At 34.1% G+C, this 123,996-nt stretch overlaps 8 protein-coding genes, 2 non-coding genes and 3 pseudogenes across 18 annotated transcripts; 3 read left to right on the top strand and 10 right to left on the bottom strand.

The window, feature by feature from the left end:
• Positions 1 to 3,959: 3,959 nt before the first annotated feature.
• Positions 3,960 to 5,369, bottom strand: LOC143557478 (putative indole-3-pyruvate monooxygenase YUCCA10). The gene is made up of 5 exons (XM_077046535.1): positions 5,192 to 5,369; positions 4,756 to 5,099; positions 4,417 to 4,650; positions 4,213 to 4,335; positions 3,960 to 4,133 (listed from the first exon to the last, which is right to left on the bottom strand). Exons 1-5 carry the CDS (start codon positions 5,367 to 5,369, stop codon positions 3,960 to 3,962), a joined length of 1,053 nt encoding a protein of 350 aa, XP_076902650.1.
• Positions 5,370 to 25,977: 20,608 nt separating this feature from the next.
• On the top strand, positions 25,978 to 26,466 carry LOC143557477 (secreted RxLR effector protein 161 pseudogene; annotated as a pseudogene).
• Positions 26,467 to 30,673: 4,207 nt separating this feature from the next.
• TRNAF-GAA (transfer RNA phenylalanine (anticodon GAA)) lies at positions 30,674 to 30,746 on the bottom strand. The gene has a single exon. It is a non-coding gene; the product is annotated as a tRNA-Phe (tRNA).
• Positions 30,747 to 34,100: 3,354 nt separating this feature from the next.
• Positions 34,101 to 34,174, bottom strand: TRNAR-UCG (transfer RNA arginine (anticodon UCG)). The gene has a single exon. It is a non-coding gene; the product is annotated as a tRNA-Arg (tRNA).
• A 2,909-nt stretch (positions 34,175 to 37,083) lies between these two features.
• LOC143557467 (cytochrome P450 77A2-like) lies at positions 37,084 to 39,060 on the top strand (annotated as a pseudogene). The gene is made up of 2 exons (XR_013139581.1): positions 37,084 to 37,908; positions 38,174 to 39,060. The product of XR_013139581.1 is annotated as a cytochrome P450 77A2-like (transcript).
• A 4,454-nt stretch (positions 39,061 to 43,514) lies between these two features.
• LOC143557494 (uncharacterized) lies at positions 43,515 to 49,113 on the bottom strand. Of its 6 annotated transcripts, none has more exons than XM_077046556.1 (5): positions 48,936 to 49,113; positions 48,774 to 48,815; positions 47,184 to 47,307; positions 45,933 to 46,306; positions 43,518 to 45,431 (listed from the first exon to the last, which is right to left on the bottom strand). In XM_077046556.1, the coding sequence occupies exons 3-5, from the start codon at positions 47,289 to 47,291 to the stop codon at positions 43,763 to 43,765; spliced, it is 2,151 nt and encodes a 716-aa protein (XP_076902671.1). In that variant the 5' UTR covers positions 47,292 to 47,307; positions 48,774 to 48,815; positions 48,936 to 49,113; the 3' UTR covers positions 43,518 to 43,762. The 6 variants fall into 6 exon arrangements, with proteins under 6 accessions (XP_076902674.1, XP_076902671.1, XP_076902669.1 ...); XM_077046557.1 differs by lacking the exon at positions 48,774 to 48,815 and having other exon boundaries at positions 43,519 to 44,024; positions 44,058 to 45,431; XM_077046558.1 differs by lacking the exon at positions 48,774 to 48,815 and having other exon boundaries at positions 43,519 to 45,076; positions 45,146 to 45,431.
• Positions 49,114 to 54,352: 5,239 nt separating this feature from the next.
• Positions 54,353 to 63,179, top strand: LOC143557492 (protein GLUTELIN PRECURSOR ACCUMULATION 3-like). The gene is made up of 17 exons (XM_077046551.1): positions 54,353 to 54,445; positions 54,555 to 54,652; positions 57,126 to 57,264; positions 57,352 to 57,380; positions 57,473 to 57,569; positions 57,666 to 57,721; positions 57,818 to 57,925; positions 58,285 to 58,341; positions 59,102 to 59,193; positions 59,280 to 59,364; positions 59,545 to 59,697; positions 59,999 to 60,096; positions 60,192 to 60,356; positions 60,435 to 60,547; positions 61,230 to 61,320; positions 61,453 to 61,557; positions 63,020 to 63,179. The coding sequence occupies exons 1-16, from the start codon at positions 54,384 to 54,386 to the stop codon at positions 61,510 to 61,512; spliced, it is 1,503 nt and encodes a 500-aa protein (XP_076902666.1). The 5' UTR covers positions 54,353 to 54,383; the 3' UTR covers positions 61,513 to 61,557; positions 63,020 to 63,179.
• On the bottom strand, positions 61,559 to 63,826 carry LOC143557493 (uncharacterized). The gene is made up of 4 exons (XM_077046553.1): positions 63,474 to 63,826; positions 63,066 to 63,176; positions 62,906 to 62,986; positions 61,559 to 61,797 (listed from the first exon to the last, which is right to left on the bottom strand). Exons 1-4 carry the CDS (start codon positions 63,669 to 63,671, stop codon positions 61,723 to 61,725), a joined length of 465 nt encoding a protein of 154 aa, XP_076902668.1. The 5' UTR covers positions 63,672 to 63,826; the 3' UTR covers positions 61,559 to 61,722.
• Positions 63,827 to 75,661: 11,835 nt separating this feature from the next.
• On the bottom strand, positions 75,662 to 79,122 carry LOC143557491 (uncharacterized). Its single transcript, XM_077046550.1, has 3 exons — positions 77,786 to 79,122; positions 76,976 to 77,093; positions 75,662 to 76,372 (listed from the first exon to the last, which is right to left on the bottom strand). Exons 1-3 carry the CDS (start codon positions 78,911 to 78,913, stop codon positions 76,131 to 76,133), a joined length of 1,488 nt encoding a protein of 495 aa, XP_076902665.1. The 5' UTR covers positions 78,914 to 79,122; the 3' UTR covers positions 75,662 to 76,130.
• Positions 79,123 to 86,788: 7,666 nt separating this feature from the next.
• On the bottom strand, positions 86,789 to 88,983 carry LOC143557466 (pentatricopeptide repeat-containing protein At2g27610 pseudogene; annotated as a pseudogene).
• Positions 88,984 to 90,121: 1,138 nt separating this feature from the next.
• Positions 90,122 to 95,578, bottom strand: LOC143557464 (uncharacterized). Its single transcript, XM_077046529.1, has 14 exons — positions 95,243 to 95,578; positions 93,511 to 93,622; positions 93,258 to 93,370; positions 93,027 to 93,149; positions 92,768 to 92,940; positions 92,597 to 92,672; positions 92,423 to 92,509; positions 92,261 to 92,341; positions 92,133 to 92,165; positions 91,829 to 91,882; positions 91,708 to 91,749; positions 91,337 to 91,415; positions 90,428 to 90,498; positions 90,122 to 90,356 (listed from the first exon to the last, which is right to left on the bottom strand). Exons 1-14 carry the CDS (start codon positions 95,426 to 95,428, stop codon positions 90,270 to 90,272), a joined length of 1,317 nt encoding a protein of 438 aa, XP_076902644.1. The 5' UTR covers positions 95,429 to 95,578; the 3' UTR covers positions 90,122 to 90,269.
• A 5,674-nt stretch (positions 95,579 to 101,252) lies between these two features.
• Positions 101,253 to 105,386, bottom strand: LOC143557463 (ACT domain-containing protein ACR12-like). Its single transcript, XM_077046528.1, has 10 exons — positions 105,136 to 105,386; positions 103,024 to 103,078; positions 102,771 to 102,878; positions 102,579 to 102,673; positions 102,427 to 102,511; positions 102,261 to 102,320; positions 102,136 to 102,191; positions 101,936 to 102,041; positions 101,595 to 101,663; positions 101,253 to 101,443 (listed from the first exon to the last, which is right to left on the bottom strand). The coding sequence occupies exons 1-10, from the start codon at positions 105,312 to 105,314 to the stop codon at positions 101,381 to 101,383; spliced, it is 876 nt and encodes a 291-aa protein (XP_076902643.1). The 5' UTR covers positions 105,315 to 105,386; the 3' UTR covers positions 101,253 to 101,380.
• Positions 105,387 to 108,370: 2,984 nt separating this feature from the next.
• LOC143557489 (uncharacterized) lies at positions 108,371 to 116,198 on the bottom strand. Of its 3 annotated transcripts, none has more exons than XM_077046547.1 (8): positions 115,985 to 116,198; positions 114,189 to 114,804; positions 112,290 to 113,223; positions 110,983 to 111,262; positions 110,599 to 110,706; positions 110,220 to 110,498; positions 109,974 to 110,117; positions 108,371 to 109,140 (listed from the first exon to the last, which is right to left on the bottom strand). In XM_077046547.1, exons 2-8 carry the CDS (start codon positions 114,784 to 114,786, stop codon positions 108,952 to 108,954), a joined length of 2,532 nt encoding a protein of 843 aa, XP_076902662.1. In that variant the 5' UTR covers positions 114,787 to 114,804; positions 115,985 to 116,198; the 3' UTR covers positions 108,371 to 108,951. The 3 variants fall into 3 exon arrangements, with proteins under 3 accessions (XP_076902662.1, XP_076902664.1, XP_076902663.1); XM_077046549.1 differs by having other exon boundaries at positions 114,189 to 114,801; XM_077046548.1 differs by lacking the exon at positions 115,985 to 116,198 and having other exon boundaries at positions 114,189 to 114,905.
• Between the last annotated feature and the right edge of the window lie 7,798 nt (positions 116,199 to 123,996).

Here is a 123,996-nt window from a genome sequence, read left to right as displayed (position 1 = left end):
AAAGGACAACCACTGAAATTTGATACAAACATAAAGGACAATTTCTGTAATTCTGTCAATTTGATTTTTAGTTGTATTTTACCTTTTAGGCTATGCGTAGTGGAGGGGCTATAAATTGGGGCGTTTTGCGCCGTGTGGCGCCCAGTCAGCAAGGGGTGAGAATTTGTTTTTGGGGTGTAATGGTGTAGGGGCTACAAATAGTAATATAATATATATATATATATATATATATATATATTAATAATATATATATATACATGGGGAAGGTTAACGTACAAATAAAATTAACGTGCTAAACATGAGAATCAAATAGAGTAATTACATATACAAGTAGAGTAATTATGTAGAGTAATTATATAACTACTCTATAGTGTAATTACATAATTACTCTACTTGTATATATAATTACTCTACTTGATTCTCATGTTTAGCATGTTAATTTCATTTGTATTTGATCCAAACTCTATATACATGTATATAACACACACACACTACTAATATAATAATAATATAATCATTCTCCTCCCCGACGACAAATACCCCACGCCTTTGCCCATTTTCGCCCCAATTTCGCCCAAATTTCGCCCAGGGGGCGGTGTTCCACCCCAATATCGCCCAATTTCGCCCATATATTTCGCCCAGTACATATGGCCTTATAAGACCACCTACTATGGGCGCCTTTGATGGCACGGAACACCACCAAGGAACGCCTTTAGGGGTGGGTCGCTGAGCCAAGGGGCATCCAAATGATCGGCGCCTATGTGTGTGAATGTGGGTCCCCCTCTCAACAGCTCTTTCCATCTCTCTCACACACACATACATATATATAGATATATAAATGGGTGTTCTTGGGGCATTAAACCATAGCTGAGCATTATTGATTGGGGCTTCGAGGCCCGGTGCTTACGTGGCACTGTGGATGGTGTAAGAGATGAAATTAATGATTGGTTGTTCAAACTTCAAATTAAAAATTCATTAGTTGTGGCCTACTAGTAATAGGTTTGGGTATTTTAGTAGAGATCCAAATTTGATAACTATTTGTGTCACTTTTTGTAGATTATAGCAATAACGGATTTGAATTAGGCCTTGTGAAAGATTGTCAGTTCGAATCTCAAACTCACCACGGTTTTCGTCTCATCGTGTGTTACGTCAGAGTTTACCAACGGTATGGTTTCCTAGGGTAACGCGCCACCCAAACTCTAAAGCTTGTGTGGGCCCGATTAAGACAACATAGTACGGCCAGAGTGGGACAATGGTGCTCTCTAAATTTGGAGAATGAAATAGCTTATTCATAAGAAAGTTGTTCAAAAAAAAAATCAAATATTCATTTATTACAGATTTATTTTTGGAGATTACATTAAAGATTAAGTATATACTGATTGGCATTCCAAAAACAGATTTTTTTTTTTTTACTTTTTGTATAATAAAAATGAGTTGATATTTTGAAGCTCTAAGTGCAAGATTATGAATCATATTAAAAATCAAATAGGTGGATTTAGCCATTTAGGGCTGGTTCATTCTTTTTGGAGGCCTAAAATAAAAAAAAAATTTAAGGCCCTTTTATCAAACTTTATTGTTACAAAACTCTACTCATTCGGGTTTTGGACGAACAATAACAAACGTTTCATATGACAAATGTAGTATTACAATAGTTAAACATGTTTTTATGTACCATAATAATTTAAAACTTTGGTCATAAAAAGTGAACATGATTTATATATAACACATATTAAATGAAAACTATTAGCTTTGATGGCAAGAAGGACGTGTGGAGAAAATGAGAAAGAAATACAATAAAAAAAGGTATGCTAAACTGAGAAATAAATAGATAAAAAAAGGGTAAGCTAAATAAGAAAAACGAAATATACAATAGAATCTCAAACCCTGGTCAGAATATTCAATTAAGATGAAGGTAAAAGTAAAACAAGCGCTTTTAACCATCCGGCCATTAAATCATATATGTTATAAATGACAATTTTACTTATAGTGTTCTATTACGAAAAAAATATAAAATATAAAAACTTGAAATGGATGTCTTATTTTTTGGGAGGCCCTAAGCGGATAAACCCTTGCTTGGCCCAACATAACAGTTGGGACGGCCCTGAGTAGATTTGTCTATGGTACTCATATTTACAAATACAATGAACCGTCAATGCCATGCACAAGAGCTTGTTTAAGGTCATGTAAAGATTTTTGAGTGAGAAATATGGAGTTTGGGTGGCGTGAATCCACAAACCTAACGATATCATATCCTTTCGGTCCACAAATTTAACGTAGCAAACCAAATATGGAGTTTGGCATTCGACAATAAGCAATATTCATGAGTTGAGTTTATACCATTTTGCAAGAATGGCAGGAGAGTCACGAGTATTCGTTTAAACCATGTAAAACAGATCACTTTGCTACATTAAATTTGTTTTGTTTATTTTAAGGGCCATTTTTACTAGTCACGCAGAGCATCCGAAAATCTCATGACGACCCTCGAATTAGAATTCCTACTTCTATAATTTATAATGGCTTGTAAACGAAAGAACAATAATTTGGTTATATCCCTTATCTCTTTGTTCGTGATGTACTTGTGTTTTAAGCAATGTTTTCACACTAAGAAGTATACCATTTCTTTTTTATACTTTCTATATTGTTTTATGTAGACAAATTGGAAACAAAGAATCTCACTTTTACCTTTAGTGTATTGCCCGAGAATAATACCATCTTTATAAAATTACTGTCAACAGTCCAACATTTCAACTATTTTTGTTTCAGTGGACTTCGTTAAAAACACTTAACGTCGTTAAGTTTTTTTCCGAGTTTCAAACCGATGTTTTAGGGCTTTTGATCAGAACAAGATACGTCGGTTTGAAACTTGAAAAAAAACTTAATAGTGTTTATTACTTTATTGAGACAAAAATAGTTGAAATGTTAGATCGTTGGTAGTGATTTCTAATATTAAGATTATTACTGACCAATACACAAAATGTGATATTATTTGTTTTTAATTTGCCTTTTATGCAACACCATTGTTAGGTAAATAGAAAATACTATATTACACATTTATCATAATTCAAAACACAATCCTTATCTTAACTCTACAACATATAGTTCCTGTCCTAAAATTAATAGTTAAATGAGTTTGATGCCAAATCAATCAATCAATCAATCATACCCAGTAAAATCCCACCGACAACAAAGCTATAGGTAGGGTCTGGGGAGGGTGGGATGTAGGCACACCGTACCTCTATCCAAAGGAATAAAGAGGTGGCTTCCAGAGGGACCCTCGGCTCAAAGTACATGTGTATGAAGCAAAATAAAGGAAATCAAAGTTTAACAGTTATATAAAAACTACTACTAATTATAATAATATTAATAATAAGGTCACAGTTTAACAGCTATATAAAAGCTAATAATAATAATAATAATAATAATAATATATGTAAGGGAAATACCATTATGGTATGTGACCTAAATAAGTTAAGTCTAAGCCCTAAGGTATTCAATTATCTCTAAAAATCCTTAACTTTAATTCTACTTCTCCACGAATTCCTATCCTCAACCATGTCCTCGAAGAGGTTTAGGTCTATCAAATCATGCCTAATCCTCTCATCCCAAGTCAATGTTTGATGCCAAATATAAGATCATATCCTTTTAGTAAAAATGGAAATAAAATTATATCGACAAAATAAAGCAGTATCTATAGATATAAATGCACAATTAGAAAGCAATTAATAAACATTCTGATTATAAGCTTTTTCCCCCCCTTGAAAGACAAATTTTATTAAAACACCTAGTTGATGTAAAGGCAAACACCACAACAATTCCAACACAAAGACAAATCTAATTAAACTTATTCTTATCCATAAATATTCTATATGTTGAAGAACCGAACAACTACCACAACAATTTCATGTCTTTCATATAAATTCATTAAACTAGTAAATGGAACATAGATGGTTGACACTAGCTTAGTTCCCATGAACAATTTGGGAGATATCATTAGCAATATTCTTGGCATCATTTGAGATACCAAACAAGCCAGCGCTCGCAAATCCAACACAATAAAGACCATCTTCTCGTTTCCAGTGGTTGGGGCTTTTGTGTTTTGGCATTCCTTTTTCATTAAACAACCCTCCATCATCCTAGATTGAACCAAAACACGTTAAGATTACAAATACTAAGATACTAGAACAATAAACAAAATGTAGTAACTTAAGTTACCTTAAGCCATCTCCTCACGGTGCTTCTAAAACCAGTAGCAAAGACAATGGCATCAAATTGTTTCTGTTGACCATTTGTAAATTTGATTAGATTGCCCTTTACAGCTGCAATAGCCTTCACAACCTAAAGAATACAAGACGATAAATTAATCATTGATTGTTGTTTATATTTTATTTGATATCAAAACATGATAACAAGATTTACCTTAATCTCTCCGGTTTTGATCTTTGAAATTGTCCCAACATCAATAACAGGTGATCGACCAGTTTTTTGTTTGAGCCAAAATGGTCCATTCAAGGGTCTTTGTATACCATATCCACCCATATCTCCATACAAAAGCTTACTAAACATTAGAACCATCTTATCAACAAATGTGCATGGCATGTATTTTAGTAAATACATTCCGAGTTGCACTAACTCCTTTGTAAGAACATGTACCTGTCACAACAAAAATTTAATTTATCATATACAATGTATTCAAAATTATAAAGCCTTTGTCCAAATTCAAACATTTGCGAGAGATCAATTATTTAGTGTGCTTACCGGGCTACGAACAACGACCGACGTATGTGCACCCCAAGTGCACAAATCATATGCAATCTCCATGCCGGAATTTCCAGCACCCACAACAAGCACATCTTTGTCTCCAAATTTCTTTCCATTTTCATATTCAATAGAGTGGATGACTGACCCTTTGAAAGTATCTAAACCATCAACGTTAGGAATAAAACCTTCACTACTTTCACCGGTTGCTACCACAAGAAACTCACTTACATACTCCTCAACCAAATCCAAATTCATATTTTTAGCGGTAACCACCCATTTTTGTGCAACTCTATCATAGCATGCACTCTCAACACTACGTTGGTACAACGGGTCTACATTAACTGATAAACATAGTTATGCAAGTATTGCACAAACATATTTTTTGGTACAAATGTTGGTGCAGACACGGGATATGCCATGTGAGGGAGTTCACAAAAGCTTTTGGCTAAATGAAGCTTCAAACGGTCATAAGCCTTCTTTTGCCACAAAGATGCATAACAATCCTCCCTTTCAAGAACAATGTTCGGAATCGAAAGAAGATTGAGACATGCCGACGTTGCAATGCCAGCAGGTCCTGCTCCAACGATCACGACAACGGTTTCTTGCTTCATTTTTCAAGCTCTTTGTTAAGGTGGTTGTAACAAGTATGTAGAAGTATGATGCATTATGTCAAGTATGGACCCTTTATATAGTACTACACAAGGGAGACAAAAGATATTTACCTTTCTTGTAACATCCTAAAATTTTAATGTTGAATAAAGAAAGTTATGTTTAGTGTTTTCGCGTTAATTATTGGATATCGAGTAAGGAGCGGATCATGGACTTGGATTAATTGAGATGGGTTAAATGAGAATGGGCCTTAGGTCCATGGGATTTAAGGGATATAAATATCCCCTAAACTCTAAAATATCTTTCATTTCACCATATTCTCTTACACTCCAAAACACACACACCTCACACCAACACCGCCGCCGGCCGAGGGAAGATCCGAGAGAGAGAGAGGGATTAGTTGTGATAACAAGTTAAACAAGATCCAAACAAGCTCAGAAAGGTATGATTCTTGATCTTTGAAGTTTAAAGATCCAAGTTTTATAGTGTAGATACGACCGAAAATGGTCGGGAAGCGTAGTGGGTGATGTCGAACCTTAACAAGGGTGTTAAAATCGCCAAAATGCTCAATAAAAACCAAAACAGCGGCTGATCTGGGCAACTTCGCCTGCAACTGGGCAACTTCGCCTTCAAAGCGATAACTTCGCCTGAGGCCAAGTTCGCCTAATTGATAACTTCGCTTACGGCTAAGTTCGCCTGATGACAACTTCGCCTAGAGCTAAGTTCGCCTGAGGCTTAACTTCGCCTAAAGCCAAGTTCGCCTGATGACAACTTTGCCTAAAGCTAAGTTCGCCTAAGGTTTAACTTCGCCTAAAGCTAAGTTCGCCTAAGGTTTAACTTCGCCTAAAGTCAAGTTCGATTAGAAAATAAATTAAAAACCTAAAGTCAAGTCGAGCTCGACCCCAGCCAGGGGCTCTGCCCCTTGGACCCTGCTAGGGGCTGCCGCCCCTAGACCCCGCTGCCAGGGGCGCTGCCCCCGGACCCCCGAACGTTAGTGGGTGATGTCGAACCATAACAAGGGTATTAAAATCGCCAAAATGCTTGATAAAAACCAAACCCGTAGCTGAACTGGGCAACTTCGCCTGCAAAACTGATAACTTCGCCTGCAAACTGGTAACTTCGCCTTCAAAGCTTAACTTCGCCTACGGCCAAGTTCGCCTAGCTGGTAACTTCGCCTAAAGCTAAGTTCGCCTAAGGTTTAACTTCGCCTAAAGCTAAGTTCGCCTAAGGTTTAACTTCGCCTAAAGCTAAGTTCGCCTAAGGTTTAACTTCGCCTAAAGTCAAGTTCGATTATAAAATAAATTAAAAACCTAATGGAAAATGTGTTAAGACAGTTAATGTAAATAAAATTTTTCCAAGCTGACCTGGCAGCTCGGCCCCAGCCAGGGGCTCTGCCCCTTGGACCCTGCTAGGGGCTGCCGCCCCTAGACCCCGCTGCCAGGGGCGCTGCCCCCGGACCCCCGTTCGTTGTGGTAGTAATTAAGACTAGAAAGATGATATAAGTAGTGATAGTTAATTGATATGTATACTTGTTATACAGTCAGCCGTGCACAACTGAGGAAAGGGATTACGATTAACGGTGAACGTAACCGTGTTCAGGTGAGTTTCTAGCCCCATTTATGTGTTATGTTTTCGGGGCTGTGTGCATACTCGATATGTTTGTTAATACGCTTATCCTAAGAGATAAGTGTATGCCTTATGTGAATAATGTGATATGTATGAATGATGGCTTGATGGTACGTGAACGATTTTTGGATATTTCACGTACTGTCAGGTTGTAACGCTAAGTATAAGGTAAGTATGATATGTATGCTTATGTGTATGAATGTGATAAAGTTAATAAAAGAAGAAAATGATGGTTGTATGGTTACGAAGAGGGTACCGGGCCCTAATAATACTCGAGGTATGATGTATGGTTGTATGGTAACAAAGAGGGAATCGAACCCTACTAATATTCGAGAACTAGGGAACCGAACCCTACTAATATTCGAGGAAAGAGGGACCGAGCCCTAATAATACTCGAGGAAAGAGGGTACCGAGCCCTAATAATACTCGAGGAATGAGGGTACCGAGCCCTAATAATACTCGAGGAAGGAGGGTATCGAGCCCTAACAATACTCGAGGAATGTAGGGCGTAATGCTCTTTATAATGTAAGATATGAAAGTAAGTTAATACAAAAGAAAGTATGAAAGTAAGAAAATATGAATGAAAGAATATAAGTTTATGTGTATTGTATAGTGTATGATTAATTAGAACTCACTCAGCGTAGCTGACTTTTAGTATGCACGCAGGTGAGTAGGATGAGGCAGCTCGCTTGAGGAGACACGTGGCACTGAATAAGAAGCTGGCATCGAAAGACTCAAGACGTTTAAGTTTAATGTTTCGTTTATTTTGAAAGACAAAATGATGCTTTAAGACAAGACGTGTTTGTTATGAAATGTTTTATGAAAGCTTTTATATTCCGCGAATGTTTTAATTAACTCTGATATTTAGAACTGCGTTTATGAGTAAATCCAACACGAAAGTAGGGCTACCGGTAACGGGGCCTTACATTTCTTTTCTAATCCGTTACTAAACTAGCTAGTTTTTGATCTTATCTTTTCTATTATCCAATATCTAACATTTAAATTTGTTAATGAACTGTTCCATCTTTTTTGGAAAATACATCTTATTATTCAGAATTTATTAATTAAATATTCATGTTTAAAACAAAATGTTCCCTCCTTGTTGGAAACAAACTTCGAGAACATTCGTTACAAATTTCATTTACCTAGAATCTTTGTGTTCATATTCTCCTAATTAATGTATGTCTTATCTTAAAAGAATTGTAGAACTTTATATTTACTTTGTTTCCTTGAGGACTAATGAATAGTTGAACACCTTAAAAGGTAAAGAAACAAATATTTAATCAGTACTTTTAGTTGTTACCAATGATAAAAAAATATATATGGAAAATGTATATTATAAAGTTAATTAAAAGGAGACTTGTTACTTTATACATTTTGTTTTTAAACAGTGCCAATTATATGGAAAAGTTTCAAATGTTAATTTTTTAAATGGTCGGTTTAGGTACTATGTGATTGTTTTTGCATGCATGCATGCATGCATGGCATGTAAACTATCCATATAGAGACTTGTGTACTTTAAGATGAGACTATATATGCACTATAATTAACTACAATCAGTTTTTAAACATAACCGTTGTAACTATCTTATCCACATCTTTATAATCACAATGCATAAAAGCAAAAGATTGATGCCATTTATTATCATAAATATATTATAAAGTTTTTTTTTAATATACAATTAAAAAAACTGTAAGATATATAAAAGATCATATAAGAGGTTTATGCTATGTGTAACCAAAATTGCTTATGTTTAATTAAGAGTTAGGACAGATATTATGGTTGACTAGATTATTGCCATAATTGACTAATTTTGACCGTAAAAATCTTGACTATTTTTGAGAGGTTACGGGTATGTTTGGCAAAGAGCTTTTAAGAGCTTTAAGCTACAAGCTTTTAAGAAAAAACTCATATTTATTGAAAAGTATTGTTTGGTTAGAGTAGCTTGAAGCTTTTAGGTTAGAAGAAAAAGTTTGAAGCTAAAAGTTCCAACTACTAGCGTTTAGAAGAAGCTACAAGCTTTTAAGATTTTAAATTTTACAATTTTGGTACTCGAACTTCCATAATCTATTGTTAATTTATATAATAATTACATATTTAACCTATATTCAAAACCAACTACGCCCATGACTTTTTAAAACACCATAACTTTTTCGCACATTAATATTTTTTTAAAAAATTGCATCATAAAAGCGAGCATTTTATTCTCTTTAATTTGAGTATCATATTGCTATACTTCTTTAACTTTAAAAAATTAACATGTTATGTGAATATTGGTTAGGACCGACAACAAGTCGAGTTAGGCAAATTTAGGTCATTTGTAAGACCAAATTAGGGTCGGAACGAGTCAATGCAAAAATGGCTAATTTAGTTCGTTCATGTTGGTACGATTTTGAGTCGAAGGGTCAAGTCTAAATAAGTTTCGGATTAAAACAGTGCACCGTGCGAGCACTCAGCTAGTTTTATTAAAAGCTCCAGCTACTCTACCAAACACCAAAATATTTCTAAAAAGCTACAGCTACCAGCTACAGCTTCTAGCCACCAGCTACCAGCTAGCAGCTTCTAGCTACAGCTACCAGCTAGTTTTGCCAAACATACCCGTAGACTATGCTTGACCATTTTTTTCTATAGTATGACTGACCTAGTAATAATTTTGTTGTGGCTATATTTGAACATTTTTTTAACAGATATGGAAAATTTTGATAATATTTATCGTCTATTTTGTATGAAATATTGAAATGGTTAATAAAATGAATCATTATCATTCTATTTTCTTCTTTGGTTATCATCTAGGCATAAAATGAATCATCACTTATTATTATTATTATTATTTATTATTATTATTGCTAACAATTTTATTAGTAATTAGTAATAATAAACAATAATATATGAATACTAATAATAATAGCTAGTTTTTAGGACTCTCACGTTGTGACGAGATCGTTAAACAGAACAAAAATAATCATAAACGTTGAATCACGAATGTGTGTTGTGAAATGTTAACTCGCCATATTTAAAATAATAATAATAACAATAATAGTATTGGTAATCTTTTAATAATTATAATACAACTAGTATGTCTATTCGAGCGTTGCGGCGGAGCTGGTTAAATACACGACATGTCTGAAAGCTACATAACATTGAGGTGGTTGTGAGGAGGTTGGCTGACTCATGCTCGTTCTTTCAAGAGACTCATAATTGTTAAAAAAAAGTTATATATATTTTATATATAATTTTGTTTTAAAACATATCTATAGAAAATTGCTTCTTGGTTCAATGGAAAGAATTGTGTTGTGATAGTCTATAGAATCAAAGGTCATAGGTTCAATCTCATCGGTGGTGTTATATTTTAATAGAAAAACTTTACTTTGTGTTTTGTATGAGTTATTTTTGTAACTTTTTATTATCATAATTATTTATTTATTTTTTATGTATTTGCTTTTGTCTTGGGCTTTGAAAATGCAACACAGTTAGAAAAGTTTTAAACTATTTATCATATAATAAAAAATGTTAATTAAGAGACTTTCTTTTATGCTTGTCCTGAGCCTCAAAATGATAAAAAAAATTTCGAAGACGACCCTTAGCATACTAAACTAAACGTGCAGAAGATATATCTCAAATGATGGTTATACAATATCCATAAAAAATACAATTGATAAATAATGCTTAGTTGTGAGACAACAACATTTTGACATTTAATAGTTTTTATTAATAGAAGACATATTGCAAAAGAAAATGTACAATTGATGAATAATGCTTAGTATTTAGACGGTATTTTGACAATTAATAGGTTTTAATAATAGATATATTGTAATATACAAAACATTAATGATTAAAAAAAATAATCTTGATATTATAATAATAATCTTGATAATTCAAAAAAGGTGACGGCACAACTCGTAACCCGCTTACTTGACTCTCTATCATGAATATTTTGTTCGATATTAATGAAAAAAGTAAAGTTAAAATTATAAATATTAATCATAATATTATAATAATTGTAAATATAATATTTATAGTATAATGATGATAGTAATCCTTAACCTTTTTCCATTCATTAAAAGAAACACCCATATTCCATTAATGCATGACAATCAAAAATGTTTTATCATATTCCAAAATGATCTCATTCCGCTTTCTTTATGGGTAAGAATGTAAGATGAATAACTGATATGAATAAGATATTAATTATTATGTGATTCATGGTTATCCTTAACATGTACACAACTAAAAACTTGAACGAGTCTATATCTTTCTAAATAATATAGGTTCAGGTCCTATGATCGTTAGAAAAAATATGTAATTTAAAATAGTATAGGTTCGGTCTTGAGAGTAAAATATGTAATTCGTATCACATATAAAACATGTAACACCCAAACCCGTAGAGATGTCGTGCCACTTTAGAAAAGGAGGGCTAATTTATTATATAAAATAAAGCGTGTATCAAAATATATAATCAGAATGTACCCAACATCTATGGGCATTAACTATTTAGTTTGGGTAACACATACGTCACACCTCAAAACCCGAGTGCATGACTTAAGGTGAAATTAAACACGACTTACACAACAAAAGACTTCTACTCATTTCATAATTTTGTTTACTGGTAAAAATTAAGTTGAAATTATACTATTATGAATCATGTCCAAGTTGGATGATCCAGATATGCTATGTAACCACCCATTAAACTCACCTTAAACACATGTTAAAACAAGTTAGCTTATGTTGATGAGTTCTCACATTATTAAAGCTTAAAGCATTTGTTTTGTTACTTAGTATTCATGACATTGTCAAATTTTCTTCACACACACTTATAAAACAAGACAGGGTTTCCACATTCAGTTAATTTAGCACGCACGATATTGTCATAAGCCAATAAGCTTTTGCAAGGCAATGTTTGAATAGCTGATATATCATGGCCACTCTCTAATGCCCAAATGTTTAGCTAAAGATCAGCGGTGGATTCAGGAAAAAAATTAAGGGATAACCCAAAGAAAAATTGATCTAATGGTATTCAAATTTTGTAAAAAGTTTATAGTTAATGAATAAATTTGGTTCTTGAAGGTTGAAACTGAACAGAGTTTATAGCAAATGTATCAATTTTGAAAGTTGTAAATTAGAAAAATAAAATGTACGTGTGCAATAGGATTTGATCTTGGGTAGCCATAGTCCATTAGATGGTTTTAAATTGCCAAGTATAATATTAATGTTGTAAACGAACTGAACGAACACGAACAATGTCTTATTCATGTTCATTTGTTAAGGAGATAATGTGTTAACGAACATTTACATAACGGTATTTTATGTTTGTGTTCGTTCATTAAGGAAATGAATGTGTTATGAACGGTTCACGAACACCAGTGACGGAACCAGAAACTTTACTTTTACACGGAGGGTCAATGTGTTTGTATAATACATATATATATATACATATATAGGGGATGGTTCATACGAGAAGTGCGAGAAGTTAATCTGGACCACTCATTTAATTTTTAATCTTGAATAATTAAAATATATAAAAAGGTTATTAAAGTAATATAAATGTATTATCTCTTCAATTAATATATATAATTATACCAATACAAGTTACATTTCTAACTAATATAATTAATATAATCACAATAAATCCATAAAACAATAAATTAATCTTTATAATTTTTTACCCTATCTCTTGAATTCACCCTACACAACTATAATACTTTCCTACACCTCTACAATTTTTTTCCTACGTATCTTTAATTTTTTCGTACACATCTAAATATGTTTCCTACACATTTTCAATTTCTTCGTACGCATGTTTTTCGTCCTACACATCTTCAAATGTTTCATACGCATATTTAATTTCTTCCTACATGTCTTTAATTTTCTCATACATATCTTACTTTTTATCGTACATAGCTTTAATTTTCTTATACACAACATATTTTTCTCCTACACATCTACAATTTCGCCGAACACGTTTTTCTTTCGTCATACACATCTTCAATTTTTCCTACGCGTATTTAATTTATTCCCACGTATATTCAAACTTTTCCTACACATTTTTAATTTTCTCATACACATCTTCATTTTTTTCCCTACACATGTCTAATTTTCCCATACGCAACTTAATTTTTTTTCCTACACATCTTTATTTTTCTCATACACATCTTATTTATTTTCCTACACATTTCCAGTTTATTCGTACACATTTTTTTCTGTCTTACACATCTTAAGATTATTAATATTTTTTTTCAAAATAGCAATCAATGATGAAGATACTTTTTTGCTTAAATGTTATAAATTAAAAACTTTTTATTGGTGAAAAAGAGCAAAATCAAATCTTACACTAACATATAATAAAATAAATAAATTGTAACTTACAAATTATAAATTCTTGAGCTTTTATTTAGGGATAGATGAGATTAATTAAATGATGATTTATTTTATTCTACCTAAACTACCCTATTATTATTAATTTCAAAGTCTTTCAAGTTTTATTAATTATAATAAATGCAATAAATTTTCAACCATTAATTGATTAATAACCTAATCCTCTCTCTCTCTCTCTCTCTCTCTATATATATATATATATATATATATACTAGCTTATATCCCGTGTTACACACGGGTTGAAAAAAAATTATTTTAACACATTAATATTAATAAATATAATCTATGAAAATTTAAAAATCAAAATAACATATAACCATGTAACTTAAATACGTAAACACAAGTAAAGATAAATAATAAGTGCATAAAGTTATGTTTTAAAATGTTCAAATGAGAGTCAACTTCTAGTGTGAACAATACAGATTTTTTCGGTCATACTCACAAATGAAAGAACACTAAATTGACATTATAAGTGATCATAATGTTTTCCCATAAAAGTTTACGAACTTGACAATTTACATTACTAAAATGGACTTAAAAAAGAGTGTCTTTCGAGAACATGTGATTCAATACAACTTTAGCAATTGACTTATTCCTAATATCAGAATTCAATATCATCTGCATTTAATCAGGATAAATATAAATAACAATAACAATTACATAATCTTGCTGTGACAAATAAACACCCAAATTCAAAAAAAAATATGAGAAAATTAGTAATGAAATTGAACCTACCATATGGCTTTACAAAAGCTTTCCCTCATAGCTTATTATTACCAATGTTTTTATGATGGACTTCACAACCTGACTACAAAACCTGCAAATAATCATTTTTGTGTGTCATCTTAGTTACCGAATGGTTTATAGTTAAAAATTATTATTAGATATAAATAAAAATAAGAAACTAAAATTGCAAAATAAAAAAAATCCATATCTCACGACAATTTATTTGCTCTACTTTTCACACAAAGAGGGGGGGGGATCTTGATAGATGGAGTACACCTTAATACTTAGATTCTTAGAATTAGATTTTTAACAAAAAATAGTATTTTTTTTATTTAGTCGGTTAAAAGGTAATAAGAGAGTTTTGCATATTGTTTGGTGAAAATGTGAAAAAAGAGAGCCATACTTAGGTCAAAGAAGTTATTTTAAGTAAGATTGAAAAGATTAAGAAAGTTTGAAGTCTCTTGGATAGAGACTTTGATACCACTTTGGTGCAAAGTCTTGAAAAACACAAAATTTTACTTTAAACATGTAAATAGTATATAGGTTGAGGGGTGTTGGGATTCCTTAGTTTGTCCCCTTATAACTTATTGAAAAGTTAAAAAAAATGTTTAAAATTGTTTAATGCGTGAGTGAAAAAATTTCATAAGTTACACGGTTATAACTTATGACTTATGAGTCATAAAGAGGTAAAATTAAGGAAACACCCTCAAAATATTTGAACACAACAAACGTAAATAATAAGTGCATAAAATTGTTTTTAAAATTGGTTACAAAATGTTCAAAAAGAAAAAGAAAAAAAAGAACATGATGTTAGATAAAATAAAAGGTGATTACGAATTTATCATTTTAGTTTTGATGTTCATTCTGAATACAATTTTAGACTCGTCATTTCTTCATGAAGAGTTATTGGGTTTTCAAAAGTACTCTGGTTTGGAACAAAAGATTTATTTTAAATTATATGAAAGAAACCAACATCTGTTATTTGTATTGGTTAGAGAGTTCAATTAGTATTGTTTGAAAAATATTGGAAACTGTTTATTTGTCTATTTAGTTGAATATTTTTATAATATAAAACACTTCAAATGATAAAAAAAACACTTAGGGTATATGAAAAAAAGCAAGAAGAATTATCTTTATTAGTAAAAGAGTTGAATGTGTATTTTGTGAAAGAATTCTAAATGATAGTTTTGTCTTTTAGTTACTTATTGATTTGAAAAAGTTTGAAATTTGTATTAGTAAGACTGAAAAGGTAAAAATGATTTCAGGTATTGGGTATAAGATTTTATACCTATTTAGTGCAAAGTATTGATTTTTAACTTTGAAGCGGGAATTATGTAAGAAGAAAAAAATCTGGATTTGACTATGTAGTCTTTTACAACTGGTTTAGATATCAAAGTATTTTGAATAAAAAAAGTTTATAATACAATGAATATATTTAACTTTAAAAATGAACAAATTAGCAATTTAGATAATTTGAATGTTCAATAAAAACCAAAGATTCCTGAAGCATAAATTAAACTAAAATAATGGATGAAAATCCTCTAAAACTAACCATCGGACATTATCAATATTGTAAATCAGTTATACTAACCATACAACCTCATTCAAAATTAGAGCATGCACAATGATTCTGACAATGGCTTAAAAGTATCAGTTAAACCCAATTGGTTTCTATGATATCGTGATAAAGTGTCCAAGAAAAAAAAACAAAGATTTGCAAAATAGCAAAATAGATAATCAAAGTAGCTGACATTAATTAAGGACACCAACTGAATCATGATAAATATTCAAAAATATCTATGAAATTTTAAAAGTCAAACATAAAAGATTAACCTCTATTGAGTATGCATACATGTAATGAAATGCTAACAAAAAAATCACCAAATTATGACAGTACAGAGTAAACTGATATGATCACCACAATGAACTTACCACACCAGTGGGCCGTCAACAATGTCTCGATTGAAAATATAGAAAACTTAAGACAACAAAAATAACATAAAAAGATTACAACTTTGGCATGGAAATCAAGAAAATAGTTTTGAAAACCTGCATCTTCCCACACCAGTGGGCCGTCAACAATGTCTCGATGAAATTCAATCCGCCGAATGTAAGTTCAAATTCTCCTTCCATACCTTGGCGCCAATCTTGATTCTGCAATGTCATTAACAAAATTGAATTGAATTCGAACTCTTAATCCTTCCATAAATGCACTTTGAATTGGGTTAAAGTAGTTGAGCTCAAATTGTCCATTTGAACCACCCATTGTAATGGTTACATGATTTCAATTGTCTCATTGGAAATTAACCAAGTAAACGACATTGCCGTCATTTAAATCGTTAGTGTACAAATATTGTTTTCATAATCATAATTAATATATTCATCCTTAATACACGAAACTAAAGATGTAACAAAAAAAATAGCAAGTTAATCGACTCGTTTTAGCACGCCCTATAAAATGTGACATGTTCAACACAAACCCATCTTATTATGCTAACTCAATGTAAAATGTTAATGCTATGTTTTTACTTTTTACCAATTATACAAGAGTCAAGAAGAAAGATTCATATATACCTATATATACCTGAGCACAAACCATAGTCAAAGCTTCACATTGTGTAGGATTTACTTTCCCCTAAAATAGATCACATGTCAAAACTCATAACAATCAATATATATAGTTAATTTCTAACATTATTAAAAATTATATGATTTCTGTAAGTATATATGAAATGGTGACATTACAGGCATGATGCTGCTACCAGGTTCATTCTCAGGAAGAATAAGTTCTTCAAGCCACAACGCAGACCACTGAATGTACAAATATCGAATGTTAAGTGAGTATAAAACGTCTTATAAAGTAAAATATATATAAATTTAATCTGCAACTTTCATACCTTCCTAGGAACCGTATATCATTAGCAATCTTCATAAGTGAAGCGTCAATTGTGTTTAGGGCTCCGCTAGCTTCAACAAAGGCGTTGTGTGTAGCCTAATAATTTAATATGATGAGAAAAATAAAATAGTAGAATTAAACTATATTTCTTTTCTTCAATGTAATAAATATGTAGAGCATGCATACTTGAAGCATACTGAAACAACTATCAGTTAAAAAATGAAACTAACCAGCGCGGCAGCGCCTCAAACTTATTATCAGCTGTTATAAACGGTAACTTTGTTTCATCAGCTACGGCTGCAGCAATCTTTACATCAAATCTGTACCCACATCAAATGTCATCATATATATCAGAAAGAAAAAATCTTAATGAATGATGGTAAATTTAAATTGAAAAAACAAGTACCCTTTCTTTGTTGTACTAAATTTAATATGTTAACTTATTACAACTGATAGTCTAATGGAAGAGAAAACCGAACCAACTAAGAAAAGAACTTAAGTAGATAGTTATTTATTGCAGTTCACCAACATATTTAAACCACCAATCCTCTAAATTATCGTCCTAAAACTGATATGAATGTTTTTCAAATCAACCAATATTTTATCTGGAGCACAGAATAATAAGTACCTGTTTAAATGCATAAATCGAACACATGATTCTTGCATAATCAGTTCCCAGCAATTGAATGATGAGGTCTGCAAGAAACATTTCCCATAACCTATACAAATGTAAAATTTGACCACACCAATGAAGAATAAGTTTAATCCATGTAAAGAAACATAATATGATCCTTTTAGACCCGAACCCGGCCAGGCTTACTTCTAAAACCTATCATGAGCATAATATTAACTTCTTTGCATAAATAAAGTAAAGGCACAGTATAATACTTTAAATAACTTATAATTAAAAATAAAATATAAAAATATATTTTATATTTTGAAATTTTAAATATGTTTCTTATGAAAATTAAAAGAGAAAATTACTGTTTGCGTCCCTGTGGTTTTAAGGAGGAACCACAATGAGTCCTCAAAAGAATATTCGAACTGGTTGAGTCCCTGTGGTTTCCAAAATAAACTATTTGAGTCCCTGCTGTTTCTTAACTATGTTAGCTTCAAGGGTAGATTCGACATTTCACTTATATATATACACATTGTCACTCTGAGTCCTTGAACTTTCATAGTTGGTCATTTTGAGTCTCTTTCACGTTTTAACAAAAATAAATAAACTTGACCAATTTTTTTTTAACAAAAATAAACAAAACGAACCACATTTTCAACAAAAATTAATGAACCGAACTACTTTTTAATAAATATAAATGGACCAAACTAACTTTTTAAGGAAACTAAAGAACCGAATCATTTTTTTAGCAACTAGTTCATTTCGTTTAACAAAAATAAACGAATCAAACTTCTTTTTTAACAAAAATAAACGAATCAAACTATCTTTCTAACAAAAATAAACGAACCAAACACGTTCGTTTAGTTTAGTAAAAATTAGTAAAAAATTGTTCGTTTATTTTCGGTAAAAAAGTACTTCAATCGTTTACTTTTTTTTTTAAATATTAGTCTGGTTCGTTTAATTTTATTAAAATGTAGTTCGGTTTGTAATTCTGTTAAAAAATAGTTCGGTTCGTATTTCTGTTAAAAAAGTCTAGTTCGTCTTTTTTTGTTAAAAAATTAGTTTAGTTCGTTTTTTTTAACTTTTTTTTTATTTTTGTTAAAAAAAGTTTAATTCATTTATTTTTGGTTGATTATGATTTGGTTAGTTGATTATGGCTTGATCGATTATAGTTTGGAGGTTAATTATGTAATTTGAAGGTAATTTTTAAAGAGGAACTAAAACTAAGCAATTACTTAACCACAATGACTCAAATGGATCATAAAAAAGGGTAAACTAGTAATTTCAGATCTGGCATGAACTCAAATAGTTCATTTTTGAAACCATAAAGACTCAACCAGTTCAAATATTCTTTTGGGGACTCATTGTGCCTCCTCCTTAAAACCACGGGACGCAAACAGTCATTTTCTCAAATTAAAATAACTCATAAATATTATAACATCTTGATTTGTGAACATATAATAATAATAATAATAATAATAATAATAATAATAATAATATTAAAACCTGTCAATCATATAAATCTCCAATTAGTGAAACAATTTTTGAATCAAATAGTGGTTTTCGCCTAAATTTACTAAAAGCAACATTAATTGAAACAAATATAGTAATAAACCATCAACTAAAATATATAGTAATAAAAGATATAAAAAACTAAAAAACACTAAACCAAAGAAAACTGTACCTGATTTCAATTGAAAGGATGTTATCTAGATTGAAACCCACAACTGAAAGGATGTGTTCGAATACTGGTTTGACTTTGACCTGGTTAAAATTGATTAACAATACTAATACGGATCGAGCAATCTCTTAAAGCCTTAAAGGGACAAACAAAGAAGAGAACACCAAAATAATAATCTTTACTCAAAAAACTGACTTTACGTTCATTTCTCTAAAGGTTTTAACGACCCAACCTTGGAGATAAGTATCCAAACAAAAAGATAAACACAAAGAGTTTAAACTTGCAATTCAAAATAGAGATAATTAAAGAAATAATAAACTTGAAACATTATTCATGCATGCTTCCTTACGTCCTTTAACCCGGGTTGCATGACGGGTCTTCTTTAACTGTCGGGTCGGGTTCTTGATCACCATCGGTATCATCCTCCCCCTCTTGAAAAGGACTCGACCTCGAGTCAAGATCACCATCAACGTCAGGTACAAAAGGAGCAAAATCAGCAACATTGAAGGTGGCGGAGACGTTGTAATGGCCTGGGAGGTCAATCTTATAAGCATTGTCATTTATCCTCTTTAAGACCTTAAAAGGACCATCGGCATGGGCCTGCAACTTACCAAAACGACCCATCGGGAATCGCTCACGGCGTAAATGAATCCACACTAAGTCACCTTCTTTGAACACCACTTTCTTCCTGTGAACATTTGCCCGATTGCGATACCTCTCATTATGTTTAATAATTTGTTCCCGGACGAGCTTATGAACTTCTTGAATCTGTTTGGAACGTTCATCTCCTTCCACACTAATAGATAAGATCAAATTCAAAATTAGTCAATAGTCAATATTGTATTTATTAGTTGCTTATTTCTCTCCTTATTTTGATTATTTCTCTTCATGAATAATGGAGCCCCTTGCTGTATTTATATTGTAACAATACGTGAATAATATTATTCACTTCCAATTCTATCATGGTATCAGCCTAATTTGAGATCCAAAAGAAATCTCCCTGTTCTTTTAGCCGCCATCCTCTGTTGTCTTTCTTCTCCGGCCATGACAACCTCCAACTCCTCCTCAAATGCCTTGTCCGCTACTCCCTTACACTCTCTCTTTCACCTAATCACCATTAAACTCTCATCCACAAATTATCTCATGTGGAAAAATCAAATTTCACCGGTTCTCTCGTACCTACAACTCAATGGTCATGTGGATGGTACCACTCCACTACCACCGGAAACCATCACCGTTGATGGTAAAGCTATCCCAAATACAGCCTTCACTGATTGGAAAGAGGCTGATCCGAGAGTTCTTTTGTTGCTCAATTCGTCTCTTACCGAAGAGGCCATGGCTGAAGCCATTGGTCTTACCTCGGCCCAACATGTTTGGCAAGCCCTTGAGGCAGCCTATAGCCATCACTCTCTGGAACGTATGCACACTCTTCCGGATTCCCTTCGGCAATTTCAAAAGGAATCCTCCACTGTTACCGAATATGGCCGGAAGTTCAAGTCCTTTTGTGACCAACTTGCTGCAATTGGGCATCCGGTTGAAGACAGTGACAAAACCCACGGGTTTCTTTGCGGTCTAGGGTCTTCCTTTGAGAATTTTTCTACATCCTAGCGTACCGTTCGGCCTCCTTTACCATTCCGTGATCTACTCTCGCAGGCCGAAAACCACGAGATATTTATGCAATCTCTCCATGGTTCATCGGTGCCTCAAGCTGCTTATCTTGCTCAGCCCCGACAGACCCGTGACTCTACCGAATCTGGTCGTGGTCGCTATCGTGGATCCGGATCTGGTCGTGGTCGCTCGTCTGGACCCTGACGTCCGCCTCATTGTCAATTATGCAAAAAAGACGGTCATTATGCAAGTGCTTGTCCTTCTTTATCGACTTTTGCTCAGCGGGTTGTTGCTCCACTTGATGCAAATCTTGCTCAGGCGTTTCATGCCCAATGTCATGTCAACGATTACACTCCTAATTGGTGTGTTGATTCTGGTGCAACCGCTCACATGACGCCCTCGGCTGTGTTGATTCTGGTGTGTTGATTCTTGCACACACTTTTGTAATGATTATGTAACCTTTGGTAATGGTCATTCTTTACCGGTTACAAAAGTCGGTAAATGCTCCATAAATTCCTCTTTGTCGTTAAAAAATGTCCTTGTTGTTCCACATCTCACAAAAAGTCTTCTTTCAATTAGCCAACTTACAAATGATGCACCTGTTGATGTATTGTTATCTAACGATTTTTTTCATATTCAAGACCGAAAAACGAAAGCGATTCTAGCAAAAGACAGGTGTGAGAATGGCTTCTACATTCTCTCACACGCACAACAAGCATTTGTAGCTGCTCTCTCGTCACACCATCTTCGTGCATCTTTTGAACGATGGCATAGTCGACTTGGACATGTTTCATTTGATGTCATTTCCTTTTTAAATAAACTTGGTTATTTGTGTGTTTCTTCTTTATTGCCCAAACCGGGAATTTGTTCTTCGTGTCAATTGTCTAAGGCACATCGTTTACCGTTTGATTTGAATAATAAACGTTCTTTGAATGTTTTAGATTTGATACATTATGATCTTTGGGGACCCGCACCTATTGTTTCAACTGATGGCTACTTATATTATGTGATATTTGTTGATGATTTTTCCCGGTTTACATGGTTCTACCCCTTAAAAGCAAAATCCGACTTTTACAATGTATTGACGGTTTTTTTAGCTTTTGTCCAGAACCAATTTTCTCGAACCGTCAAAGTGTTTCAAAGTGATGGTGGCACTGAATTTACAAATAATCGGGTTCAAACTTTATTACATCAGAGTGGCATTCAACATCGTTTATCATGCCCCCATACTCCCGAACAAAACGGTCGTGCCGAACGTAAACATCGGCATATAACCGAAACCGGTCTTGCCATGCTTTTTAACTCTCATGCGCCGGCCACCTTATGGGAAGATGCATTCACATCTGCAACTTATATTATCAATCGTCTTCCCACTCCGGTTTTAAACAAAAAATCACCTGATATAGTCTAAAATATAAATAATTTATATAAATATTTCTTATACTTTTGACTAGTTTTGGGGTGCTTTTATTAAATGATCCCTAAATTGGCTCACATTTAAATTCCAAAGGTCTCAAGTGACAACGAGTTAAAATTGAGTATCGAATCTTGAGATAAATGAGTGAACAACTAAATAAGTTTTATATGCTTTTGTTATTATTTTTATTCTTATTATTATTTTTTCTAATAATAATAATAGTAACAGAATTTTAAAATTTGGTTCACGTAAGAGTTGTTTTGAATAATTAAATAACATTATTGTTGAAATTTTTAATATTTTGTTTTGTGAATCATTTGTAGCCAGGAATCTGAATTGCAATGCTATTGGGTCAACGCTTCACAACTTGAATTATATTTAAGATGGACGGCCCACATTAGAGTGATTTATCAGCCCAAAGAAAAAATACATGAAGTTAGGGAAGTCGGTTGACATGAAGAAAAAGAAAGAAGAAAAAAAACCTAGATATAAAAAGAGAGTTATTATTATTAAGAGAGGGGTGGACGGCTACTATTGAGACGTGAAGTTTGAAGAATATAACTTGGAGTTTGGCTCCTCTGCTACAACAGTAGTTACAAAGTCAAAAAGAAGCATAGTAATTATTATTATTTTGGTGAGTGAGAGGTTTTGGTTTCTTGAGAGCTCACGTGGGGTTGAAAGAAACGGCATAAGATTTTATTGGTGGAGTTTGTATTAGAGAAGAATATTATAACGGGTACTACTTCGAAATTATTATTATTATTATTAGTTATATATATTTTTTTATGAGTATTGTCATGAATACAATTAAATTGTTTTCTTTTATTATTGTTATGAGTAGCTAAACTTTTATACTACCTAGGTTTTGGTTGAGTACTATGTTAGATTAATGGTTTGACGAACTATTATTTGATATTGGTTGATTTGATGTTATGGTAAAGTTTTTAATTGTTTGGTCATAATACTGTTGAGTAATCAAATCTAGTTTATTACTTTAATATTTATTCCACTTGTGTTTAATAGTTTTTGGTGATTGTTAGACACTTGATTAGGTTGTCTACTTTGTGTTTTCAACTTGTTTGCGGTTTATGGTCGAAATAACCGTAGGAATAAATTATAAGAGTTTATTAGATTTTATTGTTCTTTCACTAGAGAGACCGGGAGGTGATTTAGTGTTGTGTCATCTTTGTCTTTTGCGGGTTTGGGTAGTAATTGCACCGGAGTGAGTTATCCTAGGTCCCTAAGATTATTGTGATACAAGTTGTGTTCAAGTTAATTAAAAATAACCCCTTTATATTAATATATATTGTATTCGAAGAGACCGGGAGGTGATTCGGGTTTTGGGGCACCATAATATTATTAGGCAAGGTGAGACCGGGAGGTGATCCAAACCTTTAACAATTGAGTTTCACATGTCATTAGAGTTCTAGGGTGTCGTTGGTGAGGCCGGGAGGCGATCTAGCGTACTTTGGTGGTCTTTGGTGTCATATTTTTTAAGATTTTGTTTTTCAACCAAGTCAAGTTCCTTAACTATTATTTTAACTAGTGGGATTCCATTACCTTGGTAGTCGTTTCTCATATTTGTTTAAAACCCGATTTTTATAACGTTTTATTTTCAGTTTAATTTATAATTAGTTAAGTTTTATTAGTTTAATTAATATAAAAAAATTATAAAAAAAATAAAAAAAAAGTCGAGGTTAGTAATCATTTAAGTTTAATAATTAGAGTTTACCCATAGTGTCCAAGGTTCGATATCCGTTCTTACTTGCTAGCTACATTGCGTCCGGTACACTTGCCGATTGTGTGTGGTTTTTAGGTGAATTCGGAAAACTTGGTTCTAATATTATTTACGTTTTTCACACATCATCACCTTTCAAGCTCCTGTTTACTCAACCTCCCTCATATGCAAACTTTCGAATTTTTGGTTGTCGGGTTTTTCCATATCTTCGGGCTTATGCCAAAAATAAACTATCTCCACGAAGTGCATCATGTATTTTTATTGGCTATAGCCCCATATACAAAGGTTATCGATGCTTAGATCCTGTGTCTTCTAGAGTTTACATCACTCGGCACGCTCAATTCGATGAAGACACGTTTCCCTTTAGTGGTGTTGTACCACCAGTTAATGATTCTAAGCTCGTGTTTTCAAATTTTGATGACACTATTGGATCTTTACTACCAACCATGTCCAACCAACAATCACCACTCAAACCACAACCATTAAATTCATGCATGAAAAATAATTCATCCACTTGCATATTGTGCACTGTTCCTCATGTGGATTCCACAAATCCTCCTGTACCTTCCACACAAACTCAATCCACAAACTCCTTCTCACCAACCCAATCTACATCTCAATCCTCTCAAGACCAATCTACAGGTCCTTTGTCGACACATTCTAACTCATCCAGCCCAAACTCTCATACTTCTTCCAGCCCACCCTCACATACTCCTTCCAGCACACCCTCACTTGCTTCAGCCCACTCCTTCCCTTGGGCTCAAATTCCCACCTCACCACCCCAATCTGTTACACACACTTCCACTGCCTCAACCTCAAATTCCAACCCTGTTCCTCCACAACATCAACAATCAAATTCATCTGTTCATCCAATGACAACTAGGTCTCAATCGGGTATTTTTAAACCAAAGCATCATGCAGACCTATCATTTGTCAGTACTTCTTCCCTTCATCATGCTCTTTTTGCTGCTCATGGCCCTAAAGGTTTCAAATCGACTTCAAAACATCCGAAATGGGTGACCGCCATGAATGAGGAGATAACTGCCCTTCATAACAATAAAACTTGGGAACTTGTTAAACGCCCAAGGCATTCAAATGTTGTTGGTTCTAAATGGGTTTATCGAACCAAGTATAAAGCCGATGGTTCAGTTGACCGTTATAAAGCCCGTCTCGTCGCTCAAGGGTTCACTCAAGTTCCGGGTTTAGACTACTCCTTAACTTTTAGCCCTGTTGTCAAAGCTTCCACGGTTCGGGTGGTTCTTGCTCTTGCTACTATTTATAACTGGCGTTTACATCAACTAGACGTTAAAAACGCTTTTTTAAATGGTACTCTCACTGAGACGGTTTATATGGAGCAACCACCGGGTTTTATAAATCCACGTTACCCAGATTATGTTTGTTGCTTGAAAAAGGCTCTCTATGGCCTTAAACAGGCTCCTCGAGCATGGTTTCAACGTCTCAGCTCCTTTTTAAATACCCTTGGTTTTCAATGTAGTCGAGCCGATACTTCACTTTTTGTCTTAAAAAAGAACTTAGTAGTTATATATCTTTTAGTGTATGTGGATGACATTATTGTGACAGGTAATGATGAGGCAGTTATCCGAGAGTTTACTACACGGCTTCACACCGAATTTGCTATTACAGAATTGGGTTCATTAAATTATTTTTTGGGTCTTGAAGTCACTCATACTGATTCGGGAATCTTCCTAAACCAAGCAAAATATGCATATGATATACTTGCATAGGCGGACTCCTTGACACAAAACCTGTAGCAACACCGCTTACCACTACAGATACTTTCGTTTCCAAAGGCACTCCGTTTCATGATTCGACCTTTTACAGATCGTTAGTAGGTGCTTTACAGTACCTAACAATTACAAGGCCGGATCTGTCCTACGCGGTAAATCAAGCGAGCCAATTTCTTTAAATGCCCACAACAACCCATTTTCAGCTTGTTAAGCGTATCTTGAGGTATGTCAAAGGAACACTTTCGTTTGGACTAACGACTGATAAACCCAAAACTACGAAACTAGTGGGTTACTCTGATGTCGATTGGGCGCGCTGCATTGAAACTAGACGTTCGACTCATGGTTATTCCATTTATCTTGGTGGAAATCTTGTATCTTGGAGTGCCAAGAAACAACCTACTGTTTCACGCTCTAATTGTGAATCAGAATATCGAGCAATGGCAAACACTGCTGCTGAAATTATTTGGTTAACTCATCTTTTACGTGAGTTACATGCATTACCTTCTGACCGACCCACGTTGCTATGTGACAACAAAAGTGCTTTTTTTCTAAGTCAGAATCCGGTGTCTCACAAGCGAGCCAAACACATCGACATCGATTATCACTTTGTTCGTGAACTCGTGTCTTCAGGACGTCTCTACACCAAGTTTGTTCCAACAACGCTTTAGGTGGCTGACATTTTTACTAAAAGCCTTCCGAAACCTCTCTTTGAACGGTTTCGCACAATGCTAAGAGTCGGTTCTCCACCTGTTCGCTTGAAGGGGGGGTAATAGATAAGATCAAATTCAAAATTAGTCAATAGTCAATATTGTATTTATTAGTTGCTTATTTCTCTCCTAGATTCATGTATTTTGATTATTTCTCTCCATGAATAATGGAGCCCCTTGCTGTATTTATATTGTAACAATACGTGAATAATATTATTCACTTCCAATTCTATCACACACTAAACCTATCCGTAACAGGTAACGGTGCGAGATCTAGCGGTGTGAATGGGTTTCGGCCATACACAACAAAAAATGGGCTTTTTCCTGTGGTACTATGGTTTGAACGATTGTAAGCAAACTCGGCCTGTGGTAAAACCAAATCCCACTGTTTCGGTTTATCCCCAATGAGAGTACGTAAAAGATTACCCAAACTACGGTTGGTGACCTCCGTTTGGCCATCGGTTTGCGGGTGGTGTGAACTACTAAATTGTAATTTTGATCCGAGGCGTCTCCATAACGTGCGCCAAAAATGACTCACAAAATTCACATCACGATCTTATGTGATGGTCTTAGGAATACCATGTAACCGCACGATTTCTGAAAAATATAAATGGGCCACTTGACTAGCGTCAAAAGTTTTAGCACATGGAACAAAGTGTGTCATCTTCGAAAAACGGTCAACAACCACTATGATGGAGTCTTTCATTCTTGCTGTTCGTGGTAGTCCCACCACAAAATCTAAACTCACATCCTCCCATGGGGCATTAGGAACTGGCAGTGGTGTGTATAATCCGGCATTAGTGTGGGGAGTTTTAGCGATTCGACAAGTGCGGCACATTTGAAGCAACCGAGTAACATCTTTCTCCATACGTGGCCAATAAAATCTTTCTTTAATAAGACCCAATGTCTTCTCTCGCCCAAAATGACCCGCAAGTCCCCCCTGATGACTTTCCAAAATAATCGCATCCCGAAGTGAACAACGGGGAACACAAAGACGATTTCCTTTAAAAAGAAAGCCACCGTGTTTAATGAACTCGTGATATGGACGTTTCGGTGTTGTTTCCCAAGCCGCTTTAAACTCTGGATCATCACGATATAGTTGGCGAAAAAGATCAAACCCACCAACCTGTAAGCGCATTGAATTAAGAAGTGTATGTCAGCGGCTGAGAGCATCGGCCACGGTATTTTCGGTGCCCGCTTTGTGGAGAATAACAAAAGAGAACTCTTTTAAAGTTTCAACCCATTTGGCATGGCGTGAATTAAGCTTCAACTGGCCATTTATATATTTGAGAGCTTGATGGTCAGAATATAGTACGAATTCAGCCGGTAATAAGTAATGACGCCCGTACTCAAGACACCGGATAATAGCATAAAATTCTTTGTCGTAGGTACTATACCTGCGGCGGGTGTCGTTAAGCTTCTCGCTAAAAAAAGCGATTGGACGCCCGTGTTGGCTTAACACACCCCCAATACCAACACCGGAGGCATCACATTCCACCTGAAAAACCTCACCGAAATTTGGTAAGATTAGAATGGGTGCTTGTGTGACGAGGGCTTTAAGTTCATTAAAAGATTTCTGGCGGCCGACGACCAATGAAACTTATTCCCTTTTAGACATTCTGTAATAGGCGCGACTAAGGAGCTGAAGTTTTTTATGAACCGACGATAGAAGGATGCTAAACCATGGAAACTTCGGACATCATGTAGAGATGTCGGTGTTGGCCAACTTGTAATCGCATCCACTTTCGTTGTATCCATGCGAATTCCATGGTCTGAAACAATATAGACCAAAAATAGAACTTCATTAGTAAAAAAATGACACTTAGATCTGTTGCCTACAATTTTTGGTCTCGCAACACGGTGAAGACTTGGCGGAGATGATCAAGATGTTGTTGTTGATTCGTGCTAAAGACTAGTAAATCATCAAAGTAGACGAACAAATATCGTCCGATTGAATATGTGATTCATAAGCCGCATGAATGTACTTGGAGCGTTAGAAAGACCGAACGGCATGACCATCCACTCATAGAGTCCGTCGCGTGTTTTGAAAGCGGTTTTCCATTCATCCCCGGGGCGTAATGAAGATGCGGTTTAGGGTTTAGGGTTTAGGGTTTTCCAATCAAATGAAGATGAATCTGATCACGAGCGTTTGTTGGAAGACGAACCAAGATTCCATGAAGATGGGATTGATTTTAATGAAGATGAGTGTTTATTTGTGAATTCTTCCGATGGCGATTTTAGTTATGATTCGCCACCCGTGTTTGATATCTACCGGGATGAGGAAGAACATACGGTAGCTATGGGTGGTGATATGGTGGCTACAGGTGGTCCAACTCTTTCCTTGGATGACCCAAAGAAAATGACACTCGATGGGTATTGGCGGAGTTCTACACGTGTGTCAACTAAAATGATGGAATTGAATGAGAAGTATGGTGATAAATTGCCTTCCAGGATCTCTAGTGTTGAAGTTGTTGGCCATGCGATGGTGATCGAGGGTTCCGTGGCTTCCATGGTAACCCTATCTTTTATGCCGGGAATAAAGATGGGATTAGATGTTGACCAAATCATTACCATATTTGATAAAGATGGTGATTTAATAAAATCTCCTAGTTTGGTGGAAGTTCAAAAAGGAATGGAATTTAAAATTGAAAAACAAATATCGAGGTCAAATGATAACGATCAAGTTTGTGATAGGGATGTATATTTTACACATGGGCTAACTAATCTTATGGATAAGTCTAGTGACATGCATGAGAAAATAAGTGGATCAGTTACATTCGACCCTGGTGGTGCAGGTCGCGAGCCAGGAAAGATGACCCATGCATTTAAAATGTTTAGGTGGGTCGTGATGATACCAAATAAAAATCGAGTTGATGTTCCTTTCGATCCAGGTGACTTTGGTTTTAAGGCAAAACTCGAGGACGAGTTTTTTCGAAAATGGGGAGTATGATGCAGGAGCATCTTGTAATTTAAAATCTGATTTTTAATATCTTTTTATTAATTTATGTTATCTCGTTTCCAAGTTTATCTTTTTTTCTTTTTGTATAAATAGGGCGTTAGGGTTTCTTTGTTATTCAGTTTTTGATTAAGTTTAATATAAAGAACATTGTTCTTGAAACTTTTGGTTCTGTTTCTCGTCTTTGATTAATCATGAGTCTCTCGAGCCATTGATCGCTTACGAAACTACATCAAATACAGTCATTACTCAATTTCAATCGTTAAATTAAACAAATATGTCATGAAATAATAAATAATAATAATATCAGTAATTGCTCAAATTCAATAGTTAAATTAAATACATATGTTATGAAATAATAATAATAATAATATCAGTAATTAATCACTTCAAATCGTGAAATTAAACAATTTAAACAGTGCGTTGTTAATTAATAATAACATCACTAATTACTCAATTTAAATCGTGAATTAACAAATCAAACAATATGTTCGATACTGGTTAAATTTTGATCTAGTCAAAACTGATTAACAATATTATCAGTAAATTCAATCGTTAAATTAAACACATATGTTATAAAATAATAATAATAATAATATCAATAATTAATCAAATTAAATCGTGAAATTAAACAATGTATTGTAAATTGATAATAATATAAGCAACTACTCAATATAAATCGTGAATATAAACAAATCAAAGAAGATGTTGGAATACATGGTCAAAATTGATTAGTAATAGCATCAGTATAAACTACTCAATTTTAATCGGGAAATTAAAGAAAAAATTAATAAAGAGTGAAATTAATAATAAACTTTGGTAGCCGGAATGGTTCCTCGGGTGTAGAGTTTGACGCGTTCACCTTGACGGCCTTTCACCATTTTGGTTTACCTGTAGAATCTGAACGACACGCCGGTGAAGAAAGTGTAAACCCTAGGGAGAACGGCAGAAATGCATGTATGTGAAGATTGTATGGGTTTCGTTTTAGGGTTTTGAATGATGCTTTATGGGCTGATTTTTACAAACCGACGGAGAGCATATTAGATCTAGGTTCCTTGTTGAGCTTCAAGATTAATAGAGAGAGAGAAAAGAAAACGGAAGTATAGATTGATTCAATTTTTGAATTTTGAATGATAAGAAACAAAAATACTTAATGAATATGTATTCATATCAATGAATTGGTAGAGCAGAGACTCATACAAATTAATCATGTGTCAGGAACCAGATTTGAACCGGTGACACGAGGATTTTCAGTCCTCTGCTCTACCAACTGAGCTATCCCGACTATTCCTAATGTCTCATCCTCATTTTCATTTTACTAGAGAACGTGGGTCTATGTCAATTGAACGGGTATTACAAAGCCTCATCCAACCCGTAATCGCAACAACCCACTTGCAAGAGCGGAGCTCTACAAACATTGACTCAAAAACTAATAGCTCCGTTGTAGAATTCAGACCTAACCATTAATTAAGAAGCGATGGGAACGATAGAACCTGTGAATTCAAAAGATTTTAGTGAAAAAGAATTCGAATGATTCATTGATCGGGATGACGGAACCGGCCATAGACCAATTCATCTATTCGGAAAAATTATGAACTAATGAGAGAACTGAAATAGAAATGGAAAGAGTAAATATTCGCCCGCGACTTCTTTTTTCCTGACCGGGTCAATAAAGTTATGCAAGATTTTGATTTATTTATCTCTTATATATAATGGATTTACCTGGACTAATACATGATTTTCTTTTAGTCTTTCTGGGATTAGGTCTTATATTAGGGGGTCTGGGAGTAGTATTACTTGCCAATCCCATTTATTCTGCCTTTTCCAGATAAAGATGTCAGAAGAATCTTTAACCAAAGCTTGTAGGAAGACTTTCAAACCAAGAGGCGTGGCTTCTTATTTGATGAACACGTTAGCAAAATAAATATGGGGCTGACACATGTCCCAAATGCATGTGGTAGTGACACGTATCAGAACCTGTTTTCATTTATTATATATAGAGATAGAGATTATGGCTAATTTTTTTTACTGATATAAAAAGACTAGAACAATGATGCAAATTATACATGTAAACATTTTTTAAAATCAAATAAATGAACAAGTAACATAAATAAAATGTAAAATTCTAGTTACATAAAAGACTTATGTAAAAGTTTTAGTAACTGTTATTTATATTACTATTATATTTTTTATTATTGATACTATAACATAAATAAGTTGGTTGTGGCTCAATGGTAGAGCACTCACTTTATGAGGGATGACGCTGGCTTGTCAGGATTCGAGTCCTGATATCACCCTGTTTTACCGACTCCTCGTTGTCGTGCCGTTTGACGGGCGTGGGGGTCGGGTTTTATCCGGTGAATCCCTCAACAGGTGGAACGCTAGGGGCTCCGTTCGTCCAGACTAGTGGCTGGCTCGGGCTACCTTTAGCCAATGTGGGACGCGTACGGGGCACCCGGCGTTACTTAGTTGGCCGTTCAAAAAAAAAGGATACTATAACATAATAATCGAGTGATATATAACCTAGGCTTTAGATAGACTTTTCATAAAGTTGGTTTCATTATTATATGGAAAATTGGTTTTATTGGTCCCAACTATTTTATTTTTGCCGGCGCTGGTCCGAACTATCATTTTGGCTGGAAACGGTCCCAACTTTCACATTCATTTCTTTCACCAGTCTGCGACTGACGGAGTACTAACTCCGTTAAATATTTGTTGATGTGTCCATCTGAGGTGTCAAAAAAATATTACATGGCAGCCAACGTGGATACGGTATTATACTTAACATATTACATTCATAATTCACACCTAATTCTCCAACAATACACCCAATAAAAATCCCCAATTTATCTCAAGAACCCTAATTGAATCATCTAATCAATTACAATCTCAAAACCGATTAAAACCCTAATTATCTCTTACACTATGCGAAGCTTCTACCGGAAGCTAACGGATCGATTAAAACCATTTCCAATCGAGTGATGGGATGTACGGCACAGGTGTGGTTGGACATGAAGATGAACACCGACGGAACCATGCGGTTTACGGCGGACAATGATTCGGACATCACGAGAGGCTTTTGCTCGTGTTTGATTTCGGTGCTTGAAGGAGCCACACCAGAGGAGGTGTTGGCGTTGAAGACGGAGGATTTGGGAGATTTGAGTGTTATTGGAGTGAATCTGAAGCTTGATTCTAATTCTAGGGTTAATACTTCGCATAATGTGTTGAGAAGTATGCAGAAGAGGACCAAGGCGATTGTCTTAATGTTGTCAATTCTTCTAATGATCTGGGTTTGAGATTGTAATTAATTAGATGATTCAATTAGGGTTCTTGAAATAAATTGGGGATTTTGATTTGGGTGTGTTGTTGGAGAATTAGGTGTGAATTATGAATGTAATATGTTAAGTATAATACCATATCCACGTTGGCTGCCATGTAATGTTTTTTTTACACCTCAGATGGACACATCAGCAAATATTTAACGGAGTTAGTACTCCGTCAGTCGCGGACTGGTGGAAGAAACGAATGTGAAAGTTGGGACAGTTGTCAGCCAAAATGATAGTTCGGACCAGCGCCGGCAAAAATAAAATAGTTGGGAACAATAAAAACCAATCCTTATTATATTAGTCTTCCTCTTTTTATGTGCACATGATCTTCTTTCGTGTATCATCTTCTTCACCTGCAACTCCTCGATGAACATATATTTTTTTTCCCTTTTTTCACATTTTCTTCTTTCAGTTCAATCCTCTTTGTTGCTACTGCCATTCATCTACAATTTTGGTTGGCCACGATAACACTAAACCTAATGGATGAAGGAACAAAGCCTGCTTGGCCGGAGCGTGGCCGGAGGGTCAACGGACCCCCGGACCCTCCTGTAGTTCCGTCACTGACGAACACAAATAAAATCAGCAGAGCCTAAAGATTAAGACCGATATACTTATCAATGTGAATAATGAAAACCTATAAACTAATCAAACAAACACGAACAAGCACATGTTCATGTTCATTTATTTGATAAATGAACATTTGTGTTTGTTTATATCGTTTGTTTAAAATACAAACGAGCATAAATGAACAAAGATAAACAAACATAAATTTATATATATATATATATATATATGAACAAATGTAAATGAACACAGACAAACATAAATGAAAACACTTCAATGAATACAAATTTATCAAACATAAAATTTTTAAGTGTATGACTCATCCATATAATATTTAATTCTATATAACTAGTACATAAACAAACATAAATAAACAGACATAAATGAAAGAACATAACGTGTTCATGTCCGTTCGTTTTTTTGTTCATGTTCATTCGTTTATTAAATACGAACATAAACCAAATTCCTGCCGAACGGTTCATAAACAATATGCTGAACGTTCAGTTCGTTTACAGGCCTATATAATGTGTATATTAGTTTAACGAAAATGATAAAAACGATAAATATATACACTTCGCCGACAAAGTTGAGGAGTAACCCGGGCTACTCCTAAACATAACCTAAATCCGCCCCCGGCTAAAAACATAATGCCACCTTTTTGAAGCTCGAAAATAATCATCTTCAAGCCCTAATAAGCCTTAAATATCACTATACACACAAACCGCTGGTTGTTTAAATAGCAAAAATATCGACCACAGTGGGAGTCGAACCCACGACCTTTTGATCCGAAGTCAAACGCGCTAATCCACTGCGCTATGCGGTCATTTGTGTTGATCTGTCTTAGTTTATAATCTTTAACAAGATATATTGATTGTGAATTTCAAATATTGATTATTGTTAAATGTTCCTGTAAAAAAGTATTTTAAAAGGATTGTTATTTTTAAATGTTGTAATTAGATTTCTTAGACACGTTGTTATAATTAGTATCGACATGTTGTTATAGTTAACATTGTAACAACATTTTAAAGGATCGTTGTTATAAAGGTTACAACAATACTATACCCCAATATTGATGATTTTCATATATGAACAGACTTACATTATTTGATTTAAATGCCTAGATGACTAAGTTGTAATGACATTATAATGGAGTGCTATCCATATAAAATATTACAAAAATAAAATGTATACAATAAGGACTTTGGGAAAAAAAATGGTTACCTTTATTATTACTTGGGTTAGCAAAAAAATAAAAATAAAAAATGAATTGCCTTGTAACCGAACTAACTGACATAACCGAGCATAAATAAATTCATTTTCCCCCCTTTTTTTGGCAAACTGAATGGAAACTTTCTAATGCATAAGCAGGAAAAATTGCTAAGCACGAGAAGGCGTGTGTTGAGAATCAACCCGTCTTCATTCATTTTGCTTTTGATACATTTGGGTCTCTTGCCCCCGATGCTGCTACGTTTCTAAAAGGAGTTCAGCGGGTCGTACACAGTAACTCAACGATGCCGAAGAACGGTAACTTTATTTTCAGACGGACCGGTTTTGCTATTCAAGAGAGGGTGACGACGCAGCTTGTTGCTCGCTTACCTGCCTCTCTATTGTAATTGGGTCATTTTATTTGAAATATAAACTTAACAAAAAATTTCTTCATTTTGACTAATCATTATTCACAAAAGGTTGACTATGTCCATAATTTTAACGTATAATTGTTTAGTACATTTTGTGGATAATAATGTTAAAAAGTATATAAAAGCTAATGGTGTTATCACTTATCAGGCCCAATAGCCCAATAAGAGAAGAAATCCAACTTCATTGTCAATATCAATGAACTTAAATCCTAACATGCAACGTTGAATATTAATATAGAGTATGACTTAACATGTCACTATAACTCTTTAGAACATATGACTTTAATCGTATGTTAAGCCTTTGTTTTAAAATATTTTTATTACATTAATACGATGAATCAATAAATAATTGACATAGATTTGTATATAACTTAATTTTTATGTATCGATATTCATTAAAACTATTATTATTTTTACCTAAAAATATTGTGATGTTACAAATCCTTAATTTACCTAAAAATAACGATTTTTCCTAATATATCAATCTGATCAATGCTAACCATCCGGCTTTTACATAATAAATAACTGATATAACTAATAACTAAACATGAAAACAATTAATTGAATTGACTCGTAACCGAATTAACTAATATAACTAAACATGAAAACAAATCATTTTTTTCCTTTTTTTGACAAACTGAAATTGATGGGTCAATTTCAGCTATCCATATTTTCTTCCTCCACAAACCCAAACCAATCAACTTGTAGTACATCTGCGATTAATTGAATTGGCCCAATGCATACACCCGGTACCTATCGAGTAGCTGATACAACAAGGTTTCGAGAGACAAGGTGTTGGCCCAGACGGATCAAACAATCATATCAAACGAACTTATCAAACAACTTTCATCTTCAATAATTGACCCGAAACTCCTTCATCCAATATAGTAAAAAACTCTTTCTTTCCTGACATATGATGACTTGCACCATTGTCTAAATATCATGTACCTTCACAAGGTACACATCTATTCCTATGGTGAGCAAAAAATCGATTCATGCTATTGCTTTAACTTTATTAAGTAATAATTGTATTAACCACTATAGCATTTAGCTTTTGCTTTAACTTTTATTCAATAATTGCATCAAGGGTCATCCAACTACCTATGGTGAGCCAAAAATCGAGTAACCGAATTCAAAACGGGAAAATTAAACTGAAATAACCGACTCAAACAAATACACAACAGGTTAGTTTTGTTTTACTTGGAAACATGGCCGGCTCTTACGCTGTGTTCCCGAGTTTAGACTCAAGAACGCAACGTTATGGAGGAAAATGTGGTCGACGGCCCTCGGCCCGATACTCCGTTAGCTTGATTTTTATGTTTTTTTTAATTATATATATATATATATGAAAACATTATGTATAATTAATGTTGAAACTCAAATACATAATTGCTAGTTTGATCTAGTGGCAAAGGTGTATAACTCCCTACCAAAAGGTTGTGTGTTTTAGTCTCATTTAAGTCAGGTTTAAACCTATTTTATTTTAAAAGTTTTTTTACACACCACATATCATAACCAAATAAGTTCATTTAAAAATTAACTGTTTAAACAAAACCAAAAACCCTTTTTACTTACGGCTCACTTTTTTTTCCGCCTTCGGCCCAAAATTTGTAACAACTCTCGTAAACGGTCATGCCTTCATGCCACCACCGCTATTTGTTGTCACTCTTATCACCACCACCTTCGTTGTTGCCTACACCCACTGTTGTTTCGGGCACACCACCACGGTCCACCAGCACTTCCGTTACACACAGTCTTCTAACATGTTTTTGAACGAATGACAAAAGGCCACCGCCAGCTAGCCTAACCCAGCAGTACTAAGTCCTTAAGCGCCTCCAAGTTATCTCTAGTTCTGAAAAAAAATCCACCCACTCGAAAGCCCACTAATAAATCAAACCTAAATGCCCTCGTAATCGAACTGAATATCACAAAATTCACGATCTTTCTAAACCTATATCTCCATTAATAAAACCCAAAATTATTACCACTACATTACACTAAATTGAAAGAGACAAGTCTTCTAACTATTAAAATAATTAAAAAAATATATTCAAAAATACTCATTACCAAGTCAAAGTGTCAAACCAACAACCAAAAATCGCCACTAGATTTCATTTCAACCTACTTGGAGACTTCCAACACATAATCTTTAATTACACCCCATCACCAACACCACCTATTTAAATTATAACATGCACTCACACTCCAACACCTTCTTAAACCCTTCACCACCACTATTGTCACCCACTCATCATTCTAACTCAAAACCCATGGACCTCTTTTACACCATCATCTTCACCACAATCACCTTCATCATCTTCTCCTTATTAACCCGGGGCCTGAAGGGAAGCCTAAACCTCCCTCCATGCCCCAGAGGCTGGCCCATAGTTGGCAATCTGTTACAGGTTGCCAACTCAGGCCAACCCTTTTTCCAATACGTCCGGGAGCTCTTCCCGAACTATGGTCCAATTATAACCCTTAAAATGGGAAACCGGACCATGATAATATTATCAAAACCTGACCTGGTTCACGAAGCACTGGTCGTGAACGGTCAGGTTTTTGCAACACGGCCCGCAGAGAATCCCACACGGGCCGTGTTCAGCTGTAACAAGTTTACCGTCAATGCCGCCGTGTACGGCGGCGTCTGGCGGTCGTTACGGCAGAACATGGTCCAGAACGCGCTCAGCGCAAGTAAGTTGAGGAGTTTTAGAGCCGTTCGGGTTAATGCGATGGATAAGCTTGTTGATAGGTTGTCGGTTGAGGCCGCGGCGAATGATGGTGTGGTTTGGGTGCTGAAAAATGCTAGATTTGCTGTGTTTTGTATACTTGTGTCTATGTGTTTTGGTGTTGAGATGAATGAGAAAATTATTGAGGAAATTGATGAAATGATGAAGACAGTTTTGTTAACTCTTGATCCGAGGTTTTATTATTATTATTATTATTATTATTATTATTATTATTATTATTATTATTCATGGGTGTAAAAATAGTGCCTAGGCGCCGAGCTCTCAACGAGTAATCCCCGAGTGCTCTCTGACTAAGGCCAAGTACTCACCAACTAAGATCGAGTACTCCTAACTTCTTAGTCGACCGCCTAGGTCCGCCTAACGTTTTTTACAACCTTATTATTATTATTATTTTACGTCTACATACCATCTAATCTTGTATTGCACCTTTTATTACAGGTTAGATGACTACCTGTCAATGTTGGCCCCACTATATTCCAAGCAGCGTAAGCGTGCTATGGAAGCACGGGACCAACAGATTAAGATGCTAGTCCCAATAATAGAGCGGCGGCGGAAGGCCGTCACCGCTCCAGGATCTGATCCCAGTGCGGCGGAGTTTTCATACCTCGACACGCTTTTTGACTTGGCAGTCGAGGGACGGGAATATCCGCCGTCAGATCCGGAAATCGTGACGTTGTGTTCGGAATTTCTCAACGGCGGGACGGATACTACTGCCACCGCCGTTGAGTGGGCGATCGCTCGGTTTATCGAGTCGCCGACGATCCAGTCGAGACTCTACGACGAGATAAAGTCAGTCGTGGGCGACCGAAAACTTGACGAGAAAGATATTGATAACATGCCGTATTTAAACGCGGTCGTGAAGGAGTTATTACGAAAACACCCTCCGACGTATTTCTCGTTGACCCATTCGGTTACCGAGCCAGCGAAACTCGCTGGCTACGATATTCCGAAGGGGGCCAATGTGGAGATATATATCCCCGGGATTAGTGAAGATCCGAAACTTTGGGCCCACCCGGAAAGATTCGACCCGGATAGGTTTCTTTCGGGGGCGAAAGTGCGGATATCACGGGCGTGAAGGAATTAAAGATGATTCCCTTCGGGGTGGGGCGAAGGATATGTCCGGGATTGGGGATGGCTACGGTGCACGTGAGTTTGATGATCGGTCGAATGGTTCAGGAATTCGAGTGGCGGTCGTGGCCCGAAAACAGTAAGGTGGATTTCGGTGAAAAATTGGAGTTCACCGTGGTGATGAAGAACTCTCTTAGAGCTAAGATTATACCTAGACTTTGAGATTTGATTATTATGTTTGATTGTTTTTGGTTTTTGTTATGTTGAAATGGTTATTGTTTAATTGATGTTGTAATGTTGAATTTTTGTTGTGTTTTTGAAACAAATTGGAGGTACGGTATTGAAGATTTCATGATTATTATATGTAGACAAATTGTTGTTTTATTGTTATGGGTGTAAACGAGCCGTGCTTGAACTCGTTCTATACTCAACCTTAAACTCCACTTGTTAGTCGTTCTTTCAAGCTTGAGCTATACTTGTGCTCCGTTCATTTATTATTAATTTAGTTATATACATTTCAACTATTTTTTATGTATTTTGAGAAAAACGTTAACAAGCCCAGGTTCAGTTCAAGCTCGTGTGTGAACCTTTAAACGAGCCAAAGTTCAGCTCGAACTTGGTTGTTTAGTCTGGAATTAATACATAGAGTTTTAAAAGAATTAAATACCTAAAAATACATTAGGTTCGTTAAGGCTCGACGAGCCTAAACGATCTTCCCATACATGGCTCGAGCTAGGGGTTGATAAATAAAATAGGCTAAACTCGGGCTAGATAAGGCTTGGCTTGTTTCAAGCTTATTATTTATCTGATCTCAAGTAGCTTGCGAGCAGTGACGGAACCAGAGACCTAAACCGGAGGGTCATGATATATGTGTGTTAGTGTAAAATAAAATTTTATAAGATGTAAAAATTGATAAAATAAATTAATATTATTATTATTATTATTATTATTATTATTATCAAGGATTTGAAAACAATAAATATCTAACATGCATTGACTGTGGAGCTAGCGTAGCCTTTTTTCTAGAATGTAATTACAAAAATACCCTTCAAACACTATCATCTTCTTCACACCTCATTTTCTATTTCTAACTTTTTATGGCTTGCAAAATATTCTGATTAGAAGGTTTTTTTGTTAACATTTTCTTATTTTTACTTAATCTAATCATCACGGCAACTAATCAGCTTAGTGACATGGTGTTATTGAGGGTCAAAACAAAGAAATACCCAGTGAATAAAGGGTCAGAATAGACATGGCCGGAGCACTGCCGGAGGGTCAACGGACCCTCCGAACCCTCCTGTAGTTCCGTCACTGCTTGCGAGTAACTCTACTCATTTGCGTTTTCATGTGGGGATGATTCATATGGCATCGCAAAAAAATTATGTGATCTAACTATTTGAGCTATTAAAAAATAGTTATTAATGGTGTGTAATAAATAAAATACAAATGCTAAATGTAAAGAAGATTGGAAGACACATCACATATGTTTTATAAATATTTACAATGTTTTATTATATTTTATACTTTTAATATATAGTAAACAGAAAATAATACTTTGTTTCTTAAACGCATAGAAAAGAGTAGTTTATGGTTGTAGGGAAATTAATGTGATAAGTCCAAATAATGCCAAACATGATCAAGTCAACCCACACTGTACAAGAAGTTAATGTATGTGCATATGGTCAGCACCAACATCTTTAACCAATGCTAAACCAAAATTTTATTTTATTTTTATTTAGCCTGACACGAGTATACTTATTGGTAAAAAGTCGCACACTTTATGACATGCCCGTCATCAATTTTAAGGGAAACCTACCGCCCGAAGGCTGATATTTTATCATGAACGAGAAACGAGCGACCTTTAAAGAAAGTCACATGGGGACCACTAAAACGTTGAATGTCTCTGCTTATTCTTTCTAGTCGAGCCTCTCATCAAACCATAGATATAACCTTTCGTTCAATATGCATCAAGGGTTGACATATAGTGCGACTTGTCTCTCCTTTGGTTATTAAAACAAATAAGAGATTTCCTTTGACAAAACAATACAATTATTTTCTTTGTTGTTAAAAAAATATACTTATATACATAACTAAAGGGATAAAAACTATATGTTTAATATAGACCGAAACTCCAATCACCAAAAGAAATAAACTTCACCTAATATGATTAGTTTATTGGATTCGTGTACAAGTAATGTTCATAACATTCAACAAAAATATTTTTAATGTACACAAGCAATATCATAGAAAACTTAAAGCATATCATATTAGGTAAATAAGTTGTTCACACAATGAAATAATAGGGTGGTGTTTGATTGTTTTTATATAAAAAAAATGTTATGTGACAACAAAAAAGTGAAATTAATAACATTATAATTGTCGTTTATAAACTAAAAGGATTGCCAATTTTTTACTGATAATATGTATAATCAAATTTAGTTACCGAAATAGCATGTACATGTACATGTCCACGTCCACGTCCACGTCCAAAGTCCACAGTTAATCAGTAGCTAACGAAAATAACATAAACATATTTTCTAGTAACCAAATTAAACCGAACCGAACAGTTAAGAAAATCTAACAATCAAAACATTAATTATAAGTTAAGCATTAAACCATAACCGAACCGCCATATGGCTATCCCATGGCAAAGGATGGATTAAGGGTCACACCAAATACCTTCTAGGATGTTCTCGGTTCGACTTGAAGTCATGAAACCGTTCAAACTGGTTGGTTTAGTTCCATGGTTTTTTTTTAATTTTCGATTCTGTTGCTTTCACAGGTTTAAACCGTATCAGAAACCAATTGTATAAAACTAGACCGTAAAGTAAGATTATATACGTGTGTACTTGTTTGGTCGGTTGGTTGAAAATTATTTTTTGCGGACTAGCTTAATAAAAAGCATTAAAAATGGTCGGCTCACGACTTGACATAGAAACCGCTAAATCCAAACCATAAACCTATCGATTTCTTTTTCTAAAGTAGCAACAGGAGAATTTATCGTGAATATAGGAGGCTCTAGCTTATATGGAATTAATCAATTAAGCATAGAATACCTCAGTTGCTATTGTATTCACCATAATAAGATCGCACGTAGTGGCTCGTTTTCCGGCTCATTTTGAGGGCTCTCGTATATACAATGAAGGTGAGAGGATATGTTGTCCAATCAAACCTTTTTTATTATTAATTTTTATTTATATTTATATTAAAAAAAAATGTAATATTTGTATATTGACTGAAAGGAGTTATGGGCATTTTACCACTACGTCACTTTTTACAAAATTAGTAATTATTGACTGGGACGTCACGTATTGGTCAACCCCTTATATGCTTAGTTACCATTACGTGTGGTCTAACATTGTTTGACATTTAAGATCTCATGTAAGTGATGTTAAATTTTATATGCTTTTTATGGGCATGAATATAAACAATATGTAGACAAAATCGACATGCCCTAGGCACATTAAATGACTTTGATCAACTATAGGTGTTTTAAAAGCTTACATCTATTGGTAAGACATTAATTCAGATACCAAACAATAATATATTCTTAAGACATTAATTATTAATAGAACGAAAACGACTTCTTAGATGATGTTATCCTTTTGATAACATGTTGGTGTATTTGAATGACGAAGAATATAATACTTATCTTCTCCAACAAAGATATTCTAGCTTCTAACGCGATGAAGGATAAAAAATCTTCAATTTATTTGGATTACAATAAAACTTATTCGTTCAAACACTTATCTTTAATGTGTTATCAATGTGAATTCCGTCCTTTGGCGTCTAGCGTCTTGCTACTTCTGCCGGATTTAATGAAATTTGCCATTAAAAAAAAGATGTTACCCTTAACTCATTGTATATACCTCTTACTACTCAAGTGGTCTACTACACATAAACTAGATTACTAATTCGCATAATATATATATAGCGATGACCGTTTCCTATATGCTTTGTCATATTACGACTACTTAAGTTTAAACAATAATCTAACAATCAACAAATAATATCACACAGATATGTTCAAATGCTCGCTCCTTAAGATGTTCGCGTCCTCATAATTTCATTCGTCTTATGTCGTGTTCAACACTTCATATATTTTAAATTCATTCGTTCGAGCCTTGAAATCATCTATCAAAGTATGATAAAGTGAAACTGCCTTACCAATTAACCAAACCTTTCAATAACAATCTCCTACAACCAAAAATTTGGTTTTGGCTTAGTTACAATCCAAAACCGAGTCATACCTATGTAAGTGTGATGATACAATGACGTGGAATGAAAACGATAAAAGCGTTAGATTCGTTGCAGCAAACTTTCAGATAAAATCTCATACAAGGTAACATTTATTAGGTTACGCATCATGTTCGATAAAAGTAACATACATATTAACTAAAGACATAAATGACAGAGAAAAAACATAACCGAAATACTTTCGATTAACACAACCAATATTCTAGACTTTAGATAAGCCAAATCATTCAAAAGAGATTCTACGTCGGTTATTTTCGTTCCTTCACTTTCATTTCACGTTCCCGTCAATCAACGTACATTGTACGAGTCGACCATTTGAGTAATCAATCCATTGTCACTCATCCCTACATACATTCTTCTATCTTAAACTTATAATTCAAATACACATCTTTACTATTTGACATTATTTTGATTTATTAGGAAAACGAACGTCACGCTGACACAAGACATTAAAAATTAACAGCATTCACACAATCGCAATTCTTTCAAGTCAAAACTATCAAATTATAACCGAAAAACGATCAACTCAACAAACTCAAAACCCGACAAAATTACCAAATGCCACCGACACATCAACAACATTAGGTCTCTTTACGATAATACAAGTATACAGCTTTAAAACCATACAGAAAAACCAACAAAAGCACTTTTTAACTTACCAGATATATAACAGAAAAAACTGTACCTCGATTTCATGCATGTTTACTTGTAACTATTTGGTCTTGTATAATCATTGTATGGTGGTCTTTTACTCTCGTTCAGGCGTCTATCACCCATAAATGGCGGACCTGTGTCTAATCTTGGGTCAAATGTAGACGGCCCCACACCCAATCTTGGTTCAAATGTAGATGGACCCACATCCAATCTTGGTTCAAATGTAGATCGACCCACACCCAATCTTGGTTCATATGTAGACGGGCCCACACCCACTCGTGGGTCAAGGGCAGCTGAGCCCACAGCCAATCTTGGCTCAAATGTAGACGGGCCCACACCCAACCTCGGTTCAAATGTAGACGGGCCCACACCCAATCGTGGATTGACAGACGGGCTGACACCAAATCGTTGATCAACAGATGGAGCTACACCAAATCGTGGATCAACAGATGAGCCCATACCCAATCGTGGATCGCGAGCAAGTGGGCCCATACCCGTATCCAACCTCGGGTCACGGGCAGGAGGGCCCACACCAAACCGTGGATCAACAGATGAGCCCATGCCCAATCGTGGATCACGGACAGGTGTGCTCATACCCATATCCAATCTTGGGTCACGGGCAAGTGGGCCCATATCTAATCTTGGAGTATGTGCAGACGAGGGTATTTTAGGAATTTCAGGCATGGTTTCTTGGTATGGAAAGGTGGGGACCATGCGAAACCGGTCATCCAGAGAAGAAGAAGACCTAGAAAAAGATTCTCTATACGGGCTTGAAACAAACTGACTTCGATCCGAGTCAACAGTAGGGTAATTAGTCAAACTTAATCTAGGATCGTAAGTCAAGGAGTTGACTCGGAGTGTTGTTCCTTCGTATTCATAATCAGTTGGTAATCTAAAAAGCCCAGCAGAGCTAAAAGGAACCGGGAATTTTTCACCACCTCTATAATTAGTAACCGAAAGCCCGTTTTCTGATAATGGAAATTTTTCAAAGTTCTGTTTTAATGATAGTTTTGCCTGTTGAAGTGCCTCGAGTACCGAACCTAATTCATTGGGAACCTTTTCAGTTTCAACATCGGGTTCGTATGATTTACCTTTAGAAGATGACGCCTGTGATTGGCTCAGATTTGAATCTGGTGGTTGACTTTGACTTTCTAATGGCTCATTTTTGGTGGTGTGACTAGGTAGCGGTTCGGGGTTGGTTTTCGGGTTTTCACATAAGGTGGGATCAACTTCACCGTGATCAACCGGTTGACTTTCAGAAGTAAGTTTGTCCGTAGCGCCAGGTGGCAATAAAGATGAAGCTTTAGTTTCTTCTATTTCTTCGGTAACATCTGAATGGATCCCATGGTCATATAAATTTTCCTGAAAATATTCATAAGTAAACGGGTCAAAATTGCCACATAAGCATGAGTAAGAAACGAGAGAGCATACCTGTATTGACCCGTTAGTTTCTCTAAATTTATCTTCCCATTCTTTTTGCACTTTTTCCTCTTCTTCATATTGTGCTATGAATTGAGCTTGATGTTTTAACGCTCGTTCCATTTCTCCTTCTGTTCCATTATTTTGCACAACATGTCCGTTACACATATTAGGTTCTTCTAGTGAAGTCTCGGTTGCCACATCAGCAGAATTTTGAATGCCTTCTGAATTCGTTTGACCTCCGTTTTCATGATGATCATTAGTATCATCATTGTTTTGTGACGCATCATCTCCTGACCTGATCGTTATCAAGGTTTACAAAAGTTAAAACACGGACGCTAAATAAAGTATAGAGATATAGGCTTGTAAACGAACCAAACAAACACAAACGGTGTATGTTCGAGTTCTTTCGTTTAACCTTAACTGAAAAAACAATTGAACACAGGCAATTAAACGAATGGGGTTTTCTTGTTCGTGTTCGTAAGTTAACAATATAAACGAACATAAACGAACGAATGTAACCGAACATAACCGAGCAAAAACAAGTTAAAAGTAATTTAAAGAACAGTGTGTTGGTCCTAAAAGGTTGTTAAAAGTAGGCAAAGTAGTGCACCAATAAAATTTAAACGAATATATCAGCGAACATAAAACAAATTTAACCAATCAAATGTAAACAAACGTTTGTGAAAAAAAAATATGATTATGTTCGTTCGTTTATTAAATGAACGAACTCCCTGCCGAACCGTTCACTGAGCGTTTGGTTTGTTTACAGGCCTATAGACAAAGAACAAAAGCTGACCTATGTTCTTTGTGTCTGATCTGGCGACAAGATTTACCAACACGTCTCGGTGAAGAACTGGTTGATGTGAAACTGTTGCGCCTTCTTCTAGAAGCATCCATGTACTTTTTATCAAGAAAACGAGAAGATGTGTTTTTACTTTTACCATTTACTGAAGAAGACTCGACTTCAGAACCTGAAAACCCTTCGGTTTCAACACGTTTATCTTCCATGAAATCACTTGACATTTCTTCCTCGTTGGAACTTGAATCATTTGGTTCTGAGATATCGGTTTTGCCATGATTTTCTAAAATTGCAAGAACGTCTGCTGCTGCTCTCTCTGCCTTCTTTCTTTGCAGGGTCACAAATTTCAGTTGCTTTTCCAACTCCGTTACCTTTGTAAGTTAAAAATGTGTAATTAATAATAATAAGTTAAAATTTTAAGAATCTTATTGACATAGCAGTTGAGGTGACAAGTCAAAACGGGTTAAGGATGGATCAAAACTGGCTGGGTTGGCCCATGAACACTTTTGACCATTTTTAAAAAACCTTTTACATATCATTAATGTTTTATTATTATTTTATTACAACAAAATCTAACTTTTAATTAAAGCGATTTAGGAGGTTTTTATTCCATATTGACTTTAAACAACTTCGTTAATTTATGTCCATGAACACTCGTCTATGTTCATTTATGTTTGTTAGTTTACGTTTTAAGTTTTCTCTTTGCATTCATTAATATACCCATTTAACTTTTATAGGCCCATTACAATTTAGTATAGTTTGAATAAACTTTTTAGGCCGAACACATTGTTCACATTTACTTATATTTGGTTTTAGCTCCGTTGTATTTGTTTATCTATGTTGTTCGTTTCATGAACAGTTTGTTTATACTTTAACGAGTGAACATAAATGAACACGAAGACGTCCATTATCTTAACAAACAAACACAACAAGAAAACCCGGCTCGTTTGATTGTTCTTTTTCGATTTCGGTTATAAATGAACGAACACAAACACATTTCGTTTGTGTTCGTTCGGTTCTTCTAGAGACCTACTTTTAGGCAAGTTTTTTTTCCCGTTTGAAATAATCACTACCCAAATTCGACCCGTTTATAAGTAATGAAATGAAATTGCCACCTTTACACAGCTGAGAAGATTATTTGAGAAGTGGAAAAAAAAAGCAAAAGAAATAAATTGCAATTCTATGTGTTTTGAGTGCATGCATGTTTTCCAACATTATACTAAATAAAAATAATAATAAAAAACTAACCCTTTTTGCCAGCTCATTAGCTCGCTGCTTTGCTGTCTTTGAGACGGATCTTTCAGCAAGCAATCGTGCCCGAAGATAATCGATTGTCTTGTCAGTTGAGCCTTCCATGATATTCTATTTGTTCCTGCAGAAAAATATAATTGAACCAAACATATTAGAATAACATATTAAGAACTATGTAGCATAAATGCATAATTGAAAAAACAGAAGTTAGTTGATGATCATTAATGACCATAAATAACACTGTAGCATGTCAATTTCAAATATTTATAGCACAACTATGATTCCATGAAAGGAGGTTTGACATGACCTTATTAGTCAACAAGACTACTTTTCCAATTCTAGTTTCTAACTCTGACAAAAATTTAATTTCAAGGAAGAACTGTTATACAATTATACATATGGTTGGCATTGAGTATAAAATACGTTGACTTATATATTCCACATATTATCTGAATGTCAAGCAGAATATAAAATACTTTATGCAAATAAAACAATAGTAAAGATGGAAAAACAGAAGTACATGTGTTACGATTCATATGTGCTATGTAACTAAACAAGAGTACAATCATAACACGAGATCAACTAAAACCTAAAAATCAGCGAAATCAAAGTGATCGAGTGTTCGAGTTAACAAAACAGATCAATTAAGTGCGGAAATGAAGAACAAATCGATTAAACATGAGATCAACTAAAACCTAAAAATCGCCGAAATCGAAGTGATTGAGTAAACAAATATATATCTATTTACAATCAACATAACAGATCAACTAAAACCTAATAAACAGCGAAATCGAAATGATCAAGTTAACAAAACAGATCAATTAAGTGCAGAAATGAAGAATATTTGATTAAACACGAGATCATCAACTAAAACCTAAAAATCAGCAAAAACGAAGTAATCGAGTTAACATAACAGATCAAATTAGAAGCTTTTAAGTGCAAAATTAGTGGATTATCATTGCGATTAGAAATCCTAGGTACTACAATCAAAACAGCGGATCAACTAAAACCTAAAAAATCAGTGAAATCAAAGTGATCTAGTTAACGAGTTAGATCAACTTAGAAGTAAATAAGTGCGGAAATGATAAATATATCGACTAATAAACCCTAGGTACTACAATCAACATAAAAGATCAGTTAAAACCTAAAAATCGGTGAAATCGAAGTGATCTAGTTAACAAAACAGATCAAATTAGAAGTAATTCAGTGCTGAACTGAAGAATAGATCAATTAATTTACCTGTTAAGAGTGGATCAAAGAAATCGAAGTGATCTAGTTAACGAATTAGATCAAATTAGAAGTAATTAAGTGCGGAAATGATAAATATATCGATTAATAAACCCTAGGTACTACAATCAACATAACAGATCAATTAAAACCTAAAAATCGGTGATATCGAAGTGGTCTAGTTAACAAATTAGATCAATTACGATGCAATTAAGTGCGAAATTTGTAGATTATCATTACGCTTGGTACTACAAGTCTACAATCAATTAAAACCTAAAAATCAGTGATATCGAAATGATCTAGTTAACGAAGTAGATCGATTATAAAGTAATTAAGTGCTAAATTGAAAATCAAATTTACCTGTTAATAGTGGATTACAATTGCGATTAGAAACCCTAGGTACTGCAATCGAAACAACAATTAAAGCTTCAAAATCGGTGAAATCGAAGTGATCTAGCTAACGAATTAGATGAAACTAGGAGTAATTAAGTGCGGAATTGAAGAATTGATTGATTAATTTACCTGTTAATAGTGGATTACCATTGCGATTAGTGATACGACAAACCCTAGGTACAGAGAGTTTGGGGGTTATTGTGTTGTGTTGTGTTGTGTAGTGATAGTGAAGGAGAGGACGAAGGTTCTATGTTGTGGGCTAAAAGTCAAAAGGGGCTAACAATATCATCATTGGTTTTGACACCAATGATAAGGCTGAGGGGTGTAGGGCGCTAACCTGGGCGCGAGAGCCCCTCCGCTCGCGCCTCGGGGCGCTAACCCCACATCACCGGGGCGCGAGCCGGCCGCGAGCGCGGAAATCCAGGCAGGCGTGAGCCTGGTCGCGGGAGAAGAGAGAGAAATAGCCGTTGGGAAGTGAGAAAATAGCCGTTGGGAAGTGAGAAATTAAAAAAAATATATATTTTTTACCTAAATAATACCTCATTTCATCTATAAAATACCCCATTTCACCCATATCAATCACCACAACTTCAAAATAAAACCCAAAATCAACCCATCTTCCCAATTTTTTTTTTTTTAAATAATGTCGTCGTACTCGTCTGATTCCGACTCCTCCGAAGAGGATGATTTGCTTCTTCATGTAGGGGGAGTTTTGACCGCAACCGTGGTCGACCTCTTGCAAAATCAAGCCCATCAACCTCGACTCCCGAGGGTTAGAGCACCACCTCGTGATCGTGATCGATCGGGTGCTAACGATACTTTGTTTAGGCATTATTTTAGCCCTCAACCGGTATATGAGGAGTCGGATTTTCGAACTCGTTTCCGAATGAGCAGACAATTGTTCATGCGTATAGCAAGTGATTTAGAGGCACGGCATCCCTTTTTTCAACAAAGGGAGGATGCTAGGGGTCTCCCCGGTTTTACCCCTCTTCAAAAATGCACGGCTGCTATCCGTCAATTAGCGTACGGCATCTCGTCGGACGCATTGGATGAGTATTTACAGATGTCGAAAAGGGTTTCACGTGAATCCCTTCATTTTTTCTGCCAAGGTAAAAAACATTAATTTTACTTTTTATTAAATATTTATTACATTTTGTAATATATATTATACGTAGGAGTCATATCGACTTACGCTCGGAGATATCTGTGTAAACCTACAATGTATGACATCCAACGCATATATGAGGTGCACGCAGAAAAACATGGTTTTCCTGGGATGCTAGGTAGCATCGATTGTACGCATGTTGGATGGGCTATGTGTCCAACGGCCTGGCGAGGTCAGTTCCACCGTGGTGATCATGAAGGGCCGACCCTTATACTTGAGGCGGCGGTGTCACAGGATCTTTGGTTTTGGCATGCTTTTTTTGGTGTTGCTGGGTCAAATAACGACCTTAATGTTATCGATCAGTCAAATTTGATCAACGACCTTATCGACGGGGTTGAACCACCTCAATCTTTTGTTGCAAATTGAGAACTCTTCAAGTACGGGTACTATCTGGTCGATGGTATTTACAACGAATGGGCTTTGTTAGTTCAAGCTTTTACAGATCCAATCGCCGACAAACGGAAGTATTTTACGAAGAAGCAAGAGTCTGCTAGAAAAGATATTGAAAGAGCTTTTTGAGCTATAAAAAAACAATATTATGTTATGGCGAACCCGATACGTTATTGGACTCGGGAGAGGATAACGGACGTCGTCTACACGTGTCTGATCCTACACAACATGACGTTAGAAGACGAGGGCAAAGCTATCTGCCAAAACTACCAAGGTGACATTCCGCCACAACCGTCCACAATCAGTGATCAACAAAGACTTCATAACATAGCAAATATCAAGAGCCGTGAGATACACGGGGATCTTCGACATGAGTTAGTTGAACATTTGTGGGCGAGGCGACCCGATGATCTTGTATTAGATTAGTGTTATTATTAAGTATTATTGTTTGTTTAATTTTTAGTATGTTTTTTTTTTGTAATTTGAATTTTAAAAAAAATGTGTGTTTTTTTAAATAATTTATGAGTTTTTTTAATAATACGTTTTTTAATACATTTATAAAAAAATAAAAAAAAAATCCGCTGGAGCCCCTCCACACCAGGGCCAGGGGCTCCAACACCCCCCTTATCCAGTTTCTCTCTCTGCCACACGTCATAATATTATTGGCTGGAGCCCCCACTGGAGCCCCCATTAGAGCCCCCCACACCCCTTAGCCTAACCATGGACCGATTCACATTTAATGATGCCTCCAATTAACCAATATAAAATCCGGATGATATCCGATACAACTAAAAGTAACATCGAAAATATACAAATAACTACAGTGTCTCTGCAGTTTTAAACTAAAGTAATTATGTAACAGAAAACAAATAGTATAATAATAAATACTTATAACTTGGTTGTGGTTCAATGGTAGAGCACTCACTTTACAAGTGAGAGGTAGGGAGATCGATCTCACCCAGTTTTACCGGCTCCTCGCTGTCATGCCGTTTGGCGGGCGTGGGGGTCGGGTTTTATCCGGTACATCCCTCGACAAGTGGACCGCTGGGGCTCCGTCCGTCCGGACTAGTGGCCGGCTCGGGCTACCTTTAGCCAATAGGGGCCGCGTACAGGGTACCCGGCGTTACTTAATTGATCATTCAAAAAAATAATAATAATAAATACTCTAATCAAAAATTAGTGTATTAATAATTATTCTAGTGTTAACATAATTACTCTAGTTATTTGAATGTATAGTATGCTAATTTTATTTTTATTTGATCTAAATCCTATAATATAAATAGAAGTTATAACGTCAAAACTTAAAACTCTGATTGTGTAATAGAAGGAGCTTCTAAATGCATTTCTTATTATATGGAGTCGCAACACCGTGTGTGTATATATATATATATATTTCTAAAAGGAATACCGTATAATCTATAAAGCTTTTTCCAATTATTATCTTATCATTATATTTTTTTTATAAATAAAATTTCATTAAGTATAATAAATTAAAAAAGTATATTAAAATTAAAACAATACATTGAAAAAACATGTTAGTATTAAAAATAAATATTAATGATCAAGCATATATTTATTAATAATTTTATCCATTTTTATTTTGGCATGCTTCCGGGCATGTCCGGTAATATGGTCGATCGATTCCTGCAAAAAAGCGAGATCTTTGTCCATTTGCCTCTCGTTCAATATCTCGGCAAATACCTTGTTGGATTCATAATTTTGTTGCATCACTTGAAAACGTTGATTCTCAAGGTGGTGTAAAACAGGGATTCGACGCTTTATTTCGTTGAATTGTTCTCTCATTTCCACACTCGCACATGCCGCCGACGACCCCGTTGCTTTCCCCTTGCTAATAATTCTTCTATCGACTTATCGAGGCAACTCCGCATACTCACCCTCGTTATCACTGACTTCGTCATCGTTTAAGTCGATCTTTCAAACATTTGACTGCGACGTTTTTGGATCAACTGAGAATGATGTTTTGGACCTTTTTGGTCGTCGCCTACTTCCGGACCCGACGGGGCGTACAACGTTCCACTTAGGGTGGTTACAAAGACGAATCCAACAAGTCATATGGATAAAGGTTCCCCGAGTACTGTAGTACTCAACCAACGCAGTCGCAATGATATTTGCATCACTCGCACCACTACCACACGAGTTAAAAAGCTGGTTGTAAACCAACTAAAAAGATCGGCATGTGGCATTTACATCAGACCATTTTCCTAATACATAATCGGGTTTTCGATATTCTTCCTCTTTGGCTATTATCTTAAAAAAAAGTTCCCAAACTTTTACCCAAAATATGCTAATCTTTGATAGTTAGATATAGAAAATGATAAAACATTAATAACTGTTAATATTTTGTTTAAGGAAAATTAGGACATAAATTTTTTTTAAAAAACAAACTCTTACAACATTTGGGATCTTTTGAGACCGTAGCCAACGACCGTGCATGGGTTAAATACTCCTCGAGAATCCATTGCATAGTTGTTTTTTAGTCTAAGGCTTGCTCACGTCTTTCTTTTGTGTGACCGCCCTCGTTTAGCTTTGCTCGAACCGGTTTTTTTTAGGTTTACTCATACCGGGTTATGTCTCCTTCGGCTCGTCTTAAAACACCGGATCGGGTTGCGTTTCCAGCACCGTCTTGTCTTGTGTCACCGGGAAGTTCAATTGAGTTGGTGGGTTAAAAACACCGGCTTGTAAGTTGGCAGGCATCCCTAAATATTGTATGTACGACAACGTGTTATGGTCGAAATTAAGACCGGCCGGGAAGTTGGGGGTTGGTTGACTCGGTTGGGTGGTGTTTGGTTGAGTTGGTTGGGTGATGCTTGTGCGTTGATTGGTTGCAAATTGTCCAAAACCGAACATGAAATTGTTGAATGGATTCATAGTGGGAGAGAATGTAAGATTTTGTTGTGTGTTTTTGCAGAGAATGAAAGGTTTGGTGTTATAGAATATGGAGTTTAATAAATAAAATGTTAATAAAAATAACTAGCCGTTGTAATAGCTGTGTTGAACAAAAAAGACCTCACCCCCGGCGCTTTGTGGGAAGCGCTCCCCACCAAAAAAAGACCCAAAGCGCTCTAAGGGCGGTGCTCTCGGGCGCTACTAGGGTTTTTTGGGTGGGCAAAGTGGCCATTACTCCCAACCTTAGAGCTCCCGAATTAGGTTTTTATTTTGAGGTCCGAATGATGTGTGATAACGCGAACAAACCAACACACACTCAAGCATTTTAAAAGGATATAAAGTGAAAGTAATGCATGGCTAATATTAAATTATCAGTGTCCGTAATAACATTTGTCAAATTATCTCTCTCTCTCTTTACACACACAATCCATACACCACAACCAACACACGCGTAAGCATTTCCATTGAAGTTCCAAAGCAACGATCCGAGATCTGAGTGTACGAGTTGGATTCCACCCTCTTGGTGCATATATTGATCCGAACATATTTTAGGTTCGTTTCGGGACCTATAAGTAAACTTTAAATGACATGATCCGTAAATAAGCTACGTTTAAAGGACAAAATTTTTAGTTCTTTTGGTTTTGATTTCGGTTTCGCTATTCTATAGGCCTGTAAACGAACACGAACAAGAGCATGTTCGTTTTCGTCATTTAACTTTAAACGAACACGAACACTTAATCAAGCACATATTTTGTATTCGTGTTCGTTTATTTAAAAGATGAACATGTTCGTGTTCGTTTATGTTCATTTGTTTATAATCTAAACGAACAGTTCATGAACATAAGTGAACGAAGATAAACAAACATAAATGAACAAATGTGAATGAACATAAACAAACATGAACGAACATACTTAAATGAACAAATATAAAATCATTAAGCAGATAACTCTTCGAAAAAATGTTTAATTTTTCGCTACTAATATGTAAATGAACATGAATAACACAAACTAACATAAATAAACTAACATTGATGAAGTAACAAAACACGGCTCCGGGCCAATTATTTTATAAACCTTCGATCACTGAATACTTTCGCATCTCCAATTACTCAACAATGCATTACTGGGTTCGAGCTTCACCTTCCGATTTCACTGGACCTATTCCTCAACCTCGAAGGTATAATAATAATAATAATAATAATAATAATAATAATGACCTAACCGTTTTCCTTCTCATTTCAACTAAATCCGATTGACGATTCGTGTAATTGACATCACAATTGCAGCGGTCACACTGCGGTCAACGTCGGAAAGTCAAAGATCGTCGTATTTGGTGGACTCGTTGATAAGAAGTTTCTCAATGACGTATCTGTATACGATATCGGTAATCAGTTTGTTCGAATATTATTGATCTTATTATTAGTTATTATCAGTTATTTGTTTATTAGGTTTTAGTTTTTGAGTTTGTGATTGTTATTATGCTGATTATTAGTCTGTTACTGTAAGTAGGAAGCATGATTGATTTAATTGTTAGTTATTATCAGTTAACCTAGTTTTGAGATGATACAGTTTATTATTGTTAGTTGTTATCGGTTAGTATCAGTTAACCTGATTTTGAGATGATATTAGTTTATTAGGTTTTAGTTTTGAGTTTGTGATTGTTATTAGGATGATTTTTAATCTGTTACTGTAAGTAGGAAGCATTATTATTGATATTATTATCGGTCATTATCTGTTAACCTAGTTTTGAGACGATATCGGTTTATTAGGTTTTAGTTTTTGAGTTTTGATTGTTATTATGATGATTATTAATTATTAATCTGTTACTGTAAGTAGGAAGCAAGATTGATCTTATTATTAGTTATTATTAGTTAATCTAGTTATGAGATGTTATAGGTTTATTAGGTTTCAGCTTATGCTGATTATCAATTTGTTAGTGTAAGTAGGAATCAGTCTGTCACATTGGTGCTAGATCCACAGCAAACAGTTACAACTGTTAACTTAATATTTCAGTGACAGCTCTGTATATGACATCGGTATCAGTTTGTTTGATTCTTATTGATATAATTGTTAGTTATTATCAGTTAATTTATTTTTGAGATGATATCAGTTTATTAGGTTTTGTATTTTTGAGTTTGTGATTGTCATTATGATGATTATTGATTTGTTGAGGTAAGTAGGAAGTAGTCTGTATGTGTTGCTATTGATTAGTAAAAGTTTGTTTTCTAATTTCTAGGCTAGCGTGCAGTAGAAATAAAAAAGCCAGCAATAGTAGTTTCCCAACTCCCAAGGATAATGAACTATTTTGAAGTAATTTTAAGTTTTCATTTTTTGAATTTTTTTTATTTTGTTTGTCGAAGTTCAGCATTTTATATGTTTTTTTTATTTAATGTTGTAGACTTGAAGTTTACGTCAACGTATGAATATATTTTGGGTTTTGTGGTACATTATCTATAATATATGTTTATTTTTAAATGTATTTATTGGCGTACCCGTTTCTTGATTTTTTGAGTTTTGCCGTTTCCCGTTCCCGTACCCGTGCCCGTTTCCCGTTCCCGTACTAGCTCCCGTGCAACATAGCTAATATCTCAGTGGCATCTCTGTATATGGCATCGATATCAGTTTGTTTGATAATTATTAATGTTTATTGTTAGTTATTATTAGTGTATTTGGTTAAAATTTTTGAGTTCGTAGTTGTTATTATGATGATTATTAATATGTTAGTGTAAGTAAGAAGTAGTCTGTATGTATTGTTGCTAGATCCACAACAAACAGTTACAACTGTTAACCTAATATTTCAGTGACATCGGTGTTAGTTTGTTTGATTATTATCGATGCTATTGTTAGTTATTATCAGTTAACCTAATTTGAGATGTCATCAGTTTATTAGGTTTCGGTTTTTGAGTTCGTGATTGTTATTATGATGATTATCGATTTGTTAGTGTAAGTAGGTAGTAGTTTGCATGTATTGCTGTTAGATCCACAACAAACAGTTAATTATTATCTGTTAACCAAACTTTGAGATAATATGATACGGACCCATCACACAAGAAGGGTCGGGTCAAAGTCAAAGCTATTTATTGGACCTAGTCAAAGTCATCTATAAGGAGTCAAAGTCGCTTAATTGGGGGGTCAAGGGCTGAATTAGGGGAGTCAAAGTCAAGAGGCGTATTTAGTGGAGAAACTCCTTATGACCTTTTTAGTATAAATAAAGCTAGGTCTATTCTATTTCAAGGAGTCTAAGTTATCTAAAATATATCAAGTTCTATTTGTAATTTTAATATGGAGACTAACCCTTCTCGAATTGGGTCTTTTATCTAAGTAATTGAATCTTTTGCTTGAGTCTAGATTATAGACTCTATCATAATATCAGTCTATTAGGTTTTACATTTTGAGTTTGTGATCATATTAGTGTATGTAGGAAGCAGCCTGTATGTATTGCTATTAGATCCACAACAAACAGGTTAAAACTGTTATCAGTTAACCTAACTTTGAGATAATATCAGTCTTTTAGTTTTCAGTTCTTGAGTTCGTGATTATTATCATGCTGATCTTTAAATTCGAGCCGAGTCCGAGTTTACCCTGGCTCGGCTCGTGAACAGCCCCAATTAGCATGTTAATATTGTATAATCCACTACATAATGCTTTAATTTTGATTTTGAAATTACAAGTTTGCTGTTAGTGTGCCTTTATATGTTGTAATGATGCTTTCCATTAGTGAGATCTCTTATAGTAATATTAGAGCATAAGTAGTCACATATTATTCTAAAAATTACTGTTGTGTGTAGAATTGAGTTATGAAATTCATCAAATCATAGTGATTCTTGTTACAAGTTTACTTTTTATAAACTTTGTAGATAATAAGTTATGGTTTCAACCTGAATGCACCGGTAGTGGTTCAGAAGGGCAAACGGCTCCCAGCCCTCGAGCATTTCATATTGCTATTGCAATCGACTGTCATATGTTTGTTTTTGGCGGGAGACTTGGTACCAAAAGGTTGTTTATTATCAAACTTAATTTATAGTTTTTTTTAGATAATACAAAATGAAAAAAAGATACTCATAAAAGATAATCAACCTGCAGGTTGGGAGACTTTTGGGTCCTGGATACTGGTGAAGACCTTCAACTATTAAACCTTTTACTCAATAACTACAATTTTTAAATTTATTGATGAGTATTTTTTTTGCATGTGGTTATATTTTAGATATATGGCAATGGTCTGAGCTTACGAGTTTTGGAGATTTGCCTTCACCAAGAGATTTTGCAGCTGCTTCAGCTATTGGGAATCAAAAAATAGTAATGTCAGAACTGTTTCACATTATTTCCCTTAATATCTTCTATGGTTTATGTTACATGTTACATGATAAGATAAATGAAATTTAAATGGTTAACTACAGGTATGGCGGATGGGATGGTAAAAAGTGGTTGTCTGATGTATTTGTCTTGGATACAAGTAAATTTTTTTCCTTTGAAATGATATCATTTTTCTTGTAGTTACGTGTTATTAATGTGATTCTTATATATTTATATTATTTATGCTTTAAAACAGTGTCATTAGAGTGGACCGAGTTGGCAGTTACAGGAACATTGCCACCACCAAGGTGTGGCCATACAGCTACTATGGTTGAGAAGCGGTTGCTTGTATATGGTGGAAGAGGTGAGCTATAATTATTTACTAAGGGAGGGCATAATTGTATAACTGTCAGTTTCTTTTTTTTTTCTCTAACATGATTTTTTTAAAACAGTATACATTTGTTCTTTTCTACACAAAAGCACAAGTACAAAGAAATATTCTTTTTCTTCTTTCTTTTTCTCATTTCTCTAAACTCAAGAGTGTTCTTGGGATCACACAAGTGAAGTCAAAGTCTAAGCACATCATGTTAAAAGTTTAAAATATGTAATTGAGGCCACAAAAGGGAAATCCAACCTTAAATAAAGTCAGATATATAGGAGGATGCATTTATCTCTCTTTTTATATAATATTTATTTATTAGATTATAATGTCAATGTTCACAGGAGGTGGAGGGCCAATCATGGGTGATTTATGGGCGCTGAAGGGTCTCGTTGAAGAAGGTATGCTATTATCATTTTGAAAAGCTGTTAAGTTTAATATCAGAAATTGAATAATTGATTGGTTAGATTCTGAAGCAAGCTTTACTTACACACACACACACCTATCAAATTGTAAGCATGGATGCTTAGGCTAACATTTAAGACTCAATTGGCGGTTACACCTATACTCAATTCTGTGCCACAAATTTAAGTTATGAGCACAAGGAAATTTATTTGAAAACCAAAGTATTAGTCCATGGTAGGCTCTGATATCCCCTTCAAGACAAAGGGAACAAAAATTCAGGTTGATTATTAGTTGTTTATTAGACTAGTTATATATTTATCATATCTAGAAGGTTTCCAAGTGTAACATTATTCTCTATCTATAGAGCCTCTTTATGTAACCCTATTATACACACAATCAATATACAATACAGTTTCTGGTTTATCTTGGTATTACAGCAAGTTGTTTCTTCTAGGTGGCAACGTCTAAGGTTTAGAAAGGAACTTCGCTCTGACACCAAGATAAACCAGCAAGTGTACTGCATATTGATTTGTGTGTGTAGTAGGGTTACATAAAGGCTCTACATATAGAGCATAATATTACACTTGGATACCCGCTAGATATTATAATTATATAACTAGTCTAATGTTCCTCAGCAAGCTAAGGACGGGAATGAACTGTAGGTTGGAGTGTAAAGAGAATTTTTTTTTTATTATGCTATCTGACGTCTTTTAACTACCTAAAATATTTTCTCATTGAATTTCTTGTGTAAGGAAGACACTGAAGCTCCTGGATGGACGCTATTGAAGCTTCCTGGTCAAGCTCCATCTGCCCGTTGCGGCCATACTGTTACTTCTGGGGGCCACTATGTTAGTCACTTTTTCGCCCTGTAGTCAATTGGCTACATATTGACACACACACATGTTCATTTTCTAATTTTGTGTATACTTTTCAGCTTCTCATGTTTGGTGGCCATGGAACAAGTGGTTGGTTGAGTCGCTATGACGTTTATTTTAATGATTGTATTGTTTTAGACAGGGGTGAGTGTTTCACTTTAGATTCTTTGCATATTTTCTTTTAAAATTTATTAACTTGCCAACTCTATTGTTTACTAGTATCTATGCTTAAACTTGACTTATGCGTTGGATCCCATTCTAAATCTATCTGGATTCTATTTTTTATTTAAACATTCATTTTTGTTTTATCTTTTTTATTATCAGTGTCTGTGCAGTGGAAACGTCTGGCAACGAACATTGAAGCTCCTCCTGCTCGTGCTTACCACACCATGACATCTATTGGCTCCCGTTATCTGTTATTTGGTGGCTTTGATGGCAAGGTGACACATGGCGATTTATGGTGGTTAGTTCCAGAAGGTATTGATTCTTTTTATTTGAATCTGATCACAGAAGCCCAAGTTTTCAAAGATCATTTTAATACGTTATACGGTCGATATATGTAGAGGGGCCAATTTCGACCCGTTAATAAGTAAACGGGTCGAACCGAGGTTATTTTCCATCTCCACCGGTCAATGGGTTGAATGTTAACGTCGGTGTTTTTATAATTCATAAAAAAGCTAGAGAATCTCAATAAACATTTTGTTCAAGTCACCTGTTTTGACCCCCCGTTATCCTATGTGAAAGAGCTAACTAATATGGGTTTCATTCTAACTTCTAGATGATCCGATTACAAAACGATTGTCTGCAAGTCCATCAGAAGCAGTTAATGAAAGCAATAATTCATCCATGCCAGGTGGTTTCAGATCCAAAACAAAGGTATTTTATATTTGTCTACTTTTAAATGTTAAACCAGTTTGACCCTTTAGAGAGTAAAGATCTTATGAAAATTTCTCTTTTTATTGTACTTTCAGGAAAACCAGATGGACGGTTCAGCGATCTCAGAGCTGCAAAGAAGATTAAATATTGCGGTTTCATTTTCTAATGATAGTCGTCAAATTATTAATGAATATGAAGATAAAGAGTTTCTTGAACTAGCATCAAGGATTATTGGAAATACAACATTTACTAACAAAGAGGTCAAACATGTTGACAAGTCAATACAAACATGCCAAAACTATGTTATGCAACTAAAATATGTTCTTATTATACTGCAGGCAGCTCAAGCACTTCGTGAGCATTGGCGAAATTCTACCCCGAAATCATTATGTTTAAAGGAGCTCACCGTATTACTGCGTGACTACCAACGCCTGATTTCTCGCCATCACTTGTAAGTAAAATGGGCGGGTCAGAAACACAGGATGGTTCGGTCACCAAAAGCACATCATCAAAAAACAATTATCTTAGGGTTACAAAGATAATATTATTTGAATGAATAATATGATTTCTTTGCTAAATGATGTAGGAAGTATTATGCATTAAAATTCTAGAACAATCTTTGTGCTGTTTGTTGGCCTGTTGTAAACAAATCAAACGAACACCAACCGGAGCATGTTCGTTCGTTTGACTTTAGCGAACAACTGATTGAACATGAACAATTAAACAAATGAGGTTTTCTTTTTTCTGTTAGTTCGTTAAGAAAATGAACATGTTTGTGTTCGTTTATGTTCACTGCTTAACAGTATAAACGAACATAACTCAACATAGAAAAATGAACATAAGTGAGTTAAAACATATTAAAAAGTAGATGTGAACAATAATGCGTTCGACCTAAAAAGTTATTTAACCTATATTAAGTTGTAATGGACCTAAAACTCATAAAGAGAATATTTTCGAACTTACATTACATGTACGTACATAAACAAGTTTAAATGAATGAATGCTCACGAACACAAACAAACTATTTGCCAAACAGTTCACGGATAGTTCACTGAAGGTTCAGTTCTTTTACAGGCCTAGGTATGTACTTTCTATGTTTTATTAATCTTTAAGTGAATATTTAATAATGGTAGGGCAAATGTTGGATCACATTTAGAGTCTACAGAATCTGGCTTTGCAAATAAACATTCATTTCGGCTTTATCATATTACAAATGCTTCTCAGGTAAATTAATATAGAACTTGATTAGGGTGATTGGTACTTGCTGACATCCACCGTGTTACTAGTGATTAATTTATGCTAATTTCTTTTGTAATTATTATATGAATAATATTGGTTTTCAACTCATTATTTCAGCTACACATGAGTGATATCCCCAGCTTATTGGCAGAGTACAAACAGCTTCCATTGGATTAATGGCATTTGTAAAAGAATCTCGCGTAAGAAAATGGATTACACTAGGTATGCAAATTAACATATATTTCAAATTACAAGTCAGTTATTTATGAAAAGAACGTGAAATATGTCAACACAAAACACACAAGGTTTTACATATTATTAAACAAGATAAATGAGGTAAATTGGTCCAGATAACGTATAACGATTATACAATCATGAATGGTAGAGTTAGCAAGAAGGATCTATATGCTTGCTGAGTTCTTCTAGTTTCTTCATCCTTGCATTTTCACTTTCTTTAACCAACTGAAATAATGCAAAAGATGATAGCGATTGTGAAATGAATTTGAAAAAATTGAAAATAATATATCTATCTATCTATACTATATATAATACATCAAACAAGGGCAAATTAAGACACTCATTTTTAAGTAATTTACAACATTTAAAGCATGAGGTACATGTGTTAAGTAAGGGTAAACATGTCTTTTAAACATTTTTAAGTAAGGGTAAACATGTCTTTTAAACACAATCCATTCAACTTACAAGTTTGGTCCCTCATCTTTAACCATATTATGTTTTTAATTTAACTTGTAAACTAACTTTCCACCCATGATTTTTAAACGACTATAGCATTTTCATACGTTAATATTTTTATAAACAAATTGCACCATAAAAACGAGCATTTTATTCTCTTTAATTTGAATATGATATTGTTGTAATTTTTTTTCATTTTAAATAAATTAATATGTTACGTAGGGGTGTTCAGTGTCGGTTTTGATGGTTTTTAAGTTAAACTTGTGAGTCCAACCGTTAATACTGATTTTTTGTCTTCCAAAACCAAACTCAACCATTGAAAGTTGAAACCAAATCGTTACTAACGGCCTGGTTCCACAGTTTAAACTTTAATAATAAATTTAGTTTAAAATAATTAATAATTTAAATGTACCGTCAACTTTAACTAAAAACCAACATAGTTTGATACTTGAGATAATCATAAATAAAAAATGATAATTTTAGCCACATAAATGATAAATATTAATGGAACATCTAGGACGTGAAATAATACCAAAGATTACAAACAAAATCATATTGCAATTGGGTTTATTTACAGTCTTTTCTGGTTTCATATGGCCGGTTGCCGATATAAACCGAGAACTAACCGTTCACTACGTTTTGAAAATTTTGAAACCGACCAACAAACCGAAAGTAAAAAAGAAAAAGAAAAAAGAGGTCAAACCAATGACCGATTTAAACGATTTCAAGGTTTTAACCGAACCATAAACACTTATATTTGTACATGATTAGCAGGTTCAAACACCCGCTGCATCGCGCGGGCACCCGTCTAGTTAAGAAATAATCACATTGTTTATAAAAAATAACAAACCGGAAAGAAAATTGTTACTTGATTTACCTCTAGTAAAGTGGCGGTTAGTTGATTCTTTTCATTGTTCTTTTGTTGGAAAGCCTCCAATGTTTCTTTATACTCTTTCTCCTGTTTTCATGTTTTTATTATATTTCATTATAGATCAATGCTAAGGTAGGCGTGCGGACAGGCGGGCTGAGGATCGTACCTTCTTTTGACAGCTTTGTCCGAGCGATCTCACATCACGGTTAGCCACATCTATCTTTTTCCTAACCGCTGCTATTTCTTTTCTCATCGAGTCTGTCAAAACTTCAAGCTCCTGAAATATGTTTGTACACAAATATAACAAAATATCTTAAATGCATTCTGTTTCATATTTGTGATTTAGCAATTAACAAGACTGATTAACCAGCTAGTGTGGTGTTTGAAAACCCAATAACGCGTTTAAAAATAAACATAATCTACGCCTTTTTGAGGTCAAATGCAGTAACATCTAGTGTGGCGTTTGAATACCGCTTATTCTTTTGCAAAATGTTGTGTTTTTTTATAAGAACGTTTGTTTACAACAAAAAACCGTAGTATGTTTTGTACTTAGTTTTGGTGCCAGTGGGCTTACTTCCCAAACTTGGGCGAGTCGTCGGGTTTCTTCTTCTGCTCGGCCTAGCTTCAACTCAACTTTCTCCTTGACCATCATCTTCTTTTTCTCAATCTCTTCTTCTCGCGCCTGAAATGATGCGAACGCCCTTTTTGTAACCTCGTCCTCATCGTGTTCCTCAACCGACGCACCACTTCCCATTGTTGCTAAGTTCTTCATTTTGGCTTTTGCACCTAAACTTTCTTGTTTAATACCACTATTTGAGTTTCTATATTTGTGGCATGCCTTACCTTTTGTATGTATCCTTTTTGGTTTTGCTTTTGCTTTAAAACTCTCTCATCTTGCTTTTAATGTAAACAAAGGAGAAGCAATACAATAAAAAAAACTAAACATTATTTTCATATGTGGTAAAACGGACGGGTCAGATAGCATTAGGCGTGTTTGTGGCAAAATGGACGGGCCTGATAGCGTTAACGAAGTGGCAAAAATAGATGGGTCGTAGAGTTAGATAGGTTAAGTATATTGACACAAAAGATTAGATCTTAGCCATTTAAATACTTTGTATGTTATAAGTGGTTCTTTATGTCCATGGCTCGTTTTATCTTAAGCATATTTTTAAGTTTTACTAGTACAACCTTAGAGTTACCACTCTCGTTAACAAGTAATAAACTTATTACCCATTCAAGACGATCGGTATGAAGTTCCCAAATGTTTGTTTCCGATGTTAGTCAAGTGTGAACTTCGAATTCAAGCATGGTCGTTGTGTTATAACTTATAATTAAGCAACTTTTTATAGCAATTATATTTCAAAAGCTTAAGATAACTCATATGGGTGTCAACCAAAATGGATTGCATAACCACATCTAAAAAGTTGTTACCCAGAAATATTCATGTTGTTTGTAGGTTGTTATGTATGAAACAAAATATTTACTTTTAAATTACATGTTTCTATTTTGTAACCAACTCGGATGCTATTTTCAATATGCTTTAATTTTAAAGTAATATTAAAAAAAAAACTATATGAGTCAAACAGACTCTATACGAATCGTATAGCCCTATACGGCTCGTATAGGGGCTATACGATACTAATAAATAAAAACTGACACTCCCTGACTGAAAATGAGTTGACTCTACACCTATACGAGTCGTATAGACCTTATCTCTCATGGTGTTTGAAGAACCTCCATGGTGTATATATAACCCAAGCCAAATAAAATCTCTTAGTTATCTTAGAGTGAAAAATAGATCGCCAGGGTTGTTGTGGAAAGATTGGTGTGGTTTTAAAGTATAAACAGGTTGGATTGGACTGTATTAATGTAAAACGAGGATTTGGTTGTTTGAGCGGAGTGATATATTATTAGGTTTTGAGATTATACATCTGTTCTATCATAGTATTATTAATTAATTATACACAACTTTTTTTTGGAGGTATAGTATTATTTGGTGAAGTATGTACTTGGTCCAGTTAATTTTGACTACGATCATTGAATCAAAGTTAAGCATGAAAGATTTTTTAGATGCGCATATCCCTCCGGGAGGGCGATTGGAACATGGGTAAAAGGAGTTTTGGAAATTGGGGAGATTACGATTTGTAGCTTACAATCAACCACTTGCGATCTGATTTCTTGATTTTCATCAAAGTTAAGTTGGAAAATTGGTGTCTTCGTGTATGTGGAATGGTTGATTTATCAATTCTACCTCAAACGACGCCGATGTAATTAACATATTGATATTGTTTAAAAGTAACAATTTAAACCTATTTTCATGTACTTTGCCTGAAATCGAACCACTTTAGGCTCAAATATTGATTTGTGCACCTTTAATAAAAAGGTTATAACAAACTTTATTTAGAACATTTTCGTCTTAAGGTAAATAAGCCGAAGTTATTCATCATGAACTTCTGACACGATACAAATACGATACAAGTTTTTATATGGTTAGATTTAGTCCAAGTGAGGTCTAGCGAGTTTAGATCAAACACGTAAACATGCTTGTCTAGACGAGCAGTGTTTGGGTTGACACAGGTTCGCAAGTTGACCTTTTAATTTTATAACTTTATTTAAATATGTTAATATGTTTTGTCAAAACTTCAATTGATAACATAGAAACTAATATGATTCCTTTTGTTTAAACATAATTATTTTGTACACGTTTAAATTTTGTTATTTTAAAGTATTAAAATGCAAAATAACTATGTCGTGGTTAGCGCGTGTCAAATTGCCAAATCGATATGGGATTTACCTGTCATTCCGCAAAAATCTTCCATAAAAAATTGTTGGATCGATTTTGAAGCATCCTAAAACAACTATAAAGTATATTTCAAGGCAAAAAGATCTATTTTGATCCTTTTGTTTTCAATTTGATAAAAGATATTTCAACTACTTAGCAACTAATTATGTAGTCTCTCAAATCAAGTATTTGATTATGTACTACATATCATCATTAAACTATGTATTAATTTGATTTAGTAAGTTTGAAAGAACTCATCGTATCAACTTCAAATATGCATATCAAATCAAGATTTTTATGATGGAACATGCTTAGGTGTAACTTGTGTGTAGAAGTTTTAATTCTAGTCAAATTTTGATCTAACACGTCTACTTGATCCAACATTAACACCTCTCTAGGTTTCCTTCTCATTTTTGTCTCCCTATAGTCGTTACGCTGTGTATGTTACTAGGGCTATACAAGCAAGACATTCGGGATATACCAACTACGCACGAATTCGACATAAAAGATCAAAATTCATTTCAACACAGGTAATTCCATATTTACATTACAAGTAATTATGTTATAAAGAATTAGCCTTCTGGTTTAATGGTATGGGAGTGATGGTCAAGACTTGGGGTCTTTTATAGTCTTAGATACGAAACATGACTCAAGGGTTTTTTTTTTCTTCACAATGGTACGTTTTCTCCTTATGGTAATCTTAAGTGAGTCAGGTCTGAATAGTCAAAATCAATATAAATAATTGAAATAACGCCTTAAAAAAACTTACTCAGGTATTGAAGGTAGGTTCAAATGCGCTATCAAATAAATTTTCTAGTGTTGTGGTTGACTAAATAAATTAAACATCAGGTTGACTTTATAGTTTTTGACCCCACCACCCCTTCTCCACCTCCCACTTCTCACAAGTCAAACTGGTTAGTTTTTTATTGGACAGAATCTTAAAAACTAAAATTATATTATTTAAAAAATACCTCAAACACACAAGAAAATATTCTTGATATTCCTTTTGAACATGAATCTTCTTTTTTTAATATATATTTCATATTCTAGTAATCTGTATATTGATGATCTCCTCTTATGACTAGAGGTTTACAAGTCGGTTTAAAACTCAGAACTAGTTTGGGTTGAAATTAGTTTGGTTTGATCATTAAAAGTTAAACCAGTTTATGATCGGGTTTGGTTCGGGTTAAAACTAGTTTCTTGATCAGGTTATGATCGGTTTCAGTTCGGGTTTTGATCATTTTTATTCGATTTTGACAGGTTTTTGCCGGTTTAGAACCGGTTTTGGTGGAGAAAATTACAAACTAATTCCGAACCTACGGTTTCAAGCTGGTTCAATTTCAGTTTACTTTTCAAGTCGGTTAAGTTAAGCGGTTAATTTGTCCACCTCTACTTGTGACAAGAATTTTAACGCAAATGTAGTTTTGTTTTTAGGTTTTTTAAAAAGTAAACTCACACTCTATAATAGTACTTGTAAATTTACACTTTTATGTCCACTACCACCGAACTTGAACCTGTACAACTTAAGGAAAAACACCTCTATACAACATCTTAATACCAACTAGTATTCGTACCCGCGCGTTGCTGCGGGCCAAGTACTCTCCAAGTAGTTTTTTTTCCTGTTAATTCGTTTGTGTTATGCATGTTTGTGCTATTGGTATGTGTTCGCTTTAAAATACGTTAAGTGGTTTTTACATACATGGTTAGCCACGTCTATTTGCACTTTTTGAGGAGCTATGGCAGGAGACTCAACTAAATGCAAGTTGAGATCCCTGAAACAAAGTAACTAAAATCACATTAGCATTTACTATTTAGTAACTAAGGCCAAGGAAAAGGATCACACATCATGTGATTGAATGTCCTAAACCAAAAATTAGTATAAAGGGACATTGTGATGGAAATTTATATGTAAATTAAAAGTGTCAAATTGTGATAATAAGGATGCGTAAAGCTGTCACATTTAATTACGCTAAGACATTTCCAAATTAATAAACTACCACGAAAATAGATCATCAATTAAAATGAAGCATGGTCTATTCATTATAACAACCAACTATTGCGTTATTGTGTCAGGTTGCAGATGCTAAAAACATCTATCTATATACAACTAAAAACATGTTATACACAACTATAGTAAAACATGATAACATAGTCTCGGATCAAAAGCAAAACAACAAATCTATGTACGACTAAAGTATTACCTGAAACCATAGACGAAAAAAAATGTGTTTCCTGAAACTGTAGACAAAACAAAGAAGATCAGTAACCGACACAAAAAGTTACAGCACCAAAAGTACATGGTTTGACACATTAACTAATCCACCATTCTTGTGCATATTGCAAACTCTTTTTTCAATGCAACACTTAAATAAAATTATTTATAATACCTTGAGAAGCCCCGTATCTTTGTCTAAAATCCATGTATGCTGGCGTTTAGGTGCCGTTATCAGAACACGCAAACGGCCAAATGCACAACCTCTAACTGTTGCCCAAATCAATCTGCAACAAATAGTTAAAATCTAAAAAAAATTAAAACAGGAGTAAAAAAAACTAAAAACTACTTTACAACAATAATTACTGACTTGCGAATGTGACTTCAATTGTAAGCTTGTTATACTAACAATCTGCATATTCACAAAATGATGCATTATATATAGTACCCCTATGTGATTCAAGAAAAGTGTAGATTAGGTTTGCTACAACAAAATGTCTTAAGACACTTATGGAAAAGCAACAAATTTGAAGCATTATTAGGCCAATAGCAAATGTAGAGCACAATCTACAAATATTTTAGTAATTTAAGACAAATATTTACAAAAGTAAAAATGACAAAGGATAATTACTATGTGAAATTAACAACTACCGCATGAGCCATGACACAGTAAGATAAGAATTAAGATGTCTAGATACCTCCTTAATGAAGCGTTCAATAAAAATCCTTCCTCGTCTCCGCTCGATCAGAACTACTATCAAACATACTTAATGTTATACTTTACACCCTTGTTTACATTGTGATGTTTGGGTCTAGGAACTAATGTCCAAGTTTGATTAGCATGCAAGGCATTCATTTCTTTGTACATGGCGTCCAACCATTTCGGGTTTTTGGCGGCCGTTTTAAATCCTTTTGGATCAGCAGATGCAAATAAAGCCGTAGACAGGTTATGCTCATGCGTATGGGCTAAATTGGCCCTATGTTTTGGCTTAAAAATCCCAGCTCTTGCAACTTATGCCACACATGCTCCTGGTTCGGACTCGGATTTGGCTAAAGCCTTTCATGCCCAGTGTAATGTTTTCAACACGGGACCAGACTGGTGTGTTGATTCCGGTGCCACGGATCACATGACCCCAAACAAAGAAACTGTCACTCAACCGGCTCCATATAAGGGTAATTCTAATGTTTGTTTTGGAGATGGTAATGCTCTTCCAATTACACACACTGGTCACACACATATTAATAATAACATTCATCTTCGGGATGTTTTGGTTATTCCAAAGCTCACCCAAAATCTCCTATCTATTAGCAAACTGACAACTGATAATTGGATGGATGTCTTATTTTCACAACCATATTTTTATATTCAGGATCGAACAACGAAGCAAGTTCTAGCTCAAGGAAGGTGTGAACGGGGACTTTATGTCCTTCAAAATAACCCACAAGCTTTTGTGGCTACTTCTCAAAATAAGTTGAAGGCTTCATATGAACTTTGGCATTCTCGTTTGGGACATGTGTCTTTTGACTCTATTTTACTTTTGAATAAATTGGGACATTTATCGGTTACTTCAATTTTACCGAAACCTATTACGTGTTCATCTTGTCAATTAGCAAAAGCTCATCGGTTAACTTTTGAGTTAAATGAAAAGCGGGCATCAAACCCGTTAGATTTAATACACTGTGACTTATGGGGACCTTCTCCGGTATGCTCGATTGATGCTTATCGTTATTACGTAACCTTTATTGATGATTTTTCCAGGTTCACGTGGTTTTATCCACTAAAAACTAAATCCGGTTTTTATGAGGTTTTTAAAACATTTATGCAATTTGTTCAAACACAATTTGCTTGCAAGATAAAAGTCTTCCAAAGTGATGGTGGATCAGAATTTTTAAATCATAATGTGCGGAAATTACTTGATGCTAATGGCACATTTCACCGAATCTCATGTCCGTATACTCCGCAACAAAACGGGAGAGCTGAACGTAAACATAGACACATTGTGGAAACTGGTCTCGCCATGTTATTTAATGGTCATGTCCCACCGGCATATTGGGTCCATGCGTTTAGCACGGCAGTTTATATTATAAACAGGTTACCAACACCTGTATTACAGAATAAAACACCATTTGAAATACTATTCAATCGAGCTCCAACTTATGCTAATTTTCGTCCATTTTCTTGTCGGGTGTATCCATATCTACGAGATTACGCAGATCACAAGCTCGCTCCACGAAGTATACCATGCATTTTTATGGGCTATTGCACGCAATACAAAGGTTATCGTTGTCTTGATCCAACAACGTCTCGAACCTTTGTCACTCGCCATGCTCGGTTTGATGAGACGAATTTTCCCTTTGCTGGTACAAACACTCAAATTCAAGTATCCATGCTGCTTGTGACAAAATTTCTAGATGATATTGATACACCAACTTAGACTCAAACACCCACTGCTACAGTACATTCATCCATCATAGATCCTCCCAAACCTACTGCTTGTGGGCTTTGTGATGAGGCCCACATCCGGATTCCCATGGCTGCTGCTTCGGTGGACATCCCAGACGTAACATCTTCACAAAATACAAATGATAATAATGATATGGCTGCTGCACCCATAACCCAAACTCCCTTAGCTGAACCAATGTCAACTACCAGCACGATTCAAACCGAACCGACAAGACACCATATGGTGACTCGTGCAAAAGCTGGGATTTTTAAGCCAAAAAACAGGGCCAATTTAGCCCATACGCATGAGCATAACCTGTCTACGGCTTTATTTGCATCTGCTGATCCAAAAGGATTTAAAACGGCCGCCAAAAACCCGAAATGGTTGGACGCCATGTACAAAGAAATGAATGCCTTGCATGCTAATCAAACTTGGACATTAGTTCCTAGACCCAAACATCACAATGTAGTCGGTTCCAAATGGCTTTTTCGCACTAAGTATCACGCGGATGGGTCTATCGATAGATATAAAGCCCGTCTGGTTGCTCAAGGTTATAGCCAAATCCCGGGCCTGGACTAGTCACATACGTTTAGTCCGGGTTATAAAAGCTACCACTGTTCGGACTGTTTTGTCATTGGCGGTCATCAATAATTGGTCATTACACCAACTTGATGTAAACAATGCTTTCCTTCACGGAAACCTAACCGAAGTTGTCTATTTGAAACAACCCCCAGGGTTTGAGAATCCCAAATATCCAGATTATGTTTGTCGTCTCAACAAAGCCCTATATGGCCTTAAACAAGCCCCGAGGGCGTGGTTCTATCGTCTAAGTTCGTTTCTTGTTGCAAATGGCTTCACATGTAGTCGTGCGGACTCCTCGTTATTTGTTTTTAAACGAGACACGTGCATCATATATCTTCTCGTCTATGTTGATGACTTGATTTTGACGGGAAATCAAGAACACACCATCCGCCCATTTGAGTTTTTTCGGGATCGCCTCCGCATCGGACCACCACCGTTTCGCTTGAAGGGGGATATCAAACATACTTAATGTTATACTTTACACCCTTGTTTATATTGTTCTAGTATGTGTTGTATGTATTCTTTAAGGGTCTTGTTGTAACTTGTATGTTTATTTATAGTGTTTATCTCCTACTGGTTTGGTAAGGAGAAACGTTTACTTTCAACTACCCCTGTCTTACTCCATAAAAAGCATATCGGATAACTGATGTTACTGTTTGTCCGGTTGTGAGCTTAAATTTTGAGCGATTCAACTTGAGTCCGCTTAATTTAATAGATACTTTGATTCGCTTAACTTGTAGTTTATCATAACTATATACATGATATATTTATTATCTTTTATATATATATATATATATATATATATATATAGGATTGATTTCTTTTGAGAACCACTTTGAGTTTTAAGAACTCGAAAGAACTCAACGTAACAAAAAAAAATTTCGATTTTTTTTTACACATGTGTAATACGTAAGTGTAAGTGATGTACAAAAAAATTACGGTATTTTTTTACACACCGAATCGACTTTTTACACATGTGTAACTAATGTTTAAACTTGTGTAATTATCAAAAATACTTAGTCTCTCTCCTGCTTTATTTTTTAATTAAATTTAATCTCAACCACATATTTCATATCATTTAATTAAATGCGTGGTTCAAAATTGGGTTCTTAAAGTTCTTAAAACTCACCATGGTTCTCAAAATAACCCTCCCCTATATATATATATATATATATATATTATTGATATAACAAAAACCTCATTTACGCAAACAATTGTAGCCAAGCTCGGTATATTAAGCCATATTCATTTATATGGGCTAAGATTCGTGATCACTTAAGCTTGGCTCATGACAATCTTTTATCGAGTCGATCTCAATTAGTTTGCGAGCGCCTCAGTACGTTTAACAAAAATGAGAACATATTTGATTTTAAAATGTATTGATTTAGCGTAAGGTTGTGTAATTATTCCCACTTCGTATGTTTATGTATTCGTCTTGGCTAGTGCCGTTTTGATAACAATGAGTTTTTTTCTCTCTCTTATATACATTAAGTTGATATAAAAGCTAATGTTAGATTATTTATCCAAGTCTAAATATAATCTTAAAAATATTATTAGAATCATAATAACCTCATAACTAAGCTTGTCATCCGGGTTAATTACACGATGTGCATTCTACTCCATATACTTTGATGGTTATACAATCAACTCGTCAAGGGCTCAACTAAAACAAAGTACTAGAAAACACGAAAAACATGTTTTACGCTACAAGTTTGCATGAAATGTCTAGCAAGCTAGATCTACAAAGAGGGCAAGTGAAATGGCCGTGATCTAGCCATCTCGCAATGCAACGTTTATGAAACACATGATGACACTTGTCGAGTTGGCTCACTTCATCCACTTCCTCAAACTCAAACAAGCAAATGGAGCATACATCATCCTCCACTTTGCTATCTCCTCTTGAGGATGCATCATGAGATGGAAGAGTCGGGCGATGGTAGACGTCTGGAAAAACTTTCCAACAGATGTCATGGTCATGGGTATTATTATGAATTACCTGGTCATGATGACGACGCTGTATCTGAAATAACATTGTCATCAAAATAGATACAATTTTGAAAATTGTGTTCTTTAATTGGACAAACGGAACCCAAATGCAAGTGATGAACACAAGGGTGGTTGTTGAAGCTCCATAGCCATCATACATTAAACAAATCATGTTTTCAGGTGGTGTTATGTGTATTGGTTGAAGATGAAGTGAAGGTATGATAGGGGTGTGTAACTCTTTATATAATAAGAAATGTTAGCAAAGTCAATGGATTATTTATTATTTTCTTTATTTTCAAGGAATAATAAACTCAATATAATATAAACTATAGTACATGTATTTAAGACCTTGTTAAGTATTATATTAAGGACGGCAAAAAGAATATTCGGAAAATAGCGTACAAATACGCCTTGAAAATCAAATATTAAATAAAGCTATCAATACTTAGGTTCATTTAATAAGGATGTTTTTATAATATAAATAAAACTTTTTCATCCCCACATAAATAAGCCATATGCTAATAGATAGTTTTTAAATTTCTGCCACGAGATTAAAATAATACGAGATTCATAATTTTAGATTTAGTCGAAGAGTTCGAGTCAGCTTTATGTCAAACATGTAAATATGTTTAGTTAAACGGGTCGTATTTGGATCGACGCAAGTAATAGGTTAACCTTTTGAATATTATACCTTTTTTTATATGTGCTTTGTCATACATTAAAATGAATGTATTTTGTCATACATTATTAAATATTTTTGTTTTAATGTAATTATTTTACCTACCTTTATATATATTTTTTGTACATTTTTTATTTTAGAGTATTAGTATGCAAAGAAAAAAAGAGAACACAAATATAAAGTTTCTAGTTCAACAAGTCGTGTTTGTATAACCCACGGAAACTCCTTTGTGTTAGGCCTCATATGCGTGACACGATTTTCACTTCATATCGTATTTGAGATCATATAAAATTTTCAGGTCCATATCAGATTCAACTTTTTAAAGTATGTTCAAAAGTTGTAGCATCAAATTTGAAGCATCTTAAAACAACTATATAGTATATTTGAAGGCAAGAATATTATTTTGATTCAATTAAATTATACTGGTAAAAGATATTTCAATTATTTAGCATGCAATCAAATAGTCTCTTTCAAATCAAGTGTTTGATTATGGATTATATATTATTAATGAATCATATATCAATATGATTTGTTAAGTTTAAAAGAGTTCATCATATCAACTTCACATGTATTATAAATAATATAACTTTGTTAGACCGTTATCAAGTCAACCTCTATTTTAAGGTATCAAATCTAAAAAATTAATATTTTATAACTGGAAAATGGTTGTGTGACCAATACATGTTTAAATGTTTTCATTCTAGTCAAGTAAACAAAAAAAATATTCTTAATTCTAGTCAAACAATACATGTTTAGCCACCCCCAACACCTCATCTACTTGGTCCAACATCAACGCATCTCGAGACGCGTTTATTGTTTTTTCTCTATTTATACTCCTTATATTGTTCTACATATGGCCGAGCTAGCAAGACAGTGCTAATAAAGCAACGACACTGAGATTCTAAACGAAAGATAAAAGTGTTAATTCGTTACATACAATTATTGATTATATATCTCAAAAAGGTTTATTTTCTAAAATGTTACATTTCTTATTGGTTTCTAGTGTTGACGGTTGATTTTTCAAATAAAAAAAATATCATCATGTACAATATATTAGGTTAACAAGATGGACAATTAAAATTATTAAGTTTGGCATTTGAAATTGAACCCTCCCTCTAAAACTCAAATTGACCAAAGAAATTAAACATTAGGTTGACTTTATAGTTGTTGACTTCTAAAATCGTTGACCACCAGTGAAGCAGGAAGTCAAAGACCCTACCACACCTTCACCACCTCCCACTATTACAAGTCAAGCCGGTGAGTATTTTATTGGACAAAATCTTATAAATAAATTATTTAAATGAACCTCAAATACACATGAAAATATTGTTGTTGATCTTCCTTTTGAAAATGAATATTCTTTTTTAATATATTTTAAATTCTGATAATATGCATTTTGATGATCTCCCCTTATGACAGGACAGGAACCCTTATTATAGTATATACTAGTTATTGTTTGTCCAATTGTCAACCTATATTTCAAGATTATAAGCTTGACTTGTTTAATGTAATATAGATTAGTCTTAACAAATAAAAAATAATAATAAGAGCTTGAATACGAACTCAACTTGCTATGAGCTATATATCTAAAGTTTGAGTTTGGCTTGTAAATAAATTTTCAAGTTAAAGCTCGACTTTTGTGTATGTTACTTAGTTATTTATCATAGTTGTATACATGATATTTAAGTATTTATTATATTAAATAAAACTATTATTTATATATAAAATTTAGGTATGCAGGTCTTGTCAAGCTCAGTATACGACATCCGGACTTGTTTATAAGATAATTAAGCTTTAACTTAGGCTCGGGCTCAGAATCGTTTAAACCCAATTCAGTTTAAGCTCATTTAATTTACACACTAAATGCATGCTTTGCCTTAACAAAGTGGACAAATTTATATTTCTAAAGTGTATTAGTTTAGCATAAATTTGTTTATTTGCATAACAAGTTTAGTAAATTTTGAGTTTTAAATCTTCTCATATATCAAATTAGCCTTCTTTTATTTATCACACTCCTTAGGCCCTTATCTCGTAAACATCGAGTTCACGTTTAAAAACGAACCGGGTCAAGACTAGTCCGGAGACCAAAAGTGTGCAAAATGCAAACCAATAACAACTAGTGACCGTTGACACCGGGTCGATTGCAGATTCATAATAAGTCGAAAGCTTGGAATAACTAAAAACGAACAAAAACATAATAAAACTTAAAAAACAACCACAAAACAGCACACAAGTTATTTAATGGCTTAATGCCCTCATAAGTTATAAGTTATAACCCATATTTCTTTTATAAGTTTTAGAAGAAACTAAACTAAACCAAACCTCTGCTTATACAGCATTAAATTTTTCGTAACGTACTATGAGCGATGCAGAATGTACACGCATACAACTTATGTACAATAATTATATCACTAACACAGCTAGCTTTCATCCAAAAGCTTCCAAAAACTAATTTAAAACAAACGGTTTCCATCAGCGTTTTACTTATATAAAACAACCACCTTTTTAATCGGTAAAATCAACACATCAACTAAAACCGAAGTTATTCACCGGTCAAAAAAAAGGTCATCAATATTATCATCGTTGGATATGGCTTGGGAATCTGCAATTTTAATCGCTATTAACGCCTTGTAAGTCAGTATGTCTGCAACCTTCATCAACAGCTGAGCTCTTTCCCGCTTCATCACAGCCGCTTGTTCTGCCCAGATAGCCGCCGCTTCGGTTTCTTCAACTTTGGTGGCGGTGTTCTCAGTCTCCGCCACGGTTCTTGTGTTTTCAAATAATGCTGCTGTAAATTATTTGAGACCGATGTCCAATTTAGTAATTTCACATGCACCATATAAGAAGACAAATTTGTTTACCTTTAACCAAACAAACGATAACATACAATTAAAAAGCACGCGAGGTTTTCTTGTTCGTGTCATTGTTCATTAACAGTATAAATGAACAGAACCAAACTAAGTTGTAATGAACCAAAAGGTTTTATGTGTTCATGCTGTCCGTTTGACTATATGAACGGAAACTTTTGTTCATGTTCGTTCATTTATTAAATAGACGAACTTCCCGCCGGGCGGTTAACAAACAGTTCACTGAACTTTTAGTTTGTTTACAAGCCTACACATAAATAAAGTCCCCCCCCCTTTTTTTTCTCAAAAACAGTAGTTTGTATTAAATACACAACTATATTTCAAAATAAAATATACAAGTATAATAAAGGTCAAAGTGTCAAACAAACGGGGACCAGATTCAAGTTTCAAACCAGACCGAACAGAACCGTTAACCAGAAAACCTCAAAAACCTAACGTATAGATCTTAAAAAACTTGCTTCGATTATCGCAATTCGGTCAAATTCAACGTTTTTTAACAACAATATTAATAAGGATATACACACCTTTCAAGAAAGTAAGTTGCTTTCCTCTTCCAGCTTGGGTCCCACGTTGTCTAAATGATCTCTTCTTGCGAAGAACCGATTTTAAATTTAGTGGCTCGTGTCTTTTTGGTTTGTAAAGCTGCAAACAAACATTCATCAGCCACATTGGTCAGATATGCACACTTCAACCATTAAAGTCAATACAAATGTAATAATCTCATGCTGACATGACACTAATAATTATAACCATCTTTAACTGTATGCACTATGAGCGTAAAGCATACTAAATGATGACATGGCAGTTTTGACCCGTTTACTTCCACATTATTATGATCTCCAAAATAATTTTATTACAAGAAACAGATTATAATTGAGATAATACAAGTTATGTAAAGCATCTTTGATAAACCGCTTGTTTAAAAGTATAAAAATTAAAAATAACCATTTCCAACCACCTAAAGTGTACCAAAGTACCAAACTACCAATTAATACATATAAGTTACGAATATTTTTACCCGAACCTGTTTTGACATGTCACCCAACCCAACCGACCCACCAGTTCTGGCAGGCTTACTTACAACATTGTAAATGATTTCATTGGCTAAAATAAATGGACACTCAAATAAGATAAATTCCAAAATAATATATGAAACTTATTTTTTTTCAAAAAATTCCAACTTTGGGACAAAAACTGGTACAGGACAACATGACCGTTTCAAACCAAAACAAAAAAATTATAGTTTTGACCCAAACCCACCCATTTTGCCACCTCTACTTCCATGCATAGAAATTGCAAGTCACAAAATAATAATATTCATAGATTTTTCTTACCTTAAACACCCGAACAAGAGCAGCATGCGTGTTCCGTTTAGCAATCCAATAACCATAAACACTTTCCAAAACATCTTTTGAAGCTAGACTCAAACAACGATCAACAACCATTGTCACATCAGAATAATCATCAGGACAGCAATAAACCCCTTTTTCAAAAGCATCAATTATTTTCTCAAAAACATCTTCATCAACCCTTGTATCACGGCCATCATTAAAATTATTTAACCACTCGTCATCATCAGAATCCATGTCATAAACAGGATCAATCTTCTCCAATGTTCTAGAAACTTCATCACCTCGTGTACTGAGATATAAATCAGGCATCTTGAAAGGTACAAACTTTTCATCTGCATACTCTGATACTTTTTTCACACGGGGCACGGGTATAATGCTTGCTAAAGAGCTCTGAACCGGTACGGTTCTTTCAGAACATTCTCTGTACAATTCTTTGAAAATAAACCAATCTTGTCTATTTGGAAACTCGAGTCTCCAACTTTCATCACTGCTAGCCCAAATTATGGCAAGAGTGATTCGATTGCAAAAACACGGCCTCATCACGTTTAACGCATCGATGTGAAACCTCTCGAACCCGTTTCGTTTGACCACAAGAAACCATTGATTTGGACCAACCATTTCCATTGTAACAACAGCTCCTACCTCTCGATAGCCCCTGTCAGATTCTATCACTAATATACTCGCATTGCAGCTTGCAGAATCTATATTTTCTGTTACTTCCTTGAGTTCTTTAAGACTAGCCTTCTGAATTGGCTTAGAAATCACAGGTTTTGAGTTTATTGGGAAGTTCGGGGCACTGGTGGACTTTGAATTTCCAAAACTTGAAGGGATTTTTAGTTTTCTTAATCTTAATGAGCTTCGTTTCTTTTGGATGGTATGGTTGACGGTAATACTGTTTCTTGGTGACAAACATGGTTGGATGGTAACACTGTTTCTTGGTGACAAACATGATTGGATGGTAACACTGTTTTTTGGTGACAAACATGGTAAACCTAAACAGATTGGTCTAGTGACTGAAACCCTCGTTACCTTCTTTTTCTTGGATTTAGATTTTGAAGATAAGCGAGGCTTCGTGGTGGTAATATTTAGTTGCAAAACAGATGGAGGCATAACTTCAGTGACAATGTTCTTTCCAGATTGCTTTCTCGAAAACTTTTTCCCAAATTTTTTATCTAAATTACTGCAACTGGTTGATTCAGTCCTAACTCTTTTCCTAGAGTAAACCAAACCCCAACGAGTATTGTCTGTTAAAGAATGATCATCATGCTCATCATCATCAACAAGCTTAATTTGACTGATTCCCCTTGTTTGCCTTAACTTAACCTACTTCTGTGGTTCTCCATCACCAATAAATTCAACACCGCCGCCGCCGCCATGATCAAGCAACTCAATCCAATCTCCTTCAGCATTTGCAGCAGCTAAAGGCGCTCTTCTCATATGCTTAAACACCTCTTCAGTAGTAAGACATCGTCTACCAGACCTCAAAATCCTTGCCCCGAAAACCCTAGTTGTCCTCCTCATCTCCACCGACGGCATCAGCCCCGTCCCCACTCGCTTCCGACGAGCTCTCAAACCGCCTGACAACCGTCTGTTCCCAACTCTCTTCACTCTCTCAAATTGTTCAACACCAACCCGATCGACTCATAGCCTAACCTTAATTCACCGACACCATCCCTACTCTCTTCCGTTCATTCGTTCCTAATTCTCTTCACTATCTCAACATTTTCAACACCAACTCGATCGACTCATAACCTAACCTTAATTAACCGTTACCGAAACCGTCCTTACTCTCTTCCAATCAGTCGTTCCTAATTCTCAACTATCTCAATATTTTCAACACCAACTCGATCAACTCATAACCTAACCTTAATTCACCAACACCGGCATCGTCCTTACTCGCTTCCAATGAGCTCTCAAACCGTCCGTTCCTAACTCTCTTCACTATCTCAAAGTTTTCAACACCAACTCAATCGACTCATAACCTAACCTTAATTAACCGACACCGGCACCCTTCCAATCATTTGCTACTAACTCTCTTCACTAATTTCCAACACCGAACGCTACCGAAATCATAACCTAACATAATTCTCCAACAATTCTCTTAACAATAACTATAACTTATTAAAATTACACGTGTACATCCACTTCTACTTATAAATTTCCATGTCGTACGGTCATATAACTATATCAGATCCGAATTCATCTCAAGTTCTCAACACCGATTATATCAATTCATAAGCTAACCCTAATTCTCCAACAATAACTAAAAATTACACTTCTACGCATCAAAATCAATAGAATAAGATCGTACGGTCAAATCAGATCCTGATTCTTCTAGAAACAGACTACTCCATCAGTTATAACATGTGTGTAATATACACGTACCTGTTGACGGCGTATTACGGCGGTGTACGACGGAGTGTGTAGAGGCGGTTACGGTGGTGGCCGTTGGATCTGGAAATAGTTATTATTATTAATATATTATTATTATTAAATTTAAAAAATGGAAATAGAGTGAGAGCCTAGAGAGAGTGAGAGATTGAATTGAATGTTTATATTCTGAGTCCTTGTAATGTTATTTATTTACGAGAGCGGTATCGATCTCGAAAATCCTGATAAAAGTCTAAAATATTTGGTACCGGTATTAAATGTTCGGTTGGTGTACTGGTATCGGTATCATGTGTAAAACTCGGGAAAAATCGGTACAGAAAACGCACATCCCTAGTTATCATAACATGGCGGCTATCGATTGTGCCTCCTGATTTTGGTTTACTACACACACGTATTCTAGTGGTTGCTAAAAATGGATGGAATGTTTTTAAACTTGTTTATTAATCTACTCGATGAAGTCACTGATGGAAAGAATTTTAAAGTTGAAAGATCTTGTAACATTTGGTCCCCATACAAACTGATATTGTCAGTTTTTTCATGGTTTTCACAATTCTTTTTAGTTGCTCATCCGAGGACTTTTAGCAAGTCAATCATCCTTCGGTTATCCTACTTTGAGCATGCTCAATTGTGGAGTTTTTATCTCGTTTACAGCCATTGCATCCGAAATGCGTTGGTGATCTATGAGACAAAACATTCCATGGCCTATGTCTCTCTTATGGATATAACAAACAGATCGATACGAACTTTGCCTAAGATATTACAAATTATGTTTAGAAGTTTTTGATTAATGTTAGGCAAATCAACTATTATAATTGTTTGTCAATTTTCGCTTATAAAGAATACTCGATCTATGGTATTTTGGAATATGGTTTGTCAATAAAAAAACATGATAATTCTTAGCCTCCTATAGGTTTCGTGCAATATTTTAGAGATGCGAAAGAATAACTAAAGTCCCAAGATTAATATAAAAAATATCAGTTCAGATATCTATGGTTAATCGATTATGCCACACATCAAAATCAAAATTGAGTCATAATTATTAGGTTTGTTAAATATAGCTTTATCAAATTATCAGTTAATTCCATTTTTTTAAAAATAAACCAAATCCGCAAAACTTATTCAAATATTTTTGGTTTCCATGTAAGCTTTATCTGACAGTTTTAACCCAAAAATTGTATATTTTTTATTTTCTCACATATAAAAGTCCTTTAAATTTGTGTTAAAACTTAAAACAATGAAGGGTGAAATTGATAATAAGTACAACCTTGAGGGGCTTGCATATATCCAAGATATTTTAAAGTCCATAGGATGACATGACTCATGCGAAAACGTTGAGGCCAAGAAAAACAAGGGTATAAAAGTCATTTCCACTTCAAAGATATCACAAGTTTCCTTACCTTGTACCGAATAAGGCCACTGCCACGTAACCCACTTCTGGATTTCTATTGTAAGCCTATATAATTTTGTATTTCTTTTTATAAAATAACTAATTTTATTTGTACATTTATCAATTGTAATTTTATTTTTATTTACCGATTCTCATAAATGCTTTTGAAGTAGGGAGATGAAATTGTGACGGATGTAAATTTTTTTTGTTTTCAATATACTCATTATAACAAATAAAAGTGAAAACCAGTAAACATAAACTATAATGATATTGAAATGTGTTTCTTTTCGAATTTTTTATAATAAAATCACAACCGGCACCACCAAACATGTGTGGCACGATAGCGCGAAACGAAACATAAAATCCAATATATATAATGTGTTCGGTTAACTGATTACTGGTTAGATAAATATGTAGTTAATTAAAAAATAATATTAAGAATAAAAAATCAAAAAGAATTCGATATTGAAAGTTCATGTTTATATTGAATTTTTTTTTACTTTATTTATATTGGGTTTATTTTGCTCTAATTTTTTTAATTGTCATGTTGATAGATCCCGTAAGTCATGATTTTACCTCGTTATTGATAAAAAAGAGAGAGATTAATCAGTGTGAGCCAAACGAACAATCACAAACAAAAGTAGATACAAAGCTATAATTTCAATCAAGACTTGCATTAAACATAAAAAATTACATAACTTTGTTCCATTCCGGTGAACTCTTCCGACGTGGTACCACTTGCATCAAATTCTTTGTACTACCAACCTACCTATGCATCACACATGGAGTACCATAGGCTTAGTGCCGTCTTCGAGAATTTATATGCCTCGGCCGAGTGATGTGCGAAAATGTATCTATGAAAACTACTACTCACAACTAAGCTTTAAATTAAAACGGATTATCCTGAGTTAAGTTCACACAACTGGCAAGTGTACCGATCGTATGTAGTAAAAACTAAGGAAGTCCGAGTATCGAACACAAAGACACGTGAGGTGGCTTAGATTACTAACCCTACTCAAGTCCTGTCTAAATAATATATTTGTTTAACTTATATATCTAAACTAACTTAACTAACTTAACTTAACTAGCGGTGAAACTTAACGAAATTAACTGGAAACTTAACGAGATTTAACGATAATAAGAAAACGAATCACCTAGGTAAGATGACTTAACGGGTATAGGATGGCTCATGTACTAATAAGTGTTTGAAACCGGCTTCTAAAGATGAACTAAGATAGATGTAATCAAGGCAACTGGGTCCCTACAGTCAGTTTACCAGAAAACCCTAACAACGTCTATTTAGCTTTTAATTTACGGTTGTTTATTTGCGTACCCTAATGATTTATTACTTGGTCCGTATCAAAATCACAATCCTCACTAAGGCTCGAGCTAATTACAAACCTAGGAAGAGAGGGGTAATTCAATATTAAGGATAAAATAACTCAACTTACAAACTAACCTAGTCGATAGCTAGAAAACCGCACGTGGTCTCGCAACGGGTAACTAAATCAACTAAAGCAGAGAGATAAGCTAACCCCTAAGGTTTTGGTCCAACTCAAAGAGGATGATCCTACTGACCTAAATGATTCAAGAAACATAAACCCTAATGGCACGCGTCTACCACAATCAATTAACACACTCAGTATTAACCGAACTAGCAATTAACGACTACACGAAACAAATTCATGCAATAATCAACTACCGAGGCTCATGCAACCTAAAATACATCAAATGGCAGCAAGGTTCATGGAATAATATCACAAATTATGAAGTTTACTATAACTAAACAATCAAACACGAAATTAGCATCAGAAAAGTGATAAATCAACCGTTAAACATCAAACCTAGGTGATTCAAACAAGTTTAGCCAAGAATAATGAACGAACAGGAGATAAAATAGATATGTATGATAAACATGTTTATTATAATCTGATTACAACTTGTTTGAATGTCTAAAACTCAAAAACGAACTCACAATCGTTAAAATACTCAAAACCGACAACCGGATGATGAAATAACGAACCGGCTGCTCCTCCTCCTTGGTATTTCGTTTTGAACAGATCTTTGGTGGCTGGGAGGGTGTTCAATTCGTTTTTAGGGTTTAGGGTTATTAAATATATAATTAAACTTGATAAACAAGCCCAACAAGGTCCAAACAAGCCCATATAAGACAAAATAGTTATGTTGATGCATTTGGGCAGCCATGGAACACCCCTAGGGCCCCGAGCTACATGACCATGAAGGGTCAGGTGGCCACGCGGCTTGGCCATGCCCTTTGGGTCTTCGTTTATCGACTGCTGACTCGTTAAAACTTCGTTTGTGCGTACCGGCTTCATCCGAGCTTCGTTTTAGCTGATTCTTTTTTCATTTGACTCGTTTTCTCGCTCTCTTCAACACGGGACCTATCACATACACAAACATGTAATTTCATGCAAGAATAACAAAATAATCGTTAACGTTTAAGCACAAAATAACATAAAAAAACTATTAGGAAAACATGTGTGTTTTACACCACATCACCGAGCCGAAATAAAAAGGCCCGTAGACTCTAACGATTAATGAAATATTATAAGCAAAAAAATATTTAGGCCTTATGTAAATGGGGTTTTTTGTTTGGTTTAAACAATTAAATTTTTTAAATAGGTTTACTTGGTTATGATTTAGGCTGTGTGAAAAACTTTATGTATAAAAATAAGCTTGAAAGTGTCTCAAGTAAAACTAGAAATTGCAACCTTTTCATTGGAAGTCATACCACTATACTAAGCTAAATACTGTATAATTAAAGTAAAACATTAAATGTACATGTTTCTTTTTAATAAAAATATATATATAAATAAAATTTGTGTCCCCGAAAACTAAGTGTCCCGACCGGTCGCCCACATTGGCCCATGCCCGAGCCGGCCTTGCATAGGCTTCAAACTCTATACTAACAAAGTGGGTAATTATTATTATTATATAAATTGATAGGTTAATTCCCTTTTAAAGAAAAATAATAAGATATGTAAAAAAACATGTATTTCAGAAAATTAGAAAAGTGAAATTAAATAGGAAGTGAATCGAATATTGTACTTATCATACTTTTTAAAAGAGATGATGTTAGTGGAAATAAAACAGAGTAAAAACTTGTACAACATACTTGATTAGTTAATTTATTTTTTATATCTTTTAGATCCTTTTACATGTTCATACAATAATATTCTTTTTAGTGTCACGAATGTATTTTATTATATTCTATAATTTCTGTTAGGTGAATGCACGTATATGCATAATGGTGAGCATTAGTCCAATCCTAAATTAACACAGAGTTATTGAAGGTGTCTCTAAACATGACTTAATGGTTATAATTAGAAATTAAAATTATGGGTACATTATATACTATATTCAAATCACATGTTGGTATGAGTATCGATTGGCTCGGCTCGCTTTTAAATCAAGTTGAAAACTTGAGCTCAAGCTACCGGACCAATTTTGAGCAAGCCTAAAAATACAATTGAATGATAACTAATGCTTCATTAGTGCTGCATTTCACATCAAAACATGACGGAAAAACACAATGCACATAATAGACGTTGGCTCGAATATTCAGATGAACACACAAGAATTTTGGAGCCAATTAACTAACGACTCTTTCAATATTATTAGAAAAAAAAACACACCAAAATCCTTCACAAAGATCCCAATTATTATTACTCCTAACTTAATCCCAAAATAAATCTAATGCCTAATAATAAACAATTATCTTCTAGCAATAAATAACCATTTAAACTATAAGCTTTATCTTCAAAGTCTTTATACGATTCGCCCCTTGTACTTATCGATCATTCATTTTATACCATTGTTCATATGTGAAATTAAGATTTATATCCTTTAATAAATACGACATGAGCAATGGGATGCAACTATTCATGACGGAAACGAAGACCTTACAACGATATCTTGAAAGACATAAAAGATCAGAACATTCATCCATGGTGCAGCAGTTACAAATCGCAAGGGGTGCAAACGAGCCGAGCTACTCGAGATCGACTCGTGAAAAAGCTTGATCGAGCTGAGCTTAATCGAGCCAGAGTCCGAGCTTCACTTATTGAGCTCGAGCTGGCTCGCGAGCTTAAACGAGCCTGTCATTTACATAATTTGTTACTATATATATTTAATAATTATTAATTAATATATGTATGTTATAAAAATATAACTATAAATCACTAAATAATATATTACTTTATACATAACATTAAAACTGAAAAAAGATATAAAAATTAATTAATAAATAGTTAACGAGCCGAGCTCAAGCTTGAAAATCTACTCACGAACCGAGCCGAGCTCGAGCTCGAGCTCCGTGTAAGTTAAACGAGCTCGTCTCGTTTGCATCCCTACAAATCGCCGACAGAAAAACCAACAGACAAACACACACTTGAAGTAGAAACAGAATCAGTTAATATAAAAGCCAAGATAGCTTTTAACCATAAACACAACAGAAAGAAATTACGCACACAATATACAACATGAGCAATATCATGCATGTATTAAAGAGGAGAAACAAAACCTTACAACATAATTGGTTCTTTAATGCTATAATTTTTTGCTAGTTTGATTTTACAATTAAATTAAAAAAATGATGTATGCCAAAATCGGTCGTCCCCCAGTGACCGATCCCACGGCCAGCTTGAGGGAGGTAAATCACGTGCCCCAAAGTAAATCTGGTGATGCTGGAGTCTATAGCCAGTGTTGCAAAAATCCCGACTAGGCACCGTTTAATCCCCAATTAATCGCTAGTCCCCACTTCACTGATTAATTTTGGGCTAGTCGGCTAATTAATCAGTCAACGGTTAAATCCAGCCAAAATCGGCGGTTTCTGGCGAGATTCTGACCAAATGAGAGGTTTCCAGCGAGAATTCGACCAAAATGAGCGGTTTCTGCGCGAGATTTCGATCAAAATGAGCGTTTCCGGCGAGATTCCAGCCAATTTCAGGTCGAAATACGTTTATATATAAATAAAACCGAAAATTACATATAAAAATGTGTGCATGTATATATAAAACTGAAAAATATTCATAAAAGTCCGATCCGATTAATCCCGATTAATCGCTAGTCCCCACCTCACCGCCCGACTAGCGACTAGTGTTTTATCTATAACTAAGGCCCAACTAGTTACACTTCTAAACTTCTTAAACCAGCTCGTTAACGCAAACAAATCATCGCGTACCATCGCATACCCGTCTAGATTACACTATCGGGCACGTACCCTTCGTCAAACAACTGCTCGGTCAACCCGGTCAAAACCGCAACCACCCGATCCCCTTCAAAACCCGCGTCTTGACCCGAACAAAACAAATAACTCTTATTCATTAACTCAATCCAACTATAACCACTTTCCTTTTTCAACACCTTTTCCTTCATAAGCTTCCTAATCTTCACTATCTCATCCCATTTTTTCGACTCTGCGTAAATATTCGACAACAAAATATGCGCCGACACATCATCCGGGTCAATACCGAGTATCTTTTCAGCCGCGTATTTCCCCAAGTCATAATCTTTATTCTTTTTACAACCCGATAACAAACACCGCCACACGACTTTATCGGGTTTTTCGTTAAAATCGTTTATAAACTCGTATGCTAACTTTGTTAACCCTTTACGCGAAAACAAGTTAACCATACACGCTAAATGATCGGTTCGTGGCGTAATACCATAATCTTTAACCATAGAGTTAAAGTGAAACAGCCCGTCTTGTAAAAGACCCGAATGCCCACAAGCCGATAACACACCGATAAACGTGATATCGTGCGGTTTCACACCGTGATCCAACATCATGTTATAAACGTTTAACGCGTGTTCACCGTGCCCGTGATGCGCGTATCCGACAATCATCGTGTTCCACGAAACAATATTTTTAAAACGAAAGTTATCAAAAACCACACGCGCGTTCGATAACCGTCCGCATTTCGCATACATGTCGATTAACGCCGTACCGACCACGACGTTGGACTCGACTTTTGACTTAATAATGCAACAATGTGTTTGTTTACCCCACTCGATCGCGGGTAAATCGCCACATATGTTTAAAATGCTTGAATACGAGTAAAGGTTAAGTTCGAATCCGTTTGATAACATTACACGAAGATACTCGATTGCTTGTTCGTATAAACCCGAGCTCGTATGCCCCGAGATTAACGCGTTCCATGTGACAAGGTCGTGTTCATTCATTTCGTTAAATATTTTTAAAGCTTCGGTAACACAACTCGATTTGAAGTAATAGTTTATAACCGAGTTACCGATTATTGTAAACGATATGTAACCAAGTTTTATTATTAACGTGTGGAGTTGTTTCCCGAACTCGTTACCATCAACTAACGCTCCTAAAACGGTTGCGAATGTTCGTTCGTTTGGTTTATTATTATTATTACTATTATTATTATTATTATTATTATCACTCGACGCGTGCAACTTAACAAAAAGATTAACGGCTTCTTTACATTTTCCATATTGAACATAACCACCGATTAACGCGGTCCAAGCGGTTAAGTGAGGGTTCGTAGCCTCGTTAAAAACCAACCGAGCCGAGTCTAAGTGACCACATTTCGCATAAACGTTAACCAAACCGGTCACAACAAACGGATCCATTAACGTTCCAGTTTTCACCGCAAACGAATGCACTTGCACACCAACATTCACATCCTCTACAGCAGCACATGCACCCAACACGCTCGCACACGCAAACTCATTAACCTTAACCGCCGCTTTATGACATTTCGCAAAAACCCTCAACCCTTCAAGATTTTCACCGCACTGACACGCACACGACACGAGCGACGTCCACGACACCTCGTTCGGGTCCAAAATCGAGTCGAAAACCGACAACGCATAATCCAACATCCCGCATTTCCCATACATATTAACCAAAGCATTCTCCACAAAACTATTCAAGTTCTCTTCACACTTCAATATCCTAGCATGAACTTCTTTCCCAGTTGTTAAAACCCGTAAACTCGCACACGACGATAACGCGCTAGCGTAAGTGTAATGATTCGGGTTGAGACCGGTGTTTACCATTGATCTAAAACATGTTAAAGCTTCAGTTTCCATGCGCATTTGAGAATATGATGAGATTAAAGTTGTCCATGAGATGATGTTTCGTTCAGGCATTTTGTCGAACACTTGGCGTGCATATTTGATATGATTGGTTTTGCAGTACATTGTGATTAAGTGATTGTGGATGTAAATATCTGGGTGTGTTAAAGATTTGATAATAATGGCGTGGAGTGCTTTGCCTTTGGGAGATGAGGCTGTGTTGGTGCATGATCTTATGAGATGAATGATATTCATTGTGGTGTGTATGTTTTGGTGGGTGTGAGCAGTGTTTGTTGTGTGGATTTGTTGGTTGCGAATTGTAATGATGGATTTGGATGAAACAAGTAGATGGGTAGATACTATTGATCAATTGGGATTTTTATAACACTAGATGGGGTAAATGTGACCTTATATACTCGCAATCGTAGACATCACTGGATAGACCAAACCCACAATTTTCTCATGTGAGCTAGAGCTCATTGGCGAAAAAAATTGTAACTCTTGGCACATGGACGTCTCCGAGAATCCCTTGAAATTTTGGGGCTCGGGATGAGTATAAAAAAAAGCGCATGATCACATATTTTAACTATATGATAAATAATTTGACAATTTTACTAATTTGATTGCATTTCACAACACAATATGAATTGAACGCATGACCTTCGATTCTGTAAACTGCCATACTTTTCAATGCACCAAGGAGTCAAATTGTAAACTTATGTTTTAAAGTATACATTTTTTTTAATAATTATGGGCTTCTTGGGAGAACAAGTCTGGTCTGTCGCTCCCCTAGACCTCCCTTTGGCCGACTCAAAAATAAAAAGTGTGTTTAAACGATAAGTAATTACTTGCTTTGTGAGAGCTCTGTTTCTAAGATGAAGTCAAAAGAATTCTTTCCTAGAACTTCTTCCCTTATTGAAAAGATAGAGGGTAGCTTATATGACTATATGAGTATAAACTTTTGTTAATAAAATGATTTCGGAGGTTTTATTTCTTTTATGTATTATAAGTTATAACCCAAACTAACACATTTGTAGGTAAGAGGTCTTGTTCAAACCGCTACGTAATCTTTATAAAAAGAACCGATGACACATGGGTGCCATGTGGACCCGCCAGCTTGGCGAATCGAGATCACAATGCAGGATCTAGCTACCTGAGGGGAAGCATCAAAAGTATGAAAAAGAATATACTAAAGCAGAACATAGAACCGTTTCTGTAGTTGGATGAATTGTTTATCCGACAATAGAAACTGTTCTCAACAAAAGTTTTTTTTTACAACATTTATGATTTTATTACACTAAAAGCGGATTTTTGATTATTTTTCAGATCCTTCCACCATCGCCACCAATATCGAGAACTGATTTATGAGAGCTTGGAGAAGAAGGCTAATGATTTATTGAATGATAAATAAACACTTAGAAATGTTAATAGTTTTTTATGATTATATTTTTAAACGAGTATAAATTAATACTTCCCGCTTTAATAATATATACATATATAATTTCTGCAAATATGTGTAACATTAAGATTATATTTAAATTAGACAAAACTGTTCATATTGGAATATTGATATTGATACATTAAGCAAAGAATATAAAACCGCATTAATATCTTACACGATTAAGATACTAGCAGTGCTTCTAAATTATCATCGTCATCCTGTGGTGATTCCAGTTTCAACGTGCAGGCGAAGCATAACGAAATCACCTGAAAACAGTTGAATAAATCCGTTAGAAAAATAGTGTTTGTGTCGGTTGGTGGCGGTTGAGTATGATTACCATGCATAAAGAGGCGCAAATGATGCTAAAGCCTTTGCAGTCAAAAGGCGCGTTGGTAGACAAGAACCATGCTGCAATACAAGAAGTTGTATTTCAAGTTATGAGTAAGCGGGTTCGGTAACTGGTAAAAATTAGTAATTCTGGTATCGGTCGAGTTGGCCCGTTCAACTTTTTGGCCCAAAATAATTTAAAAATTTTTTATTAATAGTTTTTTGTCGCCAAATATGATTACCAAGAGAGTTTTTGCACGATTCGTTTAACCTGTTTTTTTTTTAAGTTTTTGTGCGTAAAGATGACTACAACAAAAATATATTATTACAGTATCATCAAACTAACCTTTAGTAGGTTGTACATGCTTATGAAATTCACTACATATGGTTGCCAAAAAATATTATTACAATAAATATATAATTTTGTGAATATAAAAAAAGACTAGTAGGTTGGAACTTGAAAGTATAGATGGTGACTTTCAACCCATTTTTATATGAATACTTTTTTTGCTTGCTGAGCATGATCAAAAGACATTACTAAAATAATAATCTAATTTTATTTATATGAAAGTTTAGTAGGTAGTATATATTAACAAAACACACTAGGTGACTTTCGGCGTGCCACCTATCAGACCCATTTTTTGTTTAAAAATAATTTTGGTGATCTAAATATGATTACAGAAAAACATCATTAGGAAATAATCTAATTTTCTGAATATAAATAATTTGTAGGTAGTATATAATGTATCAACAAGACATCATGGATAATCTGCTTGACTTTTTTTATTTTTTATAAATAGTTGGTGTGCCAAATTATGATTAAAAAAACACTATTACAATAATAATTAACCAGTTTATATGTAAACTGTTTGAAATTAGCAAATAAATATGAAATCAAGATAGAGATAAAAAAACTCACTAGTCAAAGGAGTCATTGCTAACGGTGATAACAAGCTTGCAATTGATTGCACTCCAGCAATAAAAGTCTGTGCTTTTCCCTGAATTTTTTTAAAAAAAATTACATATAAGATAACAAGCTTATATATGTTTTCACCATTTTCTGGGTCCCATTACATGAAATAAAATATAAATTAATTACACGAGTGGTCCTTGTGGTATCCCTATGTTACATTACTATGGTTGTGGTCCATGATTTTGATTAAATTACGGTTTTAGGCCCACAAATGTAACACATCTGGACCCTAAAATAGACCGACGTTAAGTTTTCTGTCATTTTTTAAATGACTAAAATACCCTTAACGATAATTAAGAGAAAAAAATTTTACAGACCTGATCTGTTGATCTTGATCCTTTTGATATAACTGCATAAGTCTGTTTGAAAGATCAAGTGTCAATTGTAGATTTAATAAATAACACTAAAAAGTAACTAACTTTAATTAATAAAACTTACAGATGGTTTAACTAGGATAAAAATGACCCCAAATGATGCACTAAGATAAGGCACCTGTAAATGCATGAACTTGTTATAAACTCTTAATCACTTAATACCATCTGTCAAAAAAGTCAAAAAATTGACTTTTTACGCATTAGATACGTTTCTTTATCTTCAAAACTAACAAGTTTAGTTATATGGGAAGTTTTCAAATAGAAATCTATGTCAAACTTGAACTTAAATACTACTATGTTCAACCAGTTCATGTTTTATTCAACAGGTCAAAATTGCACAAGATGCAAAGAATTATGAAAAAAATTACCCAAGAAGCCCATGCAAAGCCATAAAGTAATGCCTGCAAATAATAACAAATTTATAAAATTATTATTCACTAAATTGAAATATTCGGTCAAATTTGTGTTTTAATTAAAGTGGAATATATAAACTTACATAAGCGATTGATGCTAATAAACCGGCACACAATATTATTTTCTCGCCAACTAACGGATTAGCAAGAGGAAGCACCACCAACTAGAAACAAAAATTTAATGATTAGAAATCCCAAAAAAAAAAGTTTTAAAAAAACAAATTTATATAAATAGATTAACAAACCTGAGAAACAATTGAACCTACACCAACCATGCTTAGGATTTCTGAAAGTTGATTTTTGTCAAAACCGAATGCTGCTTTTAGGTAATACTAAAGAAAGAAAAGCAAAGTTTTTTTAAAATAAATGCAGCTTAAAATAAAGAAAACTCAAATTCACATAAATAAATTAAAACATACCAGTAACACGGTGCTAATGCCAGACATTCCCAATTCATAGAAGAAAGAAACGACCGAAATACTCCTCAAAGTTGGACTAAAATAAATATAAAAAAACACTCACGTTATAATTAACTTGAAGGGAGCGCAAAATAGTAATTAGTACAAGGAAGAAACTTGAAATCCACATACGTGTTCAACACGATAGTTACAGCATACTTCATAGTTTTATAACGTTCTTGAACAACCGTGACTGCTTTATTTAAATAAGATGAATGCTGGTCAACCTTTGGAGTTAACTCAATCGTTTCAACCAGAAAGAATGCCATATAAACTGGACAGAAGATTAAGAGAGCTATTGAAACCTGAATCAAAACTAATTTTAATCAGAATCGTAAGGAATTTATAATGGTGTATTATGTTATATAATTAAAAATTAAGATAAGTGTACTTCAAAAATATACTCTTTGGGAAGAAAACGAGCTAGGAGGTTTCCTACAACATGTGACGCAGAAAACAGGCCAGTTATCCAACTAAAAACAGCTGCTCGTTTTCTGTTATCAACAATATCTGCCTGCAAAAATAATAATAATAAAAATAATGATAATAATAATGATGTTGATTATTACATAAAACTATTATTAACACTTTAAGAGAAAGTAAATTAAATGACATGTCTTACCACATAAGCAACAGCAATGCAGAAAATACTTCCTTGACTAATAATATATGAAACCGTGCGAAGAACATAATAAGCATATACAAATGCTCTTGATTCACTGATGGCCAACAGGGCTGAAAGTGAAAGATTAAATAAAAAACCGAAACAGCACTTGTGATTAAATGATGTTGAAATAACATATGACGACCAAATATGATTCTTTCAAGTACGGTTTTACATAATAGAAAACTGATTATATAAAAAAAGTACTTACTGAATGGAACTATAGTTGTGGAAAGCGTTACAAGAAGAAGTGGTTTACGCCCATACTCGTCTGAAAGCTGGCCTAGAACCGGAAGCATGACCATCTTGAATATTCCAACAATCTAATACACAAATACAAAATCACTGAAATAAAAATGAAATAAACATGTTCAATAAAGTTATTAATATTGTAATTTTAGGATTTATTTGTATTTAGCCCACGAGCCCAAGTTAAGTTTTTGGTTTCTTTCATGTTCATATTATCCATTGATTGTAATTGATTCAGTTAAAATATAAGTACAATTTTACATAAGAAATGGATCAATTATTGCCAGATTCATACAGTAGAATATATTAACATATTATTTTCTTTAAAAAGAATACAGGGGATGAATTTTGAGATCAAACATGCTCATTTTCAGCTTGAAAACATGTATAATTTCTTACCTTTTGAGGTAAAATATTATCTTTAAATCAACTTTACCAGAAAAATATCCATATTCAACTCCTAAAAGATTTGAAATTACAACAAGCCGAGCCAAGTCAAACATCGTCTAAGCTCGATCTCGGCTCGTATAACTTACCGAGAGCCCGGCTTGTTCCGAGCTCTATTTCTAAGGCTTAAGCTTGGCTTATTTACCAACTATTTTTAATTATAACATCATATATAACAATAACTATAAAATAAATGTATAATAAATAAATTAAATAAAAACCATATAAATAGCAGATTCAAGCTCCAGCTCGGCTAGTTTCAAGCTCTATATCTAATGCTCAAGCTTGGCTTCTGAGTAGTTTTTCAAGCTCGAGGTCGGCTCGTTTAACAGACTTTTACTTACAGAGAGCTCGAACTCTATTTAGTTCAAGCTCGACTTGTGAGTAGTTTTCAAGCTCAAGCTAGGCTCGTTTAACTTACGGAGAGCTCTAGCTCAGGCTCGAGTTCAGCTTGTGAGTAGCTTTCAAGCGCTCGTATATTATTTACTACCTGTTTTATATTTTTATATATATTTTAATTATAATATTATATATAACAGTAATTATTAAATAATTTAAATAAAAACTATATAAATAACACACTCATTTAGCTCCCAAACCAAAGTAGGAGGCCTAAACAACCCGAGCCAAGCCCGAACTCGTCTCGTTTCGAGCTCAGCTCGTGAATAGTTTTTTAATCGAGCTCGGATCGTATATTAATTATTAACTATTTTTATATTTATATATAATATTTTATTATAATTTCATATACAAGACTGTAAACGAACCAAACATTCGGCAAACTGTTCATGAACTGTTCGGCATGAACTCCGTTCATGCTCGTTCATTTAATAAATAAATGCATGAACACGAAATTTCATTCAATTAACTTAATAAACTATTTAAATTATTTCTCTCTCCACATAGTTTTTATTTTAATTAATTTAATACACATTTATTTACTAACTACCATTATATAAAAACTATATATATAACAGGCTCGTTTAGTCTCACGAACCATATATACATAACAGTAATTATTAAATAAATGCGCATTAAAATAGTTATATAAAAACTATATAAATAACAGACTCGTTTAACTTACAGAGCTCGTGCTTAACTATTTTTGTATACTTTTATTTATAATTATATATATAAATATTCATCAAACAAATATATATTAAATTAAATTAAATCAAATTAGATTAATTAAAAAACTACTATATAAACAACAACAGGCTCGTTTAGTTTCGCGAACCGACACGTACAGTTTGTTGGAGGCCGTTAAGATAAATAGCTTCAGAGCACGTGTTTTCACCGGGACAGAGAGCTTCAGTGGTGACGTCAACAAGTACGGAAACAGTCATCTCTTCAGCAATCCAATGGAAACAGAGTGGAAACAATAAGTGAGCCAATGGCTTAAGCTCCAGTGCACCGTCCCACCATCTTCCCATCGTGTGGTTCAATTCAATCTGTGTGTGGTTTGATTGTTTGTGAAGTGCAGGTGAGGTGTTTGATGAAATGCTTCAATGAGTTTTTTTTGATTTGTGTAATTGTGTTTTGTGTTTATAAATATGGTAACCATTGAGGGAGTTGGTATTGAGTCTATTAAGTATTAACGTATGGGAGTAATAATAATAATATTATTATTTTATTGGTTTGAATAAATGAATGAATGATGGATGGACAATTTTTGGCATGGGGCTGGCCTTCATATCAATTAAATGTGATAGTGATTTGTAGATGAAAAAAGAATGGAGAAAAAAATAATCAGATTTAATAGAATTACTGAATATTGGTTTTAAAAGAATTACGGAATATTGGTTTTAAATAATGTGGTAGCCTGAATACAAGAAAGTCTTCTTTATAAAATATTTTAAGTAAAGATCGGTTCCAACTTCACATTTGACTGGTGACAGTCTCAACTAAAGGTGTCTTTGTTTCTAAGGGTCCGATACTAATGGATAACTAACTCCGTTAGTTTTTTTCTAACGTGGCCATCCTGAATGCCCATTATTAAGATTTTTCAAGTGTTATTCAAACAGTTAAAATCATCTCCATTTTTTTACTCACATGATTATAGACGATAATTCTCTATCAACAGTCATTCTCTCTTAACGATCACTCCAGATCAATTTGGGGTTTTAGGGTTCAGATGAAAATAGCCATTGTACACACTCATTAAATAAACACACATATGCTGTGTAATTTGTGCCATGTCATAAACAAACTAACGGAGTTAGTCGTTTGTTAGTTGTGGACTGTTATAAACAAATACATATTTAGTTGGGACTACAACCAGTCAGGTGTGAAGTTAAGGCTGTTACTTTTCAATATGACATAGTTGGAATTATTTAAAACCAATATTATAGAATTAGTAATTTAGATTATGTGTTGTTGGGGGCGTTAGCAAGTAGTCACATAGGCACGATAACGCCCTGCACACCATGTCGAGGCTTTAAACGGGATGTTACGAAGGATGGGCACCGGCATGCTAACGAGTCATTTCTCCTATTTTTGTGGGCCTTCAAGTATTCCCTTTGCCTGTCTACTTCTCAATTATTTTCTCCACCTCACAAACACCCTCATAACTAGCTAACTAACGTTGCTTAACACACAACGCACAAGTTAAACATGCACCTAGGGCCATAAGATTGTGTTTTATGGGCTAACTAGTATGTACTAGTTAAAGTGTCACGTCAAAACACCATATGATTTTTATTTGTTACATAAGAGGTGATAAGTGTGTAAATGTAGTCCAAGTTAAAGAAAAAGCTAATGGAACAACTCATAAACCGAAAAAAATAGGCGTAAAAACGTTGAACCACACACACCATTAACTTATAAAAGTTAGACTGAAACGTAAACCATAGAAAATAACTAAGTGAAAACAGTAGAGAAGATTATTCAAAGAAGAGTGGATATGTGCTACAAGTTTATATGAATTGATAGATAAATTGTAGACAATGACACAAGGTGTTTGTAGAAATGATTGGGTAATAATTTTTATTTTTGTTTTCTTGTCACTTGGCATTTATTAGTTAAATGACGGATGGACAAATTTTGGCATGACTTAGGCCTTCATACATCGGTTGAATGCGATATGTTTATCTATAATAATCTATAATTACAAACTATTTATGAGAATTCATTATACTTGTGGTTTATTTTATATTAATGTTTTTAGTGGCTATCAAGAACTGTCTATTCATACTTTAAAAAGCTACAACATTTTCACTACAAAATTAGAACGCTCAAGTTTATAGACCAACGTTAAAAAATCTATTAAGTATTTATAAAATTACCAAATATAACAACAACCATACTCAGTAAAATTCCCACCAATAACAAGTCGTCAGCAGAGTCTGGAAAGGGTGGGATGTAGGCAAACCATACCTCCATCCCAAAGGATAGAGAGGTTACTTCAGAGAGACTTCCGGCTCGGAGACCATATGCATGTGACCAAGTAAAATAAACACAAAGTTTACACTAAACCTTTAGACCCAAAAGGGAAAACAGATTCCTATAATAAATAAATAACTAAATAGGTAACAGTAAAATACTTAAAATGATGATAATAAAAATAGATAAATAAAATAATGATATTAGTAATGAATACTACATAGGTGTTACAAGATACTAATTTAAGAATAGTATATTATAGTAATATATCATTTATCCCTCGAAATAATGTAAAAAAAAGCCCCACATGATAGAATTTTAATCAAAAGTCTACATTTCACATAGAAGTCCTTAACCTTAATTCTACGTCTTCAAGAATTTCTATCCTCAACAATGTCCTCGGAGAGGTGCAAATCTAGCAAATCATGCTTAATCGTCTCGACCCAAGTCAATATGGATCGAACATGAGCCGTCGTCTCTCTTCTATTTATAACAAAACTAGTAGGTAGAACCCCCGCGTTGCGGGGGCATATCCCAAAACTCTTAAAAAGAATTAGGAGACAACCAAACAACCATAAATATCTACAACACATGACCATATATTAGTAAAGTACCCTTGGCGTTGCAGCTGGAATTCAGATTACACTATGACATTGATACCATACGGTGTGACCCGTTAAGCAATCGACCCACCCATATTTTACCACCTCTAGAGAATATTGAACATATGTGCAAACTTCAATTTGTGAACCTTTCTAGTTTCTAATTTAATTAGCACCTGACATCATAAACATGAGCACATATTTTGAATTCTTGGGTAACTCTGCTTTCCTAGAGCTAAAAGCTTCTCTTAACGCTTATGTCCAGCTTTCTTCTAACCTTGTTTTCTTCTGAATTCTGCAACCGCAAAACTCAAGTTATAAAAATAACTTGGTACAAAAAACAAATGTAATTAATATCATCCATGAGCCATTGCAGCTAAATATGGTAATTTATGACAATTATGTTTATAGAGAATTCATTGTAACTGAATAATGGTGGGGATTATCTATATTTATAAGGATGTTGACTGCTTCATTTAGGATTAATGGCTTAATGATGTTGAGAATTACAATACAGTCTTGGATTCCTTTACTCTGCTACATACAGTTAAATGGTTGCTCATGGATGGTATTAGGGTTGTCAAGTTCCGACACGACACAAAAACCCAACACGAACATAACACGATATTGACGGGTTTGGGTTTAGTATAAACGGTTTCGGGTCGGTATGGGTTGAATAAACAAAGTTTAAGTTCTTATACATGTTTCATTTGACCAGTTTCACACATTCTTAATAAAGAAACACATGCATATAGGTCTGTTTCATTACATTCGTGTTCTTATTTCATGCATAAAGAAACATCAGATGGGGCAAAAACAAAGGAATGTACATACTAAATTCCAAAGAGGCACAAAAGTTATTGAAACCCAATACTGGGTATACCGGAGCCACACACATCGTCATCGAAGCGGCCCGGAATCCGCTATAGTAACAGCATGCGAAAACGGAAAACCCCTCTCCCTATTTCTCTATTGTTGCGGCTGTTTAAGTCATTGACATGCAGAATCGTGACCGCCAACGACAGTTCCATGTCCCAACACGGATATTGATTTGGCAGTCAAAAATGGTTGGACACTTTCTTTTCATGGTTTCGTTAGAGAGGAAAGTAATAATAACCATTTTTAACACGTTCTCTTGTTCAATCAAATGATGTTTTTCCCTATTAATGCATCATCATCATTATCGTCATCATCGTACTCAGTATATCCCACCAATAGCAATGCTATGGTAGGGTCTGAGGAGGGTAAGATGTAGACAGCCTTACCTCTATCCCATAGGGATAGAGAGGCTGCTTCCGGTGAGACCCCCGGCTTGATAGTAGTTTTGCATCAAGCCTTGGACATAAGGCACATAGCACTCAATCATCGGGACACCGGCTGATTGGTGCATGTGCCCTTGTCTTTCGGCTATCAACGCCACCACATGATGCCTGATTAACCTTCCGCCACTTTTAACGTTATTTTCACGAGATTAGTAAAATAACGTCAAAATTAGTGCAATTTTACTTTTTCCCTATTAATGCAACAATCATATTATTTAACACGTTCTCTTGTTCATCCAAAATAATAATAATATTTTTTTTCTAATCGTACTTCCAAAGTTAAAAGTCATTATTTTTTTTCCATTCGTATGTGTGATTTTATTTATGGTGCATAGACGAACCGAACCGAACGACTGAAATTCGAACCGAGCGAAAACCAAAACGAGCCAAAAGCGAATCGAGCATTTTTTGATCAAACATCGAGCGATTTTTAAGCATCAATTATTTATTTTTCACTCTAAAAATTCTAATAAGAAACAACTTTGAAGACTGCAAATAATATATTTTGTAAACAGATAATAGTTTTTAGACAAACGTGCAATAGTTTGTAGATTTTTAGGAGAAAAAAGTTTAAAGTAAGATATAATGAATATGTAAATAATCTTTTAAGGGGGGCGGGGTGGTCCGTGATGGCCACCCCATCACGCGTTATAGGCAAAGGAACACCGCCGCCACCCCTTTCATCACGAGTGATAAGGGGGTTTGCGTGATGGTGATCACTCGTTTTGTGGGTTAACATGATGGTGAACTCTCTCTCTCTCTCTCTCTATATATACCTCAAATACACTCCTTTCACTCACACAAAAACCTATATATATATATGTATACCAAAACCTATCACACCACCACCACCTCCACTAAATTCCATCACTAGTGATGAAATGTGATGGGATGAGATGACACACCCTCATTGGGTGTTGCAAGTAATGGAAAAACAACCACCCCTAGCCCCCTTAGTATTCTGAAACCTTGAATCGAACTAATGAAACTATAAAATTGATGGAATAGGAAAAAAATTAAAGAGTTTAAAAAATTGTATATTTATATTTCTTGTGTGTTGTCTATATATTTATATATTTGTTCATATATAATTATATATAAAATAAATTAAAAATATTCGAGTCGAACCGAACTGAGCAGACCTTGGCTCGTTTACAAACCGAACCGAGCAGAGCGGCTCGTTTACAAACAAGCGAAAAAATGAGCGAACATTTTCCGAGCGAGCAACGAGCGGTTTGGACGACCATATGCATGTACATAACAATGAAATCATCATACCCATCATCTTTGAATTTGATAATTGAGATCCTATTAGGGGCGTTAACTCTTGACACAATAGACCACGTAACATTGTATTTAGATCGTTAATTATGTAGGGTTACATGAGAACCGAACCGAACCGAACCCAAGACCCGCATTGGCGGGGACCACAACATTTCAGCCCAAAACTACCATTTTGGGTGACCATCAGAAGTGTTAGATGGCAAGTGGTGTTCGTAATTCTAGAACACATCAAAAAACACTTGTATGTTCAATAGAGGCTAGAGGCTAGACCAATGACATACACATAATACTAAGAATGAATACGTACACCTAAGATTAGAAAATGCTAAAAACATCTCTCAAAACCAGTTCGTTTTGGTCGGCTTACATAACAGCTAATTATACTCTCCGCATCAAAATATTATATTGTTTACAATGTCTCTCTTTTCGACGCATCTTGTTAGTGTCACAGTCAACATAACTTTTCAAGCATATGATACTATGGTACATTATGCTCGAATAACATGATGAGTAAAACAATAAAAAGTAGTTTCTAGGTATTTTACTAAAAATGGCGTAGTTTTGAACGTTTTGGACATATGTGATAGCGTCATATTCACTTTTCCCTTATTAGTTACACGGTAATCAGATATTAATCCGCAAATGTTAATGCAACCACAATTCGGATATAAAAGTCAAATGCAATCTGCGTCTTTCAATTCCGAGAGTTTAAGCATTCATTATTTTGAAATATGTAAAAAGGCAAGCACATGGACTTAGAAGAACAATGCACATGGAGTTTAATTAAAATGCTTCCTTAGTAACTGTCTTCACCTGTTTCCGACTTCCGAAAGTAAAAACGTAGGCAGTTCGTCAACACCTGCACATTTACACAAGTAAACAACAAAAATAATAACAATAACAAACTTATGCTAACATATGTCTGGATCGGGCTCAATGTTTGGGCTTAGACCTGAATGAGGTCCAGCCCATAAGAGTACAAATGAATAATAAAGAAATGATTTGGTTACCTGAGACATAGATTCGTTTAAAGCTTGCCCTCCGTAGCTAACATGAAATTTATCTTTGGCAACCAAACCCTGTACCATACAGAAGTAGACGCGTGTGAAATAAAATAAAATTAGCTAAAACAGAAGCGGGTCAAACGGGTCGAAGGTCAACCGCAGTCTACTTTTAAAGCATAAAACAACCTACTAGAATTTTAATTCAAAATTTAATATTATTAATATCTTAACCATAAATGGATTGATAATTTTTACTAAATTTTAAAAATAGGAAAAAAGTTTTGCGGGTCAATCTGATCCGTCCCGACCCGCTTGACCCACCCAATGAAAAGGAGATAGTAACATACTTCAGTATCAATTTCAGCTGATTCAACGGTAAGATTGATATCTGCCATTATCTTAATTATTTCTAAAAGCAATCCAGGTCTATCTTCTGTCTCTATGCACAGCAAGCTAAAGTCAACCAAGATACAATAAGTCAACGCATTAGAAACATATCAAAATAAATTTGAATCAATCTTATAATATACATTTGTTGCTAGCTAACCTCCTTTTAGGCCCGTCATTTTTCACATGTATATGAGTTGGAATATCGACATTAGCCTGCCATTAAAACAAAAACTTCAATTGCCATGATAACACACAGCTTCGGATTTGTTAATAAAATTATACCTTATTGACTGGAGCTTGTATTCCAAAAGCTTCTCCCATTGCAAGTCGTGCGCTAGACTCCTTTAAACCAAAATAAATGTTTATATTAACTAACAAGATAAATATATATAAATAAATAATAACTAATTAATTCATGAAATAGGGCATATGTTGTATATACACATACAGGATGGTACTTCAAGAGGTTGTTTATGATGGTCAATCTGATTCTTTCCAGGAGATCTGGATCTTCAACTTTACGCCCCGTTGATCTATAATATTTACAAATTTGAGCAGAAATTGTTTATGAGGATGAAAATAACTATGAAGTACACTCACAATAGAGTAATGAAAAACTTTGTTTGTGTGCCTGATCCTTCAGTTGTGACAGTTCCTTTTGCTACATCCAAGCCTAGATCTTTCAATGCTTTCATCTGCACCAGTAATATTAGTCAACTTAATGTATCGATAAAAGCTATAATGATTAATCATGTCAAGACATTAATGATTAATGAGTTGGTTGTTAATTACTGTATCAATGAGAGCACCAAGACGGTCACCGAAGCTGAGTTGGACAATAGTTGCAGATGGATCGGAATCTTGATCGATTAAAACAATTGGAGTAGGAATATCAGCATCCTGTTCCTGATAAAAAAAAAATTTGAATGAGATACAGTGTACGACAACAAAAGGTATAGATGATAAAATATTTAAGAATACAAAATCAATCTTATTAAAAGGTATTCACTGAAATTAGTATTGTCAATATGAACATTGAACTGACCAGGGAGCTTATCCCCAATGAGTCCACACCATCAATGGAAGCTTTAGCAATATTCCTGAATAACAGTCCAATTAGTACATAACATTATTCATCAAACATAATACATAACTTAATTAAAACATCTGACTTATCAGCTCTCTTATTGCACTAACAAAATGATAACAATAACTTAGTCTCAAAGATCAAAACTATATCCTATTTCTCCAAATTGAAAAGGGCATATGATAAACAAGGATCTAATGCAGACTGAAACAAACTTAATAGCTGAAATTGAAAAGGGCATATGATAAACAAGGATCAAATGCAGACTGAAACAAACTTAATAGCTGAAAATGAGACAAAACTCAAGCATAGATAATGCATACAGATCCACTACCATTAACAATACTGCAGATCTAGTAGAAACTACCATCAACATACTGTCAGAATTTTATGATCCTGATTAGGTCAAATAGTTTATAAACTTTTCACCTCTTGCACCATGATTTTGTCCATTTATTAACATTTTCTTGCAGAAACCGTCCTACTTCACAGAATAATAAACTAAAATCTAGTTGATTAGCAAGAAATCGTACCTGATTATCAATCAAATACACTACATAAGTGTTATAATCAGTAGATGATCGGAATATCATAATCATATCGATCAGATCTCTGAAGATCAATCAACGAAACAACAAAACAACTTATTTACCTTTTGTATTCATAACTAAACGTACTTGCTAATAAAATCAGACGATCTACTATCATTAACAATGTTCTAGACTACGTTTTCTAGAAGAATGAGTCTGCTCATAAACAGAATTATTGAACAAAAACACAATGTCAAATTTTCACAATCCTGATAATGTCAAATTTTCACAATCCTGATAACGTCAAATAGTTTATAACCGTTTCACCTCCGGCACCTTGATTTTGTATAAATTGTTAACAATTTCCTGCAGAAACCTTTCTACTTCACAAAATAACTGGAAAACCTAGTTGATTAGTGAACAATCGTAACTGAATGCCTGATTATCAGTCAATTACACTACTCGATGACGAAACACCACATCAATCAAAATCACTGAAGAACAATCGACGATACAACGGATTTACGTATCATATTCAAATACTAAACTCACTTGCTAACAAAATTAGACGAATCTGCTTAAAGACAGAATCATCTAACGGAAACACATTGCCAAATTTCATGATCCTGATTAGGCCAAAATAGTCTCACCTCTCGCGCCTTAATTTAGTCTAATGTTTTAACAAATTCTTACAGAAATCGTCCTACTTCACACAAACAATCAGAAAACTTAGTTGACTAGTCAACAACCAATTACACTACATGATCAAAAATTCAAAACATCACATCAATCAAAATCTCAAAAACTCAATCAACAAAACATCATATATATATTCATATTCACCTTTCTAATTCAAATATTAAACTTACCTGCTAACAGAACGAGACGATCTACTCAAAACACATCGTCACAAATTCATGATCCTAATTAGGTCAACCATTTCATAACAATTTCACCTGTCGCACCTTAATTTTGCACAATTTCTTACAGTAAATCGTTCTACTAAAACCTAGTTGACTAGTCAACGATCAATTACACTACGCGTTATGATTTCTAATGCAGTCTATGATCGAAACATCACATCAATCAAAATCACCGAATATCAATCAAAGAAACGATAGTAAACTTACTCGCTAACAAAATGATACGATCTGCTACCATTAACATTGTTCTAGACTTATTAGACTGCTTAAAAACACAGATTAGGTCAAATTATTAACAATTACTTCACAAAATAATCCTAAAACCTAGTTGACTAGTCAACACTGGCACCAGATCATCAATCAATTACACTACATAATTATAATCTAATTCAGTCGATAATCGAAATAGTTTATAATCGTTTTAATTTAGCACTAATTATTAACAATTACGTCACATAATAATCCTAAAACTAAAACCTAGTTGACTAGTCAACACTCACACCAGATCATCAATCAATTACACTACACGCTTCTTCTACAGTTCTAATTCATTCAGTCGATAATCGTAACATCAATCAATAAACGAAACGATGTTAAATATAAAATAATAAGCTCACTTATTAACAAAATATGACGATCCACGTGGACTGAAACAGAACGTTAAGTACGGCGAATACGACTTGTAGGGAGCGAGTTGGATAATAATATTAGAAGACGAATAATCGAATCCGGAGAGTTTGATCGGAGAGTTAACACGGACGGAGGATACGACGGCGGTGGTGGCGGCAGTGGCCATGGAGTGTACGGAGTGGTTGAGTTTCCGGCAATGTGAGTTGTTTGAAATGAAATGAATGCACGGAGTGACGTAAGAGTTCGAATATTGTACACCCTAGGTGGGGCCCATGGTAGGAAGTTAGGACCCACGTCACGTCATGGTGCACTTTGTTGTAGTAAAATATTCACGAGTTTCAATCATTACGAGTTTGTATCTATATATTTAATCACTAGTTTGAGTTTGAGCCCGTGTATTATACGAGGATTTGATGAAATTTTAAAATTTGAATATTAATCAATATACAATCAGCAATACAAGTATCATATATTGTTAATAAAATTATAATTTTTATTAAAATTAATGGAATTACTAAAGAAACACTACGCAAATATTTACTAATAAGAAAAAGTTTCCTTGTACACAACGTTTGTGGTTGTGTTGGTCAATATACCTAGTTTATCAATAATCAAAAATTTTAGTCAATGCCTTCCTGTAAATATTGACAAAACGACGTATAGATGTTCGTGTGAAAACACGAGTTCTTTCAAGTACAAGCTAACCATAAATAATAAAACAAGATTAGGTATTAAATCCTAATCTTAAATATATATATATATATATAAACGAAACCTCCTTAAATTCTCTTAAGCCATCAGATTGCTTTATTTATAAATGAAGGTTTCTCATGCATTTAAATCGAATTCACGGGTATGGGACTCACCAACCCAAATAACCTCTTAAACGGTTTATAAAATCTCATTATATTAAAAATTAATCTCATCAAATATTTGATATGAAAATCCTATAAAATAGGGATATACTAAAAATTAGTATCCGTTTTTAAAGATATTATTTATAATTAAGAAACAATTTCATAGTAAAAAAAATGAGTCATGGGTCTCACTAAACCCATATAGCTTTTAAACCCGGTTATAACATCTCATTTATTTGTGAAACCCTTTTATCATCAAATCCTAAGTATATTAATAACTTTTTTACAATAAATAAAATTAAAATCCAAAAAAATATATTAAATATTAGAAACGAATAATATAAAACAACTCCGTATAACACGGAATAAAAGCTAGTTATATATATATATTATATATATATACACGATAACTAAGAAAAGAACTTATTGATTATAGCTTTCTAAAATAAACCAAAAGAATAAATTTAAATTATTAGTATGTCGATAAACAAATTCATGAGAATGCAGTCAATGTATATAATGAAACTTTTTAAGGAAGAAAGCATTTTAATTGACTTTTATTTTATATACCTGAAAATCCTAAAATAATAATAATAAAGCAATATTCTGACCACTTCAGTCCCATTTAGCATGTTCTTTTTCTATAGCTAATTTGTTTTATTTTATTACTTAAGGATAAGCATGACGTTAAAATATAAAAAGAAAAATAAATAAACATTAACACACTTGCTTTATATATACATAAGAATAAGGCTATTTTGGGTTAATAACAAAATGGGTTTAAAAATGTAGAGATGGTTGAAAGAGTGACAAGTGGCACAAAGTGGTATTCTTTTATTAGAGTAGTAGATGTCACAATTTGTTTTTATAATTGTCACTTTCTTATGTGTTAGCTAATCGGTCCTTTTAAATTTGAAGAACCTCGTTGTTTCTTTTGGCCAGACAATGTTGTTTTAGCTAAAGGTTATATTGGTTTTTAGAGTTTGGTTTGGGCGTTCCTTCGGGAAACTATACTGTCGTCTGTCACTTGACAGTCGTTGTGCCGCCATAAGAGCAAAACTTTCTAGTGTAACACATTGTGGGATGGAAACCCGGGTGGGCGCGGGAACCGAATTAACAACCTTGTAAGGTTTAGCTCAAATCATTCATTACTAATATTCATACAACTTGACACAACTTGGGATCGAACTTGGACCCAAGCCTACCTACCACTAGGCCACAATTAAGGGATGTTATATAAATATTTAATCATGCCACAACTGTATTTCGTTTGTTTTATAAACCGTTAAAAGGTTATAAATATAATATAACATATTATTTTCTTACAGCCAACAAATCTTTCAAATGAGCTACGTGCTAAATTCAACATATTGGGGGTATACTCGTCTTTTGATACGGGAAAAACCCTCACCTAAGGCCAACGTTCGTAAACACTCGCCCGAAGCATGACAGTGCGGTGAGATAAAACTCGGTCAGTTCAAGATTCAACTAGTGAACGCCACCTACTCGCCTAATCTCTTATCATCACGCCGGCGCTGCTGAAACTAAGTGCTAGAGACATAAATCGAACTTGAATCATATAAAACACCAAATTTCTCCCTTATCACTCCACCACCATCTCATTGTTGATATAACTTATCATTGACATGTATTTTAAATATACACTAATGAAATTCGTAAGTGGTTGGTGGATTTCATTCAATGTTTCTCTTTCATCTTATGAAATTATGAGAAGAATAGCATTAAATGCGTTACATGATCATTTTAGAGTATTTGGTTCTACCTAGAGCATTCTCAATCCGTTCTCTAAAATAATGTGATGGAGATTTGTAAATTATATGGTATGGTTACGAGTGCTAGTAAGTAGAGCAGAGGGAAAATGTTATATGGAAAAGTTAAATTTGAGAATTCACTGTACATACCGTATAATTTTTTAATACTTTTTGAAAGTGGCTGTGAGTAGAAGAGAGAGAAAATATAATGATAAATGTATAAAATGTATTATTTAATTAAACATGAAAGAGAAAATATAGTTATTTTTATTGTAATTATATGATACATATGAATATACGGTAGGGAATGCTCTTAGTCCTTATGATGGTTTTGAAAATCAATAATTTTCTCTGTAACCAACATTTCTTTACCAAGACATGTACTGCTACGTGAAGCTTTTGTCACCGATGTTTCTTTGTATGAACAATAAATTAACGTTTAAAACGATTGACAATGAAATTTGGATGGCATTCGTCTTATAAGACCATCTATAATTAGGGCTCACATACCTCCTCTATTCTTCACATCATCTAGTTTCCCCCTCACCACTCCCTCTCATAGTTTCTTCATCCTCCCCACCGACGATCGGTGGAGAGGTACTTTCACTTCCAAAACTAGCATCATGTTTAGACCTCCGATGCCACCTAAGCACCAACTAGGCAACATACTTCTCCACATACCTCCATTGCAGATGTTCTAACACTCGACCTTTAACCAATTCTCTTCACATGTGACCAAATCTTTGTAAAACACTAATAAGCGTTGTTAGGTATCTCGACAAGAACCAAAATATAATGAAACCAGAAGCGAATGGACCATTTTGTTTGTGTTCACGCATTGCGTCACATAGTACACTATTTTTGCTGAACCAAAACTCGAAACATGATCACATCAAATCGAAGAAAAGATCAGGGACAGGACTTGACGGTTTCGACTACATTTACCACCCAAAAGTTTGGCTAAAATAGTGTTTCGCTAACTATTACCAAAATAACCCCTAAACACAGTATTAGTAGCTAGATGGATAATATGTACAACAAATGATTAAACCCCTAAAGATGCAAACCCCTTCAAAACATCACTCGTAGTCATGCAAAACATATAAATACAACCCGAAAACCCGACGATGAAGGCATGTTTGTAATTAACTAATTATCCAAGTCTCGGATTATATCATGATGAAATTGGTTCATACGGGTACGATAACCACGGGTGTTTTAAAGCTTCTGTGGCTGATGGGCGTTTTTTTGGATTTATTTCAAGCAAATGAGAGACGAAATCTACAAATCCTTCATCACCCATTGGTAACCGATGCCTTAAGGATGTTTTCTTCGGGATTAAGTACTCCAATCTGTTTGTATCCTGAAGAAAAACGAAACATGCGATTTAATTACCATGGGTATAAAAGGGAATTAATATATACCAACAGAGAAAACAAGGCGGCACTTTTAGGGGTGTAAACGAGTCGAACCCGAGCTAGGCTCATTTTAATTACGAGAGCAAGAGCTCTAGTTCCAAAACCTCGAGTTCGGCTTGTGAGTAGGTTTTCTAGCTCAGGCTCTACTCGTTTACTGTTTATTAACTTATATACATTTATAATGATCTTTTACATATAATTATAACTATAAAATTATATACAACACATTACACATATTTTTTAGTTATTTTTTATCAGAACTTAACAAATAATAATTATCATTATAATATATATATATATATATATATATATATTTCAAATTTTAAATAAAAATTATATGAATGATAGGCTCACGAGCTAGCTCAAGCTCGGTAAGTAAAGCTTAGGCTTGGACTAATATATTAAACAAGCTTATTTTTTAGGTTCGAGCTTGGGCTCGTATAAGCTCAGTTCAAATTAAGCAGAGTTTAAACGAGACAATCTTGAGTAGCTCATGAGCGACTTGGCTCGTTTACACTATTAGCATTTTGTACCCGTCTGCTTATCAACCGGTCGCTCTGGTTTGGTTTGGTTTTATCTCAAGCAGATCAAAGAAAATAACTTAGGCGTTTGTATGGGACGGAAATCATGAAAGTTTTCCATAGTCTATACTAATGCATAAACCTATTGACTCATTATTATTCTAACTGTAAAAGATTTTGATTATTATTGTAATAATATTGTATTTGCAAGCATATTTAACAACTAGTTATTATGAAAAAAAAAGTATGGTGTGTACCTGATTGCGCTCGTAGAGCATGTGATTTTTAGAAAAATACTTGTACGTGTATCGTCCTTTGGCAAGCATATCTTGACCAATAGGGCTAATAATTCCAATCACCCGAGCAAGCAAAGTAGCTGGAGAATCATTCTGAAAGAGAACCTACAACACAAGAAACTTTTAATTCCATGTTACACATCTCAAACTCGTCGAAACTTTTATTATAAGAATACAGTTCTTATAATTATATTACATATAACTCACATTTCCAGTACAGAGTTCAGCCAAGATGCAACCAAGGGACCAAACATCAATCTTTTTATCATATGGAAGCCCTAAAATAACCTCCGGTGCACGATACGATCTAGATTGAACATAAGAGCAAAGATGATCGGTTTCAAAACAGCTACTTCCAAGATCAATCACTTTAATTTCACATCTACTGTAGCTTTTCACCAAAATGTTTTCGGGCTTTAGATCACAATGTATAAGCCCGAGACCGTGTAAAAACTCGAGTGCTTCTAAACATTGGATAGTTATTGACTGCAGCATAAATAATTGAATAGAATGAAATGTAAATGTTTTTAATTATTTTCTTTCTGAAATTGGCAGCTTTAATAAATAGGTTAAAGTTTAAACATACCTGTAACCTTGACATTGTGAAATAAACCTCTCCTCCGGATTCTCTATTGACCTTATGAAATTCATATAAGTTGGCTTTGAGAAGTTCACAAACAATTAATAAATGCTCCTGAGAATATAAAAACAATGATAATATTATATGCGAGTTAACACACAAACGCAAATCAAACAATGATCTGAACATGAAATAAGAAACACATGAAGCAAAAAATTCTAGTAATGGGAAGTAAACAGAAACAGTTCTTTTGGATAAAAACATATTAATTATCATGATGCATCATAAAATCTTGATGATCAGACATATAAGAGAAACAATATTTGTCTTTTGAGTTCTAAACATAGCCAGCTGAAAAATGTGATAGATTTCCAAAAAAGAATTACTTACTCGGTAATAAAAGTAATCATAGAGTCTGAGAAGATGATATTTATCACCAGGATCATGTTTGTTGATGAATTTTAGAAGTTTGATCTCATCAAGGCTCTGATCAAAAAAATCTTTATTATTTTTAATGATTTTCACGCAGACATCCATGCCGGTGTGAAGGTCATGCGCTTGAATAGCTTTGCTGAATGCAGCAGACCCAAGATACTCGGTAACTTGATAGCGACCACCGATCACAGAGTTCAAAACAACATTGAAATTTTTCTCCTCCTCAAAACCAGTTCTGAGAAACAGGTGAATAAGAAAAACAATATTAACCAGTTTAACATATAACAGTAGATATAACAGATAAATAATTGAATATATACATCCATATCATTTTTAGCAATTATTCTATTGGTCTATTGGTCAATTTTCGGTTTGAAACATATAAAAACTAAATATAAAAATTGGGTTTAGATTCAAACCACAGTCAGAACCAAAACCAACTTCAAATATTCAAATTCTGTTTGGTTTTTTGGACTGCAAAATCCAAAAAAGTTGATATATAATATTATCTGTTTGAGGTTTAATAGAGTATCTATATATAGAAAATAATATTACACTTGAATACCTTCAAGATATGATACATATATAAGTTAGATTTGGAGATTTCGTGTTGAAACAGTGTACTTTGGGGTCACAAATGAGTAGAAGGAATGGATTAATGGTATGTGCTTGAAGATTGAATGCAACAAGATATAGATAAAAGTAGGGGTGGCAAATGTGACCCATTGGGTTGAATGAGTTGTATTAAAATGTATATAATGGGTCAGAATGAGTCAAACTAAAAAAAGAAAATGATTGAAACGGGTTGACATTTCTCGAGTGTTTTTTTTTATGTAACGAGAAAAACGGAGGAAACTTTTTAGTACTTTTTTATTTACTTTTTGATTTATATTGCGTGTTATGATTTTTTAATTAATTTTTTTAAATTTTTTAATGAAGAGTTTTTGAAATGGGTCAAAATGGGTTGAGATTTCAAAAACCTCTTATTAAAAAATTAAAAAAAATAATTAAAAAATCATAATCAAAATATAAATCAAAAACTAAATAAGTAAAAGTACTAAAAAGTTCCCTCCATTTTTCTGGTTCCATAAAAAAAATCGAGAAATGTCAACCCGTTTCAATCATTTTCTTTTTTTAGTTTGACCCATTCTAACCCATTATATACATTTTAATACAACCCATTCAACCCAATGGGTCGCATTTGTCACCCCTAGATAAAAGACAATATATTTAGCATATAATTATCAGAACTACAGCCACACCTGTTTTTTCTGTGCAAGATTTTTAGATCAAAGGTTTCATATTCCTCCTCTTGAGCTTTTATCTGGTTCACTTGCTCTCGAACCGCAGCAGCCTCTTCATCCTCTAGTGAACCCCTTGGCTCATCTTCTCGTGAACCGCCGACTTTCTGGTCCACCTGAAGAGCCCAGTCAGCATAACCATAATTTGACAGAGTGGACGGGCTGGAATCTGCTGTATGTAAACCATACCCATCATCTTCATCTCTTGAACTTTTAACAGGTGATGACGAGCTACTGCTTTTTCGTCTCCATAGAGGGTTAAAATCGTCATTTTGCTTACTTACAGTTTTTGTCAAATTACTTGCGGGTTTGTTAGCTTTGACTTTCATGTTTCGGTCAACATATTTCTTCTCAGAATCACGTGACGAAACACCATCCAACTCCCTCTCACTACCAAAATCTGCCATGTCACTGTTGATCCCCACGCCAATCGACCGAACCGAAACTCGTTGTTCATCATCTACACAAAGGTCATCCGAATGGCACTCGGGTCCAGCATATTGACCGATCCTATCACCTGACCGAGTGACCGGACCCACCTTTTTTGAATGAAAATATTGGTCATTGGATATATAAGAATTTTCTTCTGCAAACAAGAGATCATCATCATCGTTTTTTGGTGGGATTTTTACTTGCGGGTCGGTTTTCTTTTCATCATCACTTGGGTAATCAATTTCATGAGCTAAAAACCAGGTTTCATCTTCAATAGGTTGTCTCATATACCCAGCGTCATCGTCGTCGTCATATTCATCAGAATCCCAGTAATCATTTGGGTAATCAAAAGATTCACTCAAACCATCACCAATTGTTGCAAAACCAGATACTAAATCAGAAGTGTCCTCAGTTATTCCTTGACTTACAGAGAACCAATTGCCTCCTGCCAGCCTTTTTCCACCTAAATCATAAATATCTACATTAAACTTTTCATCAACTTAAATGTTCAGTAAACAGTTCGTGAACCGTTCGGCAGGAATTTCATCTAAGTTTGTTTAATTAATGAACATACATGAACAAAAAAAATTTGTACGTTCAGTTAAGCAAACGGACATGACACATTTCTCGTTCAGTTCTTTATGTTCGTTCCTTGGCATTCATTAATGTTCATTAGTTTACGCTTGTTTAAGTTCATTCGTTTACGTTGGCTGGTATATTCATTTAGAAAATTTTGGGGGCTGACTTAGTCTAGCTTTAATTACTTTTGAGACTCAACGTGATAGAACCCGGAAATTATAAGATGAGATTGATAGGTTAATCCAATTCGAGAAGGATTAGGTCTCCGATTTAGCCGATTCGAGATGGCGATTCTCCAAATACAAGGTTAATAAACCCTAATATTTTTATAACATAAACATGGATATCTATAAACTAAAACAAGAACATATAAATAGACCTAATTGGGATAATAATTGCAACATTTATTTCCCTAAACTTTTCCTCTTCATCTTCCAACTACCCTTTTTCTCATTAACTACATTGACCCATTTGATTTAGCCTCTTGACCCACCCATATCGAGCTGGGTATGTATAACAACGCATTTGTTCCTAACATTCTTTTAACTGGTTTTAGCACAGTTATGTCTGTTCATCTATGCCCAGTTATGTTATGTTCGTTCGTTAACCATTTGTTTATACGCTTAAAGAACGAATATAAACATGCTCATTTTCTTAACGAACGAACATGAACAAAAAAACCCTGTTCGTTTAATTGCTCATGTTCAATTGTTTCTTCGGTTAAAGTTAAATTGAACTAACACGGACATGCTCCGTCTTTGTTCGTTCGGTTCGTTTACAAGCCTAACTATGTGTACAAAAAATATATATAAATGAAACAAACCAATGTATATTGTGAATACAACTAACCTGAAGAGCTTATTTCTTGACCAATAGGAACATCAAGAAACGATCCAATAAGATAACTACTGTCGACACTAACGGTCTTTGACCCGGGCCCGCCACGTTGATACTTTTCTTCCCAAGTTATACTTGATAACTTTTCATCTGATTTGAGTTTAACAGGTGGCAATCTAGGTAACTCTTCCGCATGCTTTAGGACCCGACTTGCAGTATCAGCTAATTCAGATGGATGAATCTTTGCTTGAGAAGAAACTTGACTCTCTTTCACATCATTTTGGTAAAGATCAACAGACCCGTTACTGGAACTAAAATTTCTTGAATAAAAATCAAGCACAGTTTCATCTGAAATACTAGACGACCTATAGATTTTATCTTTCGGTCCACTTCTTGCAGTCCCATATTCCATTACTTTCACAATAAAATCTTCGTTAGACGCTTCATCACTTCTTTGAGAAACTTTTCCTTGTTCGAGCTTAAGATTTTGCATAAACGCATTTATATCGTTTAGGTTACCGATCTCATTGCGTAATGCAGCTTCAGCTTTGTCAAAGTTGTTACTCTTCAGAAATTCAAGTATTACACCAACCGAACTTGAATCTGTCATATCTGAAGTTCTGAACTGCTATGAATACACAAGAAAAACCTAATAATATTATTATCAAACTCAAAAGCTTCTCCTGAAAACAAACATAACTTGACAATACAGGATATAGCAACTCTATGACTCAAACCGGTGTATATGAGCCGAGCTGATCCCGAGCCCGAGCTCGACTAGGCTCAAGCTCGGCTTGTGAGTTGCTTTTTCAAGCTCAGCCTCGGCTCGCTTGGTTTTAAAAAGCGAGAGGCAAAGAAAAGCGACACCCGACCCATAATGTAGCTATATTTAAGCATAAAATATTATTTAATATATAAACTACCTACACATACAACCTAAAAAACATTTAGATATTTAAAAACCACTTGCGTAAAAAAGGCGAGCACCTCAACTTTGCCTTAGGTTGTTTTTTTCCTAAAAAGCTTGCCACGGGCTCGCCTTTTAAACATTGTTCGCCCTGACTAGCCTAAAGCGAAGAGGCCCTCGCCTTGGCTTGCTTCAGACGCGCTTTTTTAAACCAAGTCGGCTCGTTTATTATTTATTAATTAATTAATATACGCTTTAGTTATTAATTTATTATTATATATTTTGAGAAAAACCTTAAACGGGACTAAGCTCAGCTCAAGCTCGTGCACTACCTTAAACGAGCCAAAGCTCGGTACAAGATCTGACTCGTAGTATAAAATTAATACATAGAAGTCCAAAAAAGGTAACACTTAAAAACACACAAGGCTAGTTAAGGCTTAACGAACCCTAGAATAGCTTCACATACAAGGCTCAAGCTCAGGCTCGATAACTAAACGAGCTTTATATAAGGCTCAGGCTCGATGACCCTAGACGATCTTCACATAAAAGGCTCAAGCTCAGGCTCGATAACTAAATGAGCTTTATATAAGGCTCAGGCTCGACTTAAGTTTGAAAGAGTTCAGCTCGTTTCGAGCTTTTCATCGATCTAAGCTCGTGTAGCTCTCACATCGAATCGATAAACGAGGCGCAACTCCTTTTTATGAGCCTCGAAAGTAACTTGACAAATTACGAAAACAATAACTCCACTGTCAAAACCTACAATTATTAACATTATTAATATTCATATTATTATTATTATTATTATTATAACAAAGTTATAATGAGTTAATGTAACACGAACGAACAGTAGAGAAATAGAATAATAATAATAATAATAATAATAAATAAATTATAGCTATACCTAAATCCGCGTATATGACATGAACCGGAGTGTAGGTTCACCGTACAGATCTTATTATTAACCGTCGATAATATCGAGATTTGGACGTATTTGAAACTGTAACCGTTGATTGAAACAAGAGAATGAAAATGAATAATAATAAGTACGAGTATGATGACGTCAGTGATTGGCAATGGCGGAAGCAAGATGAGCAAAGCTGAGCTGGACTGAGGTTTAAAGCAAGAAGGAATATTATTTCGTTTTGTATCCTTTGGGTTTGTACATAGTGTCATTTGAACCCCCACGAAGTTTTGTTTTGTAACGTTAGGTTTTTCGAATAAGCCAGTATTGTTTGTTTTGTCTACGAAAATCTTACAAACTTTAACTATGAAGTTCTTCTCTCATTTACAATTAGGGATGAACATTTTGTCCCAAATACATATACTCTACTTGTACACGTACCCATTTAGCCTATTCGGTACGAGTATTGGTACTCATTTTTGTTGAATTTTGGTGCAGGTACGAGTACGTTTGGTATTTTGTACCTGTTTTGAATTATATAGGGGTTTAATTGTAATTCTTCATATTTAATATGTAAAATATATTCTTCAACCATGTTATTATTGAACAAGTACCAAATGTTTCTTCAATATTAAATAATATAACATCCGAGACTTGAACCAGCAAACAAATCACTTAAAGTTAGCGACCGAGTTAGGGTTTTTCAATACTATTTTATCATTAAATTGGCCACTAATTCTATACTTTTACTAATTTGGTACCCGTCACGTACCCGTGCAAGTACCGATACCCTTACTAATTCAGGTTGTTTGTTAGTCGTACTCGTACCGGTTTCAAGATCGTCGAAGATTTGGAAATAAAAAAGCAAAGTGGTACAAAAACGCGTACCGTACCGAAATACCCGTACATGTACTCGTACCATACCGAAAACTTTGGTACGAGTATTGGTAAATGTATTCATTGATTTTTGGTACGGGTACAATCAGGTACGGGTACAAATACATGTACTACCCCAAGCTCATCCATATTCACAACTAAGGTGGTGTTTATTTTCTACTCTATAATTAAATTATAAAAATCCCACTTTTCAAAATTATCTCATAACTCTTTCGCATCACATACACCATTTTTATCTTTATCTTACTCACAAACACTTATTTTGTTATATTTATCGTTTTTAACTTTTTATACACTCGCAATAATTCCATTGCGGATGGGATGTAATGGGTTTTTAAAGGTTAGAGATAGGGAGAAGCCGATGGATGGAACGTGAATGCTTTAACGTAATCAAAACATATTGATTGTGTTTCAGACGATACATTTTTTATCACTACTGGCCATGGCAAAACATAATGTTATGGTACGGGTATAGGTCTTGTCGTTATAAAAAACGTAATTTAAGAGTAAAGTTATAGGGTGTGGGTTGTTCAAATTTTTTTTTTGGAAAAAAAGTAAATCTTTTAAACAACGTATAATTAGTTTGTAATATTGCTTCTCTTATTTGGTGCAATTAGTTTGTTACTAGTGGAAATGCATATTTATATGGGCTCTAAACTTAGGTGCACCAGAAAATAGAAGAGTGTTTGTGTGGAAAGTAGAGGGCTGGAAATGTAAACTATTTATTCTATAGCACACTATAAAAAGAAACATTCTATATTGAAACTAACTTAAAATTTCAAAGTACACTCAAATCATAGATGCTTTCTTTTTATTCACATTTTTGTTAAAAGTAACTTTTAGTTTTACTTTTTCTTTTAATATTAATATAGATTAATATGATTTCCATACACTGCTTATAATATCTTTTTTTTAATCTAAGTGTTCATACGATTTTTTATATAGATATGTTTATATCCTAAACAATATATTGTAATGGAAACATCTTGTATCAGATACAATCCATGTTGTAATAAAACTTATATCTTAACTTAGCTTAAACGCTTATAATTTTATACAAACAGGAAAACAAATATGCGTATACTCATACAAATTATATAAAACATTTTAAAACTTACAATATACAATTTATCTACAAATAGTAAAAAAAATGGTTAAAATTATACTTATACTTTAAGTTTATTAATAATAATGAATTTTAAATAGTCAACATCAATTTAAAAGAAAAAAACAATATCCAAGTTTAAAAATGTAAAACTATAAAGTGATGGAGACTTACAAGGCCGGTCCCCGGAGTAGGATAATTGTGGGCCTCACAATCCCTGCAACTCTTCTAACTTGTCATTTCACACTCCTAAATTTTTAGATATTTTATTTTTGGCCCCCACATGTAGCCCTGTGTCATATATTTCAAATTTGTTACACACAGGTCCAAACTATTCCGGCATTATTACTAAATTTAATAAGTCAGAGATATATATAAAGTGGTCATATTATATTGTGATCAAAATCGGTTTAGTGGGATGTTCTTGCTATTATACTACTATATATTAATTTGCAACATGTTTTCACTGTTCTGTGCATTAAGTGTTATACATCTTGCTGTTAATGTAGTGAATCATGTACTAAAAGTTGTACTTTTTTCTCACATTTGTTGGTTACACGTATCAACCTTTCCACGTGTCCCAGTGAGTCACTTTCAACTTTTTGTTACTGATTTATCTTTACATGAAGATCTTACCATCAAACCTTTACACTCTAACATACTCACAGATCGATGGAACCGGCGTTGTCCTTGATGAATCGGTGGTTTTCCTGTGACGATTCAGATGGCGGTGGAGAGGTGTTCAACAGGTTTACAAAGCCACATCCGAACCATATTCAAATATCACCAAAAAGGTCATATGTCGTTGTCAAATCGTTTGAAGTCAGCAGCAATGACGATGATTAAGGTATTTTCTTTTCCACAAAGCTAGGTATAATCAGAAATGCTAAATAAAGAAGATGAATACTGACTATGGGCTGGACTAATTGATGATATGCAGTTTTTAGTCAATCTATTTTGAGGTATATAAACTTCCGTAAATTTGTGAAATCTGATTTTCACTTTTAGGGGAGACTAATAAGTGATAATATGCAAGTTAACAGATTTATCCAAATTAAGAAGCTTTTTGAGGACTAAAAATATCAAGAATGTTGCTAAGAAACACGTGTGCAATTCTTGCATATGGTGAGGATCTTCATTGATTCAAATTTGAGACCCTAAAAAACTAACACGAAGTTCATATTGTTGTTCAACTTTTATGATAGTGAGGTGAGTTTCAGTTGCTTACAAAAGGCATGAAGATTTGTCTTAAGTTATATTTAGTTTCAAGTTTGAATAATATCACTTATTGTTGATGGATTATAGATGAATATTAAGAATGGATGTTGTTTATTATCCACTAAGCTAATATGTATATTTATTCATGCAGACTCATCAAAGGGTTTGACAAGCACCGTGGTCGGCACCGTTCCTCCTCCTCAAATCCGGGTACGTGTTAAGAAATTTAGAGCTTTTTAATGGACTGATCCCGTCAGAAGTTGAGTCATTTATTTTTATTTTTTACTAATTACTAATTGTTCCTCTTTAAAGCAGGATGTAATATAGTATCATCAATTTGTTAACAGGTTTGCATCATTATTTTGATTCTACCATGTGCAAAGTGACTTAAGGTTTAAAGATCGCTCAAATATATAGGTTCTTTATATTTGTTGACATTTTCTTTATTTTCAAGTACTATTAATAACTACATTTAATAGATTTTATGAGCACAATTGAGTTATCTTCATTGCTAGATTTGACATCAGTTGTTCCTTTTATAATATGTATGTGTAATTTATTCCATAAACATGAGTGAAAGCACTTCCAAAGTCAAAACAAAATAAAGTTATAAAGCATCCATGTAAATAGGGGACGCTGGACAGTTATATGCAGATGATTTGACTTTCGTTTAGAAAAGTTGCATTAGAGGGATCTTTAGATGTACTACCATGGTTTATTGCAAAGTTAGATTTCTAATTAGCTTGACGCCTCTATTTGAATGCAATGGTTAATATATTAGGATATTTTCATATTATTACTTTGCTTTGTGTTTGCAGCATTACCTCTTCATTATTCACCAATATGTAGCATTGTAGAAACATGGTTGGTCCAACTTCGAGTTTTGTTAGTGATGATGTATCCCCAACATCAAACTATCAAATATACCAAGCAACCTTCTAGAAGAAAAATTATGGGTGAATCATGAATGCAGTGCAAGGTGTGAAAGGCTTTTACACTATTTTTTAGCTTTATAATTATTTCATATATTTATTTGAATTGCTAATTTGCTATTACCTTAACAAGTTTTGTGTTGGTTTTTTTCTCTCAGTTTTGTGTTTTTTTTATACATCAAGTTCTGTAATTCTGGTCTTAATGAGAGCAAGAAGATAAGTTGGTGGAGATGGTTGATTCATGGGTCATACTGGAGATCACGCTACAAGGATCGTTGTATAGTATCTACTTAATACTTTGCGTGAACTCAAAAACCTGTTGAAAATATGATGTTATCAAGATTCTCTCCTTTTGGACTTTTTATGATGTTGAAGTCATTTTTATGGTTTGTGGGTTTCTAAATTAGACTTTTAGGCTGTATATTGGTGAACTTGATAATGCTGGAATAAAATGTTTTAGATATCCTTTTCTCTGTGTACCATGTTTCGATGAAATATCATTTGTTTTTGTTTTTGTATACGACTATGGTTTCACAAACCCCCGCAACGCGGGGGTCGAGATACTAGTTTTCTTTAACTTGATCAACATTACTTGGAATTAGACAATTAGTCCACGTTGGAGCTAGTCTGTCCAACTCTGATAATTGAATTTTCGTTGTTTTTCACCGATTTTCGTTACTTTTCTTGAAAATACATTGAAAATTAAATGATTGCTATGTTTATAATTTGAAATACTTTACTATATAAACATGTATCATTATTATTTATATTGATACTAGGTTAGCTACCCGTGTATTTCACATGGGTTTAACAAATTTAATTTTATAAGTTCGATTATTCGAAACATCAATAGTAAAAACTGATGATAAAAAAATTTGGGTATTAAATATAAAAAGTAGAAACATACATTACTGTCACATAATATAACTTTTTTACTAGTGCATTGATCAAAGACAGGTAAAATATTATATTATCGAACATATATAATATACAATACAAATTACTCATATCATTAGTTAAAATAAAGAAAAATACGTAAACTTATAATTCAGTTTTGAACAGAATGTGTATATGTTTATGTGATCTTAAAATTGAAATTTTAATTAATAACATGTAAATCATTTTTAATTATAAATATCATGTGTTCATGGATCTAAACTGGTATATATAATCCATCACATGTAGCCTAGTGATAAGAAGATTTGGGCTCTTCAGTGGAGACTCAAGTTTGATCCTTACCTGTGTTACTTTTGGTGGATATTTTCAATGAAGAATTTGTAATATGTGGTGTATAAACATGTGGTGTTTTCTAATAGTATTTATAACTACTTTAGTAAGTGAAAAAAGTTGATGCTATTATATTTTAAAACTCAAATGATGTTTTAGTACCAAACTATATGAAACACAACATTTCATTTCATATAACATCAAATGTTTAGATCATATAAAACTGTAAAGAGATAAAATTTCATAAAACAATCATGCCATTTCATCAATAAAAAACAATTTTCATAAAGTCAGACATCTGATATAAAGAAAAACACAATCCCAAAACAAATTGCAAATAAACATAATATGAGCAAACAGTGAAAAAGGATAGTAAAAAAGGAAACTGTTTGTCACGATAGAAAAAACTTCTACTTCTCCGGTTTTGGAAACAACAGTTTGTTAATCCAGGTTGCATTAAACACATCCTTTGAGTGAATCTTCATTTATTAAGTTAACGATAGAGCAAATGAGTCATCAATGTTTGATACATCTGCAGGGTTACGCTTCATATCAATATTGATGCGTTCTAACTATATTGTATGCTTAAATTAATAAGCTACATTGTATGTTTAAATTAGTTGACTATAACTAAGGTGTAGAATGATAAGATACTAAACATAGTCAAGATACTAAACATAGTCAAGATGATGATTAAGTGATTTTCAAAAGTGGTGAAAGCCATAGTAAAGTATCCACCGGATCACTATTTATCTTCTCTTTTTATTTTTATCTCCAAGTGTTGGAGATCATATTATGGTAATACCAGTCTTTCCATGTATAAATTAGATATCATCAATTCCTGGTTCATGATCACCCAAGTTAGTTGTAATATTTATGATTTATTGATTTAAAAGTGATTTTAATCATTCATGTTGATAATAAAAAATACTATGTGATAATTGTTTGCATAAAAGTATAGATTTAAATAGATGAAGTTAGATACCATATCTTTAGCTATACATATTTTTGCATTTAATAAAAAAATTAGTTCAATTTACGCTACCTGCTACTATCATAATATAATAATAATAATAATAAACGATTTAAGTTAGACTACGTGCTCCTACTAATTACATATGGCAATTAATAACTATATTTAATATGTAACCAATATGCAAATTTATAACCTACTTTAATTACTTTTACAATTTATTTCACTAATACATCTATCAATAATCAACAATTATAATTAATAATTGCTTTCAAATTTCAAATCCAAAATATAACATCTATAAATAGATGTTTCCTTCGGGGTTTGTAAAAAAAATGTGGTGGGAGGCGGGAATTTGAAAGGAATAATGGGCTAAAAAGAGAACATGTGGCATAAAAGAACCTTTATTTATTAATTAGTATAGATTCATGTATTCTGTTATAAATATCAGTCTACTCATGATATTTGACATATATATAATTTCTCAAAATAGTTATTTCTTTATAATTTACCATGTCCAAGCACTATACGCCCATGATTACTCTTCGACTAGACCGAGTACTTGCAACTCCGCAAATTATAGGCATTACAGCGTCAAGTGACTTTTTCAACATTAACTGGGATGCATTAATATAAAGCTAAGAAATTTTTTAAGTAGAGAATGTATTGTATAATACGTTGTGTATAAGTAGAGAATGTATTGTATAATACGTTGTGTATGACACAATAAAAAACTAAGCTACTTTTTAAGTAGATAATGTATCATGTAATACATTATATATAGTGTATTATACATAATGTTTTGTTAATTTTAAACAAAGAAAAACATTTAAAAGAATGGGGTAGACGACTAGACAGTTACATAATCGTTTTATATTACAGTTAAAGCAAAAGAAATATAGGTGTTTGTGTGTGTGTTCCCCTCAATTCTTAATTTAAAAAATTGGTTTTATTTATTTTTGGTTAAATGTTTTGTATGAAATCTGGGCTTTAGGAGTATTCATTGACTCATTGTTTTAATGAATTGGATGGACTGAAAGAGTGACGGGCTGAAGTATTTACTAGAAGTAGCTGAGTTGGGCTAATGGCTAGAGGTTTGGACTGTGGGATCACCCAGATGAAGCGAATAGGAGTTAAGAAGGCCACGCTTTCGGCCATCCACTTTCACAACCTAATCGACCCAACTTCTTAATAAGAAATAATTTTCTCTTCTGCATGCAAGAGTATAACTTATTTTTTTATAGGTAATTTTTTTAGAAGGAAAAATATAACTTATTGATGAATGAAAACTAATTGTTTTCTTTTAATAATATTTGGAATCACCTCCAATATCCAAGTAAACCTTCTTAATACGTGATGTCTTTCGCCCATATCCATTTTAAGACTATAGATTTCAAATTTAAGACTAAAATTATAAGCTTTAACCATTACTTGATTTACTTCCATATTATTTAACTAGAAGGTCAAATGACATGAATAATAATTGACAACACAATAACACAAGATAAGATGTCATTGGTGTGGGGCCATACAAGCAAACATCAGCCTAACACGTGGCTTTCATATGAACCATTTGTGGAGTTTATACATTGGCCCTTTTAGTATTTGTGTATTTCATTTACTGCCTTTGTTGTAAAACTAATAAGCAATTCCCTAACCT

The sequence above is a fragment of the Bidens hawaiensis genome, unplaced genomic scaffold, assembly GCF_021521415.1.
Source record: "Bidens hawaiensis isolate Kalapana, Puna unplaced genomic scaffold, B.hawaiensis_p1.1 tig00018977_1, whole genome shotgun sequence".
In the NCBI taxonomy this organism is placed as follows: domain Eukaryota; kingdom Viridiplantae; phylum Streptophyta; class Magnoliopsida; order Asterales; family Asteraceae; genus Bidens; species Bidens hawaiensis.
This window is presented reverse-complemented; position numbering and strand designations above follow the sequence as displayed.

Coding starts and splice junctions, on each gene's coding strand:
- LOC143557489 (XM_077046547.1), bottom strand. CDS start 114,786: ATGACAGATTCAAGTTCGGTTGGTGTAATACTTGAATTTCTGAAGAGT. Junction 111,263..112,289: donor ATCTTGCACAGAAAAAACAG/GTGTGGCTGTAG, acceptor CCTGTTTCTCAG/AACTGGTTTTGAGGAGGAGA. Junction 110,707..110,982: donor ATGATTACTTTTATTACCGA/GTAAGTAATTCT, acceptor TTATATTCTCAG/GAGCATTTATTAATTGTTTG.
- LOC143557478 (XM_077046535.1), bottom strand. CDS start 5,369: ATGAAGCAAGAAACCGTTGTCGTGATCGTTGGAGCAGGACCTGCTGGC. Junction 4,651..4,755: donor CGGTCGTTGTTCGTAGCCCG/GTAAGCACACTA, acceptor TTGTTGTGACAG/GTACATGTTCTTACAAAGGA. Junction 4,336..4,416: donor TCAAAACCGGAGAGATTAAG/GTAAATCTTGTT, acceptor TGTATTCTTTAG/GTTGTGAAGGCTATTGCAGC.
- LOC143557494 (XM_077046556.1), bottom strand. CDS start 47,291: ATGGAAGGCTCAACTGACAAGACAATCGATTATCTTCGGGCACGATTG. Junction 46,307..47,183: donor CTAATGAGCTGGCAAAAAGG/GTTAGTTTTTTA, acceptor TAACTTACAAAG/GTAACGGAGTTGGAAAAGCA. Junction 45,432..45,932: donor ATCAGACACAAAGAACATAG/GTCAGCTTTTGT, acceptor GATAACGATCAG/GTCAGGAGATGATGCGTCAC.
- LOC143557493 (XM_077046553.1), bottom strand. CDS start 63,671: ATGAAGAACTTAGCAACAATGGGAAGTGGTGCGTCGGTTGAGGAACAC. Junction 63,177..63,473: donor GACTCGCCCAAGTTTGGGAA/GTAAGCCCACTG, acceptor AACATATTTCAG/GAGCTTGAAGTTTTGACAGA. Junction 61,798..62,905: donor TAACCGCCACTTTACTAGAG/GTAAATCAAGTA, acceptor GCATTATTTCAG/TTGGTTAAAGAAAGTGAAAA.
- LOC143557464 (XM_077046529.1), bottom strand. CDS start 95,428: ATGGGAAGATGGTGGGACGGTGCACTGGAGCTTAAGCCATTGGCTCAC. Junction 93,371..93,510: donor CACAACTATAGTTCCATTCA/GTAAGTACTTTT, acceptor TTTCACTTTCAG/CCCTGTTGGCCATCAGTGAA. Junction 90,499..91,336: donor AGCAATGACTCCTTTGACTA/GTGAGTTTTTTT, acceptor CTTGTATTGCAG/CATGGTTCTTGTCTACCAAC.
- LOC143557491 (XM_077046550.1), bottom strand. CDS start 78,913: ATGCCTCCATCTGTTTTGCAACTAAATATTACCACCACGAAGCCTCGC. Junction 77,094..77,785: donor CTCTTGTTCGGGTGTTTAAG/GTAAGAAAAATC, acceptor GTTTGTTTGCAG/CTTTACAAACCAAAAAGACA. Junction 76,373..76,975: donor GCAACTTACTTTCTTGAAAG/GTGTGTATATCC, acceptor AATAATTTACAG/CAGCATTATTTGAAAACACA.
- LOC143557492 (XM_077046551.1), top strand. CDS start 54,384: ATGCATTACTGGGTTCGAGCTTCACCTTCCGATTTCACTGGACCTATT. Junction 57,265..57,351: donor GGGAGACTTGGTACCAAAAG/GTTGTTTATTAT, acceptor ATCAACCTGCAG/GTTGGGAGACTTTTGGGTCC. Junction 60,357..60,434: donor CAACATTTACTAACAAAGAG/GTCAAACATGTT, acceptor ATTATACTGCAG/GCAGCTCAAGCACTTCGTGA.
- LOC143557463 (XM_077046528.1), bottom strand. CDS start 105,314: ATGGCCACTGCCGCCACCACCGCCGTCGTATCCTCCGTCCGTGTTAAC. Junction 102,512..102,578: donor AAGTTTTTCATTACTCTATT/GTGAGTGTACTT, acceptor TAAATATTATAG/ATCAACGGGGCGTAAAGTTG. Junction 101,444..101,594: donor TAAACGAATCTATGTCTCAG/GTAACCAAATCA, acceptor GTAAATGTGCAG/GTGTTGACGAACTGCCTACG.